Source organism: Podarcis erhardii (assembly GCF_964252035.2).
Source record: "Podarcis erhardii genome assembly, chromosome: 13".
NCBI lineage: Eukaryota > Metazoa > Chordata > Lepidosauria > Squamata > Lacertidae > Podarcis > Podarcis erhardii.
The window spans coordinates 49,717,674-49,861,852 of record NC_138502.1 but is presented as its reverse complement, the minus strand read 5'-3'; the positions used below and the strand labels follow the sequence as shown (position 1 = coordinate 49,861,852).

At 44.7% G+C, this 144,179-nt stretch overlaps 2 protein-coding genes and 1 long non-coding RNA gene across 4 annotated transcripts; all 3 read right to left on the bottom strand.

Moving 5' to 3' along the window:
• Positions 1-45,574: 45,574 nt before the first annotated feature.
• Positions 45,575-58,886, bottom strand: LOC309327206 (uncharacterized protein). The gene is made up of 6 exons (XM_081836373.1): positions 57,730-58,886; positions 47,625-47,692; positions 47,229-47,535; positions 47,052-47,127; positions 46,499-46,555; positions 45,575-45,763 (listed from the first exon to the last, which is right to left on the bottom strand). Exons 1-6 carry the CDS (start codon positions 57,911-57,913, stop codon positions 45,715-45,717), a joined length of 741 nt encoding a protein of 246 aa, XP_081692499.1. The 5' UTR covers positions 57,914-58,886; the 3' UTR covers positions 45,575-45,714.
• Positions 56,397-57,301, bottom strand: LOC309327218 (uncharacterized protein). Its single transcript, XM_081836393.1, has 3 exons — positions 57,084-57,301; positions 56,883-56,950; positions 56,397-56,761 (listed from the first exon to the last, which is right to left on the bottom strand). Exons 1-3 carry the CDS (start codon positions 57,175-57,177, stop codon positions 56,603-56,605), a joined length of 321 nt encoding a protein of 106 aa, XP_081692519.1. The 5' UTR covers positions 57,178-57,301; the 3' UTR covers positions 56,397-56,602.
• A 48,639-nt stretch (positions 58,887-107,525) lies between the features above and the next one.
• LOC309327247 lies at positions 107,526-142,580 on the bottom strand. Of its 2 annotated transcripts, XR_014150474.1 has the most exons (3): positions 142,392-142,580; positions 114,732-114,825; positions 107,526-108,284 (listed from the first exon to the last, which is right to left on the bottom strand). It is a non-coding gene; the product is annotated as an uncharacterized lncRNA (long non-coding RNA). The 2 variants fall into 2 exon arrangements; XR_014150475.1 differs by lacking the exon at positions 142,392-142,580 and having other exon boundaries at positions 114,732-114,934.
• Between the last annotated feature and the right edge of the window lie 1,599 nt (positions 142,581-144,179).

Genomic DNA, 144,179 nt, shown 5'->3' with positions numbered 1-144,179 from the left:
CCCCTTACCTGCTTGTGATGGGCCAAGCAGATAGGCAGCCGATCAGGTTTTCTTTTAAAAGTTTTTCCCCCTTCACTTCTCACTTCCCTCTGTGGCCCTTTGCCTTGTGTTGTGCCCCCCCATTTATGAGATTTTCACCTGTGACCCCCTTGGAATATCCTGAGTCCTCCCCCCCCCCCGGGGCCATATGGCCCTTGGTTGGGAAACACTGGGCCTCTGAAGAAGTGTGCATGCACACGAAAGCTCATACCAAGAACAAACTGGTTTTCCCAGTCGCGATGTATGGAAGTGAGAGCTGGACCATAAAGAAGGCTGATCGCCGAAGAATTGATGCTTTTGAATTCTGGTGCTGGAGGAGACTCTTGAGAGTCCCATGGACTGCAAGAAGATCAAACCCATCCATTCTGAAGGAAATCAGCCCTGAGTGCTCACTGGAAGGTCAGATCCTGAAGCTGAGGCTCCAAGACTTTGGCCACCTCATGAGAAGAGAAGACTCCCTGGAAAAGACCCTGATGCTGGGAAAGATGGAGGGCACAGTGAGAAGGGGACGACAGAGGAAGAGATGGTTGGACAGTGTTCTCGAAGCTACCAGCATGAGTCTGACCAAACTGTGGGAGGCAGTGGAAGACAGAAGTGCCTGGTGTGCTCTGGTCCATGGGGTCACGAAGAGTCGGACACGACTAAACAACTAAACATCAACAACAAGGTGCTACTGGACAATTTTATATATACAGTGGTACCTCTGGATGTGAATGGGATCTGTTCCGGAGCCCTGTTCACATCCTGAAGCGAATGCAACCTGCGTCTGAGCGGGTTGCGATTCGCCTCTTCGCATGACGTCATTTTCAGCGTCTGTGCATGCGTAAGTGGCGAAACCCGGAAGTAACGCGTTCCTTTACTTCCGGGTCGCTGCGGAGCGTAAACTGAAAACGCTCAACCTGAAGCATATTTAACCCGACTGTATATTTTATATATTTCTACTGCGTCAGACCAACATGGCTACCACCTGAATCACATCTCAACTCTGCTCTTTGCCTTTCTAACTGCTAGACTCGGTGGGGGGTGGGCACTGATGGAGGAAGGGGTGTGTGGTGTGTGCGGTCTGCCCTGAGTGTCATTGCCGCATTGCCCTCTTGGCACGTTTGCTGTGGGCGGCACCTCACTGGACACTTGCCCCACCCCCATGGGCGGCTAGCTCCGCCCCGGGTCCTGGAGTAGCTCGTTCCGCCTCGGGGGGGGGCATCCATTTGCTATCTGGCACAGAGCCACTTCCTTTGTTACCTTAATGACTCATACTTAGACCATTACCAAGAAACTTGTCTGGCTATTCTAGCAATTGAATCCTTTTGGATTCAGGAATACACGTACACACACACACACACACACACACACACACAGCGCCACTGTATAGTGCTGTCAGTGCATGTCAACAACCAAATACTAAATAAATACCATTATCTGTCAGATAGCAAATATAATTACATGTCAGCTATTAAATACTGCCAATATCAAATCTTCAAATCAAATGTCGTATGTTGACAGGCTGGGAGAGAATGGTGCCCCCTCCTACCTTGCCAAACAGCTGACTGATACGGTGAGTTATTCCCCCAGAAAATAACGCCAATTTGATAGGCAGGTTATTGGATATGGAGGTTTTCTCTGTTCGGCAGCCTGCTGTCTCTCTGCTCCAGTTAAACTATCTGTGGATCACTGCTTCCGAATCAGGGCTAATAAATCTGCATTGCACGTTTTATGCATGACTACCCTAAAGGTAAAAATACAAACTTTGCCAAAATTAGCAACTTATTGAAATTATAGCTTGAGCGAGTAGCTCAGAAAATAATATATGGCATTAATTTTCCTCCTCTTCCTCCTCTCACACGTCCAGCCTCACTAACAGATAGCAAGTAAATTATTGCCTTGTGACGAATAGCTGAATCATTTTAATGAATTACTGCAGCTGTGAAGGATCTGGGGTGAATGTAAAAGTGTAAAGCGATAATCTTTTGGCACTTTGAAATACTGCATTATTTGATTAATTTTTTTGCAGGACAATTCATGAGTACCTACAAAAAAGGAAATAACCTGTTAATGAAGACTTCAGAGTAATCTCCGCAGAAGCCTTTAAAAGTGTTATAAAACCTTATTGGTTTCACTTCTGTATGCTATCTAGGAAATATATAAATTCTATCCCCCCCTTTTATTCACATTAAAATGGTTTGTGATCCAGGGCTCTTAAGTTTTTGAGAGGCCCATTACTATAAAATCATTCCTTTTCTTTGCTGCCATATTTATCTTCTCTCTTCCTGCTCTCGTCAAAAAATTGCTCAGGTAATAATTGTAATAGCAGCAACAATTCTGGTAGCAACTGCTACAACAGGTGACTCTCCTTAGCAGCAGCGATAACAGTAAAAGGCCAGTAAAAGCAGAAGAGGTTACTAATAAAAACAAAACGAAAACCCAAGTGCATCTAGAATATAATATTTCAGAAAACAGAAAACTAAGAAAAACAGAGAGAGGGATGAAATGAGAGAAGATTTTTGCTGTACTGTATTATTTTAGCATATGACTCTGGTTTCAAATTGCCCACCTTCGGGGAATCCTTTCCACCTTGGCATGTCCCATGGAGCCTCAGCATGCTGCAAAGGAATTTGTGCCACAGAACCTCTCACCCCAAGTGCCTCCATCTTGTGAGGATTCAGATTCAGTTTCTTGCTGAACATTATTATCTCCATCTTGCAGAGGAAAAGCTGAGCCTGGGGCCACCTAGTTTCATGGCAAGGGCAAAATGTGAACTAAGACCTCCTTGTTCACACAGTTCAGCCACTGCACAACGGCACACCAGCTCTCATTTAAGTTGTTCAGATAAGATACCCCTCCCTGAGCAGTACTGGATAGCAATATATCTGGCATTCATCTTCTTTTCTTACCCACCTGGAAATGAGATCTCACAGTATTTGGATATCTCTTTCCTGATTTTGATGCCAAGCTTTTGGGTCCAGAATCCTTCAGCAGGGAAGACATTAGGTAGGAAGTGGTCGGATGAGGAAAAATAATTTTTGCTTGTTATTCCTCTCTTGAAAATACAATTAAGATTGTTTTTTAAAGCAACGTTTGTTTTTTTTAAAATAGGAGAGATGGGGAGTCAAATTCTTCTCAGATTTCACAATTAGGAAACTACTCTTCTTTATTACTTGCATCTTTTAAAAAGGTAAAAAGGTGTAAAAGAGCACACTTAAAAAAATAATCCAAGACTGTATTATGAAGTTGAAATGATCCAGTAGAAAATATGAAATAAAATAAAGCAAAAAAACTGAAACAAGTGAACAGTGGTACCAGAAAGCCCAAAGCAAAAACAAACAAACAAACAAACAAACAAACAAACAAACAAACAAACAAACAAACCATAAGGTATATGCTCATGAAATTACACATTGAATTAGATGTTACAGCAAAATACAACCTGATACAGAAAGAGTACAAAACAAGTACTATGAATACCAAATAATGCCATATCTCACTAGGACTTGCCATCCCTGTGCTTGGCCTATCAGGTAAGTAACAAATGGCTGCCAAATGGAGACAAAATCCATAGGCTTAACTGCAGTCTGAGATACCCTCAGGGCTATCCTACCCACAGGTGCTAGGGTTGCAGGGCACCCGGGCACCGGGCTCTCAGGGGCATCAGGCTGAGAGTCCGGGGCCGAGATTTGGAGTCCGGGGATTGAAGAGCCAGGCCAGCCGACAGCTGCTGCCGAGCCGAGCCCGTCAGAGCGCTACAGACTTTTCTGCTGCGGGTGCTGAGGCAAACGGCCTCCTGCGCGCCTGGGATTGGCACTCAGCTTCCCTCCCAAGTCTCTGCAAGGATTGCTCTCCTCCCTCCATCCACAATGGCGTGGGAGAGAGTTGTGTACCCCCCCAAAAGCTCAACAGCTCTGAGCTGCCCCCCTAAAAAGCTCAACAACTATGACCTGCCCCCCAATTGGGGGCGCTGGGCAATTTTTTGCACTCTGGCTTTGCATATGCTAAAGATGGCCCAGGATACCCTTAATTTATTAGTCAGTTTCTCAGAAATGAGAATACAGTGGTACCTTGGGTTACAGACGCTTCAGGTTACAGACTCCACTAACCCATAAATAGTACCTCGGGTTAAGAACTTTGCTTCAGGATGAGAACAGAAATCACGCAGCGGTGGCGCAGCGGCAGCGGGAGGCCCCATTAGCTAAAGTGGTACCTCAGGTTAAGAACAGTTTCAGGTTATCACAATTCTGATAATAATCAATGCTAGAAATGTAAAGAAAGAGAAGGTACCTTCTATCATATGCGGTGGACCTGCCCCAAGGTGAAAGACTTCTGGGAAAAGATTTATAATGAATTGAAAAAAATGTTGAAATATACATTTATAAAGAAACCAGAGGCCTTTCATCTTGGAATAACAGGTTTGGAATTGCCCAAGAAAGATGTTGAATTATTTTTGTATGCCACAACTGCTGCTCGAATTTTACTAGCTAAGAACTGGAAGACCCAGGAAATACCAACAGTAGAAGAATGGCAGATGAAAATGATGGAATTTTTGGAGCTAGCTGACCTGACCGGAGAGTCCGCGACCAGAAGGAGGAGTTGTTCCAGGAAGAATGGAAGAAATTTAATGACCATTTAGCTAAATATGTTAAGTTAAATTAGTTGGAAAAACCTTGCAAATACCGGACAGGCTTAGGATTACAATATGTATTATGTGATGGGTTAATATGTTTAATACTGAATTGGGAAGAAAGAAAGATGTCAAGAGATAAAGTTAATTTTATAAGAACACTGATTTGGAAAACCGTGAAAATGATATATATTGAAATCCAATCAGGGGGACACAAGGAAGTCACTAAACAATGTTAATTAGATCAAGGTTTATAAAAGCTATGATCTATGTTTGTTTGTTTATATGTGTGTATTTGTTTAATTTTTTTGTGAAAAATCAATAATATTTTTTTTTTAAAAAAGAACAGTTTCAGGTTAAGAATGGACCTCCGGAACGAATTAAGTTCTTAACCCGAGGTACCACTGTAAACATTATTGTATGGAACCAAATATTTAAAGAAAAACTTCTTCCAACCCTGTGATGTGGTCACATGAACATCTGCTCAGGTCTGGCCCACCCAGAGGTGAGGTGAAAAAGCGGCTTCGGGTGTCGGGAGTCCCTGAGGCATCACTTCCCATTTCGCCTCAGGACAGCCATGTGGCTACTAACAGAACAAGAGAACACTTTTAATTCACAGCCTAGCAAAGCAAAAAGCCAGTCTGTCTGAAAAACCAGCCAGGCTGCTGGAACCGATGCCAGCAGAATAAGAATGAACAAGAACTTAGCCAAAGTTTATTAATTAAAAAACAGCAACCTTTTTCTTCAGCGCTGCCTTGTTTACTTTCAACCTGCCCGCATATGTGACTGAAGTGGATTTTGGGCGAGAATTTATGCTATGCGCTCCACTTTGTGCATTCATGTGTTAGCCCTTTGTTACCTTGCAGGTGCAATTGCTTTTTGGGGGTGACATACATTTTATTAACTTTTGCCACACTGCGATTGCATTGAAGTAATAGTATTTGCGCCCTCGGTGTCACATTCGGTGACAGGCCATCAAGTTGCAATTTACAGCAATGGGCTTCTGCAGAACTTTCTGGGAAGATGGGCCTCTTTTTACTGGGAAAAGCAAGCATGGCTGTCACTGATGGAAGGGTCCCTACAATGATTCATGAGCTGAATTCAGTCCGGTGGGCCCTTCAAAGCTATTTCCATTTTTATAGACCCCTCACTCGCCACCCAGCTGGGTTTTACATCTCGGTAACTTGGCTCTTTTTTTCATGGGTTCCCCCCTCTAGCAGCCATTCAGTTTCATTGCTCTACCGTAAAACACGCAAATGTTGCACGAAGAGTCTGTAAAACCTACATAGTGGTCGTCAAGAGCAGCTGCGGAAGGAATCGACTGGCGCTGCCAATCTTTGAGATGCTATGTGAGGGACACAGTTTGCGATACAATATTTAAAAGGTTGCTAGGAATGCATTTGAGGTTTCAAACCACTGCGTGCCGAAGCTCAGGCCAGGGCCACAACGGAAAAGAAAACCATTATAAATTGAATTTCAGTTTGTGTGGGCACAGGCTCACTTTTCAGATGCCTGCTGAAATCATAAATGTATGCCATAAGGTATCTGATCTCTCTTCCTCCAGCCTCCAAGCGCATTCCTTTGTTATGGAGGGATATATTGTGCTCATGCCCTTGGTTGGTGAGCTTCCTATAGGCATCTGGTTGGCCACAGACTGCTGGAGAAGACAGGCCTTTGCTGTAGGCCAGCAGGGCTCTACCAGATGAATAGATGTCTGTCCTCTAGTAGGAATGGATACCGTGTCAGGTTAATTCCCCAATCATTTGTGGTTCCTAAAGGAAGAACTCTCGGGCAGTGCCGGATTTACGTATAAGCTAAACAAGCTATAGTTTAGGGCCCCGCTCTCTTGGGGGCCCCCCAAAATTATGAGTCTTTGTAAAATGTGTTTCTAAAGGAACTTTTGTTATTGCCAAATGCCAGTGTGTTTGCATTATTAAGTTTGTTATTAATAAAAAATCATTTTAAGTTAGAGTTCACTATTAATATACTTCCTAATTGTATTTCACTATTAATATACTTCTTAATTGTATTTCACTTCAACAATTACTTTGATAAAATACGTATTTTGTTATGTGCAAATGGCTTTAGATACCTATTAGGTCCATAAATTACCATATAGCATATATTCAACACAAAAAATTGTTGTTGACAAAGGACAGCTGGACATATAAAGGGCCCCATTACCTTCAGGAGCTTAGGGCCTCGTCAAACCTAAATCTGCCCTGCTCTTGGGACATGGAATCATATGCATGTCGGATACATGTGTCCCCAAGTAAGCATGGTAACCATGTGTGCTCTGAGTTTTCTCTAAGGAAAGTGAGGGCCAGGATCCAAGAACTCTAGGGCCAGCTAGCTCACCACAAAATTTGAACATGTAGCAATTAATTCCTTCGTCATCTGAAGAGATCTGATCCATCTTCATTCTCTGCCACTATTGGCGTGAAAGGAATGATCACCTCTCTAACCCTCAGAGACAGCACATATTCTGCCTAGGAGAGCTATTATTTGTTTCATGTGTGCTTTTATTAGTTGCTTTCTGTCAAATGTATCATGTATCTTGCTAATTCACTTACACGATCCCATCAATTTGTGAACTCATCTTGACTAGCAATGCATGGATTTGTCTCTGTTCCACTGAAAACTAAAGAAATCAGTGGCTACTTCAAATGGCCTAAGGAAAAAAATACAGTGGATTTTACCCTCTCTGCCTATCTGTGTATTGTAGACCTACTTATGTATGCTTTCTACTGCAAGGCAAACAACTTGTTTCCAAGATGCAATTTTAAATGGGAATTTTTCAGTGGGATTCTATCACAATCCTTTTTATAGTATCTAGTTTGGCCCTGGTGCTGGAGGAGACTCTTGAGAGTCCCATGGACTGCAAGAAGATCAAACCCATCCATTCTGAAGGAAATCAACCCTGAGTGCTCACTGGAAGGACAGATCCTGAAGCTGAGGCTCCAATACTTTGGCCACCTCATGAGAAGAGAAGACTCCCTGGAAAAGACCCTGATGTTGGGAAAGATGGAGGGCACAAGGAGAAGGGGACGACAGAGGACGAGATGGTTGGACAGTGTTCTCGAAGCTACCAACATGAGTCTGACCAAACTGCGGGAGGCAGTGGAAGACAGGAGTGCCTGGCGTGCTCTGGTCCAGGGGGTCACGAAGAGTCGGACTCGACTAAACGACTAAACAACAACAACAACAACAACAAGTCTGGCCCTGAGATTGAAAGGGGTTTGTGAGACCCAAAGCAGGAAAGCTCTTTGCATTCTCACTGATGCCCAGGTTTCTCTGTGGGTCTGGAGGCCACATTTCTGCACAGTTGACCTTTCCAGTGTACGGTGACCCACTATTCCATGCCAAGCATTGCCTTAACCCCTTGTGTTCTGTCACCGCTGTGTCCCATCACAAGCTGTTGGCTACCTGGAGAAAGTATAACCCGAGTCATAGTCTCACTCTGTGGAACTTTTCTGCTACTTTGAGTCATAGGCAGGATTTGCCTGGGTGGGCCGAGACGACTTGCCTTCTGTTGGCTATGAGAGTCAGCTGTGGATACTGGCCTGCCCAGCACACCTGCCAAATCCAAAACCTTGAAAGATGGTAGTGGCGAGGGGAACATAGCAATGCCAGCTCAAAGGTTGGTGTGTGTTCCCTCCCTTGTGGGGGAACCAGAGGTCTTTGGGCCCTCCAAAGTCTCCCGCAATCCTTTCCAAAATGGCCTCAATACATCCAAACTGGCCGCTGAGACCACATAACACCGGTCTTGAAAGACCTACATTGGCTCCCAGTATGTTTCTGAGCACAATTAAAAATGTTGGTGCTGACCTTTAAAGCCCTAAACGGCCTCGGTCCAGTATACCTGAAGGAGCGTCTCCACCCCCATCGTTCTGCCCAGACACTGCGGTCCAGTGCCGAGGGCCTTCTGGCGGTTCCCTCATTGCAAGAAGCCAAGTTACAGGGAACCAGGCAGAGGGCCTTCTCGGTAGTGGCACCTGCCCTGTGGAACGCCCTCCCACCAGATGTCAAAGAGAAAAACAACTACCAGACTTTTAGACAACATCTGAAGGCAGCCCTGTTTAGGGAAGCTTTTAATGTTTGATGTATTACTATATTTTAATATTGTGTTAGAAGCTGCCCCGAGTGGCTGGGGAAACCCAGCCGGATGGGCGGGGTATAAATAATAAATTATTATTATTATTATTATTATTATTATTATTATTATTATTATTCCTTTCCCCGTCATCACCACCACCAACAGAGGAGGGAAGGCCTCTAAAGAGCCTTCAGCTACATTGAGGAGGTATTTGTGGGTGAATATCCTTTTCTATGTGTGGAGGAGAGGAGGCTCATAATAGCCTATGGCTCCTGTGATGCCCTGAACCTGGTTGTAGAATGTTCTCAGCTTGTGGCTTTTGTGGTTTCATTGAAAGCATTCTTATGATCCATAGCCAATTAGGCATGTCAATTGTTATGGTGTTTTGTTATGCTGTAAGTTGTTCTAGGTGTTTAATAAATAATAATAATAATAATTTTTTATTTGTATCCCACCCTCCCCGGACGAGGCCAGGCTCAGAGCAGCTAACATCTTTAAAACAACACAATATGCATAAAAACAGACATTAATTAATTAAGTATACCTGAAGGAGTGTCTCCACCCCCATCATTCTGCCCGGACGCTGAGGTCCAGCTCTGAGGGCCTTCTGGCGGTTCCCTCATTGCGAGAAGCAAAGCTACAGGGAACCAGGCAGACGGCCTTCTCGGTAGTGGCGCCCGCCCTGGGGAACGCCCTCCCTTCAGATGTCAAAGAAATAAACAACTCCCTGACATTTAGAAGACATCTGAAGGCAGCCCTGTTAAGGGAAGTTTTTAATGTGTGATTTTTTAATCTTTGTTGGCAGCCGGCCAGAGTGGGTGGGGTACAAACAAACAAACAAACAAACAAATAAATAAATAAATAAATAAATAAATAAATAAATAAATAAATAAAACATCTTAAAATAAATTCAGACAAGTTAAAATCTGGGCAGGTGGTAATTATCAGGTTGGAATTGAGAGTGGTTAATACTTGCCACGGCCAACTGTTTCCACTGATCATATAAGGACCTGTGAGTGGGTTGGGGACCTCCTTTGGGCTTGTTTTATACAAAGGAAAGTAAGTCAAACTGCATCTTGCCCAAAGGCCTGGCGGAACAGCTCCGTCTTGCAGGCCCTGCGGAAAGATGTCAAATAGAGAATTATATATATAAGATTTTGCAGGTAACATTTCTATGCATACACACCAGTTTATACATATCGATCCTATAAGATCTGCCATGGAACTGGGTTGCAGCAGGACCATTCTAGCCCTGAACTTCACCTAAAATGTCATTCTTTCATCATGGAAATAAAATACTTTTTTTTTGCTAACAGTTTTGTGAAACGCAGGCTGCAAAATAGTAACAATTCATTTTAACATTAACGTGTGACACCCCTGCAATTTTGGACAATTTAATGACAGCCATTGTCATATTTACTAAATACCCCTAGGCATGGAAGGGCAGCACTTGAATATTATGGAGCCATTTCTTCATCCATCATCCTGTAATTTTTGATGTTATTACCATCATTTCCTCTCTTTTTTCATTCAAATTCCCTACCATTTTCTTGCCACTTATTTATCAGACAGCTGGGTTCTTCCAGAGGTAATGCAGTGAGACAGCAACCATCAGTTCACGAGCGAAGTGATAATAGCGGAACAACTTCAAAAGAATCAGAAGGTTGGGCATCCCCTTATCTGACTGTCTTTAGTTTGGAAATTGAGTTCGAAGACTTCTTAAAAGACTATGTTATAACACTTGTGGTAAGCCTCATATTTTCAGCTGTGTTTGGACAATTTCCTTCAGAAGAAAAAGTAGGCATACTTTGTTGTTATTCCACCTGAATATTGGTGAAGAAAGCTATGAAGAAACCTATTCTTGCTCCTCTGAGGGGAACTGGTGGGGGTGAGAACTGGGAACAGGTAGGATTTAACAGGTATGGCGGTGGGTGGAGGAGGGGGCACTGAGGGATGTTTTTCTAATGAAAATCGGCCCTCCAGCTGCTTTCTTACCAATCAGTATGAAAATATACAAAACCCCCTTAACTCTTCCCTGCAGGAGTGATTTTGATTAACCCCACACAGCTGAAACATTGCAGTAGCTTTTCGGTTAACAAAAGAGTCACAGAGTTGGAAGACCTCTTGTTGGTCAACTAAATCATCCCAACTCTGTGAGATGGAGGTAGTTCAAAGCCAGAGAACCCTGAAGTACCTCTTCTTGAAGATCTCTAGTGAGGTAATTTGTCCCATTATTGAACTGCTTGTACTGTTAGAAAGTTAAACTGAAATCAGTGCTCCTGTAACCCAGGTCCATTATTGGATCTGGTCCTGCTATTTGGGGAAGCAGAGAATAAATCTTTGCTGCTTTCTATGTGGCAATCCTTTATGTATTTGAAGAGTGCTACCATGTCGTCATCTGGTCCCATCACCTCCTGGCAAATAGAAGGGGAAGAAATGGAGGCAGTGAGAGATTTTACTTTCTTGGGCTCCATGATCACTGCAGATGGTGACAGCATTCACGAAATTAAAAGACGCCTGCTTCTTGGGAGAAAAGCAATGACAAACCTGGGCAGCATCTTAAGTAGCAGAGACATCACCTTGCCAACAAAGGTCTGTATAGTTAAAGCTATGGTTTTCCCATTAGTGATGGATGGAAGTGAGAGCTGGACCATAAATAAAGCTGATCGCCAAAGAATTGGTGCTTTTGAATTCTGGTGCTGGAGGAGACTCTTGAGAGTCCCATGGACTGCAAGAAGATCAAACCAACCGCCTAAAAATCTTCCTACACAAGTTAATAGCCCCAGACCAGACTGGCTTTGTCCCTGGCCGCAATATAACAGACCCCATCAGGAAACTACTGAACCTGATCGAACACAGCAAGGCAACTAAACTCCCATTGACAATTATGTCCCTAGACATCCTCAAAGCCTTTGATTGCTTAGAGTGGAAATACATATTAGCAGTACTAACTAACATGAAATTTGGCCCCAACTTCCTACAAATCCTCAAACAAATATACTCCCAAGCCTCAGCAAAATACAGAACTAACAATATGGATTCTAATACTATAGCTATCCAAAGAGGCACGAAACAAGGATGCCCATTGTCTCCCTTCTTATTTATCCTGGCTCTGGAACCCTTAGCAATCCGCATCCGAGCAGCCACAGACATCAAGGGAGTGGAAATAAAAGGCAGAACCTATAAATTAGGGCTCTTTGCAGATGACCTAATGGTCACAACACCAGACCCCATAAGCACAGCAACCTCCCTAATCAGAGAACTCAACACATTTGCAATGGTGTCGGGCCTACAGGTAAATTTTACAAAGTCAGAAGCTATGTGCTTCAACACCCCTCCTCACACCCAAAAAGAACTCACGAAGGTCACCAAAATAAAACTCTGCCACACCAAGTTCAGATACCTAGGGGTACAAATAACCAGAAACCTCAATAAATTGTACCTCCACAACTACAAGCCCCTGTGGCGACAAATTAACAAAGACCTAAAGAGATGGAATAACACGAATTTCACTCTCTCAGACAAAATAGCCATGATCAAAATGATCACACTCCCAAAACTAACCTACCTATTCCAAACACGGCTAAACAACAACCATGTACTCTCCCCACCCCACAACCAATTTTCTCTTCTCCAGGCAAAGCATGGCCAGTTTTTTTTTCAACCTTTCCTCATTGGGCTTGACCATCTTCATTGCCACCCCCCAATACATGCTCTAGTTTGTTTGCATCCTTCGACACCGACTGGACATAGTCCAGCTGAGGTTTGAATAATAAAGAATAAAATGGAATTATGATTTCTTATGACTTGGAAACTATGGCTTTATTAATGCAGCCTAAAATCACATGAACTTTTTTGCACCTGCATCACATTGCTGATTTTTGTGCAGCTTGGTGACTGCAACAATTCCAAGATCCTTTTCACGTGTACTACTACCAGGCTAGACGTCTCCTATCCTATAGGTAAAGGTAAAGGTACCCCTGCCCGTACGGGCCAGTCGTGACCGACTCTGGGGTTGTGTGCTCATCTCGCTCTAGAGGCCGGGAGCCGGCGCTGTCCGAAGACACTTCCGGGTCACGTGGCCAGCGTGACGAAGCTGCACTGGCGAGCCAGCACCAGCGCCGCACACGGAAATGCCGTTTACCTTCCCACTAGGTAAGCGGTCCCTATTTATCTACTTGCACTTAGGGGTGCTTTCGAACTGCTAGGTGGGCAGGAGATGGGACCGAACGGCAGGAGCTCACCCCGCCGCGGGGATTTGAACCGCTGACCTTACGATCAGCAAGTCCTAGGCACTGAGGTTTTACCCACTGTGCCACCCGCGACCCTCTCCTATCCTATACCTATGCATAAAAAAAATTATTGGTATTTTTGGTTTGCCTAAATGCATTTTCTAAATTTCAGCTCAGTTCTCCATTTCATCAAGGTCATTCTGATTGTTTTTCCTGCCTTCTGAAGTATTGGCTACCCATCCTGGTTTGATACGGCGAGTTTTCCACCCAGCTGCGAATATACTTGTAGATGTTTTCATCTAACCCACATTGAACCAGTCTGCTCTCCAAATTGCTATGGGAGAGTTTGGCAAATGCTTTGCTGAATTAATGACAAACCATTTCCACAACCTGCTAAAGATGATTGATTTGCATGAAAAGCTGTGTAGGCCAGAATTCTCTCCTTTCTACAACCATTTTACACTTTGAAAGCAAAGAGTAAGGTTACTATAACTTCGGTCATAGAGCTTCAGTATGCAGATGACAATATAGTGTGCGCACACTCAGAGGATGACCTCCAAACCATCCTAAATATCTTCACTGAAGCTTACAAAAGCTTGGCCTATTGCTCAGCATTCAAAAAACCAAAGTGCTGCACCAAAAAGCACAAAACCATCCCTCTGCAGCACTACAAATCCAACTTAATGGTGCAATGTTGGAAAGTGTGGATCACTTCTCCTACCTGGGCAGTTATCTTTCCCACAAGGGCTGACATTGATGCTGAAATCCAGCATCGCCTGAGCTCTGTGAGTGCAGCCTTCTCCTGACTAAAGTGCAGAGTGTGTGAGGACCAGGACATCTGCAAGGAAACCAAAATGCTTGTTTACAAAACTATTGTACTACCAACTTTACTGTATGCTTGTGAAACATGGACCACTTATAAACACCGTCTCCAGCTCCTTGAAAGATTCCATCAACGGTGTCTTCGAAATTTTTTACACATCACTTGGGAAGACAGGTTAACTAATGCCAGTGTACTGGAAGAAGCAAATATCACAACTGTTGAAGCAATAATTCTTCAACATCAGCTTCGTTGGACTGGTCATGTTGTTTGGATGCCTGATTATCATATTCCAAAGCAACTACTCTATTCTGAACTTACAAATGGAAAGCATAATGCTGGTGGTCAACAAAAGGGGTTTAAAGACTCTCTCAAGGCAAATCTAAAAGAAATGTAGCATAAACAATCAGGAAACGCTGGTCTGCGAATGCTCCAGTTGGTGAACAGCCTTTACCAACAGTGTCATGGACTTTGAAGACACTCGAACTCAGGACAAAAGGGAGAAACATTTTAAGAGGAAGGCACGTTTGGCAAACCCTCACCACGATCAACTCCCACCTGGGAATCTATGTCCCCACTGTGGAAGGATGTGTGGATCCAGGACTGGCCTCCACAGTCACAGACTCATGGTTAAGACCAGGTTCATGGAAGACAATCTTACTCAGCTATGAGTGATCGCCAAAGAAGAAGGAATATATGGCAAAAGGAGTATATATGGCAAAGAAGAAGGAATATATGGCATCTATTTCGGGGGGCGGGGAGTGGCCTCGATTGCAGTCTTAGTTAAAATGAGGGTGAGACTTGAAGGATATGAATCCCCAGCCAGTGTAGTCAGGGAGGGTGGGAGTTGGAGCCCAGCGCTATCTGGAGGGCACCATGTTGCCTATCCCTGATATACTGGCCCTCAAACAATGTTTTCTTTGCTACCTTCCAGCTTTGTAAGGTTATTGTGCTTATAATAGCAGTTAGTCATGGGGAATAGCAGTCATTATTGTCAGCCTAACAGTCGGCAATAACCTACACCTGTTAAAAATGTGCCTTATCACAGCAAACAGGGCGAGATCCCTTTGGATTTGACTGTCTTGAATGTACAATACTGCAGGCAACAGCTGAGCAGAATCACTGCCTCTTTTGGTGAAATCAAGCTGCTCTGAATCTTCCTGGGAGCATTTTTGGAAACAGGACGGGTGCTGCTGCCTCAGCCATTTCTGTTTTTTATGAAGCTTAGTGCAGCTGAGCATCATGCAAAAATCCAAACCCCCATCCCTTTGCTGTCGTGAACTGAATGCTTGCTTTTCTAAGCATAATTCCAGAATTATAAATAGACACAAAATACCATTTTTATGTAATGAGAGGTAATGAGGAAAGTGTCACGGACAATAGTAAAGTCAAGAATACAGTAGTTCTTTTAAAAGAAAAAGAAAAAGAAAGGAATACTTTTATTTTCTACTAGATAATTCCCCAGGCCTCCCCTTATTTGTCATCCCTTCTTTTTCACAATCAAGCCCTTTTTGTAAATAATGGCATTGGTCACAATTGCTACGGGAAATTATGACAGCAAAGGCAAACGGGTCAGCAGTAGGTTCACTTATTTCATGCACAGGAGGAACAGCTGTTAAATGGTTCTTTACTAGCAACCCAAGCACCACTTTAATGAACAGCAGAAAACATTCCAGCCCTCACAAATGAGCCAGTCAAAAGCCATTTCCCTCTGCCGGCTCTGAGATGGCGTTGCTTGCCTACAAAAGGTGGGCTGCTGCCCCAGCAATCTCTCACCATCTGCTCTGGAGAGGTGTCAGTTTAGCTGTTATTTAATGCCAGCAATGACTGAGGAGCTATACAGAGGAGAAGTTCACAGATAAAACCCCCCTTTCGTTTTGGGAAGGGTATTTTAGGATGCTGTTTGTTTTATCCTTTTTTAAAAAATCAGGACATGCAGCAACTATTTCTTTTCTTTTCTCTCTCCTTCCTGAAACCTCACATAAATACATTCTCTTTTTACGAAGCTCTATAATTCTATGGATATGAGACGTGGGTGGATATGGGACGCGGGTGGCACTGTGGTCTAAACCACTAAACCGGCTTGCTGATCGGTTGGTCGGCGGTTCGAATCCCCGCGACGGGTTGAGCTCCCATTGCTCAGTCCCAGCTCCTGCCCACCTAGCAGTTCAAAAGCACATTAAGTGCAAGTAGATAAATAGGTACAGCTCCAGCGGGAAGGTAAACGGCGTTTCCATGTGCTGCTCTGGTTCGCCAGATGAGGCTCAGTCATGCTGGCCACATGACCCAGAAAAACTGTCGGTGGACAAACGCCGGCTCCTTCGGTCAGTAAAGCGAGATGAGCGGCACAACCCCAGAGTTGTTCACGACTGGACCTAACGGTCAGGGGTCCTTTACCTTTACCTTTTTATAATTCAATGATGACATGCCACCCAACTGTCCTGTTGGGAGGAACATCTCAGATAGACAGAAGCTGCCCCAGCTTCTTATCCTGGTCCTGAATGTCCCATTTTGGTTGCTGTGCTCTGGTGTCAGAGCTGGGTGAGATGCAGGTCAGAGTTTGGGTGTGTAGTTACCAGGTATGAGGGGGCAAGGGGGGAGGGAAGGGGCGAAGGGGGCGGTGGGTGAGCAAGCAAGGGAGGGAGGGTGTGTGGTGGTAAGCAAAGGAGGGGGCAAGCAACATGGGTGGTGGGATGGAGGGGTGCCCCAATGTCTGTGGGGGGGGGGGAGGTATCTGACGGGAAATTTTAATTCAAATTTTTAATTCAAATCCAACCTATATTGTAATTCTCTCCCCTCCAACTAATTCTACACATTGATGGAATTTTGTGGCTTAAAAAAAAATTTAGATAGCCATGGTAATATATTAAAAGCACATAACATGTGTGAAATGCCTTAAAATACATATGAGAGTTTAAAAGGTTATGAAATTATCAATCACAGCTCCTACCAACATGATATTTAATCTTACAATATCCCTTCCACTAGTTTGTTGTACATACTGGTTGATTCAAAATCATAAATTAATTAACCCCCCCCCCCATTGCCCTGTCCTGGTCCTGGCAAATATTTTTATTTTACTTTTTAAAAATTATTAAATATATAGCCACAGTTTACAGTATAAAAACACAAATATACATAACAATAACAACCAAACCACAACAAGGCTGGTGATTGCAGCACTGCTCGCTTGGGAGGAGAGATGGGCTATTAAATATAAAATAAACTTAATCTGACAAAGTTTGGAGATGGACTGAGACCTTAGGAGCCTCTGTCTGGATCCCCCTTGGTCAAGGAATAAAATCTGGTAAAAGGCCAAACAACTGCCCAGGAGATGTGTCTTCTTCTGTAGCTTCTCACTTTTTCATTTTACCTTTCCTGTGAACTTAAATGTTGCTCTTTCTGAACTGTGAAAGGTAAGTTTTAATCATTGACTAACATTTAATTTCTTAACTCATAATTGATGGTGTCTCAGTTTCCCCCAATATTGGGGGAATTCTAGTGCCCATTAAATCCTGGTAAAATAATTCGAGCTGCTGCTCTTAACTAAACTCCTTTAAAAACTTAGCAATGCTATGGTTTTCCCATTAGTGATGGATGGAAGTGAGAGCCGGACCATAAATAAGGCTGATCGCCAAAGAATTGATACTTTTGAATTATGGTGCTGGAGGAGACTCTTGAGAGTCCCATGGACTGCAAGAAGATCAAACCTCTCCATTCTGAAGGAAATCAGCCCTGAGTGCTCACTGGAAGGACAGATCCTGAAGCTGAGGCTCCAATATTTTGGCCACCTCATGAGAAGAGAAGACTCACTGGAAAAGACCCTGAAGTAAGAAGTTTTGGGCATACAGTATTTTAAAGGTCTAGCAACCTGTATTTCCACACTTTCCTTTGCTGTATGTTTGGAGGGGGGGGGGCACTGCTTTGTCACAGCTTCTTACTTCATTATTTCCACTAAGAATTTCCAGGCTGATGCTCCCTTGAAGCCTTATATTCTTCCCCATTGAGATTACATGAATCCGTTTTCATTTCTCGCACTGCTTGCATTTCCCTTTTCTTTGTTCTTCCCTATCTATTTCACACTGTTTGCTTATGTTTGTTTTTTATTTCTGCCTGAAACAGCCTCACATATTCGGCAGTGACCCGTAGCTACAAATAACTAGACTGCAGCTGCCCTGCAAGGATTCAATCAATCATCAGGCTTCTTCCCTTAACCCAAGAGCTGAATTCTTACCTTTTATTAAACTGGCATTCTCACTGAGAAGAGCCTTATGGGACAGGGAGGAGATGTGTCAGAGATTCCAGCAAAGTACCTTGACAACTAATCAGAGCTGGTTTTCTTTACCCCTGGGTGCAAGACAAGAGTCCCTCGCCAGGGAAAGGCCGGGCCACATTCTGTCATCTGCAGTTGCTGACTTGGATTGCTCTGTGAAGCAAAGCAAAGGTTGATGCACCATGAGAGCTAATGATGTGACCTAGCATGTCTTTCCAGGCGGTGATGTCTATATGCTCAATTTCTATGTTTATTTGCCCCTTCTAGCTTAGTTGCAACCCACTGGGCAGTTTTTCTTTTTTTTTAAAAAAAAATAATATTTATTAAGTTTAAAGATTACAAAAGAAAGAAAAAGAATTAAACAAATCAATATAATACAATACAAAAACAGAAACAAAAACAAAAACACTACATAAAACATTGAATTAACAAACCAAAACAAGAACAATTAAAAACACTTCCAATATTTTCAATCTTATCTTTCATTCACTTGTTTCATTGACTTCCTCACGCCTCCCTTTTTGTATTCCACTTCAATTAACCGTTTCAGCAACTCCTTTCCATCTTCCTCTGTTTTCTGTCCTGTAATTAATCTTAACATATTCTAACCTTGTTTTTTCCCTTTAATACATTAACAGTCTATCTGTACCTAGTTCCTTATAACATTTCTGCCAAAGCCATATAACTTCATTCCACCATTTTTCTAAAGCTCATTAATTTTACAATATTTCTGTAAATAATCTTTAATTTTTTTCCAATCTTCTTCCACCGACTCTTCTCCCTGGTCTCGGATTCTGCCAGTCATTTCCGCCAATTCCATATAGTCCATCAACTTCATCTGCCATTCTTCCCAGGTGGGTAAATCTTGTGTCTTCCAATACTTTGCGATGAGTATTCTTGCGGCTGTTGTTGCATACATAAGGAAAGTTCTGTCCTTCTTTGGCACCAATTGGCCGACCATGCCCAGGAGAAAGGCCTCTGGTTTCTTCAGAAAGGTATATTTAAATACCTTTTTCATTTCATTATAAATCATCTCCCAGAATGTCTTAATCCTTGGGCATGTCCACCAAACCCACTGGGCAGTTTTTCAGACCTCCCTGCTTCCTCTGCAGGAATATTTTAAAAAATAATTTGCTTTATCTTTCTTCACATTTGAGCAGGACATCATCACATCGCCTGATTAGCTACGTAGCAATATGATTGCTTCCTGACAACTATTTGGGCTGCCTATAAATGGATGTTTTAATGTGCATTCAACATGATTTGTGATCTTGATGCTATCAGCGGTGTCATACACACTCCCACATTCAAGATGATTTGCAACCTTAAAACTTTGGGGTGTCCCATGACATCATTAATCATCTGTGCCTGGCCTGTAACTTTCTATGGAAATCCTGTACATTTTCAAACTTCAGGATGTGAGGGCGATCTGGCTGCGACATCTGTCACCCCATTGATCGCCAGGGTTGATTCGGCTGATCTGGCTGGCTAGGCGGGTGTCCCCTTCCTCCCTCACCGCTCCATGTGCGTCCCTCCCGAAGCTGCGCGCTCGGTGGAAGAGGACGACCATCCCAGATAGAAGGAGTGTACCGTTCTTCGGTCAAGGGTATACGATAGCTGCGCTCCCCTGCTAGAACCTCCAAACAAGCTCAAGGTCCATTTGTAGGAGAACGTAGGGTAGTCAAGCTTCCAAGACTCCACACACATCCAAGTAAGGCGCTGCATGTGGCAGTTTGCCATTCTTTTTTTTTAAAAAAATACATTTTCAAACTTCAAATGTTCCGGTTTTTACTGGGGGGGGGGAGGGCTGCCAAATGAAAGCAGTCACTTCCACTTACTTCCTGTTGATGTCGATTCAAGCATTCCTGTTGGTTTTGTGGGGAAACATGGGGAGGTTTAGCACAGCAATCTCAGCATGAACATTGAAAGTGAAAGTCTGCTGGTGTCATAGCACAAACAACTTTTGTGAGTAGTTCGATCCCTGCCCCCAGTCTTGCCTTGGGGTGTCCCTGCCCCCATAATTGCAGTTGCAAGATTAGTCTGTCCAGCACAGAGAAACAAAGCACAATTCTCTCTCTCTCTCTCTCTCTCTCTCTCTCTCTCTCTCTCTCTTAGGGTTGCCATATTTCAAAAAGTAAAAACCAGAACATCTCAAAATCGCTGAGCTTCTTTTAAGGAAACCACCGAAATTGTTGAGATTTTGGTTTTGTTTTCCAAAAATGCCAAAAAACAACAACCAGAAAGGGTGCAAGACAAAAGGGATCTGTTCATAGCATCCCACACTTAGGTGAAAACGGCACAAAAATTGCACCCCTCTGCAAACAGATGGAGGGTGGTGTTAAGTTGTGGGCGAACCTAGCAGACGACACAGCGATTTCTCCAGAGCAGCTCTTTACTTGCAAGCTAGACAGAACTGAATAGCAAACAGCTCAGCCGGCCTGCTTTTATAGGCAGCCAGCTGTCAACATTGTAGCAACAACAACCCAGAGTTTCCCGCCTAAAATAAATGACGTGGACCTGAGTGAAAACTATCTACAGACCTGAGTGAAAACTATCTACAGTTTCCCCTGCTGGCCCAGGGTGAAACTTCACTACATAACAGGTGGGCATCCCAGCCCCTGGGGTTGGCAGTTGACTTGGCCTGGCCTGGCCTTGCCTGACTATAATACAGGAACAGTAAGGGCTTCTGCTTTCTGTAGAAACCAGAGAAGGACGCTTCTTTAAGCACCAGTAGCATTTCTAGAAATTAAAGACATGCTATATTAGGCCTTTATATTAGGGACGCGGGTGGCGCTGTGGGTAAAACCTCAGTGCCTAGGACTTGCCAATCGCACAGTCGGCGGTTCGAATCCCCGCGGCGGGGTGCGCTCCTGTCGTTGGGTCCCAGCGCCTGCCAACCTAGCAGTTCGAAAGCACCCCCGGGTGCAAGTAGATAAATAGGGACCGCTTACCAGCGGGAAGGTAAACGGCGTTCTGTGTGCTGCGCTGGCTCGCCAGATGCAGCTTGTCACGCTGGCCACGTGACCCGGAAGTGTCTGCGGACAGCGCTGGCTCCCGGCCTATAGAGTGAGATGAGCGCACAACCCTAGAGTCTGGCAAGACTGGCCCGTACGGGCAGGGGTACCTTTACCTTTACCTTTATATTAGGCCTTCACATACTGTGCCGGAAAGATTGGGGAGCAAATAGAAGCAGCAAATGTGCTGTGCTAGCTACCTTCTGCTACACCTTGGAGCAATTTTTGGACCAGCCAATTTTTGGACAAGTTAGATCAAAATTTCCCACATGCTTAAGGTTCTTTCTTTCTTTCTTTCTTTCTTTCTTTCTTTCTTTCTTTCTTCTCTCTCCTGGATTAAAGGTAAAGGAACCCCTGACCGTTAGGTCCAGTCGCGGATGACTCTGGGGTTGCGGCGCTCATCTCGCTCTATAGGCCAAGGGAGCCGGCGTTTGTCCGCAGACAGTTTTTCCGGGTCATGTGGCCAGCATGACTAAGCCGCTTCTGGCAAACCAGAGCAGCACATGGAAACGCCGTTTACCTTCCCGCCGGAGTGGTACCTATTTATCTACTTGTACTTTGACATGCTTTTGAACTGCTAGGTGGGCAGGAGGAGGGACCGAGCAATGGGAGCTCACCCCGTTGCAGGGATTCGAACTGCTAACCTTCTGACTGGCAAGCCCAATAGGTTCAGTGGTTTACACCACAGCACCACCCGCATCGCACTTCTCCTGGATTAGTGCTGCCCAATTCCCAGATCTTTACATTTTGCCTTAAGCTGTAGCATGGGTGTAGCCAGCATTTATTTTAGGGGGGGCAGGATTTTTTGGGGGGGCAGAACCGAGTTATCTGCAATGCAAATGGTCATTTAGTTAAGTGTTTCTATTTATTTACTTGATGGGGGGGGCAGCTGCCCTGCCCTGCACCCCCTGGCTACGCCCATGAGCTGTAGATATATAAGCTGAATTTATCAATTTTGCGCTTTCCACAAGTATGAGAAACAAAACAAAGCAATTCTGCAATTCTTCAAAATTTACACTTAACTGAATTTTGCGGTGCAATTCTCCAATCAGCCATCGTTTACAAAAATGCACATATTAGGTAAAAATGTGCACAAAAAAGAATGTTAGTGGAAAAAAATATAGAAATACATTGTATTGTGTGCACATTAGTCAAAAAATGCATGCAAAAATATGTCCATACAGAGAAATTCACACTAAATTGCTGCAAAATTTTTGTGATTTTTTTTTTTAAACCCTCACAGATTTCTGCATAAATGTGGAGAATTGCATTTAAGACTGGAAAACTGAGAAGCCAAGAGAAACGAAATTGACAGATCCTTCCATTCCTAATTTCATCCTACACTGCATAGCATTCTAAGGCTCTGTACAAATTATGTTGTTGTCGTTTAGTGGTGTCCGACTCTTCGTGATCCCATGGATCAGAAGTACACCTTATGTACTAACTTAAAATGTAGCAAGATCTTTCCTATTCTCAATTTGGATCGAAGCAGGTTTGGGGGAAAAACACACTGAAACACAGTATTTCTCAAGAAACAGCAGGGTAGAGATGAGTTGCGGCTAACCTTGTGTGTACACTGCATCCCAGACCAGCATACTAGATGCCAAGGACACAGGAGTGATCACAGAGACCCCATTTCAGGAATGTGACTGTAAGCAACAAAGAGTGGACTCTCTTTCTCAGTTGCACTCAAGGAAAATGCATAGATGTGTTGCTCTTTATTTTATTTTTTTAAAGTAATATTTATTAAAATTTTACAAAATCAAAAATACAAAAATGCATAGTAAAACAAGAAACAGAAGAAAACTCTCAAACAAAAATACAAGATACAAAAAACAAGAAAAATAGAAAAATAGAAAATAGAAAGTTAAAACAAATCCATTTTTTATAACTTTGAACTCATTAACTTATTTCTTTGACTTCCTCACACCTCCCCTTTTTGTATTCCCATTAAAATATTCAAATCAGCAAATCCTTATCCTCTTTCATTTATCTTAACTCTAAATCTTAACATATTGTAACCATATAATTTCACCAAATTTTTAATTCATTTTTGCATAGTCTTTTTAACTTTTGTTGCTAGTGCCACTTATTTTCAGTCCAACATCATTTTAACATTCATTAATTTTACAGTGTTTCTGCAAATAATCTTTAAATTTCTTCCAATCTTCTTCCACCAACTCTTCTTCCAGGTCTCAGATTCTGCCAGTCATTTCCACTAATTCCATATAGTCCATCACCTTCATCTGCCACTCTTCCAGGGTGGGTAGATCTTGTGTCTTCCAATACTTTGCAATAAGTATTCTTGCTGCCATTGTTGCTCTTTAAACCAGGGCTGGGGAACCTGGGGTTCTCAAGCTGCTGTTTCTATCACACTTCCCCACTAGACTTGATAATGGACTGGATGAGAGCCAACAAACTGAAACTCAATCTAGATAAGGCTGAGGCACTGTTAGTGGGTGGTTCCCTAGATTGGATGGCTGTTGATGTTGAATGCTCAAGATGGGGTTGCACTTACTCTGAAGGAGCAGGTTTGTAGCTTGCGGGTACTCCTGCTGTTACTTGAGGCTTAAGTGGCTCAGCTTTGGCTGGTGGCCTAGCTGCACCCTTATCTAGACAGGGATAACCTAACTACTGTCGTCTATGCTCTGGTAACCTCAAGGTTAGATTATTGTGATGTGTTATACATAGGGCTGCCTCTGAAGATGGTTCAGAAACTTCAGCTACAGCAGAATTCAGCAGCCAGGTTGCTCACCAGGGCAAGACGGTTTGAGCATACAGTGGTGCCTCGCAAGACGAAATTAATCCGTTCCGCGAGTCTCTTCGTCTTGCGGTTTTTTCGTCTTGCGAAGCACGGCTATTAGCGGCTTAGCGGATTAGCGCTATTAGCGGCTTAGCGGCTATTAGCGGCTTAGCGGCTTAGAAAAAGGGGGAAAAACTCGCAAGAACTCGCAAGACGTTTCGTCTTGCGAAGCAAGCCCATAGGGAAATTCGTCTTGCGAAGCACCTCAAAAGATGCAAAACTCTTTCGTCTAGCGAGTTTCTCGTCTTGTGAGGCATTCGTCTTGCGGGGCACCACTGTACAGTGGTACCTCGGGTTACATACGCTTCAGGTTACAGACTCCGCTAACCCAGAAATAGTACCTTGGGCTAAGAACTTTGCTTCAGGATGAGAACAGAAATCATGCTTCAGCGGTGCGGCAGCAGCAGGAGGCCCCATTAGCTAAAGTGGTCTTCAGGTTAAGAACAGTTTCAGGTTAAGAACGGACGTCCAGAACGAATTAAGTACTTAACCTGAGGTACCATTGTATTTCACTGATCCTGGTCCGACTGCACTGGCTATCAGTTACTTTCCAGGCCCAATTCAAAGTGCTGGCTTTGACCCATAAAGCCTTAAATGGCTCAGGACTGCAATTCCTCAAGGACCGCCTCTCCCCATTTAAACTGTCCTGGACTCTGCATTCATCATCTGAGGTCCTTCTTTGTGTGTCTCTTCCACTTGAGGTCTGGAAGGTAGCAACATGAGAATGCACTCCCCTTCATTATACACATTTAGGCACCAGGCAAAAACGTTCTTCTTTAACCAGGCCTTTGGCTGATGGAAATCCAGTGCCCTTTTAAAATATGTTGAGGTGGGGTTCTTGGATTGTTTTTGTTTTCATTTTGATTATGTGTTTTGTGTTTTTATATTGTGATTTTATCTTGTGAACTGCCCAAAGACCTGCACGCAGTGTTCTAAACTCCCATTGTTCTAGGCATATTTGTGACAGGGAATTTCATTAGTGCAAGCAGTTTCTGAGCTCAAGGCGCAGTACTACGCCTCAGATTTCAGATGAAAACTGCAGAGTTCCAGCTACTCTTTAAAGTCTTAAGACTATTAGTGGGGAGGGGAAGGACTAGATCATGTGAAAAATGAACATAATATTTTAGCTGCAGTTCATACATTTTCAATTTTGTATTGCTGTTCATTCTGTTGTTGCGCCCATAACCTAGGTTTAAGGTGCCATTTAGCTCATATCTCAGTTTCTAACACTGCCTGCAGATATAAGGTTCGCTAGCTCTGCTTTAAAACAATCCAAGTTTAATTTAAAATTTAGATGCAAAGCTTCTTGTTTTCCTTTCATTTTGCTTATTCCACAAGATGTAATAAGTAAATAAGAAAAAAACACACACATGTAGGGTAGCCTAGCTGATTCAGTTTCTTTGATTCCCACAGCCCTAAAGCCTTTGACAGAAAACACTAGCAATATGAACAATAAAAGGCAACGGTCCTTGTAGACATAGGCACTAATACTGAATTGAAGAAAGCCGAAACAACTGTTATTGAATTTGGTTGCTTTCCGGTGTATTTTTAATTCCCTTTAACTTAATTTATCATTGCTCACATATTTATCATCATTCACCATGAGCTATTTAAAAATGATTCTAACAATGTTAACGAAATACTATTGCGTTTGAGCTTGATAGGAGCAAGACCATATCTTATGCTTCCATTTCCTTCAGGAACATTACAGAGCAATGGCATAGTTGGTTTATGTTGCAATGATAAAGCTCTTCTATTTCACCAAGGAAACAGTTTTGGCTCCAGCTGTTAATTTCATCAGCTGTTAATTTCATTTGTGTTGTCAAACCTCTTCCACCTCAACCAGTTTTTTTGCTTCTGCACAGAGGTGTAGCTGGGGGGGGGGCAGGGGGGCAGAGTGCACTGGGTGCCACACCACGGGGGGCAGCACTTACCATGGGGCCTGGCCTGCAGTGCGCCTGAGCCATGCACTATTCTTGGGAGTGTCGTGGTGGCTCGCATCCCTGTAGGCTCTGTGCTGCCTGAAATGGCAGTGTGGGGCTTGTGTCTGGCCCCCGCCTCTCCCTCACCTGCCCTACACCTGAGGGGGAGGCGGGGGAGGGAAAGGTGGGGGCTCCACACAGCTTGCATTGCCCCCAGGTGCCTGAGCAGCTAGCTATGCCGCTGCTTCTGCAATTCTCTCAACTCTGGTCCATTGGAGCCATTTCCCCCCTTTTATTCCTCACTTTCGCCCAGGTATCAGAAGCTTCAGGAGTCCCAGTCTTTGGCCCGAAGCAAGGGTGCTACAAGTTACGTCAGGGCTTGGTAAGAAACAGTCTGTTTACTCTTACACTGAAGTTAGGAGATAACAGGGCAAATCTTCTCCATGGAGGGAATACCTTCCCACAGCCACTTCGCCTTGGTCTTTGCCTTGGTTCATAGAGGCAGCTTTCCGTCTCCACCGGCAACTATGCATATGATGGGAATCTTCGCCGGTTTTTAATGATGCTCCTCAAAAGAGAGACACGTGTGGTTTTCACGTCTTCTTTCACACACTGAACTTGGAGGAGAAGGAGAAGCTTTCATGAAGTCAATATATATTCAGTTCATGACATTAAACTTAGTACTCCAAGTGAAATCAGTGTATAAAAGGATCTCTCTCTCTCTCTCTCTCTCTCTCAAAAACAAAAAGGCCCCTGGATCCTGGGGGCTTCCCAATTCATATTTATGAGTATATTCTCTTTTTATTTAAAGGGATCTATTCTAAGAAGACATGTTGAAGGGCTACTTTTTTTCCCCAAAGCACAAAATGAAGACTGAAAAGTTTGTGTACAAAGATGAAAATCAAGTTTTTAAAAATGTTCTGAAAACCAAATTTTTGGGATTTTTTTAGGTGTACTTTTTCATTTCCCATATCTCAGCTGTGAAGTCAACAAACACAGTACTCCTCTTTCTATCCTCCAAGGGGCTGGCTATTGGTGTCTGCTTCCACTATATTTTAAATTAAGCTTTTTATTTGTTGTGTTCCTAAAACGTAAGCCAATAGACTTTGATTATTATGAATCCATTCATTATGTTGTAATTGTTAAATGTCTAAAATTCCAGGCCTGAGGCTTTCCACAAATTGTTCAATTCTTGCTATTAATTATTTGTTACTTGTGGTCAGTGTTAAGTCTCATTTATAGTGTTTCTGTTCCTTGACTGGATGCCTGAAGCATTTAATCAGGAAAATAATTAATTGTATATAATGAATACTGATGTACTTGCCTGAAAACATTGGCTACCACAGACACGCACTGACACAACAGAACAAGACGCAGTAGCAAACCAGTGATCTAAATGGTTCCAGGCAGGCCAGTCTGCCTAAATAGGAAACCATTTTGAATGCAATCATGACTCTTCATTTGAATAATTTTCTACTCGGAGAGAGAAGATTGTCTCTTTGACCTCTGTCTTTTAGGCCTGTGACAGTTTATTTCAGTTCTTCAGTTTATAGGGTTTCTCTCAGTTATCTTCACATGCTATTTTCTACTTTTGCTTGTCAGCCAAGCGATCCCTGCGCACAGCACATAACTCTGGGGGCATCATTCTACCATGAGCCATAGCCCAATGTCATGCTAAGCCATGATTTAGAAAGTATGGTTTAGTCAAACATAGTTAAAACTGATAATCAAAGTCCAGTCTCACTACTTAACTGTCAAAGTCCACTACTTAGTCTCACTACTTAATCAAAGTCCAGTCTCACTACTTAACTGTACTTAACTGTACTTAACTGTGGTTTATTAACTATGTTGAGTAGGTCCTAGTTAAACAAGGTTTGTAGTTGGTTTATAAGCTTTGGTCAAAACAAAATAAAAAAAATCCTTCCAGTAGCACCTTAAAGACCAACTAAGTTAGTTCTTGGTATGAGCTTTCGTGTGCATGCACACTTCTTCAGATACACTGAAACAGAAGTCACCAGACCCTTCTATATAGTGAGAAGGTGGGGAGGGGTATTAGTCAGAAGGGTGGTGGGAATGGGTGATTGGCAGAAATAGACTGGAAAGAGAAGCTGCTGAATTGCAACTTATTACCAAACTTAAAACCATGGAGAGACCTGGTCTGAACAAAGACATTGGATTCTTATCTCATTATAATAATTTTTAAAGAAGAACAATCTGAGTGAGAGACTGCTGGTGTCCTTCTACCGAGGCTCCGTAGAGAGCATTCTCACATACTGTATTTGTGCCTGGTTCTCCAGCTGTACAGCTAGGAAGAGGAAGGTGCTCCAGAAGGTCATAACCACAGCCCAAAGGATTATTGGTCATCCCCTCCCATCTTTGGAAGAACTGTACGGTTCCCGTTGTCTTAGGAAAGCAAACAATATCCTGCAGGATGCATCTCACCCGGGACACAGTCTGTTTGTACTACTGCCTTCTGGCAGGAGATACAGAAACATCAAGTCAAGGACAAATAGACTGAAAAATAGTTTCTATCCAAGAGCTGTGGCCTTCTTAAATGCAGTAACTCGATAGTGTGACCTGGGAGTTTGATGGGTGTGGGTGTGGGTGTGGCTGGAATGTGGTTTGTTTGGTTGTTGTTGTTGTTTTGCTTTTGTTGTTTTTAAGGGATGGCATCCAATTTCGTTGCACTTGTGCAATGTTGCACTTGTGTAATGACAATAAAGAATCTATCTATCTATCTATCTATCTATCTATCTATCTATCTATCTATCTATTATACATGACAAAGCCATTTTTCACCTTTTCACCCCTTGCTTTTTCCTGTAAGACCTATTGCAGTCGTTAAGAGTCGTCAACAGGCTCATCACAGCTATCTGCCAATCACCCATTCCCACCACCCTTCTGAGTAATACCCCTCCCCACCTTCTCACTATATAGAAGGGTCTGGTGACTTCTGTTTCAGTGTATCTGAAGAAGTGTGCATGCACACGAAAGCTCATACCAAGAACTAACTTAGTTGGTCTTTAAGGTGCTACTGGAAGGATTTTTTTTATTTTGTTTTGACTATGGCAGACCAACACGGCTACCTATCTGTAACTATAAGCCTTGGTTTACATTAACCATAGCTTAGCACAGGGGTCAGCAAACTTTTTCAGCAGGGGGCCGCTCTACTGTCCCTCAGACCTTGTGGGGGGCCAGACTATATTTTTTGGGGGGGAAATGAACGAATTCCTATGCCCCACAAATAACCCAGAGATGCATTTTAAATAAAAGGTCACATTCTACTCATGTAAAAACACGCTGATTCCTGGACCATCCATGAGCCGGATTTAGAAGGCAATTGGGCTGGATCCGGCCCCCGGGCCTTAGTTTGCCTACCCATGGCTTAGCGTGAGGCCTAAACCTGGACCTCTTCTGAACTTTGGTTTAGGGACAGGAGCCACCAAAAAGTCACTGAGTCACCAGGAAACAGCATTCCCAAAATGAAGCCACAGGCAGCTCTCTCTGATGCCTCTTACTCTGCCTGTCTATGGTTAATTTGCTAATCTTCCAACCTTAGGGAAGATGAAAATGATGTGAGGCACAACATGAAATAACATTGAAGCACCTTTACTGCAGGATAAAGCACAAGGTTTTCAAATGAATCCTCCCAAAGCTTAAATAAAAGAGCAAAACACTCTGATCAACATGTTAGAATTCCTGCTCCGTGATTGCAGTCATGGGATTGTTGTCTATCACATGAAGGTGTATGTTTTGACTCCACAGAGTGGGAAATGACAGAGACAGGATGTTTGTGTTATTGTGTTCCATGAAGTGGGACTATTGTCCTTTGTTCTCTCTCTTTGCTGTCTGATGCTAGAGAGAGAGGGAGCCATGTTGCAGTGCTCCATGTGTGTTTATATGTAAATAAAGTAGATTAGCCAAAATGCTGAGTTGCTGAGGTCTGTTATGCAAGCTGCGAAGACTCTGCGGATCCCTAAGTGTGCCCATGTCAGTTGGCATTGGTTGCTGTGATGTTCGGGCTGAAAAAAGCTTTTGAAGCTCCCGAACGATCAACCAGGAGGGAGGGAACATGCCAGTTGGGAATGTGTCTCTGCCAGGGTCCCACAACCCTGCAATTCCACCTGGTTGAATCTTGAGAAAACCCTTTGTTTGGGCACCATGCAAAACCATGCAGATCGTGACCACAGTCTCCAAGGCCATCAGTATACTCTCACATGGCCCCTGAGACCACCTGATGTGTCTACAGAGGGTATTTGGGGAGGGAGGGATGCAGGCAGAGACCCTCAACTGGGGCATTTCCCTTTTGTTTGTGATCCTGTGGCTGTGGCAATTTTGTGGTAACTGACAGAAAGTGAAGGACGCACATAATTTGCATGCAGAAAGTTCCAGGTTCCATCCTGGGTGTTCCCAGTAAAAATAATTGGGTAGCAGGTGTTTTGAAAGAGGTTTATCTGAGGACAAGTGCTGCATCAAACAGTTCTCCCCATTCATCAATTAACAATAAAAGAATTAGCATTCACAAACAATAATCTAAGCTCAAAACCCTACCATAGAGCTTAAAGAAGTCTAACGTGCCCAAAGAGTAAGGCACAAAAATAGAAGCTTCTTTCTTAGGAGAAGAAAACTTTTGAGAAATTGGAGGAGATTTTGTCTTAGCCCCTCTGAGAATCACTGCCAGTCGGAGTAGATAATTCTGACCTAGATCCTATGTCTTTCAGGGAAGATTGTCTCCCATTACTGATCTTCTCGGTCCTGAGCTCTCGATGAGTTTCCAAGAGCTCTGAGGCTCCCTGGAACTCATCTTGAAAAACCACTGGCTTATAGTTTTGCAACACAGCGGAACATTTTGTAAGATAATATCATGTGTCGCTGTTGAAAAGCTTAGGGCTGGGGATTTCAGATCTCTTCCTTTCAGGGAACCTCAATTGATTTGTTTGCAAAGCAATCCCTACAAGTCTGCCACAGAACTCTGAGGTGTCTTTCGGAATGAATTTATTTGGAGAACCTCTGGGTAGCCCTATTAGAATTTGCACTTGAATCTCATGAACTAGGAAAGCACCCAGCATTCTCTTTCCCTTCATGACAGGGCGTGTTGAATTTTTCAACTTTCAAATTCCAAAAGGGAAGGGTGCTAAAAAGTTGTAACGTGACTTGATAATTCAAAAGATATTTTGGTTAAATTAATATAATTTTAGTTTTGCTTGGCAAGTAAAATGTGCATAAAATTGCATAGGTAAAGGGTAAAGGGACCCCTGACCATTAGGTCCAGTCATGGCTGACTCTGGGGTTGCAGCACTCATCTCGCTTTATTGGACGAGGGAGCTGGCGTGACTAAGCCGCTTCTGGCGAAGAAGAGCAGCGCACGGAAACACCGTTTACCTTCCCGCCGGAGCAGTACCTATTTATCTACTTGCACTTTTTGGGGTGCTTTCAAACTGCTAGGTTGGCAGGAGCTGGGACTGAGCAACGGGAGCTCACCCCGTCGTGGGGATTCGAACCACGACCTTCTGATCAGCAAGTCCTAGACTCTGTGGTTTAACCCACAGCGCCACCCGCGTCCTGTAAAATTGCATAGATATCATTAAAAACAATTGCCAAGTACTTGAAGTTACATTATATATAAATATTATTTTTATTTATGTATTTTTGGTTATTATTTAGCATTACCTGACATTTTCAGAAGGTAAAATTAAAATTCTTTGATTTTCAGAAAACATTTTATGTGCTTCTTCATCAAATGTAGACAGCAAGCTAAATGTTGTCCAATCACAAAAATGATAGCAAATTGGAATTTCTCACAACCGAAAACATATTTTTAAGACCCCACACTGAAGAAATTTGCAAAGATTAAGTTTCACCCCCCATGGGCTGCAAATTACTTCTGAATTAATGTGATGAGGGTCATGTTATGCATTGCTCTTCATTGCATCAACCTCAACCTCCATTCACACCCCTCCCCAATTTTTTCTTGGCTCCCCACATAATGTGCAAATGATAAGTAATGCGTCAAGCTTATCCACACTAACCTTTTGCCACACTCTGTCCCAAATTATGGAATAAAAAAAAGGGGGGACAGGGTGCTTTAAAATGAGAACCATTCCTGGAAAGAACAGAGGAAAGGAATGTGAGGATAAGCCCTAAGTTATATCTTCAATTTGGCTACATCCAAACACATTTTTCCTCTTTCAAGCTACACAGATGGTATTATGTGTGATTTAAGTTCTGTAAAGGCCACACATAATGCACGAGAAGTTAGTGAGTCACGGTAATGACGTGGTGTTTCTTAATATTATGCCACCACAACAAAACGTGTTTTAAATAGCTTTACCATCTTTCTACACATCATAGTCAAAAACCTCATTCCCTCAAGGTGCAAAGATGCCCTAATCCCCAAAGTCCCTCAATAATTAAATCATATTTTGCCATTTGTTTTGACATCTCTCTGCCCAACTCCCAATCCACAATTGTTCCAACCAACGTAAGTTGTTAACGGTTTAGGGTTAGGATGACAAACTGTCCTAGAAGCTGATGTGTTAATAGCTGGTAGTTGTTGTTTCCAAGACAACCTTTCCTAAAATCTGTGTCCCAAATATCTAAACGATTGAACTTACTCAAATTACCTGACCACCATGCAGCTATTTTCATTTCTGGGGTTGGTTATTAAAAAACATAATCTCTGTCATAGAATAATTCACAGCCAGCTTCGCCTTTCTGCATAGGAAACCAGATTTAAGCCACAGCCTTTTAAAACCCAATTTGTTTAAGGATAACAATACGAGGGTGTCATTAAATAAGACTTATATCTTTCATTCCCTCAATACCAAGGAGGGTGTGAGTGTAGGAAATAGGACATATAACTGTGTTTTACAATATACAATTCTGTTTAAACCCTATTGTTACTTGTGTTAAAACATCGGTAGGGCCAATCCTTACTTTAATGGCAGTATTATGATGTGATACCTGTGTGAGCCAAAACAATCATTTGTCAATATTAGTTGCAGCCAATGTACACCATAACTGATCTCTCTGTTTATCAGATAAAAGACTGAAGTAAAATAATTGAGCTTTGCAATTGCCTGTATTACAAGGATTGCCTTTTAAAGAAACTGATAGTTCAATGACTATCCTTCGAGGAAAATATCAGTTGAGTTTATAGATGGGAATAATTTCACCAGTTAGGTCTAATTGGAAAAACTAAGGGGAATTATATCTTCTCCTGGGGTCTTCCCTACCAATAGGAATTAATTTCAATCTCAGAAACTGATGGCCAACTCAGAAGAACAATAACCACAGAGAACATTAGACACTTTCTAACCTATCACCAAATGTGCTGCTGTAAGTTGGAGACCTCAATCTCCAGCCATTACTGGGGTTCGGTTAAAAAAAATATGCTTCCTCAGTAGAATCCAGAATGGAGGTTTGATGTTTTTGATTTCTAGAAGAGGTGAAGAGTTGCTTGATTTGTTTGAGAGGTTTTAACTCTCCTCAATTGCAGTGGTACCTCGGTTTTCGAACAGCTTAGTTCACAAACAACTTGGAACCCGAACGCTGCAAAACCAGAAGTAGGTGTTCAGGTTTTCGAACTTTTTTTTGGAAGCCGAACATGCCCCATTTTGAGTCCCCCTGTGTTTCCTGTTGCGCTGCTAATTTGCGTTTCCCCCATTGTAATTCAAGCCTTCATTTTCTGATTGCAGTGTTCTGAGGTGATATTTGGAGCTTATATCTGGTGCTTTTGTTTTTGCTATTTATTTTGCATTTTTTGTTTTGAGGCTTTTTCAGTTAATTTGTTTTTGTGACTGTGTGGATCCCAGTTCAGCTACTGATTGATTGATTGATTGATTGTGTGACTGCGGAAATGGATAAAAGCCCCCCATTTCCAAACAATCAGTATCATCAGTGCAGGTAAGAATTTTTTTTTTAAATTTTAATTTTCATCATCTACAATACTGTTTTATTTATTTTCTAGTGCAGTACATTGATTATTGCTTTCATTTTAAGGATCAGTGGTCTCGTTAGATAGTAAAATTCATGTTAAATTGCTGTTTCAGGGGTTGTTTTTAAAAGTCTGGAACGGATTAATCCATTTTGCATTACTTTCTATGGGAAAGCATACCTTGGTTTTGGAACGCTTTGGTTTTGGAACAGACTTCCGGAACGGGTTAAGTTTGAGAACCAAGGTACCACTGTATTTGGATGCCTTGTCCGCAGTTATCATTTCTACCTGCTCCCTGCCATCTCCCCACTAAAAATGATTGATCTAATATTCCTTGATGTTTATGGGATGCTGCAGAGGCATCTGGTCCCAACTCAAAATTCTACTTTCAACTTTAATAGGTAAAAAATGAAAATGACAGCACAGGTGTCACAATTGCTTACAAAATGCAAGCAGCATCACTGTACACAGAGGTGTTGTTTCATCTTTTCTGCTTGCATCTGAAGTGGCACAGCTTGGCTCAGCATTTCAAAACTCCTGAGTTCACAGACAGGTTGGGTAGGTGGTCTGGTGCAGTAAGTAGATGATAACCTTCTGCCTTCTTCTAAACTGGATTGCTGAGCCATCTAGCCCAATTGTACTGGTCCTGGGGGGGGGGTTACGATGCGGCATGGTCTGAGTCCGGTCCTGGGTCGAGGGTCTGGAGGCTGCCCGACAAAGGCGAAGCGGGGTCCAAGGCAAGGAGCTGGGCGTGGTCAGGAACTCTGGAAGAGCAGGTCAGGGTGCTGGCACAAAGAGGTTTCCAGCGATGTTGCTCCCACAACCTGGGACTAGGTTGACTGGCCTTTATCTCCTCTGGGACCTAGGGCGGTCCCGGCCCACAGGTGAGCCACCTCTCCTGGCCTTAAGGCGAGCACTCCTCCTGAGAGAACTTAGTTCCCTCCGCCTCTCTGACCTGAGCCTCTGCAGCTCAGGAGAGGCTGGAGGGTTACCGGACCCACAGGCAGCTTCACCTTCCCCTGACAGGGCTGGGAGAGGAGCACCTGCAGGCAATGGGTCCTCAATCACCTCCGGAGCCAGAGTGGATACATCTGGTGTCTGCTCCTGAGGATCCGGCACAGGTGCAGGCCCTTCAGATACAAGCCCCTGCCCCAGTTCAGCTGGCCCTGGAGGCGGGGACTCCTGTGCAGGCTGGGATTCTTCAGGTTCAGCCTCTGAATCAGATTCCCAGGCCATCACACCAATATTGCTTACTTGGATCGGCACTGGCTCTTTGTGGTCTTATGCAGAGAGGTCCTCCATTCTTGCTATCCAACATTATTTTAATTGGTGATTGAACCTGGAGTCCTGTACTTGTGTTCTGACCATAGCTCCCCCCCCCCAGTGGAGTACAACACACAAAGTATGCCCGACTGCCATGCCCAGAAGCAAATTGTTGGGTTTTCTGTATATGTATCCAGTGGATTGTTGGAATCACAAATTGCTGAGTGTGTGGATCCTTCCAGACTGCTGCTTTATTGGGAGTGTATTCTGCTGCATGTTCTTTTTTATTTTTTTTATTTTGCAGAAATAAAACCAAAATACCAAATATCGACATATCAGGTAGAATAATCAATACAAATCAAGATGACATATAAAAAATGAAAACGATTTCCCTCTACCCATATGTGACTTTTCCTTTTAAATTTTACTTGTCTCGTTGTGTTCTTATACTATCTTATACAGTGGTACCTCGGGTTAAGTACTTAATTCGTTCTGGAGGTCCATTCTTAACCTGAAACTGTTCTTAACCTGAGGTTAAGAACTTTAGCTAATGGGGCCTCCCCCTGCCACTGCACCGCTGGAGCACGATTTCTGTTCTCATCCTGAAACAAAGTTCTTAACCTGAAGCACTATTTCTGGGTTAGCAGAGTCTGTAACCTGAAGCGTATGTAACCTGAAGCGTATGTAACCCGAGGTACCACTGTACCACTGTTTCTGTTATGCCTGTTATTACTCTGTCTCTTCTCCTTGCGATATTTTAGACTTCATATCAATATTTCAACACCTAAACAATGTTTTTCCATATATTCCTTTATGCAACTCCATTTAATTTTTTGGTTTGATTTTCCTTTTATAGTTGCGGTCAATTTTGCTTTATTTATAAATTCACAAAATTTGCTCTGCCAGCCCCTTATATTCTGCTGTATGTTCTTGATTCCATAATGGTACATAAGAGGCGGATTTATTCAGTGATGCTTCCCTCATGCAACCACATTATTGCTGTCTGGAGGGACAAAAATAAATCAGAACATTGCTGCTATACTGTAAAAAATGAAAAAATGACAGCATTTCAGCAGGATGGGTTTTCTTTGTAACAGATTTTATTGATTTTCAATATATAACAAATAAACACGGTATAACACATAAACGCGGAGCAAAATGCTATAGGCCACCAGATATATAACTTTTCCTGGATCAAAATAAGTAGTGGGTAAGGGGAAAAAAAAAAACATTTTCTGCATTTATATATATATAGGGCTGTTCTCCAGGGCACAGGACTATTCCAGGTGTTAATATTGTGCAGTTTGAAGTGCCTGGATGCATAGAAGCTGACTCCTCTTGGAAATAAAACATTGTCAAGGCGCTTAAGTAAATCTTTACTTGTAGAAGTTTCTTCAAAACAAAACAAAAACATCAAAGATACATCCAAATAACTTCATAAAACACACTGTGCTGTCTTCTGTTTCTAAGATGCTCAGCACCTTTGAAAATATGAAATACTCCAAACAGACCTAGAAGCAGAGGCTCTAGGTCAGGCATAGGCAAACTCGACCCTCCAGATGTTTTGGGACTACAACTCCCATCATCCCTGACCACTGGTCCTGTTAGCTATGGATGATGGGAGTTGTAGTCCCAAAACATCTGGAGGGTCGAGTTTGCCTATGCCTGCTCTAGGTTGTGTGTGGTCATGTGCTCCTGGAGAGCTTCATTTTCATCCTTCATGCCACCATCCTTCCAAGATGGCGAATTTGCAATTCAATACCTCTAATGTGACCTGCTTTTAAAACACCATATCAGAGATACCTGAGAATGAAAACAGTTAATTATCTACCCATCAAGGCATGTCAGACAGCCCCTTTTGCTCTTAACTTAGCTTCAATGGAATCTTCCAGTTAAACCCTCTCACCAACACACACAGGCATTCTCATTTCAGTGTAAATTAAACCAAATATACTTAACAGGGCTTTTCTTCAGCTGGAACTCAGTTCTGGCACGTCTCATGTGGGTGCCATTGCCATTATAGGAGAACATGGTGAGTTCTGGTATCTTTTTCTAAAAAAATAGCACTGCTTAACAAGGACCAGTACCAAAGAACCAAAGAAAAGGAGACAGCATAGTAAGAACATCAACAGATGTTGCAAGTTCTGAAAGCTATGGGAAATACAGTGGCACCTCTGGTTACGAACGTAATTCATTCCGGAGGTCTGTTCTTATCCTGAAACCGTTCTTATCCTGAGGCGCCTTTAGCGAAAGCGTGCCTCTAGAGTGCGATTTCTGCTTTCATCCCAGGGCAAAGTTCGCAGCCGGGAGCAGCTACTTCTGGGTTACTGGTGCTCCTAACCCAAAGCGTGCACAACCAGAAGCGTTCACAACCAGAGGTAAAAAGGTAAAGGTAAAGGACTCCTGACAGTTAAGTCCAGTCACAAATGACTCTGGGGTTGCAGCGCTCATCTCGCTTTACTGGCCGAGGGAGCCGGCGTTTGTCCGCAGACAGCTTCCAGGTCATGTGGCCAGCATGACTAAGCTGCTTCTAGCAAACCAGAGCAGCTCACAGAAACACAGTTTACCTTCCTGCCAGAGTGGTACCTATTTATCTACTTGCACTTTGATGTGCTTTTGAACTACTAGGTTGGCAGGAGCAGGGACCGAGCAACGGGAGCTCACCCCGTCGCGGGGATTTGAACCGCCAGCCTTCCGATCAGCAAGTTCTAGGCTCTGTGGTTTAGACCACAGCGCCACCTGCGTCCCACACAACCAGAGGTACCACTGTACAATACAAGCCAACTTTGAGGTATAACAGATCAGCACTACAAACCTGTATCAGTTTTGTGCCAGTACAGTGGTCATGGTTTTTACTTTAAAATATTGGCAGCTTGATGAAGGTAGTAAGAATTTGCTGTTTCCCAATCAATGTCCAGTGGTGGCTTCAGCACGCTTCTTGGAGGCCAGAGCTGTCCTCTTCTTGGCCTCTGTGCGAATAGGAGGTGCTGTCAGTCTTCCACCTCTAAGGGAGGAAATGGTGGAAGACCCTCTGGGGTCTCTTGGGCTCTGCATCCACCCGGAATGATTCAGAATGGGCCCTTTCCCCCTTCCTAGACCGTGATGGCCTTTGGTCCCCACTTCAACCATTGGGTAAGGTTGTTTTGATTCCTGCCCCCATTCCCAACGTAGATCTTCGCTCCCCTCTTCTTTGCCGGTGGTAAGGGGTATCATTTTGCAATTCGCCTCAGGTGCCAAAATGTTTTGGTCTGGTTCTGGTAACTACTGTTACTAATTTACTCACACTTCCCTTTCTAGGTATTTATGCACTACTAGCTGTGGCAGAACGTAGTGATTTTCCCAGTAGTGATGTATGGAAGTGAGAGCTGGACCATAAAGAAGCCAAAGAATTGATGCTTTTGAATTATGGTGCTAAAGGAGACTCTGGAGAGTCCCATGGACTGCAAGAAGATCAAACCTATCCATTCTGAAGGAAATCAGCCCTGAATGCTCACTGGAAGGACAGATCCTGAAGCTGAGGCTCCAATACTTTGGCCACCTCATGAGAAGAGAAGACTCCCTGGAAAAGACCCTGATGTTGGGAAAGATGGAGGGCACAAGGAAAAGGGGCCGACAGAGGACGAGATGGTTGGACAGTGTTCTCGAAGCTACCAGCATGAGTTTGACCAAACTGCGGGAGGCAGTGGAAGACAGGAGTGCCTGGCGTGCTCTGGTCCATGGGGTCACGAAGAGTCGGACACGACTAAACGACTAAACAACAACAAGCTGTGGCAGAATGTAGAAGGAGATGCATATTTGAATCTATGTTCAAAAGTGAATTCTAAAGCAATGCAGCATCCACACTCAAATACACATTCCCATCTGTATGTGTATCTGATTTCCATCTGTGGTTATCCCTAATGCTGGAAGTAATATGCGTGCAGAAATTGGAAGTGTTCTTACTTATCCTTGCAGGCATATGAAGAAACTAAACTGAAATTCATTAATTTCATACCAGCCTCCCTTGTCTCTGAGCAGATGCCAAACTGTAGTGCAAAAATATGAGGTCTGCCTGATCAGAGCGTTTGTAATTCATCCCTAGGAAGTATACAGACTCTGTTTAGTTGCAAACCAATATGTTTTTGTAATAAAAACAAAATGCTATGCATATTTTTCAGAAGCATATGCCTTACAAAATGGCAAACTTAATTTAAATCAATTATTAAAATTGGTCTTTTTTTTCCTTGGCAGTTTAAATTCCATCAGTTAAAATCGATCCATGGGACCCAAGGCACTATGGGTATTCCACATTGTGCCACTTTTCTGCTATATGAATTCAGCATTTCTGTCAAATGATAACTTGACATCATACCGGCCTTAGATATGGCAAAGTAAGTGTGTGGAGCCAGCAGGGGGATACTGTAAATAGTTTTCACTCAGGTCCACATTTGCAAATAAGGAATTGAAAGTTCAGTGATTGGATAGTTACAGAAAGTTGTTGCTGTTGCTTTGTAGTTGAGCTCTATATAAGCAGGTTAGCTGAACCCTTCAGTTCAGTTCTGTTCTGTGAATAAACAAGAGCTGTCTGAAGAATTGCTGTGTCGTCTGATATGTTCACCCACAACTTAAAAGAGAGACTCAAACCAGCGCCTTCAGTAGCAATTCATTCCCTAATACCTTATCACCTGTGCCACCAGCATTTTAGTCTCTCAGCAAAATAGTCGGCTGGTTTCACAAGCCCTTTTCAATGCACCTTGCTGTTTTAAAGACTTTATATGAAAGTCAGAGGTCCAAACTTTGCAGCTTCTTTCCCAACCTATCCACACAGACTCAGTCTCCTCCCTTTGCTTTCCTAGGCTCTCTGCTCTGGAACCGGACCATCACAAACTCCAGCGTGTCTTTGATGTCATTATCTGCCTCTGGCCCTTTTGATCCTCATTTGCTTGCGCCAGAACAGATTCCCTAGGTGAGGGCTTGTCATTTTAGGGGGTGAATTTTTCTGCAAATTCCTTCAGTGAGGGGTCTTGGGTGGCAGGAATTCAAATCTGCCTTTATTTTTGTGATTGGACAACATTTAGCTTGCTAAGCCTAAGTTTGATGAAGAAGCACATAAACTGCTTTTGGAAAACAAAACAAAAAATAATTTTACCTTCTGAAAATCTCAAGCGATGCTAAATAATAACAAAAAATACATAAATACAAATAATATGTTTATATAATATAACTTAAAGTACTAAGCAATCATTTTTAATGACATCCAGTGTTTTTTGCTGGAGGGATGCAGGGGTATGCCGCTAAACATTTTGTGAATCTTTGTACTTTGGTATTTATTTTTCCCCAATTTGAACTATAAAATGGTGATTTTCTTGAATCAAAATGAGAATACCCCTAAACATTTTTTTAGGGGAAAAAAAGCACTGATGATATCTATGCAATTTTATGCACATTTTACTCGTCAGGCAAAAGTAATATTATATTAATTTAACCAAAATATCTTTTGGATTCCCAAGTCATGTTACAACTTTTTAGCACCCCTCATTTTGGGAATTCGAAAGTTGAAAAAATTCAACATGCGCTACTGTCTTGGAGATTAGTCACGGACTGACAGACGTTTTCATGCTTGAAGGAACCTGATTAGGAATTGTTTCTGGTTTTGGTAATAGGTATATCTTCTGCTTCTGTTATTGCAGTTTATGGCATGAATATGTAGCGCACATGGTTGTGTATTGGAAATATCCCACTGCTGTGGTCACGACCAGCAGAGGGAAATTTAGGGGCCTTCTGAGCAGTTCAGTTGCACTCAGCGCAGAGCCCCAGATGTTCCTCTGGAGGCGCTGTGTCTATGATGTGGAATGGAAGGTGAGGGGGACACACCAAATGTCGACATGGCACAGGGCACTGCTGAAATTTGAGACCCCAAGGTCTGCCACTGCTGCCAGCATGTTACTGGCTAGATGAGCAGAAGTTAATCATATTAGCAATACGGCCAGAAGAATGTCTTATTACTGGAGACAGCCTACCATTCAAGGTAATGTATAAAACAGGTATTTGGGCAACCATTTGTGCATCACCCCCCAAAAGGAAAATGTATCACAAAACAAAGGAGAACACAGATTTGCATTAAATTTGCATATGTTAATCTACATGTATAAATGCAAAAATAGAGAGCACTACTGTCGTTCAAATGAAAACACCATACATCTCACCAGTCTCAATTCTGTGTCTGGGGCAGCTGTTTGCGTGTTCAGACCAAGAAACCTCCCCCCTAAATAAATTCACACTTGACTCAAATTTTAGTTTTGGTTTTTGGCAGAATTTAGGCCACAACTTTATTGATTACAGAAAGTGATTGATTGCATAGGCTCTGGTTCGACTAGATCCCTGCCATGCAGGTAGTGCTGACCCAGGGTTCTAGCATAGGTCAGCCAGGGGTGAATACCTGGATAAGCGGAAAGCCGGGAACAGGCTAACTCCGCCACCCAAATGTCCTCCTGGACTCAGGCACAGGCACAGCCCCCTCTCAGGGGTTGACCAAACTATCAAGTCCCTGGATTCCTTTAACGGAATACCTTTCACATAGGGATGGCAAGAGCGTTCTCCCATCCCTATCACTTGAACCAGAGCCTATCCACAACCTTACAAGTTGTGACAATTTGCTATGCAGCAGGTGAAACCCAAATGGCACCAGCCAATTAGGCAAGTGGGGAAAATTCCTGCCGTGCCCTTGTCCCAATGACCCACGACGGCATAGCAAGGTCAAGTGCAAAGCCCTAAAATTAGGGGGAGGTGGGCGGGTGTTCCGAATGCGCATGCCAAAAGAGGAAGCTCTGGGACACGTGCATGGGCATAAATAGGTCCCTCGAACTGTTTAGACTGCGTCCCATTAGCCAGATTGCACTCACCTTCGAGAGACCTACCAGTAGGGTGTTGTGGCTGACCAATCATACCCACCCACAACACAGGTTGTCGGTTGTCCAGGTCTCACCACAATATGTGCCCTCTTTAAGGGAGGACCCAATTTACCAGCTCCATCTGGTACACAGGCTGAGACCTTATCTGCCCACAGACTGTCTTGCCAGAGTGGTGCATGCTCTAGTTATCTCCCACTTGGACTACTGCAATGTGCTCTATGTGGGGCTAACCTTTGAAGGTGACCCAGAAACTACAACTAATCCAGAATGTGGCAGCTAGATTGGTGACTGGGTGCGGCTGCCGAGACCACATAACACTGGTCTTGAAAGACCTACATTGGCCCCCAGTATGTTTCTAGGCACAATTCAAAGTGTTGGTGCTAACCTTTAAAGGCCTAAACAGCCTCGGTCTAGTATACCTGAAGGAGCGTTTCCACCCCCATTGTTCTGCCCAGACACTGAGGTCTAGCACCGAGGGCCTTCTGGCGGTTCCCTCACTGAGAGAAGTGAAGTTACAGGGAACCAGGCAGAGGGCCTTCTCGGTAGTGGCACCCGTTCTGTGGAACACCCTCCCATCAGATGTCAAAGAGAAAAACAACTACCAGACTTTTAGAAGACATCTGAAGGCAGCCCTGTTTAGGGAAGCTTTTAATGTTTGACAGAATATTGTATTTTAATATTTTGTTGGAAGCCGCCCAGAGTGGCTGGGGCATAAATAAATTATTATTATTATTATTATTATTAAGCAGACAGGCCAGTTGTTTCTGTTGCTTTCCCTCCTTAGGGTCCTTCACTTTTAAACTGGACTTGAACAGAACAGCTGTTCAGAGGAGTGACAGCTGATCAAACAGAAGACAGTCTTTTGTAAAATAGGACCCATAGTCACCCAGGCGAGGGGGCATTCTGATGAGGAATGCTGTAATTTATTATGAAGGTAAAAAAGGAATGAGACTCCAGATCAGCTATTTAAAGCTAAATTAACTACAACTTTTATAATCCCTGTGGTTACATACAGCATGAATGAGGCATGCAGTCTGATGCTATTAAATAAATTATTGGTTAGATTAATAATAGCCACATTAATGATATCTCTGCCTTTGCACAGAATAATAAAATCCAAACTAATGGCCAAGTTTCAAGCGGGGGTTTCTCACCAGCGAATGGTGTCCTGGGAATGTCAGTGTCACTTCTAGAACCATGGGATTGAGAAAGTAGATTTAATTTAAGGGGGCAAGCCTCTGCCACCTTCCTCCCAGTGAGATTATGCATTAGGAATTCAAGGTTACGGTATTCACCTCCAGTGGGTGGGACCCAGTACGTTTAGGTTCACGGGCTCACATTGACAATCACCTTTGAAATACCAGGATCATCTTGCTGTTGGGCTCATGAATATTAAACGAAACTCTGCGTAACCTTTGAACATGCAGAATTTATCATCAGTAAGCGAATTTCAAAATTAAAATTGCCCGTCTGCAGCCTGTCATTGCTGTCTGACACTTTGGAGATAATGAAATCGCCAATACTGGTCAGGTGGTCTGGTGCATCCAAAAATGGCATGCTTGGGATTGGGGGTCATTGCAATTAACTCCAAATATTCAAATGGGATCTCTCTCTCTCTCTCTCTCTCTCTCTCTCTCTCTCTCTCTCTCTCTCTCTCTCACACACACACACACACACACAGGTGTCAAACATCTTGCACAACTTACTTTTTATATAATTTTGCATTATTTTAGGACATATACAGTGGAACTATCATTTTCAAGACAATTCTCCTCACAAACCCGGCAAATCTAGAACTATATAATCTGATAACGTTGACAGTCTTTACTTGGACTTTGCTATTTTAACCCATGTGCGAGTGTACTCGTTCTACATGCCTATTTTATTGTTTTGCTTTTCATCCTTTGATTTCCAGATGTTGTTATAATTGCTCTATCTGGTTTATATACATTATAAAATGATTTTTTTTTTTAAAAAAAAAGCTTTACAAAAAGCACAACTTGTGACCCACCAAGCTGAGTGTGGCCCACCAACCATGTATTGTGGTCTGCAAACTGCTTGATAACACCCTTGGGTGGGCAGTTTTGTTGAGCAGCCAGTGAGCAGTATTCAGCTTGGTGGGTTGCAATCTCCAGAGGTTCACTTGCTATGCCTGCCCTCTATTTATTTATTGTTCTTCTGTGTTGCTGTCTTCCTTGAAGGTCATTCATCTTCCATCCAGTGCTAGTCGTGTCCCAAGCTATTATCTGCCCCTCCGCCCCCCCCCCCCGCACAATTCTCTTGTCTACAAACTGCATAACTTAGAAGCACCACAGGCCAGGACTGCCATGCTTGCTTAATTCCTCTCCAGCAATCCAAGAGAGGGCTGCAGACAAGGCACATGGTCCAGGAATTACTTCAAACAGAAATGTCCAAATGATTTTCTGGTGCTGTTTATGAAATGTGAATCGTGGCTGGAGTGACATAAGTCTATTTGCCTCACCTACTTACTGTGTGCTTATCCAAAAGCTTGAGAATTTGTTTAGACTCTTAATGCATTTAACAGATATGGTTCAAGAGTCTCTGGGAGAGGCCTGCTAGCACAGGCTATATAATGACAGCTTTGATATATGACCAAAGAACCCCGTTTCCGCAAGGGTGAGGCAAGATGTCACTGATACCAGAATGTGCAATAGAGCCTGGTAGGTGTCAACACATACACACAAGATGCCTCTGACCCTCTGAGCTGACATTTAAAAACACCGCCGGTTTATGAACTAGGACCACATAGCCTTTGAAGACATAAAAGCAGCAGTGTTACATATATGTGTAACTCTTCCATAAGTATGTGCTTTAAACTTGTTTTATTTATTTAAATGAGGTTATATTGTCACTTATCCAACCTTTGTTAGGCAGCTTGCTGTTTAATAGCCCAGAATGGTTGACTGATTCACTGGCCAGGTGTGATGGACAGCTGAGCCAGACTGGAGTCTGGGGGTGCAGTGCTTCCGAGGGCTGGAACCACTCTCTGATTGGCTACCAAGGCAGCTGACCAGAGGAGGGTGGAGCCAGCATTTTGGGAAGGAGAATAAAAGGAGCCGTTTCTGAGGGAGTGAGCAGATAAATGGGGAGATGGTTGAAGAGAGAGAGGTGTAGAGAGTTGGTTCTGATCTGTGTTTAGCATCCACTGAGGAAAACAGCTACAGCTACAGAGTCTCTGAGCTTAAACAGAAAGCTCTCTAGCAGTGGTTCCCAACCTTTTTTGGCCATGCCCCACCTAAGCATTTCTAAAATTCTGATGCCAGAATTTCACGAGAGGTTCTGGGGCAAGAAAACAACAAGAAATCTATCGACAGCATATGAACCAATATGGCTATCTTGACCCAACAATTCTCTCCCCCCCCCACCCCCCTCCGGCAAAGAAATCTCACTGCAGTCAACTAAAAGACAACCAACCATGCCCTACCCCCCCACTACCAAGGAAATATAATAAACGAATAAAAAGAGAAGCTACCCAGTTGATGCTGACACAAAAACCCACACATACACTAAGTAAAACAATATATGTTTTCCCACCTCACCCCCTCTCTCCCCACTTGCCTTCCCTGTCTTATACTATACACAACACGAATGTTTCACAACAAATGCAACTGAACTGTAGAAAACACAACTTGAAAAAAGAGAAATACACATACTTTGGAAATCAAGAATATCTTTAATAAAAATGATGTAAAACAAACAAACTGACGAAAGAGGTTCTGAGACGAAAGAGCTGCACCATGGTCCTCATCCAGGCAAGGCCCTTCACATCTCCCCTGCAGGCTAAAGATGGACCTCAGAAGGCGCAGAACTTCCACCTGCAGTGTGGCCACCTGGGTGTTTGGCTGAAAAGCAGGGGGGAAAGGACATTGGTCAAGGACAATGGGAGTTGTAGTCAAGCAACCCATGTAGGAAGGCCCCCAGTTCCCAAACCCATCTTACTAGTGTAAGCCTTTTTAAAAGAAATGCCTCTAATAATAATAATAATAATAATAATAATAATAATAATAATAATAATAATAATAATTTAATATTTATACCCCGCCCATCTGGCTGAGTTTCCCCAGCCACTCTGGGCGGCTCCAAATCAAGTGTTAAAAACAGTACAGCATTAAATATTAAAAACTTCCCTAAACAGGGCTGCCTTCAGATGTCTTTTAAAGATAGGATAGCTGCTTATTTCCTTCACATCTGAAGGGAGGGAGTTCCACAGGGTGGGCGCCAATACCAAGAAGGCCCTCTGCCTGGTTCCCTGTAACCTCACTTCTCGCAGGGAGGGAACTGCCAGAAGGCCCTCGGAGCTGGACCTCAGCGTCTGGGCTGAACAATGGAAGTGAAGACACTCCTTCAGGTATACTGGACTGAGGCCGTTTAGGGCTTTAAAGGTCAGCACCAACACTTTGAATTGTGCTCGGAAACGTACTGGGAGCCAGTGTAGGTCTTTCAAGACCGGTGTTATATGGTCCTGGCGGCTGCTCCCAGTCCCCAGTCTGGCTGCCGCATTCTGGATTAATTGCAGCTTGACATGTACACTTGTAGTGTGTTCTCCCCACCCCATGCAAATCTTTCTTTCCTCTTACCTGTTGATTTCAAAAGGGAGGCTTTGGCAGCAGCCACAGCAGTGCAGACAGGAGTTCCTGCAAGAAATAAGGAATCTTTGAAGCAGGAGAGAACTCGATGCTAAGGGCTGCTTCGAGGGAAGAATCCCTAAAGATGTGAATGGGCTATCACAGGCCGAACGCCAGAGACAGAGCGTCCCCTCAGATGCCCATTCAGCTCCCCAGGGACTAAAAGCAGATCCCACTGCAGAGCTCACAGTCAGGTGACCAGAAGATGAAGCAGATGAGCATCTCTGACTGCAGGGTTTTAAATGAGGGTTAGACGACTTAACGGAGGAGAGGGCAGTCAAAGGCTGCTAGTCCTGATGGAGACAACAATGCTTCAGAAAAGCCGTTGCAGGAAGTCCCAGGTGGGCAGAGGGCTCTTCCGCTCAAATCCTGCTTGCGGCTTTCCCACACACATCTGGGTGGCCCCTGGGAGAAGAAGAGGCTGGACCAGAGGGGCCCTTGGCCTGATCCTGCTGGCCCTTCTTGTGTATTTCCTAAGCCCCCCTCCTTCCCCCTGTCCCATTACCTCTGAGACAAGAAGACTTTGTCTGGGCTCCAGTCCCCCGGGGATGCAGCGGCTCCCAGGCTGAGTCTTTCCCTCCCTGCAAAGGAAACAGAGACATGAGCAGGCGCCTGGCTCCCAGCCACGCTAGACCAGTCTGGGGCAGGAGGGGGGGACCTGGGAAGGGGAATTTCCTCCTACCTGATCTTATCAGCTGCCCCAACCTGTCCTCCGCCATACGGGCGTCTGGGCTCCGTCCCAGCCGACTTGGCACAGAAGCAGCAGCCAAAGTCTCCCCTGGCTCCAGGATAACTCTTGAGGTGTTCTTGATGGGGGGAAACCTTGACTCCTCTTTCTGCGCCAAGTAGGGCCGGGAAGGAGCCATGCCCGCACGGAGAACAGACGGAGGGGGAGGCAGGCGAGGGTCAGGGGCCGGGAACCGCCACGATGGTCTCTCATTCTTCATCCCGGAAGCAGGCGCTGGAGCCTCATCCCTGGAGGTGTGGTCCTGTGGAGGAAGCAGGGCATCACATGAGAATGGGCCTCTGATGGGCCAAAAACTATGGAAGGACCCCTTTGTTCCCTCTGCCCCAGTACCTGAGGGTCGTCACCTCTCTCCAGGGATTTGACCAGAACAAAGTATATGTTGGGGAAAGGCTTCCTCCCTGCAAAGAAAACAGAGACATCAGCAGGTGCCCAGCTCCCAGCCACGCTAGCCCCAGTCTGGGGTAGGAGGGGGGGAACTGGGAAGGGGCATTTCCTCCTACCTGATCTTATCAGGGCTCCCCACTTCTCCTCCGTATGGGCGTCCGACCGGCCTAGCACAGAAGCAGCTTCCTCCCTGCTTCCTCCCTGCAAAGAAAACAGAGACATCAGCAGGTGCCCAGCTCCCAGCCACGCTAGCCCCAGTCTGGGGCAGGAGGGGGGGGGGACTGGGAAGGGGCATTTCCTCCTACCTGATCTTATCAGGGCTCCCCACTTCTCCTCCGTATGGGCGTCCGACCGGCCTAGCACAGAAGCAGCAGCCAAAGTCCCCTCCCTCTCAGAAATAACCCGAGAAGCTGTTTTAATGGGAGGAAACTTTGGCTGCTACTTCGGCGTCAAAGATGGCCGAGACTGAGCCATGCCCACACAGAAAAGGGTCAGTGGGGCAGAGGCACGAGGGATGGCAGCCAGGAATCACAGGGATGTCCTCTGGTCCTTCATCCTGGGAGCTGGAGCTGGAGCCTCATCCCTGGAGGCCGGCCCCTGTGGAGTAAGCAGGATACAGTATGGGAAAGGGCAGTGACTGGCCCAAAACTACAGACAGAACGACAGCTCAGACGCACATTCAGCTGTCTCAGCAGCACCAAATATTCAAAGGCTTCTCTTTCCACTTTCACCATCATGGAGAATCCTGGAAATCCTGTAGTGTGTTCCGGGTGCTGGGAATGGGAGCTGTCGGGAATGGTAGGTCCTTGACAAAGGACAGTTCCCAGGATTCCTTGGTGGAAGCCAAGTCCATGAAAGTGGTAGAAGAGGCCTTTGAATGTCCGGTGTGGTGGATGTTCTCAACAGGAAGCCTGCCACTGACATGGGCGTTATATTCTGAAGCTCAGACCTCAAACGAGAATCTCACAGGGTCAAAACACATGGGGTTCAGGGCTGGGTGGCAATGCCAAAGTCCCTTTTCCCGGACACCCGCCTGCTTTCTGCTCCCTTTTCCATTCTTTAGATGAGTGAACAAGATCACACCGCCGATCTTGCAGGAAAAAGGAAGCCCAGGAGAATCAGATGCCCCACAAGACCATCTTGGATGAGGTGGCTTTCAAAGAGGATGAGACAATTACATGTTCCAGAGGGTTGTGCAAGGCAACCCGGTTGGAGGGAGCAATGCTTCTGAAAAGCACTTGCTGGAAGCCACAGATGGGGAGAGTGTTCCCACAACTCCCCAAACATGTTTCAGAAGGTTGCCCTTCCTTCCCTCTGCCCTAGTACCTGAACGTCGTCACGTCTGTCCAGGGATTTCACCAGAATGTTTGCTCAGGTTGGCACCACAACCTCCTGGCACATGTGGAGAATGGATTCCCCATGGAATAAACATACCACGACTTCCAAAATGCCATTTTTAAGTGTGACCGCCTCCCCTTCCTCCATCTGTTCCCGGCGCCACAGAAGCCTCTTAGGACCTAGGAGACAGAAAGGAAAATAAAAACAGAGGAAGAGGTTACAGATGGGAAATGTTGGGGACATAAACTAAGAGACCCTGGCTTATGTTTCGCAGCAGGACTTAGGCTCCACCCAGGACCTCAAACTTAAACTGTTCCCTCCCTGTGTCAAATTAAAGATTGTAAACCCCTCAGCGCAGGAACCTCTTTTTCAAGAGTCACATGCAACAATGGTGCAAAGAAAGAAAACATAATTAATCTCTCTAGGTCCCTGCCCCATCCAAGTTGAAGTCCACTAGACGCCTTTTCCTTAAATTTCGAAATCATCACAGTCCTACCATTTATTTATTTCTAGGGTTTAGAGGTGTCCTCTACAAATCCATAACAGTATTTGCCAATGCTTGATAAAGTACAGTGGTGCCCCGCAAGATGAATGCCTCGCAAGACGGAAAACTCGCTAGATGAAAGAGTTTTCCGTTTTGGAGGTGCTTCACAAAACGAATTTCCTATGGGCTTGCTTCGCAAGACGAAAATGTCTTGCGAGTTCCTGCGGGTTTTTTTTCCCTCCCCCCCCCTTTTTCTAAGCCGCTAAGCCGCTTATCCGCTTATCCGATAAGCCGGTAAAAGCCGGTAAAAGCCGTTAAAAGCGCTAATAGCACTAATCCGCTAAGCCGTCAATGGGCTTGCTTCGCAAGACGAAAAAACCGCTAGACGAAGAGACTCGCGGAACGGATTCTTTTCGTCCTGCGAGGCACCACTGTATATAAGTTTGGAACAGAGTAGTTGCTTTGGAAGACGATAATCAGGCATAGCCTGGGTCTTTCAAGCTGTTTTCCAGGTGTTTGGAGGGGGTGGTGTGAGGAATCTGGGCATTCGCAGTACAAGCCAAGCCCTGGCTCTGCGGCTCACCTGAATTAAGGGAATTCTGTTCCCGGGAAGCTGGCAGAGCCCCTCTTTGCCACATGCCCCTGGGGGTATCGACTGTCCTACTGGTCCTAAGCCCAGCCCAGCTTCACGTCCCCCACCAAGAACCCCCCTTCTAGAACCCACCGCTCTCAACCGACTCTCAACTGCCTCCCTCCAACATTCAAACTCCCTTTCAAATCCTCCTCCAACCTTCCGTCTCCACCAGAATTCCCCCCTCTCTCTTCCCCCCTCCCTCCCTGCTTGACATTCCCTTTGGAATTCTAGTAGCATCACCTCAATTACCATATTACAAAAAAAGAGGAAGAGGGTTCAGATGGAATCCAGAGGTTACAGACCCTGGCTTATGTCTCGCAGGAGGACTCAGGATCCCCCCTGGACCTCAACCCTTCCCTGTTCCCTCCCTATGTCAAATTAAAAATTATAAGCCCCTTGGGGCAGGAACATCTTTCTCAAGGGTCACGTGCAGTGATGATGCAAAGATATAATATAAAATAAATCTCACTACGCTCCTGCCCTGAGCTGAAGCCTGCTAGACACCTTTCCCTTAAAACCGAAGGCTGTGCACAAACCATCCATTTGGGGCTCCAGCAGCGTGAAAAGGAGCTGAGTCTGCAGAGCTGCATTGCTGAGAGACAGGGACTCGGACCTTAGAAAGACAACTGGCAGAGAGGGCTCTGTGTGAGGTCCTTTTCCCTGCTCTCCTGGAGAAAAAAGAGCAAATTGTTCCCCTCTCTCTTCCTTTGACCTGTGTTGGACATGCCTCTTCAGCATGTGCCTGGTGTTGGTTATCAAGTAAATATCAGAACTGTTACAAAAGGCGGGTGTCACCCCCATATTCTGCAAGATGCCAGGGGGGGGGGTTTCAAGCACTCACCCAGAGTCTGTGTTCCTTTGGAGAATGGAGCACAGCTGAAGAAGACCTGCGAAGCTTTCAACAGCTGTGGACAAGTCAAGCCAGGGAACCAAGTCGCCATGCACCAATAACACTAATATTTATATGCCACTCATCTCCTCTGGGCCTCGGAGCACCTCCTACCTTCAGAGTTCCTTCTCATTATCACTTGTCTCAGCAAGTCTCTCACCATCATCTGACAGGCATCCCTCTTGCAGGTCACTGTAAGGCTTGCATGCAAAGCAGCACTTTGTGACATCAGCTGGCAAACAGGGGCCAGGCTGCTGAGTTGCCAGGCAGCTGAATTAAGAAAAATAAAATCAGGGGGGTCAAAGTGTGCTGGGATGAGGCCCCCATGGGTTAGGCCAGAGGGTGCTGGTGGGGTGTGTGGTTGTGCCTCCCCTTGTTCTGCATCTTGCTTCTCTACCCGTTCCTTTAGCTGCTTGCTGGAATCATAGCATAGCAAAGTTGGAAGGGACCCCAGGGGTCATCTAGTCCAACCCCCGACAGTGCCAGGATCCTGCCCACAGCCAGCCCTGGCTGGGCTCCAAACTCCGACCCTCTTCTTACCAGCCAGATGCACTGACCCCTTGCAATTCTGCCTGGGGTGGAAAAAGGGGAGGGAGAAACGTTTTGCTCTCTCTCTCTCAGGACATGGATATAAGAGCCACACCATGCAGCCCTCTCAATATCTCAAGGGCCATCACAGGGAGGAGGGAGGAAGCTTGTTTTCTCCTGCTCCAGAGGCCCTCAGGACCTGAAGCCATGGATTCAAGTTACAAGAAAAGAGATTCCGACTCAACTTCAGGAGGAATTTTCTGACAGCAAGAGCTGTTTGACAGTGGGAAGAAATCCCTCAGAAGGCGGCAGACTCTCCTTCCTTGGAGGTTTTTGAGCAGAGGTGGGAGGGCCACCTGCCATGGATGCTTTAGCTGAGATTCTTGCATTGCAGGAGGTTGGTCTAGATGACCCTCAGGGTCCCTCCCAACTCTACAGTTCTATGATCCTATGATTAAAAGTGCACCCAATGAGCATTTAAAGCACATGACGTCCCCCAAATGATCCTCGGCACTGCAGCTTTCCTCTCACAGAACTACAATTCCCAGAACCCCTGCAAACTACAATTCCCAGAATCGTTTGGGGGAAGAAACCTGCTTTTTAGAACAGGGAGAACCTGCTGCACACTTCCCCCAATTCTCTAGGAACCAGGAATCAGGAACTCAAGTGCTTCTAACAGGATGACTTGTCAGAGCAGGCTTATAAAATTTTGTTCCCAATGGTGCCTCTCCTCTCTCTACTCAGCGATGGCAAGAGTCATGGGGTTCCAGGCTCTCACCTTTGGAGAACTGTGACATGGCGGAGACTATCTTACCTTTAAGAAATACAGTTTATTCACCTGTTTACATCTTCAGTTTGCATGGAGGGAGACCAGATCTTACAGCAGAGTCCTTTCAAGAGGGACTTGTCCCCCAAACAGGGCAGCCAGTCTTCCCAAGTTGGATTCCAGAAAAGCCTCAGTTTTCCTGTCACCTCACACCCAGGTACAGTGGTACCTCGGGTTACAGACGCTTCAGGTTACAGACTCCGCTAACCCAGAAATAGTACCTCTGGTTAAGAACTTTGCTTCAGGATGAGAACAGAAATCACATGGCAGTGGCGCAGCAGCAGTGGGAAGCCCCATTAGCTAAAGTGGTACCTCAGGTTAAGAACAGTTTCATGTTAAGAACAGACCTCCAGAACGAATGAAGTTCTTAACCTGAGGTACCACTGTATACTGGCCCCCTTCCAAATCCACTGTCTTTGTCCACACCCCTGGGTCAGGTCCTTTTGCACAGGCTAGCCCAGGAATTCCTCTGCAGCTTGTATTTCTCCCTTCACATCCCAAATAATCCCAAACCCCACCATTTATTAATTTCTAGGGTTTAGTGGGATCCTCCCAAAATCTATAAGAATACTGTGCATAATACTGTAATTAAGGTGATTGAATTCAGATTCCCAAGGGAATGTCAAGCAGGGAGGGAGGGGGGAAGAGAGAGAGTGGAATTCTGGGGGAGAGTGATGATTGGAGGAGGCTTTGAAAGGGAGTTTGAATGTTGGGGGGGAGGCAGTTGAGAGTCGGTTGAGAGCGATGGGTTCTGGAGGGGGGAGATCAGCTGGGCTGGGCAGCTCTTCAGCTTAGGATCAGTATGAGAGTCGTTTGATCGTGGCCAAAAGGGAACAGAGACGCAGAGAGGGACTGTGAGTCTCCCATGGAGGCCGGGGAATGTGGCAGTCCCATGCTCAGCGAAGAGGGGCTCTGCCAACTGCCCAGAAACAGATTAACCTCAATTGAGGAGGGCCACGGAGCCAGGCTTGGCTTGTTTTCCTAATGCCCAGATGCCTCACACCACCCCCTCCAGTTACATGGGAAGCTGCTTTACAGACCTGGGCTATGCCTGATTATCATCTTCCCAAGCAACTTAGAAATGTAACGCTGGTGGTCAACGAAAGAAGTTTAAAGACTCTCTCAAGGCAGATCTAAAAGAAATGTTGTGTAAGCAATCGGGAAATGCTGCCCTGCGAACGCTCCAATTGGAGAACAGCCTTTACAAAACGGTGTCATGGACTTTGAAGACACTCGAACTCAGGACGAAAGGGAGAAACAAGTTAAGAGGAATGCATGCCTGGCAAGCCCTCACCGTGATCAACACCCACCCGGAAACCTATGTCCCCACTGTGGAAGGACGTGTGGATCCAGAATTGACCTCCAAAGTCCATTATGAACTCACTGTTAAGATCGTGTTCATGGAAGACAATCTTACTCAGCTACGAGTGATCGCCAAAGAAGATGATAGATTTGGGGTCTACGGCCAATTTCATGGACTTCATGGAAAATCCTCAGGGGAAGATGCTTTGCATGTCCATGCTTCCCCTCCCCCCGGTTGGTCCCTCACTTCCACCATTGTGCTCCCCAAAAGCCAGCACCCACGCAGCAGGTGGAGGAGCACCTTCGGGAGGGGGATAGTGTCTTGGGGCAGAAATCAGCTTCACCTGCTGAAGAGCAGCCTGAAGGGGGAGAAGGGGGAGTGACTTCACCTGCAGCTTCAAGGACTCCAAGAAGAAAGTGCTGATGAGAACCAGCTGGCTCCAGCCTTCTTAAGCAGAGCTCCCAGTAGCAGCCAGAGAAGGCAGAGAAGGAAAAGAAACTGCTTGTTAGTTTTACTCTTTAACAATCTTTATCACATTATATTATTTAATCATTGGCATATCTAAGGCGATCAGTTCCTCCAATTTCTTTATCGAGCTTTAACCTATGCCCGTGATGCCCTTCTCCTCTCGTCAGGGACTGGCACATTCAGACAGCATGTGTGACATCCCAAAAGACATGCAAGGCACTGAGAAGCATGGATTTCTCCAGCAACTTGGAAGGACAATACAATCCAGAAAGTCAAAACTGGAACGCCACGGGAGACGGAGTTTCGCTCTGTGTCCATCAGCTTGGGTGCTGGCAACGGAGACCATTCTCTTGAAGCGTGGCCCTGTGGAGGAAGAAGGACTTGGTATCCTCCTGGCAGACGTGGGGAATGGATGCCCAATGCCCCTGCCCTGACATTGCCCCCCCAAGAAAGCTTGGCCCACCCACTTCTGGATGAGAGCATCTCCTTTCTGCTCTCATGCAAGAAGGTTCTTCTCCCATTCTCTGTTGACACTCAACTTGTAAGGTGTTCTCCCAGCTCCATGCAAATTTTTCCTTCCTCTTATCTGATCTTTTTACACAGAGTGCTTCTGCAGGAGCCACAGCGGTGGAGAAAGGAGATCCTGGAAGAAAGGAGGTATCCTTGAAGCATGGCAGAACTCTAGGCTAAGGGCTGCTTCGAGGGAAGAATCCCTGAACTTGTGAATGGGCTATCACAGACCAAACTCAAATGGGCTATCACAGACCAAAATCTTTAATGAAAAATATTTCAAACCAACAAATGAAAATGGTTGTGGGAGTAAGCCTTGGTTTGGAAGGTGCAGAACTTGCAGCGTGGCCACCTGGGTGTTTGAAAAGCAGGAGAAAAAGGACAGCGGTTAAGGACAAAGGGAGCGGTAGTCAAGAAATACCTGTAAGAGGGCCTCCAGTTCCCAAACCCGTCTTATTAGCGTAAACCTTTTTCAGAAACACATCCACAGCATGAACACGCACGTTCAACTTGTAGGGTGTTCTCCCAGCCCCATGTAAATCTTTCCTTCCTCTTACCAGTTCTTTTTATAAGGGTGGCTTGGGCAACAGCCACAGGGGACAGTGTTCCTACAACTCCCCAAACCTGTTTCAGAAGGACCCCTTCCTTCCTTCTGCCCCAGTACCTGAGGGTCCTCACGTCTCTCCAGGGATTTGGCCAGGACAAGGTAAATGTTGGGAAAAGGCTCCCTCCCTGCAAAGAAAACTGAGACACCAGCAGGTGCCTAGCTCCCAGTCACACTAGCACCAGTCTGGGGCAGGAGGGTGGGGCACCTGGGAATGGGCACATCATCTTACCTGATCTTATAAGCTCTCCCCACTTGGCCTCCGTATAGGCGTCTCAGTTCCATCCCAGCAAGCCTAGCTCAGACGCAGCAGCCAAAGTCTCCTCGCTCTCTGAAATCAGTTGAGATGCTGTTTTAATGGGAGGAAACTTTGGCTGGTGCTTCTGCGTCAAAGATGGCTGAGATGTGGGAAGGAAGAAGGACATTGTATTCTTTAAGATATCTGGCATAGGCATCCACTCTAGAGGACAGGGGTCCCATGGGCCGTCCCCAATAATGTTCTTCTGGGCCACAGCCCACTCAATATTTTCTCTCCCTCCTCCTCCTGTCTGCCTTCCCAGCTCCCTCCCTTCCTCACTCTTCCACATCTCTCCTTCTCCTGTTTGGCACATAACAGACCAGCAGCAGCCCATGGGCAGGCAAGCCAGTAGAGGCAGGGCCCTCCTGCGGTGGAGGGCCGGGGGGAGCAGCCCCCAAACTTCCGTAGGGAGACCCTGAGCGTTGGCGAGGGTGTCTGGCCAGCTGACCCAGGGAAGGAGGGAAGCAGAACAAGCACCCCTGCCTTGCCGCCCATGCCCACGTCACCACTGGCTGCCAACGAAAGCTGCTCCCGCCTGGGCACAAAATGGCCAGACCCCTGGCTTCAAAGGAGGGGGACGAAGGGCTGGGGAGAGACAGGCCTGCTCCCCCCCCACTCTAGAACTCAATTGGCATTACCCCCTACCTGAACTCTGAGCCTTTCCACATTTTGCCTCCCTGCGGGGGTCTTTGTCCTTCCCTCTGTCCCAGTACTTGTGGGGTGAGAGGCCTTTGTCTGGGCTCCAGTCCCTCCCGTGATACAGCGGCTCCCAGGCTGAACCTTCTCGTCGCTGAAAAACAAACAGAGTCATCAGCAGGTGCCTGGCTCCCAGCCACGCTAGCCGAGTCTGGGGCGGGGGGGGGGGGGACCTGGGAAGGGGGCATTTCCTCCTACCTGATCTTATTAGCTGCCCCAACCTGAACTCCTCCGTACGGGCATCTGGGCTCCGTCCTGACCGGCCTGGCACAGAGGCAGCAGCCCAAGTCTCCCCCGGCTCCAGAATGACTCTGGAGGTGTTCTTGATGGGGCGAAACCTTGGCTGCTACTTCTGCGCCAAGTAGGGCCGGGAAGGAGCCATGCCCGCATGGGGAACGGATGGAGGGTGAGGCAGGCGAGGATCAGGGGCCGGGAACCGGAGTGATGGTCTGTTGTTCTTCGTCCCGGGAGCAGGCGCTGGAGCCTCATCCCTGGAGGCGTGGTCCTGTGGAGGAAGCAGGAAGCATCTGATGAGAAGGGGCAGGGGCGGATGAAAAACTACTGCCCCATTTTTGATGACCCCCCAAAAGAAGTTCCACAAGGACCCCTTCCTGCTGTCCCAGTACCTGATGTTCACCACGTCCCTCCAGGGATTTTGCCAGCACGAAGTAGACGTTGGGGAAAGACTCCCTCCCTGCAGAGAAAATGGAGGAATCAGCAAGCGCCTGGATCCCAGATGATAGCACCAGTCTGGCGCATGAGGGAGGGGGGACACAGGAAGGAAGCATTCCTAAAATATGGGGCACTCAGTTGGCATCTCCACTTACCTGAAGTGGGAGCCTTTCCCCCCTCGTTCTGGCGGGCCTCTCGCCTAAGGAAGAAACAAACTCTGTTATTCTGATTGCTTGGAGGAGGAGCCATGCCCGCACGGGGAACGGATGGAGGGTGAGGCAGGCGAGGATCAGGGGCCGGGAACCGCAGTGATGGTCTGTTGTTCTTCGTCCCGGGAGCAGGTGCTGTAGCCTCATCCCTGGAGGCGTGGTCCTGTGGAGGAAGCAGGAAGCATCTGATGAGAAGGGGCAGGGGCGGATGAAAAACTACTGCCCCTTTTTGATGACCCCTCAAAAGAAGTTCCACAAGGACCGCCACGATGGTCTCTCATTCTTCGTCCAAAGAGCAGGCGCTGGAGCCTCATCCCTGGGGGTGTGGCCCTGTGGAGGAAGCAGGACATCATATGAGAATGGGCCTCTGGTGGGCCAAAAACTATGGAAGGACCCCTTTGTTCCCTCTGCCCCAGTACCTGAGGGTCGTCACATCTCTCCGGGGATTTGACCAGAACAAAGTATATGTTGGGGAAAGGCTCCCTCGGTGCAAAGAAAACAGAGTCATCAGCAGGTGCCTGGCTCCCAGCCATGCTAGCCCCAGTCTGGGGCAGGAGGGGGGGGGGACCTGGGAAGGGGCATTTCCTCCTACCTGATGTTATCAGCTGCCCCACCCTGAACTCCTCCGTTCGGGTGTCTGGGTTCCGTCCCGACCGGCCTGGCACAGAAGCAGCAGCCAAATTCTCCCCCGGCTCCGGAATAAGTGTTTTTGATGGGTGGAAACCTTGGCTGCTGCTTCTGTGCCAAACAGGGCCGGGAAGGAGCCATGCCCACATAGAGAAGGGGCAGTGGGGAAGAGGCACGAGGGACGTCAGCCGGGAACCGCCGGGATGTTGTTCGGTTCTTCATCCCGGGTGCCGGATCTGGAGCCTCATCCCTGGAGGCCTGGCCCTGTGGAGGAAGCAGGATACAGTATGGGCTCTCATGTGAATGGGCTCTCACTGTCTGCAGATTCCCCAATTATTGCATCGCCACACCATGCTGCTGGGCAAACTCGCAGAGCATGAAATTGCTGGTGGCTCCTGAGTTTTTAATGTTCGCAGTTGTACTCTGTGTCCATCTGGGAACTGTAGTGTCACACGCGAGCTGAGACCAGGAATAGCCAGTGGTGGTGGTGGTGGCCCCGTGTTGTCACAGAGGATACATATGGGAAATGCCAGGGAACCCAGAAGTCTAAATTGACAGATCCTGACATCTGTCTTTCAGCAGGACTCAGGGGACCACCCTGGACCCCCAGCCTTTCGCTCTTGCCTCCTTGCCTCAAATTAAAGAGTTTAAGGAAACACTTTTCAAAGGGTCACACGCAGTGATGGTGCAGAGAAATAATGCAAAATAAATCTCACTACGCTTCTGCCCCGTGTAAGCTAAAGCCTGCTAGAGACCTTTCCCTTGAAACGATAGACTGTGTACCCACCATACCTTTAGGGCTCATTCTCACTTCCCCTTGGGTCATGTGCCCAGCAAGCTCAGGTGTGTTAACAGATTTGCCCTTTGCTAGACCCCCCAGCCTGGTTTGCAAAAGTCAGCCCAGGGACACCTTGTCTGGCACAGTTGTGCAGCCTGTACTTTCATTGAAATCCCAATTAATCAAAAATCTACCTTTTGTGTATTTCTGGGGTTTTTTGGGGGGGGTCTCCTGCAAATGTATAACACTATTTTGCCTGCACAGTTTTTAATGCCACTATTGATGTGAACTGATGCATGATTTATAAAGTAAATAAAGCTTATTTTTAAAGTTCCCATGTTGTTGATGCCTGATTCTTTCTTAAGTGGGGAAAAGGGAGGGGAGGCAGCTAGCTTCATGGCTGGACTTGCTCAAAACAAGGTTTTGCAGCCTGATTCCTATCCTTTTAAGTTTGCTGTCAAGGATGGAATTTTAAAATTCCGTTTTTTAAGGAGCAGCTGGCAACCCTTCTTCAGGTATACAGGACCCACACTTTGAATTGTTCTAGCAAACGTACTGGGAGCCACCGTAGATCCTTTAAGACCGGTGTTCTGTGGTCCCACCAGCTGCTCCCAGTCCCCAATCTCACTGTCGCTACATCTGCTGGCTCCTCTCAGATATGCCTGAGCCAATCTGATCTGAGGGGAATCCCTTCCTGTCCTCTAATATATGGTCATCTGATAGAGCTTCATCAGGACCAAACCCCACCTCCCAGGCGTCCCCCTTGAAGGCAAGGCCCAGTCCTGGAACACTCAACACCCAACGGTTTTCCATTTCCAAGGCGCGGGGTCCCTCCCCAAATCAAGAACCTGGCATCTGAGCTCCTCCGACCTTCCTGGTTCCTTCTCATGACTGAGTTCCTAGGACTCCACGGATCTCTGCTAATGGGAGCTGTTCCCAGAGCGCCTAACACGCTGCAGTTCCCAGGATCATGGGGGGGGGGGAGACATCTGTTTTTTAGAACAGGGATGAGGAACCTGCAGCTTCCTCACACCCATTTCCTTGGAGCCAGGAATGGGAAGCTGAAGTGCTTCTTCTAACAGGATGATTGCAAGGAGCAGCAGTGCTTTTCTTCAGCCAGAATTCTCCGCAACTCCATTCCAGCACCTAAAAAATATTATTATTATTATTATTATTATTATTATTATTATTATTATTATTATCACTGCCCAACTTTCCCCCTGCTTTTCCCCTTCTGGCTGGGAAAAGAGTCTCTCCCCCCCCATCAATGCAGCTAAGATGTCTTGCTGCTGCGTGCCCAGGGAAGGGCCGCCCTTGCCCGCTGCAGTGGACACCTCGTGTGTAAAGAGAGGGATGCTGATTGGGAAGCAGTGCAAGAAGAAGCGGTCAGCTTCTGGGATGCTGATTCCTGGATGTCCTTGCAGCTGTGTGGATGCAGGAATGGGTGGGCAGGAGCCCTGGTCCGTTTGTGGGAAAGAAATAAAGCTGCCATTCGGGGACATCTTTATCAGCACCACCTACAATGTCACAGCGTGGTGAATAAGACTTGGGAAGACCCAGAAATGTTTCTCTGAGTGAACTGGAGGGGAAGCAGAGTAACAGGCTGGGTGCAGTGGGGAGGGAAAGTGGGCATGATGGAAAAGCTCAAAATTGATGCAGGAGGTATAATGCAGACTTAAGATGAGCATCGTTTTAGGGAATTCAATGTATAATATAATATAATATAATATAATATAATATAATATAATATAATATAATGGAAACAAAAGAACCAATTTGGGCAACATCTGGGGGGAAAGGGTGGTCTCCAATCCTAATCTGGAGGCTGTCTTCTACTTGGAAATAAACAGTTCCATGGGATTTCCTTCCAAGGAAAACGTGCCTGGATTGGGGACCTCAATGGCTAAAGCCGTTTGTGTGTGTGTGGAAATACTGCTACCCTGAGACCTTCCAGAGCAATTGCTGGTCAGTGTATACTTGTACACCACCCATCTGCCTGGGTTTTTTAACTGTCAAATAATTCTGTGTACATTGCGGCAGCCTTTGGCTATGTGCAATAAAACTGACTGAGACTGAGGCCTGGGTTGCCCCCGTCACTCTGAGGTAGATGGAGCAATCTAAGGTCTAAATCCCCTTCCTGTGTTTCTGTTTGGGAGGGGCTATAGCTCAGTGGCAGAGCATCTTCTGGGCACCCAGAAGGGCCTTGATTCAACTCCCTGCTTGGCTTCAGGTGTGGGGATGAGAAGGCCCAGCTTGCAGGTTCGATCCCCATCTGGGACAGCTGCATCTTCCTGCAGGGGGTTGGACTAGATGATCCTCAAGGTCCCGTCCTGCTCTGTGATTCTATGAGTCTAAGGATGCAAGAAGTATTGTCACTCCCGCTGTGCTAATCCAACAAAGGCCCACAGAGAGACAGATTGAAGCTCGGCCATGGAGGGTTCAGTCGCCAGAGGTGAATATGCAGGAAAGCGCCTGGCCCTTTGCCTGGCAGAAGACCTCACCCACTGGGCTGCATAGACAGCTGCCTCAGGAGCCAGGTCCCGGGAGCTCCAGACTGCCTTCCTCTGGCCTGGCTGGCAGCAGCTCACCTGGGGATCAGATCAGAGCTCCCCAAGCCTCACCAGGAGATGCTGACCCTGTGGGCTTCCACAGGCACTGAGCTATGGCCTACAAAGTCCCCTGGATGGCTCCATCCTTGGTCTATCTAGGCCAGGCTGGGAGCAACTGCTACCTGCCACCCTTTGGAGAAGCATGGCCAGGCAGTTGACAGCTGGGATGAGGAACCCAAGGCCCACCATCTGATTCCATGAATCCTAGAGATGACACAGAGAGAGGCAGAGACTGTCTCTTGTGGGGAGGGGACTCTGCAATCTTGCAGTGCAGGAAACACGGCCCACTTTGCCTTGTCCCACGATCAGCTGCAGCTCTAAATATACCATATTTTCTCGTGGGGATTAGAAATTTGTCTTTTTTATTTAAGAAATGTAACAGCAAGGCGGGCTGTTTCAAAATCCTAATGTGCCTGCCAGGTGGTGGTGCTCCAAAAACATCCCAAAATGCGACATGCTGCATTTGCATCAAACCCCGGTCTCTTATTTTGTCCTTCCGTCTTTGAAGAACTCTTCATCGTCTTGGGATTTCACTTTGGTGGATTTCGACAACAATATACTCTCAACTCTGGCAAGTACATGCAGAACTGCTGGCATTATTCAACTTTGTGATCTTCATGCACATCTTTGAGATTGTGCTCTCCAATCTCCGGGCGCAACAGATGCATCACACAGATTACAGATTCAGGTTGGCCAAGTCAACTGTGACCCTCATCCCGCTGTTGGGGGTTCATGGGGGTGCTTGTGCTAGTTCCTGAGGAACACATCCAGGGCTACCTCAACTTCTTCTTTGAGTTGTTGAGCAGGGCGGCCTGTGGCTGAGCGTCCTAGACTGCTTTGTCAATAAGGAGGTCCAATCCCAGATACAAAGGAAGTGGCAAAGGTGGGGGAGCAACAGAGAGCAAAGGGAGGTACAACCACACACCCCAACAGCACCCTCTGGCCTGACCCACGGTGGCCTCATCTCAGCACACTTTGACCACCCCATTTCATTATTCTTAATTCAATTGCCTGACAACCTAGCAGCCTGGGTTGCCAGCTGATGTCACAAAGTGCTGCTTTGCAAGCAAGCCTTATAGTGGCCTGCAAGAGGGATGCCTGTCAGATGATGTTGAGGGACTTACAGAGACAAGTGTGCCCATCAGCGATCATGAGAAGGAACGGTGAAGGTAGGAGGAGCTCCGGGGCCCAGAGGAGATGAGTGGCATATACATAAAGGAGGAATAATAATAATAATAATAATAATAATAATAATAATAATAATAATAATAATAATAGATTCATAGCAACAGTAGCAGTAAAATCTATGCAGGCAAAAGACTGTTATGCATTTGCAGGGGACACCCCTAAACCTTAGAGATTAAGAAATGGTAAAATTTTGAAGATTTGGAGTATTGAAGGGCAGATTGGAAGTCAGGGGGAAAGTGCTGGCTCAGATTTCTTTCCAAGCCAGGGCCTCACCTGGATAGAGACAGGATCATGCCCAAAGGGGTTGATGGCCCATCCGAGAACCTGGGAGAGATGCCTGGGACCCCAGGGCCGCCCTGCTGTGGGGGAGAAGCCCCCCTGGACAGGACCAGGCTGTCAGATGTAGACTCCCTCCACGCAGACGGAAAGGGCCAATAGGGGAAGAAAGCGTATTTCTTGGAGCTACGGCAGTCTCTGTCGTGTCTCCATCCTCCCAAAAAACGCAGACCCTGGGTGAGTGCCTGGACCCCCCCTGGCATCTTGCAGAGTGTGACACCCAACCTTTCTAACAGTTCTGATATTTACATGATAACCAACACCAGGCCCATGTGGAAGAGGCATGTCTGCATCCAACCCGGGTCCAAGGAAGAGAGAGGGGAGCAATATGCTCCTTTCTCTCCAGGAGAGCAGGGAAAAGGACCTCACACAGAGCCCTCTCTGCCAATTGTCTTTCTAAGGTCTGAGTCCCTGTCTCTTAGCAATGCAGCTCTGCAAAGTTGGCTCCTTTTCATGCTGCTGGAGCCCCAAATGGATGGTTTGTGCACAGCCTTCGGTTTTAAGGGAAAGGTGTCTAGCGGGCTTCAGTTTGCATGGGGCAGGAGCCTAGTGAGATTTATTTTATATCTTTGCACCATTGCTGCGTGTGACCCTTGATAAGAAGGTTCCTGCCCCAAGGGGCTTACAGTCTTCAATATGACACAGGGAGGGAACAGAGAAAGGTTGAGGTCCAGGCTGGATCCTGACTCCTCCTGCAAGACATAAGCCAGGGTCTCTGAGTTTAGACTTTGGGATTCTTGGACATTTCCCATCTGTACCCTCTTCCTCTGTTTTTGCAATATGGTAATTGAGGTGATGCTATTACAGTTCCCAAGGGAATGTCAAGCAGGGAGGGAGGGAAGAAGAGAGAGAGTGGAATTCTGGTGGAGAGAGAAGCTTGGAGGAAGCTTGGAAAGGGAGTTCAAATGTTGGGGGGAGGCAGTTGAGAGTGTTGAGAGTGGTGGGTTCTAGAAGGGGGGCTCTTGGTGAGGGACCTGAAGCTGGGCTGGGCTTAGGATCAGTAGGACAGTCGACATTGCCAGGGGCATGTGGCAAAGAGGGGCTCTGTGGCTCACCTGCCTGGGAACAGAATTCCCTGAATTTAGGTGAGCCACGGAGCCAGGGCTTGGTTTGTACTGCAAATGCCCAGATTCCTCACACCACTATTCAGCTTAAGATCAGAAGTCCAGTCGCCACCACTCTCGTTTGATGGTGGCCAAAAAGGAACAGAGACTCAGAGAGGGACTGTGAGTCTCCCGTGGAGGCCGGGGAATGTGGCAGTCCCATGCCCAGGGAAGAGGGGCTCTGCCAGCTGCCCAGGAACAGAATAACCTCAATTTAGGAGGGCCACAGAGCCAGGCTTGGCTTGGCTTGTATTCCTAATGCCCAGATGCCTCACACCACCCCCTCCAGTTACGTGGGAAGCAGCTTTACAGACCTGGGCTATGCCTGATTATCATCTTCCCAAGCAAATTAAAAATGTAATGCTGGTGGTCAACGAAAGAAGTTTAAAGACTCTCCTAGGGCAGATCTAAAAGAAATGTAGTACTGTATAAACAATCAGGAAACACTGGCCTGTGAGTGCTCCAATTGGAGAACAGCCTTTACAAAACGGTGTTGTGGACTTTGAAGACACTCGAACTCAGGACAAAAGGGAGAAACAAGCGAATAGGAAGGCATGCTTTGCAAACCCTCCCCGTGATCAACTTCCCAGTTGACTGACTCAGCTGTCAGGAGGTCAGGAGACTGCAACTTCCCCACCATGCCATCCCCTACCTGAGCTGCCTTCCCTCTGAAGTAGGACTCGACTCAGGGAAAATGATCCTAATTCTACTGACTTTTCATTAGTATAAGGAAACAGTTATTCAGTGAAAGTGACTGATCATTTATTTCCAATCAAGGGAGCAAGCACTATTCTTTAATAAGGCCTATGACTGAAATCGCTCTGCAATTTGGTTGGATTCCCTACTAATGGCTTTGTTAATATAGCAATTAGCTTACAACATACACTAGAGAAGCATTTCATTTTGGGATGATTTAATGGGCAACTTCAAGACATGCATAAGATACAGCAGTGAATCACTGGGCTCTTGATAGAGAGGTTCCTAAACAGCAAATTGATTCAAAATACATCACTGGTTAATTATATCTTCATTTAAGGCAGCAGAGGGATGTTGGGAAACATCTTAGAGTTATGACTTTTCCCATTATATAGTTTGACAGTTACAAGAGATGGTTTTTGCAGTGATTTACAGTTCCATAATGTATCCCCACCCGGCCCCCACAAGCTGATGAAGGACTAAATATGTAGGATGAGGAGTTGAAAAATGCAAAGCTAAATACAACCCCCCCCCCACTTTTTTTAAAGCAACATGTGTTGTATAAATAAGTAACAAGGTGAAAAATCTGCCTGCAAAACTCAGAGGTCTGAACTGTCTCACACTTATTTAAAAATGCAATAAATGGTGCTTGTTGTTGTTTTTTAACATACAGCTCTGGTCAGCAATTACTTCTGTTGGGCGATTTGATTAGAGGAGTTAGAAATGGAATAAGGCCCCAGCCCAACGCAACACATTCTATAATCCAAATGCATTGCCTAAGATGCTGCTCATTGATATTTGCGTAGACAGGCAGAGTCCCCCCAACCCCAGGCGACCTCCGAGCAGAATAATGACTCAAGACAACGTGCTATGGGATTAAAATTGGCCACAACTTTATTAAGTTTCAGGTGTAGGGAGACCATGGCTCAGGCATTGGGTGTTTATCCTTCCCAGTCCCCAGCCGGGGATCTGGGAGACATCAGGGTTATCCAGAATGTGTGGGGATTGGGCTGGCTCTGGAGAACAGATGTTCAAGCAGAGAGCCCACCCTCCCCCTTTCACCGCTGTTGGAAGGGAGAGCAATGACAACTTCTTCGCGTATGGCCAATGCCTCCCCTCAAGATCCCTTTAATGGGGAACCCTGGGATCACTGCCGCAAGGGGGACGTGGGTCACCACTTCACGCCCCCCCCCCATTTAGGGAAGATAGACTAAAGGATTCCACCCAAGGCCTGATACCGCCAAAGTTGTGACGTTTTGCTACGGGAAAGGCAAACCTGCCAATGCAGGAGAATACCTTTCTGGCCCTTCAACAGCGACCCTGACGTAGCAGCGCCTGCATACCTGTACAGAAAAGGTTAACCTGCAAAAGAAGGCTTAACTGAGGGAGGGCAGGGTGGGAGAAGCTCTGGCTTCGCAGGTAAGATTCACCCTCCGTTGTGTGGGCAGGGCGGTCCCGCCCCCTACCTGGCCAATCCCCTGGCAATGCCTCCCCAGGCGGGATTGGGCGATTGGCGGAGGTGGGTGGAGACCTCCAGGTATCCAGCCTGGGGGGGGGGTTTGAAGCCAGTTCGAACTACTGGGAGCCACACTGGGATCCGGGGGGGGGGGGCTGTGTGCGACCACACAAAAGGCACCCCCATTTTATGTGGGGAGCGGTCAATCATTCTCGTCTGGGGTTGGTGAGGGTGGAGGGAGTCTGCAGATAGCATCTCGCACCAAGAGCCAGAATGTGCTCAGGAGCCATCACTGCCCTACATGGGCGTAGCCAGGATTTTTGTTAGGGGTGGCAGGCCTTTGGGGGGGACATAACCTCAGTTAGCTATATATTTTTATGTATTTTTATTGATTTAGTGGGGCAGCTGCCCTTCCCTGCTCCCCCTTGGCTACATCTATGCTTCCCTAATGGATGGATTTCTATAGACCATGAGTAGGCAAACTAAGGCCCGGGGGCTGGATCTGGCCCACTCGCCTTCTAAATCTGGCCCGTGGACAGTCCAGGAATCAGCATGTTTTTAAATGAGTGGAATTTGTCCTTTTATTTAAATTGCATCTCTGGGTTATTTGTGGGGCCTGCCTGGCGTTTTCACGTGAGTAGAATGTGTCCTTTTATTTAATGTAGAATGTGTGAGTAGAGTGTGTCCTTTTATTTAAAATGCATCTCTGGGTTATTTGTGGGGCATAGGAATTCGTTCATTCCACCCACCCCCCAAAAAATATAACCTGCCCCCCGCAAGGTCTGAGGGAAAGTGGACCAGCCCCCTGCTGAAAAAGTTTGCTGACCCCTGCTATAGACACAGAACTTATAATATTACTACGCAGCACAAACATGTTGTCCCCTGGGATATGGAACTGAATCTCAAACCTCGTGACTATTTCAAAGTTACAAAGGAAACAGAATTTTAAGTGCTCCCATGGTTTTCAAGCACTTTTACAGAGAGGTGACATTCTGTATGTTTGCCACCCATTTAGAGGATGGGTTTCCTCAGCCACTCTGGGTGGCTTCCAACAAATGAAAACACAGTAAGACCTCATACATTAAAAACTTCCCTATACAGGGCTGCCTTCAGATGTCTTCTACAAGTCTGATAGTTGTTTGTTTCCTTCCACAGGGCAGAAGCCACTACTGAGAATACCCTCTGTCTGGAACATAGGAAATGGCCATCTGCTGAGTCTTGAACATTGGTCCATGTAGCCCAGTATTGTGGGCATGTATTTGTTTAGGTTTACCTGTGTGCGCACACCATTTTATTCTGAGATACAAGGTTTTTGATCTATCAGGCAGTCTCAAAATGTGGATTTTAAAAATGTGTCACCGGCAGGTCATCAATAAAGCAGAAGGTGAATAAACAATCAGAAGCTAAGCGATGGTACCGAAGGGCAGAAAGGAAATGGGATTCTCCACTGTGGTACACCCACTGAGATCTCACCATAATTTATTCAGCTTTAAAATCTCTTTCTGCATCAAAACTGGTTTGTGAAAAAATACATTAACTCAATGGAAGAAATGGGTATGTCTGAATTGGGGCTGGTGTTGTGTGTACAACACTAGAAAAAGAAAAACAGCACATGGAGCACACCAAATGTACACTAAACTGTAGCCTGTACACAGCCTGTCACTGAAAAAGAATAGCAAGAAGAAGTGGGCTTGAGTTGCCGTTTTCTACAATATACAGCACAGATGTCTGCTGATGCATCTTGAATAGGATTTACCCCCATGTAGGAATTGCAAACTTAGACCAGTCTGGCAAAGCCAGTCATGGCTATTTTCCATTGCTTTATTTTAATGAGACTTGCAACCTGGCACAGCTTCCACTAATTTCCCTGGGACTTGCGCAGATAACATCCCATTTGACTTTACCATTTGTCCACAAATGCATTTCAGTGCCATATATTTCCTTCCTGGTGAACTCAGCAGCTAAGCACTAGGAGGTGAATGGGAAGGGCAGGGTGGAAAAATGGAGACATGTGCAATGGAGTATTTTGGAAAGGGGCATGGCTGGCTGGCTGGCACCCCAAACAGAACCGTGTCACGCTGCAACATTTTCTTCCTTCTGATTATTCACGACCTTTGTTGCACAGGAATCAATTTTCTGCTCTAGGGCCTCTTAATAGCCTAAAATGTTGGGAGGTTTAAACTGGAGGACACTTTGAGTGTGGATGCCAGCATTTAGATGTCTGATTATGGAATGCACTGGCATATGGAGTTGATACGAAATTCCCAGTGCCAGCACTTGGGCATTTTCATCTTCTACATCTGTAGCGCTAGAAACCCTTATTTGAAAGGATTCACCTGTTCCGGAAAGAAATGTATCTGTTTCCGTCAGTGTCTGCTGAGGACTCTGTAATACAGCATATCTACCACCTTCCTTGGGAAGCGGGTGGCGCTATGGGTTAAACCACAGAGCCTAGGACTTGCCGATCAGAAGGTCGGCGGTTTGAATCCCCACGATGGGGTGAGCTCCCGTTGCTCGGTCCCTGCTCCTGCCAACCTAGCAGTTCAAAAGCACATCAAAGTGCAAGTAGATAAATAGGTACCGCTCCGGCGGGAAGGTAAACGGTGTTTCTGTGCGTTGCTCAGGTTCACCAGAAGCGGCTTAGTCATGCTGGCCACATGACCCGGAAGCTGTACGCCGGCTTCCTTGGCCAGTAAAGTGAGATGAGCACCGCAACCCCAGAGTTGTCTGCAACTAGACTTAATGGTCAGGGGTCCCTTTACCTTTTATGCAGCCTTAAGAAGGAAAGAGTTGGCAAAATTAACTGAGAAGCTCAAGAATCAAGAAGACAAGATTTTTTAAAAAGAATGGGAAAAGTTTATAATGTATATACAAGACAGTTTTAAGCAGGTTAAAACATTGGCAGGATTTTAAAGATACTTGTAATGTAACACTGTGCATGGATAACTTAGAAAGATTTAAACAAATTGGAGAAATAGTCATATGCGGTTGAAAATAGGATTAATAAGGCCCATGGAGGGATGGGAGGGAAGCCAGGATATTCAGGGCAATCTCAACATTTGGATTCGGAATTGGTTTTGTTGTTTGTTTATATTTTTTGAAAATTAAATAAAAAATTATAAAATAAGAAGGAAAGAGTCGGCAGATGGCAGAATGAATGGAGCAACAGAGAGAGGGGGGAGAGAGAGAGAGAGGGAGAGAGAGAGGCCATGGGGACTTATTAAAATTTTGGTTGGCGTGGAGGGCTCAATCTTCATGGCACCCCAGCCTGTTTGTTGGCTGGCACCTTTTACATGTGGAGAACATAGTTTGCATGTACAGTAGTACCTCAGGTTACATACGCTTCAGGTTACAGACTCCGCTAACCCAGAACTAGTGCTTCAGGTTAAGAACTTTGCTTCAGGATGAGAACAGAAATCGTGCAGCAGCAGCGGGAGGCCCCATTAGCTAAAGTGGTACCTCAGGTTAAGAACAGTTTCAGGTTAAGAACGGACCTCTGGAACGAATTAACCCGAGGTACCACTGTATAACAAAAGTGTTTCTCCACTGCTTTAGACAACGGCATAGTACCCATAATGTCTGCTTCAAATGATCCCTTGGAAAACAAAGGCTTGTGGTTTCATTCTCCTCCTGCCCTTTCAAAACTGCAGAGGTCAAACCTGGCAAACCTTCTGGAGGATTCCAGAAAAGCAAAGACATGCGTTCATTCCCTGGACTACATCCACAAAGTCTTGCTAATCCCCATTCAGAGAATGGCCATCTTGAATGCACTTCTCTTGGAGATGAAACGGCTGATATAAACCAAATAAATGAAGACTTGGCGGTGGGACAAGCGTAATCCAGTATACCAAGAATTGTATATGACAGTCCATTTCAAAAACTTCAACTTTGGAAAAGAACATATATGTTTGAAATCTATAAATAGCTCGTGCCCAATCTATTTTTTTCCTTGTGAACAGAGTAATGTAATCTATGGGTGACTGTACTGGCTGTGCTATGAAAAATTCATGGTTTCAGCTGCTGCCTCATGAGAGCTGATAATGTAGACATTTATCAAAACCGCAGCTCTAATGTACTAATAGTTTTTATCTCAATCTCTAGAATCTCAAGGAATTCTCACAGAGAGAACAGAACTAAATCTACCATTTGGGGGGTGGGGTGGGGGGAGCCATTAGACAGAAAAGGCTTTTTTTTTTTTTTTTTTTGCTGATATATATCAATCACGCCATATGAAGTTAAATCTAGAAGAAGAAGAAATCTGGTCCGGGGCTTTAATCTTTTAATATACAACTGAGTCCCTGAAGTGCATCTGGAAGGCCAGATATATGCCTCCTCTTTGCAGATTAGTAGTGCTTCAAAACAGCATTTGAGAGCGTGAGTAAGAATTGCTGAACACATTAGGGTGCATTTTTAGTTAGGCTTGCACAGGTTGTGGGGTGGTGTGGTCTTGCTGGGGGCTTGTTTTGTTATCTGGGACAATTGCCAGAATGTTTCGTATGAAGTCAAGATTGCAGAATGAAGTCGGATTCTACTTGAAGCCGATAAAAAGAATCACAGAACTTTGAAGCAGCCTGATTTTTAGCGTCACATTTTGCTTGGGCCTTAGCGCTCGTGCTTCCACTGTGTTGCCAACTGATGACAGACCCTCCAAGTGTCCCTATTTTCCAGGGACAGTCCCAGACTTACAGATGCTGTCCTGATTTCTGATTTGATCCTGAAATGTCCCACTTTTCCTTAGGATGTCCCTATTTTCAACAGAGGAATGTTGGAGGGTATGGGGCTCTGGCTTCCATCATGGTGTCCCATTGCACCAGAAGCAGTTTAGTTATGCTGGCCACATGACCCAGAAAGCTGTCTGTGGACAAACGTCGGCTCCCTCGGCCTGAAGAGCAAGATGATGGTTGCTGTGGACGCTACCAAAGCAAAAGTGGTTAGGGTTTATTTTGTCCCAAGGCATATCTCCTTTGCAATTAAACACTTTGGGTATTTATGGTTCTTCGCCTTCAGTCTCTCTCTCTTTTCAAAAAATTATTTATGCTTTTCATTTTACAGCAAACACAAAACATAAATTTGAATTATTCCATATCATAAATCTACTCCCCTTCCCCCTTTTTGCAGTTTCTTACATTTATACGGTCTTCGCCATCAGTCTCCACCTTAAAATCAAACTGTTTTATCTGTAAACTTAATGGTCTCAATGTCCTTTAATCCCAGTAAGAAGATTTCAGCTAAAACATTAGGAGAAACATCATAACAGTAAGAGCTGTTTGACAGTGGAGCAGACTGCCTTGGGAGGTGTTGGGCTCTGTTGTCACTGGGTGTCTTTAAGCAGAGATTGGTTGGCCTCTGTCAGGGATGCTGTAGTCAGGGGTGTACCTAGGGGTTGTTCAGGTTGGCCCCCGCCTCTCCACGCTGGCTCGGAACCAGCCCACCGGTCCACACACTCCCCATTGCTCTGGGTGGCTGAACAAGGAGCACAGGCTCCTCTGGCGAGAACACAAGGGATGGAGGGCAACAATACGTCTCGTTGCCAAGGGTGTAAGGTGTGGGATGTGAAACACGAGCAGTCAAGTACAACATCTCTAGAGTGGACATAAAAGGGAATGTCTGGACCAGCCAGTCGGAACTTCCTGTTTCTCCTTGGCTGGGACAGACTTCCTTTGCATGTGACTAGAGATGGGCATGACCTCACTTGCCCTGGTAACAAAAGAGCAGAACTGGTCAGCCATCTCTCTTCTCTCTGGCCACATTTGTCAAACGAGTAACATTTGCTTAGCCTAAGATGCTCTCTTGGGGAGCTGTCTCCTTATGGGATAGTTTCCAGGTGTGTATTACTTTTGTAACTTAAGTCTGCCTTCTGGGATCCAATTGTGAACAGAATGTGTGAGTAAACTTTTTTATACTTTTATAGCAAACTGTGTCGTGTCTATCTTTTTATGAAGGACTAAATGGGGAATTAGGGACGCGTGTGGCACTGTGGGTTAAACCACAGAGCCTAGGACTTGCCGATCAGAAGGTTGGCGGTTTGAATCCCTGTGACGGGGTGAGCTCCCGTTGCTTGGTCCCTGCTCCTGCCAACCTAGCAGTTCGAAAGCATGTCAAAGTGCAAGTAGATAAATAGGTATCGCTCCAGCGGGAAGGTAAACGGCGTTTCCATGCACTGCTCTGGTTCACCAGAAGCGGCTTAGTCATGCTGGCCACATGACCCGGAAGCTGTATGCTGGCTCCCTTGGCCAATAAAGCAGGATGAGCGCCGCAACCCCACAGTCGGTCACAACTGGACCTAATGGTCAGGGGTCCCCTTTACCTTAAATGGGGAATTACCAACAAAACATATTTTAGAGGCTTTAGCAAGCCTGAGCAAATGCATCCGCTGTGCAAGTTTAAAAAGGGGAATGTTACTCTGCTAAATTGTAGAACTTTTTAACACAAGTTGGAAAGGATATAATCAAACAATATATCCTCTCCTGCATCCCTGAACATTCCCACACAAGAGATTGGGGGCACTGATACAGCTTCTTGCCATGGATGCAAGGGAGCCTAGGTACACCTGTGGCTGTTGTTGCACAAGAAAGGCCCCGGGGGCAGTGTTATCCAGGCCCACATTTCCTTTGGTAGAGAGAACACTGAGACGTATAGCACTTTTGGTGACATTCCCTTGATTCACACATCTACAAGTAGAATGCAGTTGAAGGGAAATAGGAGTGCAGTCTTGCAAGGCACAGATCTTCATCCCTGCACTAAAATGTGCCTTCAGCCAGCTTTCCAGCTCTCTCTAATTACACGCAGACACCCGCTCTCTTCCTTCAGCCACAGGGGCTGGGACGCCTCACTTTTCCCATGTCCTGCTGGCCTTCCTAGTCTGAGCACCCCACCGTAAGCAATCCCCTCTCACCAATTAGCCTCTGTAGAAAGACACCGGCTGAGCACCAATAATGATTATTGAGCAACCTAACCAAAAGAGTGGCTTGGTTGGCTGTAACATCAGGTATCGCACATGAGAAAATGAGCAGGGAAAGCTTACAGATTGTGTTTAAAAGAAGAAAGGAAGGATACAGTTCAAAGAATCATAATAGCTGGAGTGGAAGAAATAAAGAACATGAGATGGAACCCTTCTGTTGACACAGGCAATGCAAGATTGCCAGACAAAGGTGATCATCCCCTCCTCGCCCAACAGGCGAGTTCCCCCACCCCCACTCCCATTTGAACCAAATTGGGGGAGCAGAAGGCACATGGGGGGAGGAGGGGGCAGGAGAAGGGAGGAAGTCACCCATTTTGCTTGCAGAAGTCCTTGCCATGGCCAGAGCAATACCTGGCTGACACGTTGTCATTAGAAAGCATCCCGCACTCTCCATCTCCCAGAACCCGGCGGGACTTAAAAGTAGGAGAGCAAAGAGCTCAAAGACAGAGGGCAGTTAGCGGCATGAGGTGATGAGAATGACAAATGAGGAAGTCGGAGAGACGGGGGTGGAGATTCACTTGGGACAACACCATTATCCAAGAGGCTGGGTTCTATAGTCTCCCTCTGTAAAGACTGAAATGAAAAAGGACTGTAAGAAACTTTCCCTTGTCTTTATAATTTCCTGGCCAACCAGCCGGGAGCCGCTGACAGCATCCTGACACCAGGATCTAGATTTGCTCAGGGGAGCATTTGTTGAAGAGCGATGAGATCATTTTGCTCTCCTCTTGGTGTAAATCTGCCCAAGCCAGTGACACTGTCATTTACTTCTGATGGCAAGGACCTGCAAGAAGCGAGGGCTACCCAGGAGTGCAATGGCATGGGATCATAGGGGGATTTATGCAATTCCTACTCTTCTCTTCCCCTCATTGGCTGTGACTTTGATCTGCAGGAATTGAGGAACAGGACTTGTTGCCAAAGGGCCTTAAAAATACTATGGCCTACTTTGCCTTCCTTGGTCATACTGGGGCTTATCTATAGAATGATTTGCTACTGCTCCTTTTAATGAGGGAAAAAACAACAACTACCAAGCCCTACTTAATATTAAAATCTCCTTGTTGAATTAAAAATGAAAACAGAAAGGTCAACTCCAGACTCATAACAGGGTTTAAGTCTTTAACCATTCTATTGCATCAGCCAACATCCCCCCTCCCCCCCAAAAAAGAGGTATTGGAATATTCAGACAAATGAGCAATTCAATTGGCTTAACATTCCTGACTGCTTTCTAATTTAGTTTTAATGAAGATATAATTAAGAGGTAATGTCAGTTGAGCAGAAGATTTTCACAGGATAATGTCTTACTATCACCCAGAAATAGAAGTCAGCAAACACAGCAGGAGAACTGAGATGTCTATTTTCAAAGCAGGGCCCAGTGACACTCTCCTAATACCTAAAATCCCACTTGAAAAAAATTGGACCCAAAATTGATCCTGAATGGCATGATGAAGTGACTGAAGAGAAGTGGATCTTGGAGCGAAAGGCGCAATCATCAGGCCTTTTTCATAAGTATTTCTAAACCACTGAATATACCTTGTGTTACCAAAACACAGGGTGAATGGGGTGTAAGGGGAGGTTTAGTACCTCTGGAGGGCGAAACGTTCTTCTGAGGTGGCTTGTTCACCTTTGGTCCCCACCCTGCACTCAGCTCTCACCTGTGGCTTCTAGAAGCTGTCTGCATGGGACAGCAGCCACACCCCAAGAAACGATTTTGTTTGGCCAGCTGAACCTGGTAAGGGTTGCTCCCAAACCCTGGATGAGTTAGGATCTTCCCCTACCTGTGACGTTAACATATGAGAGTGCTGGAAATGAAATAGTTAAACAGGTTACCCAATCAGGACCCGGGGGTGGAGTCAGAGGGACTATAAAACCAGCTCTGGGAGGGGCGAAGGGAGGAGTTCGTTGGGAGTTGGCTGGTTGGTTGGAGTGGGAGTGAATTGAGATAGTGTGTGGGTAGGTTGAGTTAGTGTAGCGAAATAAGCTGAGTCAGGAACAGTTAGGAGCTAGGAAGACAAGGAAATATCTGAGAGGTGGTTTAGTGAGTGAGAGCAGGTAGTGGAAGTTATAGGTCTGGATAGGTACCCCATGAATGTAATTGACTGATACTGTTTATGAACCACACACTTGTTAAACTGCAATAAATAAACAGAGGTTTATGTTCTAATTTAACCCTGACTGGATTCAGTATTGTACCAGGTAGGGCCTGGGTGGTGGCAGCGAGAAATCAAGTGGTGGCACAGGGATTAATAGACGGTGAAACGTCCGGGGACCCTGTGTGATGGCCACAACAAGCTCTGGTGGATTGAATGGGCAAGACCAATAGTGCGTCCAACGGTCAAGAAGGCAGTTTCTACATGTGTTGTAGAGGGAAGTAAGAGACAGATGCTGCTCATCCACCTAGGAAGACTGTCCATCTAGGAGAAAACTCTGATCCTAAATCTCTGCTGTCTTGAGGGATATCTTTGGGAGAAAAAAAGCTTAAGGAGTAAAGCCGACACAAATCCAGAGTGGAGCCCCCAAGACAGTTGGGTGCAGCCTTTTACACCTCTTTCCAGCAACTCCTGCAGCCAAGCTGGTACCAACCATATTGCTCTGCTTTCCTTTGGACCACATCAGCAAGGCCAAAATGGGGGTCTTGTCTTCTGGGCAGCTCAGGGCCTCCATACACACTGCCTGGCTTTGGACCATGGGGTCCTTTGCTCCTAACACAGCCATTTGACTTCATCCCCAGAGGCGCACTCCAATGTCTCTCGAGACAGACGGATGCCAACAATGAAAGCTCACCTACAGTTTACAGTGTTCTTTGAATGTCATTGGTATAAGCAAAATGAATCTCTTGTAGGCACTGCCCTTCTTGGTTTCATAGCCCCAAATTTTATCCTTCCAAAATGCCCATTTAGTCCCATCTCACTCATCTTTGGCTGTGCTGCTTTTTCTGGACCTTTTCATGTAGCTCTTGGAAGGTTGCCCATATGAGAATATAATCCTTGAGTTGAAGAAAGTCGTCCCCTCCCTTTTCATTTCAGTGAAGGGGGTCCTTATCAAGTGTGCAGATGGCACAGAACCACGAGGGATAGCTCACACTTTTAGTACTAAAAAAGAAAATCCAAAATTACTGTAACAGAATGAGAAACCCGGATGTAGCTCTAGCAAAATGCAGTGCAATGGAGACAAGTACAAAGTTCTGCACTTAGGCAACAACAAAACCAAACGCATGGGTATACCTCCCTTGACAGCAGTACATGTAAAAGGGGTTACTTTTAATGCAAACTGAATTCTGAATAAACATGCATTGTAATTTATTTGTAAATACTGAAACCAAATTCAGAATTGTTCTACATCTTATTTGGATTTGTCTGTCTGCCTGTTTTATTATTTATAGCCAATGGCCACCACAATACAAGAAAACAAATCGCACAACTACAGAATGAACGGCATTACATGCACCAGATCAAGACAGATCTACAATGTCCAGAATTTAGAAAACATTCCTTCCGTTCAGCATCCCTGGGGTTTGATACTTGCACTATCCATAAAGGTTGCCCTAACCTTTCTTGCCACTACTGCAAATAGGGTCACCCTATAACTGATGCATTTATCAACACCTGCCAGCAGCCATTGATTTTTTAAAAACATCTGGTTGTCCTTCCAAGGCGGTCTGAAAAGGGGAGATAAATTTGGCTCTGGGTGAATCATGAAGTGGGTGAGTCATACAATTGCCCGTACAATGGGCAATATAATGTACAAGATCCTCAATAGACCCTGAACCACATATACAGAGGCACTCTCTTGTGGGTCTGCTAGCATATCTCCCAGCCAGATATTCATAGTCTGGAATCTGAGCTGGGTGAAAGCATGTCTAACGGGGGGGTGGGGGGGTGGGGGGTTAGTTCTCGCAAGTATCGTATTTTTCGCTCTATAAGACGCACCAGACCACAAGAGGCACCTAGTTTTTGGAGGACGAAAAGAAGGAAAAAAATATTCTGAATCTCAGAAGCCAGAACAGCAAGAGGGATCGCTGCACAGTGAAAACAGCAATCCCTCTTCCTGTTCTGGCTTCTGGGATAGCTGCGCAGCCTGCATTCGCTCCATAAGACGCACACACATTTCCCCTTACTTTTTAGGAGGGAAAAAGTGAGTCTTATAGAGCAAAAAATAGGGTACATAGCCCTTTTGTGGTCTGTTTTAATTTTAATATACCAAATAGAGGATTTACATTTTTTATGTATTCAATATGTCTTTTTCCACCTTCACTAAACACAATATCTTGTATCGTGTGACCAGATAGTTGGGGAGATCGAATAACTGCACCAGACCTCTACAAGATTTTACCTAGCCTTCCCTGTTCTGCAAATCCCCCCAAAAGCATCTTTTGGCTAAGTGTTGTTGTTCTGGTTGCAATATTTCCCCCCAGTGCAACAATTTGCGTGTGTAGGTCCCCAGGCCACCCCTCAAATAACTTCACACATAACACGTAATTTTAGTTTTGGTTTTTGGGCACTATTTTGGCCACAACTTTATTAAAATACAAAATCAGTGAGTGGTTGTTTAGACATTGGTTATGACTATCTGTCCCCCCGCCTGGGACAGAACTGACATCCCGAGGTCCGATCGGTAGCCAGTAGAAGGGAAAGTCAAACTTGGGGGTCATTTGAGCTAAGCGTCGGACCCATGCCGCTCACCCCAGCAGCTCCCCGAAAGCTTGCCTGCCCGGTCCTATAACAAGGATTCCCATAACAGGGATTGGGCGGCCCTGGTCCCATAACAGGGATTGGACGAAATCGTGGCAAGCCCCAGGATTCCTTTAACGGAATTCCCTTCAGCGCAATAGGAGGGGCCGGCCCAGCCTGACCCCTCCACCACCAGCATATTATAACCAATGCCTAACCGCAACCTTACAAGTTGTGACGAATTGCTGAGTAGTAGGCAAAAACCAAATGGCACAGCCAATCACCAAATGGCAAAATTCCTACTAGGCCCCTGCTCCAAGGCAGACGACCCCATGACAGGCAAAGCAAGGTCAACCGGAAAGAGGGCGGGCGGGCGGGTGATCCGATGCACTCTCCAAAGAGAAAGAGAAACCAGAGTGCACCAATATTTAAAGACTATGGTCCCACCCACCCAATTTGCAACATACAATTTGCCCCAGCAACCCGGTTACCCAATCATGATGCCAGGCAACAATTATTAACCTGCCTGGAAACAAGAGGCCTGGCCTGGCGGCCCACACCGCAACACGTGCTCTCATTTATTAGAGAACACGCTATACAGGCTTTTATAGAGGGGAGACATAGTTCAGTCCTTAGTAGTATTTCAGGTGTACTATGTGACACTGCCAATATCATACTCAGGAACTTACTTTGATTTACATCAAGTTCCTCCCTGCAATAGTTACTCTAGATTGGCGCACCATATAAAAGGTGGGACACAATCTTGGCTACAAAAATCTTTAACGTTGGTTTGACTCAATGGTGGCCCTCTGTGTGATACAATTTCTTTATGGGCCCCCAAAAGTGTGTAGCTGAAAGTGTTATTGCTTCTAAGTGGGTGTGCCATGGGGCATTTTCAGAAAAATTAAGCCCTAAAGATTTGTATGATCGGCATTGTTCTATATTATGTCCATCCATAGTCTAGTTGCGCTGATTACGCTTTCTGGCAAACAACACCTTTGTTCTGCTGTAACTGATGGATAGTCCCCTTTAACAATAGGTTCCAAATTTGATGTGTAACCTTTTCATACCAATTTGAGTTAATGAGATAACTTAAATAACTAATAGTCCTAGAAATTGTGAAAACAATGGTATCCCAGTACGTTTCCGAGCACAATTCAAAGTGTTGGTGCTGACCTTTAAAGCCCTAAACGGCCTCGGTCCAGTATATCTGAAGGAGCGTCTCCACCCCCATCATTCTGCCCGGACGCTGAGGTCCAGCGCCGAGGGCCTTCTGGTGGTTCCCTCATTGTGAGAAATGAGGTTACAGGGAACCAGACAGAGGGCCTTCTCAGTAGTGGCGCCTGCCCTGTGGAACGCCCTCCCATCAGATGTCAAAGAGATAAACAACTACCTGACATTCAGAAGACATCTTAAGGCAGCCCTGTTCAGGGAAGTTTTTAATATGTAACGCTGTATTGTTTTTAACACTTGATTGGGAGCCGCCCAGAGTGGCTGGGGAAACTCATCAAGATGGGCGGGGTATAAATAATAAATTATTGTTGTTGTTGTTGTTGTTGTTGTTGTTGTTAGTATTATCATCAAACCAAAGCTATGGGGCAGTGAGATGGTGCTGGATCATGATGTACATAGATGTCATGATGTCATAGATTATATACCTTAGGTGCTTCCAGATGGTTAATTAATATTGCTTAATATTGCAAATGGATCATTTAGATATTGCAAACAGGTCACTGGCAACAGAGTCCTTTAACATCACATTCCCGCCCCGACCTCCAAGTGAATCGTTATTAAATGGGACAGAGAATACTATCTTCCCTTTTGATGTCAATGATGTTCTGTGAATACTGTGAAAAATGTGTGTGCAAGAACATCACTGATCCTACAATGTGTGCCCATCTGGAAGTACTCTTTGTCCTTGGCTTCATCCGGTTTATCTGCTGAAATCCATTATTTCAAAAGGAATGAGAATGCCATTTTGTTGATCACTATCTTTTTCCTCCCGCTGTTGACATGATCAATACTCCTGCCTGGATTTTGTGTGTGTGGTGCTAAGTCCCCTTCCTTAACTTTTCTGTAGCTATACACTTCTTTGAAATATAGGAGCTAGGCCAAATTTGCATTTCCTTGACTGCAAAAGTGCAAAAAATGATGTATTCAACAGTTTAAGCATTTCATTGTTAAGTACACTATAAATTTCAAGACTGGCTTTTTCAAGGATACAGGCAGAACTGCATAACAGCTGGTTGTTGTTTTTGCAGAGATGGAAGCTCAACCAATAAGAGCAGGGGTCAGCAAACTTTTTCAGCAGGGGGTCGGTCCACTGTCCCTCAGACCTTGTGGGGGGCTGGACTATATTTTTGGGGGGGAAATGAACAAATTCATATGCCCCACAAATAACCCAGAGATGTATTTAAAATGAAAGGACACATTCTACTCATGTAAAAACACGCTGATTCCTGGACCATCCGCAGGCTGGATTTAGAAGGCGATTGGGCCGGATCCGGCCTCCGGGCCTTAGTTTGCCTACCCATGAATAAGCGGGTTTTTTTCCTACCCAAGAGGCTACAGTGCAATGTAAAACCTGCAAGTTACGGAATGCCTGCTAGCTCTTCCCACATCCCATCTTTAAACTTATCAGACTCAGACATGGATAGTCTGACTAACACCAACAGTCTTTTCTCTCCCCATCAACCTTGGGGTTTTTAAACATCTAACCTGTTGAAGAGTAATAAGGAAACTGCATCCTTTTGTGAGAGTGGCACACCTTCAGAAACTCTTAGAGTAGTTAAGTCACCATTCAAAGCTACTGCCATTCCCTCTGTTATATATTCAGTGGTCTGTGTTTGCCTGAGCTTGAGTCTGGACTAAGGAATCTGAGTTCCTGTGTTCTGATGTCCAATCACAGAACATTGGCCCTTGAACTCTGTGTCGTGATTCGCAGCTTGGAAGTTTAGACAGCCAATTACATTGGGAGTGGGCGTGGCCCAGGTTTTCAGAAATATATATAAGCAGTTGCTTTGCCTCTGTTACCCAGTTACATGTGAGGCATCTAATCATAAGCCTGCATTTTTATCAAAGCTTCTATATGTTTAATCAGGGCTTGCATTTTAAAATAAGCTTAAAGATTTTCAAATGTTTCATGCCAGGCAGAAGACCAGCTGCTTAGAAAGAACCTTGGCAATGTTTTCCTCCTGAACAAGGGGCCCCCTGATTTATAGCAGAAAACAATTCTCAAAGTCGTAAAAAAAGAAAGGAAATTACAGGCTGAGAGCGAGGACACTGATCCTACATGTTACAGAAGATAAAAAAAGCAGAGATAAACACAATTAGGAATGGGTAAAATAACACCATGGGCCTCCCATTAAAACTTGAGCCGTATTTTCCTAAGGCCAGGAGCAATGGAGAAGCATCTAGCTGGCTGTGAAAGGAGGGGTGTAAACTGAAGAGGCTTCTTTTGAAGCTGTTTTTTTTACTGAGTTCCTTTTTTACTTTACAAAGGCCTTATTCCTTTTAAAAGGCTACCTATGATAATGTATGAAATATATTAGCTTAAATATATTGGCTTAAATGTAATTATGCAAAGGATTTAAGAAATGCTAGATTCTTATTTCATATAGTTGTAAGAGTTGTAACTATCCTGAAATTAAGTCAGCCACCAGCCTAGCCCCCCTGCCAGACAGGAGACGCCATCGAGCACTCCTGATATATAGTTGTCAGGCCTTTTTGTTTAGAAACCATCAAATGAAGGAGATCTTTCAATGTTGATGTGAACTCAAGATCCTTGACATCTGTTGAAGATAAAAATTTAAGATTAACCATCTGTTTTAGAAGGCAATAGGGCAAGGAGGGCAAGAGGTGAGCTGGTAATTAAGATTCCTTGTTGAGACATATGTAAGATATATTACTACTTATTTGTCATTTATAGATGTAACAATATATAGCTCTTTGTGTTCCATAAAAGGGCGAGGAAATGGGTGTATCTCTTGTGATTGGTTCTAGCAAACAGCCAATAGGAATTTCAACCAGGCTGATTGGACAGAGGCAGCCACAGGAGGAGCAAGGGGGCTGGGTTGAGGAAATATAAGTGCTGGCCGTCAGGGCTGGAGGGCAGGCAGAGCTTTGGTAATCATATACCACTGAGCCTCTCATTTATTTGTCTGACAAATAAATTACTATTTTAATTTCTCTATTGCTGCGTTGAATATTTCATTCCAGCTAAGCGTTAACCACAAGCAGGGCGCTACACATGTTCAGTAAAGGTTCCTGCTGTTATCACTGAGTTGTGCCTTGTAGGAACCCAGCTACACTTAACCCTCTGTTTACAATTCATCTTCTTAAAGGTAAAGGTAAAGGTACCCCTGCCCGTACGGGCCAGTCTTGACAGACTCTAGGGTTGTGCGCCCATCTCACTTAAGAGGCCGGGGGCCAGCGCTGTCCGGAGACACTTCCGGGTCACGTGGCCAGCGTGACAAAGCTGCATGTGGTGAGCCAGCGCAGGACACGGAAACGCCGTTTACCTTCCCGCCAGTAAGCGGTCCCTATTTATCTACTTGCACCCGGGGGTGCTTTCGAACTGCTAGGTTGGCAAGCGCTGGGACAGAGCAGCGGAAGCGCATCCCGCTGCGGGGATTCGAACCGCCGACCTTTCGATCGGCAAGTCCTAGGCACTGAGACTTTTACTCACAGTGCCACCCGCGTCCCCATTCATCTTCTTATATTCATGCAAATGTAGCCCAAACTGTGCCACCCATGGACAGGAAGGAAGTACAGCAGACTTGAGGTAACCTTGAAGTTTTTTCCAGGTGCACTTACCTCTCAATAGTCCTTTTCACTTCAGGGCATATTTACCATACCATCAATCTGTATTAGCATAATCCATAGCACGTTTCCACGGCAATTTTGCCTGCCACAATTCCTGTAAGGGTTTCAATGCGTGTCATGATGAGAAACCTTGACTTCTTGTGTTTGGTTTACACAGACACCTGTGTTTGTCATCAGCTGATTTTTCAATTTTTCAGGTGTTCAAAAACTGAGCATAATGAGAGGAGGACAGCTGGCTTCCTCCCAGTTGCCATCTCATTTCCCCATTCTGAGACGCCTAGAAAGGGTTTGATTGCTCACAGCTGAAAGTGTCAACGGACTCCCTTGCAAAGGGGTTTCTGAGCTCCACCCTCCACCCATGTGACACACCTCTTTTGAAATCAAGAGTATTGTCAAAAGCGGTTTGGGGTGTGGTGTGGGGATGAGCTGCTGCTGTTTTATTCTTCTTTTCTTTGGCGATCCCTCGTAGCCGAGTAAGATTGTCTTCCACAAACACGGTTTTAACAATGAGTTCGTAAGTGACTGTGGAGGCCAATTCTGGATCCACACGTCCTTCCACAGTGGGGACATTGGTTTCCGGGCAGGAGTTGATCACTGTGTGGATTTGCCAAGCGTGCCTTCCTCTTAGCACATTTCTCCCTTGTGTCCTGAGTTCGAGTCTCTTCAAAGCCCATGACACCTTTGGTAAAGGCTGTTCTTCAACTGGAGCACTCAACAGGCCAGTGTTTCCCAGTTGTCAGTATTTATGCTACATTTTTAAAGATTTGCCTTGAGACAGTCTTTAAACCTCTTTTGTTGACCACCAGCATTACACTTTCCATTTTTAAGTTTGGAATAGAGTAGTTGCTTTGGAAGACGATCATCAGGCATCCACACAACATGGCCAGTCCAACGAAGTTGATGTTGAAGAATCATTGCTTTGACACTGGTGATCTTTGCTTCTTCCAGTACGGAAACACCGTTGATGGAATCTTTCGAGGAGTTGGAGATGGCGTTTATAAGTGGTCCATGTTTCACAAGCATATAGTAAGGTTGGTAGTACAACAGCTTTGTAAGAAGAAGAAGAAGAGGAGGAGGAGGAGGAGGAGGAGGAGTTTGGATTTGATATCCCGCCTTTCACTCCCTTGAAGGAGTCTCAAAGCGGCTAACATTCTCCTTTCCCTTCCTCCCCCACAACAAACACTCTGTGAGGTGAGTGGGGCTGAGAGACTTCAAAGAAGTGTGACTGGCCCAAGGTCACCCAGCAGCTGCATGTAGAGGAGCGGAGACGCGAACCCGGTTCCCCAGATTACGAGATTACCGCTCTTGACCACTACACCACAACAAGCATTTTGGTTTCTCTGCTGAAGAGATAGTTCTGCAGTGCAAGGCTTTCTGCTTGCCTGACAGAATGCACTGCTTTCTTTTGTCCCCTGTACTGTTATGGGGGTTCTCCCAACCCCCTAGAGCAGCTGGGGCTGCATGCCTAAAGGAGAGGGAGTCCTGTTGCTCTAAGAGGCATCATTGTGCTGATTTCTGCCAGCGCAGTAATTTGAAAATAGTCCGAAACCTAAAAATTCCAATTAGGGCAGGCCAAAGCCTTTGGGTATATCTAAAGCTTCTCTAGGGAAGGAGTTCCAAAGTCTGGGAGCAGACAGCTACCTAAAAGAAGCATTTAGCAAACATGCATAAACGTGAATAGCAGCTGCTCATTTGCAGTGGTGTTTGAGATGATGCAAAAGTTTCATAGAATCATAGAGCTGGATGGGGTCATTTAGTCCAACCCTCTGCAATGCAGAAATCTTTTGCCCAATATGGGCCTCAAACTCACAGCCCTGAGATTAAGCATCTCATGCTCCATGGACTGAGCTATCAATTTAACAACAACAACAACAACAACAACAACAACAACAACAACAACAACAACAACAATTTTTTTTGTACCCCGCCCTCCCCGGCCGGAGCCAGCCTCAGGGCGGCTAACATCATAAAACTAACACAGTATACAAAGAACATAAGAACACAAAAAACAGGCAATCAATTAATTAAAATACATCTTAAAATTAGTTCTGAGCAAATTAAAATCTGGACAGATAGCAGTCCATGGGTAAAATCGAGAGTGGTTAATATTCTCCAGGGCCAACTGTTACCACTGGTCTTATAAAGGACCTGTGAGCGGGCTAGGAGGCCTCTTTGATGCTTGTTCTTATACAGAAAGAAAAATGGTCTCACTTTTGTTATCACCCATTAATTCCCGGAACAAGTCATCAGTTCATGAGTCATCACGTGACAAACATACATGTATTAGATACCCCTTGGTCATGGGCTTGTCTTTTTGCTTTGAATTGGGTACTTATAAATGCATGTGGTGTTCTAAATGCAGACTCTTACAAAATCTCATTCTCTCTCTGGTATGTGTAGTGTCTATAATATAATTTTGGTATCATTCTCTATTTTGCCAAGTGACCTTATATGCACATTTTATTTTCTGTTATAACCACAGGCCCTTTTCTGCATCAACATTTTTAAAATTGCAATTTTCCCATTTGTTGATCTATGTTGATTGTTATTACTTCTCCCTTGATGCTTCTGTCAATACTAAATTTTGGTAAATGTCGCTGAGCTTGCCAGACAATTCTGCGTTTGAGATTCATTATCCTGCTTATTTATTATGTTAGTGGGAAAACAGCAGTATTGAATTTATATCTTCAAGGTCTGAGTGTAAAGTATACAATTGCTTCATCTATTCAACAAATGGTGATCAAACTGTGAAAATATAATTTGAAGAAGCAACAGAGAAGGAAAACTTACTCCAAATTAGGAAAGTATACTACAAAAATTAATTACTTGGAGCATACCTTTAAATTGCTACCTTTCTTGAGTCCATAATCGGTAGAATTCATGTGCTACAGTTCTTGCTAGGTTGTACCACTTCTAACAAAGGGGGGGAAATTGCATTATTGAATGTGCTCTATTTTTTAAAGAAGAAATCCTTTACACTAAAATGAGCATGTCAAAGAGATGGATTCTAGCCCAGCCTTCCCTTTGACACCCTAATAATCTGTAGCGCTAATCTATAGTGTATACAGCTCTTTTTTATGGGGAAACATTTAAACGTGCAGTTCCTTTGAAGAGATAGAGGTCAATAAGAGCTGTAGCAGATGACTGAACTGCACACACTACAATATACTATATGTAATTGTTACAGTGCATTAACTGAGTCTGAATCCTGGCAAGTCAGAGGTGTTGTGGGTGAGCAGTTACAAGTCTGGATAATTGGTCGATTAACTTAGGTTCATAGTCTGGGGGTGCTCCTATGTCCATACTCAGCTACATTAGTAAAAAACAACGCCGCTTTGAGTGCATTATAAACATGCAACACCAGATGGCGCCAGAGAGCAAACAAATTTTCTATGTGAGTTTTACATAGGGTTTTTTCTTCCTTTGCTATAACAATTTAATTTCTGACTTATTTATAGCGTCGTCCCCCCAGCATATAGATCCACCCCATCAGTCACTAGAGGCTCAGTAGCTAGAAGTGGCTTTTACCAGCTACACCTGGTAGGACAGCTGTGAATGTTTCTGGACTGGAATAGCCTGACTGATGTTCACAAGGAACTGATAACGTCCTTGTGCTCTATTGAACGGGAGACCACTCCTGAAGTAGCGTAGTACATATCCCAGACTTATGAGGCATTTCACTTTGAATAATGAGGGTATTAATGGGGCAATGAAGTGCAATATATAGCCTCTCTTACTCAAATGGCAACCTCATCAACTGTCCACATTTAACTCGGTATACCCTTGCGGCGTTTGCCCTCCTAGGTGTGTGACATCATACTGGGTTCATAAGGAAAGGGTTAACTAATTGTAAAATGACTAACCAATGGGAACCCAAGGGGAGGAGTTAGAGTTAGAGTTGTTAAGAAGTCAGTCTGGAATTAGAAGAGACAGAGAGGATAAGTCTGTGGGTTGGGCTAGTTTGAGGTGAGAGAGTGAGAGAATCTGTTAAGAGGAGTCAGTCAAACAGTTGAGATAATCAGTCAAAAGGTATTAGGAAGGTATAGGCCGGTAAAGTAACTAAAGTTAAGATATTGACAGTAATATTATCTGAGAAACCACAAACTTGTTAATGCTTACAAAATAAACTTGTTTATTTGGTTCACTTTTAACAACTGTCTGGACTCAGTGTTTTATCCGAGAGTAACGGGTTGGTGGCAGCGGGGAAGTGAGCACAGTGGTGGCACAGGGATCAATAGACCGTTAAACGTCCCGGGACCCTGTGTGATCGCCACAACCATGTTTACACAAACAAGGCTCTGACAACTGAAGTACAGCAGGATAACTGCTCTGACTGTGCCTAAGGGAAATGTAGTCCCATAGTAAGATCTATTGCAGAAGGAGGAGGAGGAGGGGGGGAGGGGGGGGAGAAGAAGAAGAAGAAGAAGAAGAAGAAGAAGAAGAAGAAGAAGGAGAAGAAGGGCGCATTCCAACCCACAGAGCTAGCTGCTCTGGCACCTGGAGCGGCACACGTGTTGTGCACCCAGAGGTGGGGCTACCTGCCCACAGCGAGCGTCCCAGGGGGGCGGGGCGGCAATGTCACCCCTCCGGATGACACCCGGGCTGCACTCACCGTACCCCTCTTCCTCCGCCAGTGCCAATGCGTAATCAGGTCAGTGTGGAATAGTGCAAGGTCAATATATTATTCCGGTTTTGAGACACGGAACAAAAATATTAACTGGATTACAATCAAGAAATCACTTGTGACTGTGCTTGAGTTGAACTGAGTTGTGTGTTGAGGTCCCCCAAGCCACCCCCCCCCAAAATAAATCACAATTCACACAGAGTTTTTGATTAAGATTTTTGGCATAATTTTGGCCACAACTTTATTAAAATACATAAATGCGAGTGGTTGCTTAGGCATTGGTTACAACTATCTGTCCTTGCCCAGGGACAAAACTGACTTCTGCAAGCCTGCAAAGTCAGTAAGGGAAAACATTTTGGGGAGAAAATGGAGCTGGGCACCAGACCCTCACCTATCCCTGCATGCTCCCAGGGGCTTGCACGGCCCTAGCCCCTTGCCGGGGATACGAACAAATGTATGGCAAACCTCTGGATTCCTTTAACAGAATTCCCTTTCCGCAGCAGCATTGAAGGGGCAGGAACAGCCAACCACATCCCTCCACCAACCAGTTTTTTAACCAATGCCTAACCACAACCTTACAAGTTGTGACGATTTGCTACGCAGTAGGCAAAAACCAAATGGCACCAGCCAATCAGCCAAATGGACAAAATTCCTACCAGGCCCCTGCCCCAAAAGCAGACGACCCCATGACAGGCATAGCAAGGTCAAACGCAAGAGCCCTAAATTAGGGAGGGTGGGCGGGCGATCCGATGCACGCAGTGAAAGAGAACGCTCAATGCTGCGTGCTCAGTATAAAAAACCTTGGTCCATCCCACAAATTGGCAATATCAAAATTTCCCCAGCAACCCAAAACAGCCCAATCACTGCCGTGCCCACCTATATGATCCTGCCCAGCAAGAGAGGGGTGGCCTGTCAAACCCCACCGCAACACGTGCTCTCCATGAATGAGAACACGCTTTATATATATATAAAACAGAATTGTAAAAGTTGAAACAAAGCCTTCCAAATACCTTGCTAAAAAAGTATAGCTGCCCGGTTTTATAACCCATTACAGTGGTACCTCCAGTTGCAGACAGGATCTGTTCCGGAGCTCTGGTCGGATCCCGAGGTTTCTGCAGCAGGAGGGTCCGCTTCTGCGCATGTGCCCGTGGCGGCAGACCGTAGAGTGCTTCTGCGCATGCTCGTGCGGTGAAACACTTTTGGGGGTGGTGTTTTCGCAACCCGAAGTTTATGTTACTCCAGAGTAACGTAAGCCTGGTGCTACTGTATTTGTTTCTGTCGCAGACTGCACAGCTGCAAGAGAAGAGACAGCTGTGGCTTTGCGCACCCCTGTTTCACCCAAGCTCCTTTCAGCCTCTTTTGGCCAAAGTGAGAGTTCTGTTTGCTCCAGCAGGTAGGAGATTCGGGTTGCCAACAGGACAAGGAGAGGACGAACCACAGCTGCATTCCTGAAAAAACAAACATGATCTCTGGGCTGCAACTGCACAACCATATATTTAAGCAATGTATTTTAGGGCTTTGCTGAAGCTGGCAATAAAAGTCTTCTGCAGAGCTGGTATCATGCCCTGAAGCTCATAGGATTGTCTGTGCCTTCCATGAGTACTCTGAATCGATGCTACGCAGCTCCACGGGAAATACTGGTTGTGTGAGCACTTATTTGTAACCAGCAGGGCTGTCAGCTAAGTGCTACAAACCACTTTAAAGGAGCATGTTTTTAATCCAGGATCTTAACGCAGTTGGTGTTAACTACTGCATGAAGGAGTCAGGTTGAAGAGCAGGATTTTAGCTTATTAACTTCTATGGAAACACAGTCTCAAATTACATCCTAATATCTCATGAGTCAGCGAGAAACATTCACTTGAAAGAATCCCAAACAGCAGTTCCCAACAATGGATTGTGGTTTCAAAGCAAACCTTTTGACCTTAGACCGTGTTTAAATTTGCTTCCTTTTGATCCTTGGTGGTCTCTACCAAAATTAATAATTAATTTCTCTGAACTGCAAAATATTACTTTCTCGTTACTGAAAATCATCACTAACTGGCTCTTCCATAGACTCTGTCCTTATGAAAACATCATTTTCTCAAATCTACTAGGGAGATGGAAATATGGGTGGACATCTTTAATTTTGTTTAGTTAACTTCAGGTACTTAAGTCAAAATAACTAGAAGATGAATCACTAGGTGAATAAAATTAGTAACACAACAAGGAAGATGTGAAGTAACAAGGAGTATGAATCAGTCTTCAAGGAAAGCTATAACCTTCTAAGCAACAAGTTGCTACCTAGATACAACCTAGATCCTCGAATACAAAGGGCTGGTTTTCGAGTTGCAGATATTCTAACGCTATCAGATCTGCTGTGAAATTACACTTTTTTTAAAAAAAGGAATAGGCCTAATAGACTTGCTTCAAATGCCAGTACAAGATAGAATACAGCATGCAGACCTCCAAGTGTACCTATTTTCCAGGGACATCCCTGATTTAGAGAAGCTGTCCCGGTTTCTGATTTGATCCCAGAATATTCCACTTTTCCCAGAGATGTCCCTATTTAGAGGGTATGGAGAAATGTTGGAGGGTATGGAGCTATCCAACCCCTGAGCCGTCGGAAGGCAATCCTGTATAGGGAAGTTTATTTAATGTTTATTTAATGTTTTATATGTGTTGGAAGCTGCCCAGAGTGGCTGGGGCAACCCAGTGAGATGTGTGGGGTATCAATAGTAAAATTATCATTATGGAATGGGACGTCTCTATTTCCATCAGAGAAATGTTGGAGGGTATCAGTGTTTTGCAAGCATAGATGAGCTTTCCAAAATGTGCAATGTGTGGGTGTGTTTGTCTGTGACTCGTATATAACCTAAGATTACATTGCTATATTTGTTTGTCACATCCTAGGCTGTCTAGCTCAACAAAGTATGAGAATTAAACAACGTGGTAGAAGCATGTGGCAAAATCTGTGGCAATAACTGTGAAACAACATCAAGCAGAATGGCTCTTTTGTGATCCAGCCACGTGGCCATGAAATACTAATATTTGCTGCAGCCAGGAGAGATTCTTTTGTCACATCCACGTTAGTTGTCTTCTCTGTAAAGGACACAATTTGTTTTCTCAGTTTCCTTGGAGAATCTGTATGGTGTCATTTCCACACTGTTGCTTTCTAGCCTTTCCTGTGTTGTCCTCCTTATTCAAACTGGATCTGAAGGTTTGTGTGTGCTCCGTGTGCATGCAACTCACTGTTGCTCCACTCCTCGCCACTCATTTATTCTGTTGCTATGGAGTGAGGACCTATTCTCTGCTCCCCACCCCCAATATGGCACTTCCTGGCTATTATTCTGGGAGGGAGGAGGTTCATCCGTTGCAGAGGTAGCCAACATGGCACCCTCCAGATACTCCAACTCCCATCAGCCCCAGCAAGCATGATCCAGGCTCATGGCAGGGGTCATGGGGTCTGATTATGTGGAGTCCTTTGGGTTTAAAACTGTACACCTGAAGACTTTGCCGTTCTTTGTAATCGAACAGAATGCGTGGATGCAGGTAAAGGTAAAGGGACCCCTGACTGTTCAGTCACGTACGACTCTGGAGTTGCGGCGCTCATCTTGCTTTATTGGCTGAGGGAGCCGGCGTACAGCTTCTGGGTCATGTGGCCAGCATGACTAAGCCGCTTCTGGTGAACCAGAGCAGCGCATGGAAATGCCGTTACCTTTCCGCCGGAGCAGTATCTATTTATCTACAGTGGTACCTCGGGTTAAGTACTTAATTCGTTCCGGAGGTCCGTACTTAACCTGAAACCATTCTTAACCTGAAGCACCACTTTAGCTAATGGGGCCTCCTGCTGCCACCACGCTGCCGGAGATCGATTTTAGTTCTCATCCTGAAGCAAAGTTCTTAACCTGAAGCACTATTTCTGGGTTAGCGGAGTCTGTAACCTGAAGCGTATGCAACCTGAGGTACCACTGTACTTGCACTTTGACGGCTTTCGAACTGCTAGGTTGGCAGGAGCAGGGACCGAGCAACGGGAGCTCACTCCATCGCGGGGATTCAAACCGGCGACCTTCTGATCAGCAAGCCTTAAGCTCTGGGCAAACTGGCATGCCAAGTGTTATCAGAGTGAAGCTGCTCGAGGTGTTGTGATGACGGCTGGAGTGAGTTGGTCATCTGTTTGGGGCCTTTGTCTCTGGTAGCGCCAGAGACTTCTCCCACTTTCAGACACACACACTACTTCATGAACCACATCACGGACTATTAACAAACAATTGTGTGTTGTTGATCAAATTCTTATTTTTATTCGTCTCTTCTCTGCTTACTCAAATGCAACACCTGTCAAATACTGTGTCACAATATTGGCTTGCTGTTCAGCGCCATTTCCATTGTCAATACACAGCAAAACAGTGCCACTATAATTGTCGGTAGTGCAATTTACTTTGTCGTATTCCGTTACCAATTTGCAGGGTCAACACAGTGCTGTACAATAAAATGGTCCTATAAATAAACAGAAGCTTTTAAAAAAATCTTCTCCACATTTTTAAGTTAAGTAGTTTGCTGCATCTTAAAAAGCAGAGACATCACCTTGCCAACAAAGGTCCGTATAGTTAAAGCCATGGTTTTCCCAGTAGTGATGTATGGAAGTGAGAGCTGGACCATAAAGAAGGCTGATCGCTGAAGAATTGATGCCTTTGAATTATGGTGCTGGAGGAGACTCTTGAGAGTCCCATGGACTGCAAGAAGATCAAACCTATCCATTCTGAAGGAAATCAACCCTGAGTGCTCACTGGAAGGACAGATCATGAAGCTGAGGCTCCAAGACGTTGGCCACCTCATGAGAAGACTCCCTGGAAAAGACCCTGATGTTGGGAAAGATGGAGGACACAAGGAGAAGGGGAGACAGAGGATGAGATGGTTGGACAGTGTTCTTGAAGCTACAAACATGAGTCTGACCAAACTGCGGGAGGCAGTGGAAGACAGAAGTGCCTGGCGTGCTCTGGTCCATGGGGTCACAAAGAGTCAGACACAACTAAACGACTAAACGACAACAAAGTTTGCTGCAAGTGGCTAATCACCTGCAAGGAGAAGAATCCCAAGCTTATCAATACTTCCCCTGTTGGTAGGACTTCTCACCACTTGCCAGAGCAAGTTGCCATCCAAGAGAGTTCCTCTCTCCATTCCCCCCACCCCCAGTGGGGTCAAAATAAAACAACCATGAGCTAGATAGATTGCAGCCTACACTGTACTTCTGTCGCTTTATTTTATAAATATTTTTTTATTGGTTTTTACACATATTTTCCAGCATATCATCCTTTTAAACATCCTTTCAAAATCTTTGGCTATCACAGCCTAAGACTTCTTTCAACCTCAACTGATGGTTTTCTAAAATCCTTTCTAATTATGCATTTTGTTACTACACTTATTGCTATAAATTCAAATCTTAATACCTACTCTTAATTCTCTTCACAATAATTTGTACAGTGGTACCTCGCAAGACGAATGCCTCGTAAGACGAAAAACTCGCAAGACGAAAGAGTTTTTCGTTTTTTGAGTTGCTTCGCATGACGAATTTGCCTGTGGGCTTGCTTCGCAAGACGAAAACGTCTTGCAAGTTTGTTTCCTTTTTCTTAAAACCGTTAATACCCAGGGTGCATTCAGGGGGTGCAGTTGCGACTTGACTTCGAGAAGCAACTCATAGCACATGGTGTGGTAGCCTTTTTTGAGGTTTTTGAAGACTTTGGTGATTTTTGAAGCTTTTCCAAAATCCGTGCTTCGCAAGACGAAAAATTCGCAAGACGAAAAAACTCGCAGAATGAATTAATTTTGTCTTGCGAGGTACCACTGTATTTTGTTCCTTACAAAACTTCTTTTAACCCTACAAGCGATGTCAATTGGTTACAGTTGCTTCTTCTATTCCTTTAGGAAAGTTTCTCCTGCTAGTTCCGAATTTTCCCAGTTAATCTCGCCATCTCAGCATAGTTCATCAATTTCTCTTGCCACTCTTCTTTCGTTGGCATTTCTTCTTGATTCCATCTTTGGGCTAACAATATCCTTGCTGCAGTTATCGCATATAAAAACAATTTTTTATCATTCATATGAATTTCTGTACCCATAATACCCAGTAGAAGGGCTTCAGGTTTTTTAACAAATGTATATTTCAACATTTTTTTCCAATTCATTATAAACCAATTTGCAGAAGTCCTTCACTTTCTTACATTTCCACCACATATGGTAAAAAGTACCCTCCTTTTCTTTACATTTCCATTTGTTACCTGTTTTGTACATTTTAACTAACTTCACTGGTGTTATACCACCTGTACATAATTTTCATAATGTTTTCTTTCAATGCACAGCAAACAGTAAATTTTATTCCCTCTTTCCATAATTTTCCCCAATCCTCTATTTCTAAATTATGACCAATATCTTTGGCCCAATGAATCATAACCCATTTAACTTCCTCATCTTTCAAATGCCATTCCAATAGTACACTGTACTTCTGTTTCAGACCAGCTACTGTATTTCCTGAAGGGCACTGTTTGTAGCCGTGTGTGTGTGTTTGTGTATCAGTGATGTGCAGTGAAATTTTTCGGAGGGGAACAGTTAGGGCCAGAGACAAAAGCTTGAGAGGGTGATTCGGTGAAAAATTGGAAAAAAGAAATAATTCCAACCAAACAAGAATGGCAAGATAATTTTTTTAGTTATGTTGAATTGGCAAGATTTAGTTATGTTGAATTGGTAAGATTGACAGATGCGATCAGAGGTTATAGCAAACCAAAATTTCAAAAAGATTGGAAGAAATATAGCAATTACCAGAAAAAGCAATGCCCACAAATTACTACTTGGACTTGCTTTTATTAACTTTTGTAAATGGAATTATGGTTAGAATAAAATATTTAAATAGAAATATAAAGAGAGTTAATAAGATAAAAGGAAGCAGATTATTATGGTTGATAACAGACTCACATAGAGGATGAAGGAAGTCATAAAAGAAAATGGATCTGAAATTTGGTTAAAATATACTGTCCATTAGAGTATTTTTTAGGTACACTTTTATTTTTGTTATGGTTCTTTCTGTTAATATTGTTATTTCTTTTCTGATTTTCCTTTTTTTCTATCTCTTTTTTCCCTTTTTAGTTGTTCTATAATGTACGTCTGTGTGTTATGTTTGTTTGTCTGCACATAATAAATAAATAAATACAGAACAACAAACCTGTGTTGCAAACTTAATACAACAAGCAACACAAGCAACACAAAGACAGTATACTAGATAGCACTGCAATTCTTATTGCATAATATACATAATTTAGTACAACAAAAACAAAATGTGTACACTTGTGAATTCTCTAATATATTTGAAATCCAATGAAGACACGTCTGTCAGTCTTTGAAAGTCCGTAGAAGTATATACTTTAATACTCTAATTTACCAGGCACATGTAGGGTTTAGCCTGGTTCCCCTAGTCCACTGACTGCATGCCACTGGTGTTTGTGTGTGGTGGAGGTAGACAGCTAAAGTTGTTAAATAATAGTATCTCTAAACACAAAAGCCTTTGGCTACCCAGAGAAAACTTGCAGTGTAGTCCAGTTATTTACAGAAAGCTGAACACCTTTGATCAGAAATATGCTGCATGTATGGAGCAGGAGGGAAAGAGTTGAGAAAATGGGAGTGGGGGTAAACTGAAAGCTTCTTTGAAGAAGGCTGGGATTAAAAGGCAAAAGAAAAGAAAATGCTGAAATTCTGGAAGAAATAGCCTCTGAGAAGAATCAGAGTACATGGAATGACTCAAAGGCTCAAGAGGACGATGAGATTCTTGAGCGTACAACTCCTTCCTATTTTCCCACATTGTAAAAAGACGCAATGGGACTCTTGTCCAGGGATATTTGGGATCTAATAAAGCAATGTCAGTGTAGAATACTGACCTCATATTCAAGGAAGTGGAGGTAATTAGGCAGTTTTTGTCAGAATGTTATGAGTTGTTAACCAGCATGGCAGAAATATGTAAGATTTTTTTTTGGGGGGGGGTAGTGTGCGCCAGTGCAATTGAAGACACGAGAGGTGAAAAATATGCAAACACTGATCACAGAAAGGAATTGACTTGTAAAAAGTCTCATATGGAAAAGGAAAGTAATTTTTTAAAAAAGCTTTGCAGAAAAAGAGTAAGAACATTAAAAACACCAGGAAAACTAAAGAAGAAGAAGAAGATCCAATTCTATAAGAAAATGAATTTTCACAAACCTATTAACGTGTTGGGTGACTCACGAAAGAAACCATCAAATCAACTCTGCAGAAATGTAAGAAATGTGAGGAGCTGGAGTTTAGTGAAGTGAAGCCTGTTGTTCAAAATGACTCAGAACCAGTGGCGGAATGTGCTTTAACCACACCTGGGACACGAAAGCAGCCTTGCCGTCTCTGCCAGAGTGACACTAGCCCTTGCAGGAGGTCCTACACACGAGTAGGTGTCCGGCAGAGACACATGCCCGACTGGCATGTTCTCTCCCTCCTGGTCGTTCGTTCGGGAGATTCAAAATCTTTCTCCAGTCCGAACATCACAGCGACTGATACCTCAGAGGCATCAGCACACTTCAGGATTAGCAGAGTACAGGCAGTCAGCGTACAGACTCAGTAGCGCAGCAATTTGACTAAACGGCGTTTATTTACATATGCACACTTGGAGCAACGTAAGTCAGCTCCTTCCTCTTCAGCATCAGACAGCAAAGAGGACAAATGTCCTATATCACGGAAACACCGTAATATAAACACCCTGTCTCCGTCACTTCCCACAATGTGGAATGAAAACACACAGTCATGGGATATAAACAATCCCATGACTGCAACATGGGGAAGGAATCCTAACAGCCCTGACCCACTCGGCAACGCTGGAATGATCCCAGCCTTCCCAAAGTGACTTAGTGCAAGGCTGTTGCATCAATCTCATGCCACCCTCCCCTATCTGCTTTGCAAGGCTGGGATCTGATCAGATCCTAACCTCGCAAAGTGGCACGGGTTGGCTCAGGGAGAATGGTGTGAAAAGTGTGCCCGCCACAGCCTGGAAAATGCGCCCAGAACAATCGCCCCGGCAGCTCCCCCCCCCCCCCCCGCTATGCCCCTGCTCAGAACAATTTGCGCCTTTAAAAGAGCAGAATGTATTGATGGTTATTGCAATACAATATCCATGGCATCATGTTCTTAATGGGAGGGATTTGGCCTATTGGTTAGGAAGCAAAATTTAGAACAAGGAGGAATAAATTAAATTAGCACCTCAAAATTGGGGAATAGTTTTTGTCAATTTCCCCAAACCAAAAGGCATTCTCTCCTGGTTGCAACATAAAATTCCCTTTCTGCATTTAGTAGATTCCAGGGATTCTTAATATTGATGGCATAATAAGCAGATGACTTTTCAGAATTGGCAGATCACAAAATAGGCACAGTGGTGCCCCGCAAGACGAATGCCTCACAAGACAAAAAACCCGCTAGACGAAAGGGTTTTCCGGTTTTTGAGGTGCTTCGCAAGACGAATCTCCCTATGGGCTTGCTTCGCTAGACAAAAAGGTATTGCGAGTCCCAGGGAATCCGCGCTCCGCAAGACGAAAAAATCGCAAGACGAAGCAACTTGCGGAACGAATTAATTTCGTCTTGCGAGGCACCACTGTATATGGTAAAAAGGCTGAATTCCTGAATGTGGGTCTGGGAGTGATAAGATTATTTTGAAAGCATATTTTGTATATCCCTATTCTACAATGATTTGAGAGCTAAGCAAAAAAAATAAAAAATAAAAAATTGTGATCTTATTAGTATGGGGTAATCATAAATTTATGATTATCACAAAAATTCAAATCAGCATTGCAGAAAGCAACACCCACCCTATATAGAAAATGATTCTAGAGACTCTCTTGCTGTGGAGGATGCGAGATTTTTAAATTCTTTCTTGGCTTTACCCGATCAGCCACAAGATACAATAACTGACAGAATATCTTCCCTGAGAGACTCTCTTATTCATCTATGAGGCCTTGATAAAGCCGTAATTATTCAAGAATAGAGATAACAAACAAGAATAGAGATAATAAAAGCTGCTCTTCCAGATGTAATTAAAACTATAAATTCTTTTGTGGCAATATCGGGTTTCCACTTAAACTGTGACAAATCAGAGTCCTTATTTTGGAATGTGAACCCCCAGACTCAACGAGCTATTAGGTAGTCTGCGGGCATTAAGACCTCTTCCAGCTCCTTGTGATATTTAAGGGTTCACATTCCTAGGAATCTGAACAAACTGTTTCATTTAAATTTTAAACCCTCTATTCTAAGGGACACAGGTGGCGCTGTGGGTTAAACCACTGAGCCTAGGGCTTGCCGATTGGAAGGTCGGAGGTTCAAATCCCCACAAAGGGGTGAGCTCCCGTTGCTCGGTCCCTGCTCCTACGAACCTAGCAGTTCGAAAGCACGCCAAAGTGCAAGTAGATAAATAGGTACCGCTCCAGCGGGAAGGTAAACGGCGTTTCTGTGCACTGCTCTGGTTCGCCAGAAGTGGCTTAGTCCTGCTGGCCACATGACCCGGAAGCTGTATGCCGGCTCCCTTGGCCAATAAAGCGAGATGAGCGCCGCAACCCCAGAGTAGGTCACGACTGGACCTAATAGTCAGGGGTCCCTTTACCTTTACCTATTCTTCAAACGTATTGTAGAGGACTTGAAAGCTTGGTGGGCTTTGGATTTTTCCATTCTGTGGAGGGGGGTCAGAGGATAGGCCTGCCCAGAATCTTGCTTCTCTTTCGGTTCTTCCCATTGCGTGGCTAGGTGGAGACCCCCTCATCCCAGGAGACCCCCAGGAGGAATAATGACTCATGACAGCGTGTTATGGGATTAAAATTGGCCACAACTTTATTAAACTTTCAGATGTAGAGAGATCTTGGCTTAGGCATTGGGCGTTTATCCCTCCCAGTCCCCGGCCAGGGCTCTGGGAGACATCAGGGTTATCCAAACTGTGTGGGGATTGGGCTGGCTCTGGAGAACATCTGTTCACGCAGAGAGCCTGCCCCACATGTTGCCGCAAAACAGGGGGGAGCACTGACAACCTCTTGGCATATGGCCAGTGACTCCTTTCCACGCAACCCCTTTAACAGGGAACCCTGGGATCGCCGCTGCAGGGGCGGCGTGGGTCACCACTTCAGGCCCCCCCACCCATTGAGGGAAGATAGACTAAAGGATTCTGCCCAAGGCCTGAAACCACCAAAGTTGTGATGTTTTTGCTACAGGGAAGGCAAAACCTGCCAATGCAGAGAAATTCCTTCCCGGTCCTTCAACAGCAACCATCAATGACAGTAGCAGCGCCCGCATACCTGTAAAGAGTTTGGATTTGGATTTGATATCCCACTTTATCACTACCCGAAGGAGTCTCAAAGCGGCTAACATTCACCTTTCCCTTCCTCCCCCACAACAAACACTCTGTGAGGTGAGTGGGGCTAAGAGACTTCACAGAAGTGTAACTAGCCCAAGGTCACCCAGCAGCTGCATGTGGAGGAGCAGAGACGTGAACCTGGTTCACCAGATTACGAGTCTACCGCTCTTAACCACTACACCATACTGTAGAAGAGGTTAACATGCAAAAGAAAGGCATGAACTGAGGGAGGGCAGGGTGGGAGAAGCTCTGGAGCTAACTGAGGACCCCCAGGTAAGTTCCATCCTCTATTGTGTGTGTAGGGCGGTCCTAACTCTACCTGGTGTCACTGGCTTTTGCCGCAATAAAACTTGACTTGACTCTACCTGGTCGACTCCCCTGGCAACACCTCCTCGGCTGGGATTGGCTAACTGTCTGAGGTTAGGCAGGAACCTCCAGGTATCCAGCTTGCGGAGGCAAAGCCAGGCTGAACTGCTGGGGATCGTGTAGGGCCAGGGGGCTGCGCGCGACCCTGCAAAAAGCGCTCCCCCTTTTGAGGTGGGGAGCGGTCCTTTCAGTTTTGCATAACACAGTGGTGCCTCGCAAGACGAAAAGAATCCGTTCCGCGAGTCTCTTCGTCTTGCGTTTTTTTCCTCTTGCGAAGCAAGCCCATTAGCGGCTTAGCGGCTTAGCGGATCAGCTGATAAGCGGCTTAGCGGCTTAGCAGATCAGCTGACAAGCGGCTTAGCGGATCAGCTGTTAAGCAGCTTAGCGGCTTAGCGGATGAGCTGATAAGTGGCTTAGCGGATCAGCTGTTAAGCGGTTTAGCGGATCAGCTGATAAGCGGCTTAGCGGCTTAGCGGCTTAGCGGATTAGCGGATTAGCTGATAAGCGGCTTAGCGGCTTAGAAAAAGGGGGGGGACCGCAGGAACTCGCAAGACATTTTCGTCTTGCGAAGCAAGCCCATAGGAAATTTGTTTTGCAAAGCACCTCCAAAACGGAAAACCCTTTCGTCTAGCGGGTTTTCCGTCTTGCGAGGCGTTCGTCTTGCGGGGCACCACTGTACCATTACTTCTTGCAACCGCTGTCAGGGCCAGAGCTATGGCTGCTTCTTCAATGTCAATTGCCACTGCTGCAGCCACTGCCACAGCTGCTGCTACAGTCATGGTAGACACCGATAGCTGTTGCTACTGTTGCTGCTGTTGCTGCTGCCATCTCCATCACTTCAGCTGTGATAGGTCTGTTTAGATTAATGGAGCTGAAATGCACAATGACCTATTAAGAAATTAGCTGGCATCAGTTAAAAAATGTTGGGAAATGATATACAACAAATTGAAGAAAATGTTCCATTTAACATTTGTTAAAAAACCTGAAGCATTTTTGTTAGGGATTGTAGGGAAAGATCTGCCAAAAAAGCTGAAAAACATCTTCATGTATGTGACAACGGCTGCGAGAGTTCTAATAGCACAAGGATGGAAGACTGAAGAAACCCCAACTAAATAATTATGGCAAGAAAAATTGATGAGTATGCAGAACTGGCAAAACTGACATATAAGCTACACGACAAGGATAACTGTGACTTTAAAGACGAATGGGAACCCTTTACAAAGTATTTGAAGACACAACAAAGCGAACTGGACTCCTTGGCTGGCTTTGAATAAACATTCACATACTTTTTATTGATAGTAATCAGCTAAATAGTTTGAGGATCTATACAACTTTGTAACATGCAGAAAACAGCATTCTCGGAGAAATCAAAGACTGGAACTGAGGGAAGCCAGGGGGTGGGTATGGGTGGGTTTCGTGTGGGAGGGTGGGGGGAGGGGGGGAAATGGGAGAAAAAATAAAGATGATATGTTTCCGGATAATATGTTTTGTTTTAATTTTGAATATAATAATAATAATAATAATAATAATAATAATAATAATAATAATAATAATGAAATTAGTCGGCTTCCAGTCGCTCCTCAGCTTCCATCATGGCTCAGATTGCTGCCTGGTCGTAGTCTACTGCAGAAGCCATCATGGGCACAACCTTTTATCAGTTGGTTATAAAATGGTAAACGAATTGCCACGATCCCTGCGGAAAGCAGTTATTTGAAAGAGAAACTAACAGGCTGAAAGTGTCACTTAAAAAAAAAAAGTTATAATTATAAAGATTATGTACCCCCCCACTTCCTCTTGCACTCTCACCCCAGCCCACCCCCCTACCCTGATTGCTACATTTATGAGCCTTTGTAATTTAAAAAGTCGTCCTGAAGCTTTGCATGGGTGCTGTATTTTACAATTATAGCTCTTAAGCACCAGCTGGTTTCTCCTCAGTTAAGTGTTTTCTCTGGGAGTTTAGATTATGCACCCCAGGGAACAATGGCTTAAACACATTGTTCAGCAGGTAAAGAGCTCTAGGCTGTCTGTTGTGTCATTAAGACCAATATGAGAAATCAGTGAGACCCAAGCCTTCACCCTGCTGGTTGCCTCAATTAATAGGTTTCCTGCAGCGCCCCACTTGATAGCTAGATCCTGTGGTTCCTTGTTCTATTTGTTTCAATCTGCTGATGTTAACTACTAAATGTAAGGAGATCTCTTATCAACTAAGCAGTAATGCAGAGGTGCATGCCTAATTGACATAGAAATAAAATGACAATGAAGGCTCCAAAGTGATATAAGAATTTTAAGGTCACATATATATATATATATATATATATATATATATATAATGTTCATAACTGTATATATAAACCACATGTTTGAAACCCCACAAAAAATGTCCTGAACAAATTGAGCTCAAATATTTCTCTGCAAGGTCAAAGTGGGAAACCTCCCCATTGTCTCTTTCCTCACAAATCCTGTCCTCACATTCAATATATGAACAGGGTGTGAGCCTGTGACCCGTGACTTAGATTCAGGAATTAAGTAGTTATAATAACAAAAGAATGGCCAAAACCCAGATAATGCAATCAGGTAACTTGCCAGACAGGAGATAAACAACGCACTCAGATTTCTGTTGTAGACTGCCTTTTCTGTGATGTAGGTATGATGTATCTGGGGGATGGTCTTGGGCTACACCCCTTGTGTGATGTATGTATGATGTTTCTGGGGTGGTCTCGGACTCCAGGGTGGGCAATTTAAAATGTCTATATAAGGGCAGGCACACCTTTGTTCTGGGTCCTCCTCCACTCTCCTGCATGTGGGGAGAACCCTGTTGCAACAGTTAATAAAGATCAGGCTTACTGGCTGCTTTGCTACTCAATATTCTCTGGTTGGTCTCTGTTATTTTCTCCTACCAATAGAAAACCTACAAAAGGACTCTATATGGGCTCTTGGGTACCCCATAAGGGAAAATGAGCAGGGTTTTTTTTTACTTATATCAGATATCATTTGTAAAACTTGGCCTATGTCCACACAACATTTTATCCTAGAATCAATGGGTTGTTTCCCCGCCCCCCATGTACTTGTTCTTTTCTATGTAGTCCACACACAATCGAGATATACAGTATCTTATTTTGCCCTTGAAAAGCTCCTCTTGGGAAACTGGTTTCATTCAGAAAAAGAAACGTACATTGCACATTGATTCTCCATTAGCTCACCGTGTGTCCATTTAGAAAACTGGTGTAGACTTTCCTAATGACATTGTGGGTGGGCATTTTTGGACTTCCAAAGGCAGCCCCATTAGTAGCACATTACAGCAATCTAATGTAGGGATTACCAGAACATAGTACAGTGGTGCCCCACAAGACGAACGCCTCGCAAGACGGAAAACCCGCTAGACGAAAGGGTTTTCCGTTTTGGAGGCGCTTCGCAAAACGAATTTCCCTATGGGCTTGCTTCGCAAGACGAAAATGTCTTGCGAGTTCCTGCGGGTGTTTCCCCCCCTTTCCCCCCTTTTCCTAAGCCCTAAGCCGCTTATCAGCTGATCCGCTAAAAGCCGCTAATAGCGCTAATCCGCTAAACTGTCAATGGGCTTGCTTCGCAAGACGAAAAAACCGCTATACGAAGAGCCTCACGGAGCGGATTAATTTCGTCTTGCAAGGCACCACTGTAAACAGAAGCTAAGCTGTCAAGATATGGTGGCAGCGGAACTACAAACTTAAGCTGATGAAGGCCATCCATGTGGATCATAAGTGTCGCCTAAGCTATGCATCTACTCCTTCGGGGGAGTGCAATCATTTCCAGGGAGAGGACCCACCCAGTCTCAGGAACTACCCACTACACCTTTGTGCAAATTAATTGAAACAAAACATGTTTTCTATCTTTCTCGTAATCCTGTACTCAAAGCAAACATGAAAAGTCAGTTTGATCATTTTTTACGTTTTAATGATGCCAGCAGCTACTGTATTGCACCAGATTGTAGAATCCTGTCTGACCGCTGTAGTGTATGATGCAATCATTACATCAGCAGCTACAGTATTTTATCAGCTTTTGATTCGACCACCATTTGAGATGGATGTGACACCTAGGAAACATCCGAAGATCATAACTCTGCATGAACACACAGCTAAGATGTATCAAGAGATTGCTTCAGTGGTTGGTGTGAGTTTAGCAGTTTAGACTGTCAGCCGGATCAGTTTCTCCTAAACTTAAAGGAAAGTGTGGTCGTAAGAAGAAAACAACTCCTAGAGATGACGTTTTCTTGCTTCGGCAAAGCAAAAAGGATCTCTGCAAGACAAGTGATGCATTGAATACGGCACGTTATTGTGGTCAGACGAAAAGCCAGAAGACCTCTCAATAAACAGCTTTTAACCCCCAAAAATGAAAGAAAAGCGGTATAAATGGGCAAAAAAGGTACAAAGAATGAACGAAAGACCTGTGATGTGGTGAAAAGAATTTGTGGGCTATATGCAAAAGTCGCCTCCATGCTGTAGACTGTACGACTATGGAGAAGCTCATTCAGGCGCTGATTCATATGTGGTACAGGAATCCAAAAATCAACAGTGACTGTTCAAAACTAGTAGACTCCATGCCAAACCATGCTCAAATGCTGCTTAAAAATAGTGGAGGTCATATCTGTTACTAATGTACGTGTATGTGAGTTTTGTACATGTACATGTCAATTTTGTACAATAAACTACTAAATTGTTTGTTTCAATTAATTTGCACAAGGCTGTAACAGTGCCACAGTCTGCTCTGGATTAAGCTCCAGTTTATTGGCCCTCTACCAGACATCACTTCAGCACATCAATCACTACACCTATTTGAGATGCAAAAGTGAAAGAGAGCTGTGTTATCACCAGCATATTGAAGGCAGCAGACCCCAAATTCATCAGAAGAGCCCACTCAGTGGTCTCATGTAAATGTTAAACAGCATGGGAGATAAAACTGACCCCTGCAGAACCCCATATTGGAGACTCCAGGGGGCCAACCAGGTTCCCTGCTCTGACCGCCCTTGACACAGTCATCCAAGTAGGAATGGAACCAATGTGTGCTCATGGAGCCGCACTATGAGTCTGGAAGGATCAGATCCCTACCTCGCAAAGTGGCGCAGGGCTGGCTCAGGGAGGGTAGTGTGAGCAGTGTGCCCCCCACTTCTTCGGTGGAAGAAGATTGGAAAAAATTTAAAGTTTACCTTCAAAAATATTGTAAAATTAAGGATTGTTAGAAAGATGTTGGAAAAAGAAAATTATGTGGTTTTGGCAGAAATGACATAAAGGATTAAGTAAAAATGAATTGGTCAAAGAGAGAACGTAAAATTATAGTATATTAAGACAAATTACTAAGATAAAAACAAGGTTGGAAGGATTTGCTGAAATAACAGTTTGAATTAGAATACAAAAATGGGAGGTGTGAGGAGGTCAAGGAAATAAGTAAAGGAAAGAAAGCTATGTAAAGGTTCGATTTGTTCTTTTTTAATTGATTGTATTTTTTCTGTCTTTTTTATTTTTCCTTTTTATTTTTCCCCCTCTTTGTAACCTTTAAAATTTGAATAAATATTGTTTTTTTAAAAAAGAAAGAAAAATGTGCCCGGAGCAGTCGCCCTGCAGGCCCCCCCCCCACTACACCCCTGACACTGGAACCACTACAAAGTGGTGTCACACCCACCCAACTCAGATGGCTTATCCAGAAAGATACCACAATTGACAGTATCAAAAGGTGCTGGGAAATCAAAGAGAATCAATCACATTCCTATTGTCTCTCTTCCTAAACAGGGCTTCTAAGGCAGTTTCCTCTTTGACCTTTAAAGCCATATCCAGCTTGGGACTTCTCCTGCATGAACTTGCATGCATCTGAATTGTATTGGACTTTACTGTAGCTGTGCTGAGACTCTGAAACTTCCTGCCCAGACAAGCCCAGCTTGACCAATCTCTGAGGGCCTCTGACTGCCATTAAACAATACCTCTTTTTTCTTTCTTTATTTTTTTTTTAATTTTTATTGAAGATTTTCTTAATACAATAAAATAAAAACCAGAATAAACAGAAAACAAAACAAAAAGGGAAAAAAAACAGAAATACAGTTAGCATCTTATAATAACCATATTTTCTTCGCTTTTTGGGCTTCCTCACATCTCTCGCTCCTACGTTCCAAAATTATACAATTTTAACCAGCAAATTATCACCTTGTTTCCATTCTTATTCTATAGATTGCCAATATTATGTCCCTAACTTTGAATACTTTTATCTAAATCTTGAATACCCAATTTAAACATGATAGTTATTCAAAGTTTATTTTTCTCTTACATTCACTTATTCTCATATTCTTTTCAACTAGCTTAATGGAGCCGTGTTATTTTCAATCTCGCATCCTTCTTAGCACTCATATAATTTACAATGTTTTTGTAGGTAGTCCTTAAATTTCTTCCAGTCCTCTTCCACTGCTTCCTCTCCCAGGTCTCGGAATCTGCCAGTCATTTCTGCTAGTTCCATGTAGTCCATCAGTTGCATCTGCCATTCTTCCAGCGTGGGCAAATCTTGAGTTTTCCAATATTTGGCGACAAGTATCCTTGCTGCTGTTGTAGCATTCTGTTTTCTTTCTTTAGTAGACCATTGACTTGCTGAGCTGTTTATTTTAATCTCCCTGGCTTATTATTTGTGTATTTATCTGGTAGGCTCTCTGTTTAATTGTGACGAGATGAAGGGCAGTATACAAATTTTAATAATAATAATAATAATAATAATAATAATAATAATATATGCAAGAGGTTCTCACAGCAGCTTGCAATATATATATATATATAGAGAGAGAGAGAGAGTTGTTTCAACTGGTTTGGATTTGATATCCTGCTTTATCACTGCTCGAAGGAGTCTCAAAGCGGCTAACCATCTCCTTTCCCTTCCTCCCCCACAACAAACACTCTGTGAGGTGAGTGGGGCTGAGACTTCAGAGAAGTGTGACTGGCCCAAGGTCACCCAGCAGCTGCATGTGGAGGAGCAGAGACGCAAACCCGGTTCCCCAGATTACGAGAATACCGCTCTTAACCACTATACAGTGGTGCCCTGCAAGACGAATGCCTCGCAAGACGAAAAACTCGCTAGACGAAAGAGTTTTCCGTTTTTTGAGGTGCTTCGCAAGATGAATTTCCCTATGGGCTTGCTTCGCAAGACGAAATGTCTTGCGAGTTCTTGCGAGTTTGTTTCCTTTTTCTTAAAGCCGCTAAGCCGTTAATAGCCGCTAAGCCGTTAATAGCCGCTAAGCTGCTAAGCCGTTAATAGCCGCTAAGCCACTAAGCCACTAAGCCGTTAATAGACGCTAATCCGCTAAGCCGCTAATAGCCGTGCTTCGCAAGACGAAAAAACCGCAAGACGAAGAGACTCGCGGAACGGATTAATTTCGTCTTGCGAGGCACCACTATACCATACTGGCTCTCAGTTTCTTACTGTGCAAGCTGCCTCCAGCAGTTTTTAGTGTCAGTGGTGTTCAACTTATGCTGGCCTCCCATGGCAGGTGACTGAGGTGAACCGGCTTAGAATCCAAGCTAAGTCCCTGACTCTCTGCTGTCTCATCCTGCCCCAGCCACACTGCCAGAACTTACTCTAGGGCTGCTCTTCTGTCAGTATAGTTTTAATCCCGCCCCCGCCCCCTGCAATTCTCCCCTGCATTTTACAGAAAGAACCTATCACAGCAACTGTCTTTATTTTGCTGTGTTGTGGTTTTTTGGGAAGTTGGGCGATAGTAGTGCAAGCGGCTCTGTTCCTTTTCTGCATTCAATATTTTATCCGGTGACGACTGAAACGTCTCAGCTAGGTCCATTTAAAATTGGCTCAGCACTCAAGGCTCACTGGGTGACTGCCATGGAATGAACAGAAAAGCTTCAGATAGCAAATGGCTGAAGCAGCTAGATTTTAGTTTCCTGACACAATTATTTTTTAAAGTGATATACACCTCTTTTGAGATAGGTCACCGTGCTCCATCTTTTGTATCACCAGCTCCCATTTATATCTAAGCTATATGTTACAGCATGGCAGAGCTGCATTGAGAGGAGATATTTTCTTGCGGAGGATATTCCTCTACCATTGATCTGCCGTGTACGCAGATGAATTCCCATGCACGTTGCTTATATAACAAAGGACCTAATTCAGTCACATAAATGTACAGTATGTATAGACAGTCTAAATTAAATCACCACCAGCTGCCTATATTGAGACTTACTCCCGGGCCCTTGACTTTCTTCTCCCTTCCTCCCTCCCTTCCACATGCTCACACTGTTGCACTCGCTGAGATTTCTAAGAATCTGAGTATTAGCTGTTGCACACAGTTAATATAGAATATATTGCAAGGAGCCAAGTGAGATAGCTCTGGGGTTATGAGACCATGTAGAAAAAGATCAACCAGTATCATGGATTTGAGTCTGTTCATAACTTTAATAACATAGGACATTGTGTTCCATAATCCATGGTGTGGCTCTTCTGCTATAAAAGGCAGCGCAAACAGTGTGTTGCAAGCACAACATGAACTTTCTAAATATTGTGCTGTGAAATGGACACTGCAAGCCTATGTGTGTTTGTTCAGAACTAAGTCCCACTGAGTGTGCATAAGTTCACAACCCCAATTAGTTACGTGCGCGTGCTCTCTCTCTCTCTCTCTCTCTCTCTCTCTCTCTCTCTCTCACACACACACACACACACACAGAATTTCTGGGGTAGATTCTCCAAGAGACAATGCGAGCGCAGATTTTGAGGGGGATGTTTTTAACTGTCACTTGGTAGCAGACATTGGGAAGATAGGAGCAATGCGACAGACTCAAGCTGTGTTCACATTCCCATTTAATGTGCACTCACACTGTTTCACATGATGTTATCCAAAATGCATATGTACCCTGTGCTTTGTTACCACTGTTTGATGTGTTGCTCCTCAAACCAGCTTCGCGTCCACTGGAGTCCAAAAACCATTCCTAATTTGTCTCTAGCCAAGGTGTGAACACCTTTGCATTGGGAAAACACACCCCTGCCTATCAGTGCCTCCTGGTGTGTGATGACTGGCACTCATCTCTCTTGGGAGACAGTGGAAGAGTGTGGCTTTGGAGGTGAAGTCAAACCATTGGAGACTTGCAGCACCTGCTGTGGCTGTTAAGACTGATATGGGAGAGACATGTTGTGTTGATACAGGAGAGACGTGTTGTGTTGCCCCTGGGTCGGATGAAGGCATTCTGTTGTGCTGTTGTCATTCCTCCTCTGGTCCCTGTGATAGATACATGACCTGACTTTCTCCAGCCACTGCGGTCATCTTGCAAGGGATTTCCAATCAGAGGGGTTGATGTTGCCAGCCATCATGTTTACAGACATCTCTGTAATGCAGAGCCTGAAAATACCCTTGGGGATGCTGACATCTTCCACCCTGTGGACATGACCAAGCCAGCGTAGAAGTCACTGAGACAGGAGTGGGAATGTTGGGTTGGGAGAGAGCACATCTTTGTTTGAGATTCTGTCTAGCCATGTGATGCCCAATATCTTCCTGACTGGTGTATGTGGGATGAATTGAATTGAAGCCATGGGACGTGGGGAAGAGCTGCAAAACACACCAGAAAAACAACTTTGCTGTGTTACAGTAAAATCTGGGTTCGAGGCTGCTCTGCCACCCAGCTCGTCGGACTAAGTCCGCGGGTCCCTGCGGAGGAAAATGAGCTCAGCCAGAGACAGGAGCAAGCTGCAGAAGATCCAAGTTTATTGCGCAACAGGTTCAAGGCGAGATTGAACAGCGAGAAAGGGGTGACATGAACTTTTGAAACTTCCCTCCATGTCCCAAAATACAGTGCAAAATACATCCCAGTTACATCATGAATACATTAAGAAGAGGTTGGGTTACACAGATTACATCATGAATACATTAAGAAGAGGTTGGGTTACACAGGATTAACATATGGAGGAGGGAGGGGGGAATATGCAGAGCTGGAGATATGCGCAGATAAGCACATCCTGAGTACCGGTGATGAGAAGACAATGGTCCATGTACTGGCATTGCCCGGAGGAAAGGCTTGGCAGAGTGATTTGACAGGATTAAGGTCTTGACACCTTGCTTGAGGGATTATGGAGGACAGGGGAGGTGTCATGGAGTCCTAGAGAAATTGAGCAAATTGGCACGTTGAGTTTCTATGAATTTTATAGATTTTAGTCCCTTTTGACATTGACAGTTGGAAATAAATGGATATATTGTAGCGAAGAAGAAGGTGAAGAAGACATGCCCCCCCTTATCACATTACCGTATCAGCTGGTAATGTGAACTTACAGAGAACTGACAATTCGTCTGGCAAACTGTGAGGCATCTTCCTTTGGCATTTATGGAGTATGTGAAACAGGGTCGTTTACCTTTTTTGACCAAGGCTGCCGGGACTGTCAGACACAGCATGGGAGGACTGTCTCCTTTCTCACCCTCGACCACAAAGTACAAGTGACAGCATTTACATGATGGGACCCTTGGCCAGTATCAATGGCCAGGCAAAATGCCCAGCCTTTGCCAGGGTGTGCTGCCAGCCATTTTGGCTCATTTTCCCTCACAGCTTAGGTATATGCAAATCAAACCTTCAGCAGGGATTCAATAAAGCCTGGTGTGCTTCACAACATATTACAGGAGCAGGGAATGGCACAGCAAGTGATGGACACACATAAAAGGAAAAGGGGATGGCATTTACTGGCCTGGCATGTATTGAAAAAAGGCAGAATGCTTAAGAGAGAGGGGGGGGGGAGAGAGAGCTAGCTCATGTTTTGGAAACATCTAGCTGCTGAGCAGCAATTTAGATTCAAAGAAGCATGGCAGTAAGGCTATTTAGGGCTGTCATATTTCAAGAAGTAAAAATCCAGACAGTTGTTGACCCACAAACTTGTTGAGCTTTTTTTCCCCCCCAGGTCACCGGAACAAAAAAACAGAGCCACCTGCACCTGAGCACGATACAGAGGTTTAATTTATTATTTATTTATTTATTTATTTATTTATTTAGAAAAGGTAGGTTGGCCTCCTAGAAAAAAAGTTATGAAGCAAAATGTGCAGGAACTCTTCCTAAGCAATTTCTGTGAGATGAGCCAGTCTGGCTGCTCCCATTTGTGGTTTTTTTTTTACCTCATGAGTGAAGTCAAAGTTGACAAGTGTGCCGTTTAGACAGCAGGTGACATGAATCCTAAAGAGCTGCTGTTTTTCCCTGCATCTGTCTCATTTTCTAGTCCTTGGAATCTCCAAAATTTGCCCTTCCTTTTTTTCCTGGCAATCATGATACATCTTTCCTGTGGTGGATTCCCCTGAGATCAGGTACTCTGGTAAGTTATTTTCTGCAGTTATTTTCTACACAACCTGTTTTCTACACAACAGGTGCAGGTGCACATTAAAGAGCCCCGCCCCACCTGAACTCTGCTATGGCAAATGCAGGATTGTATAGAAATGCACTGAGGGGGAAAACTTCACTAGTTCTCATTCTGTTAGACATTTTATTACATGTGTGGCCACTGATTTATTTTGAGCCCCCTCCTCCCGTAACACTTAAATAATAATAATAAATTTTGCATATGATACAAATAATATGCAAATTTATGCAAATTGGTGTCCCCATTTGCAAATGGGTTGGAGGGTGCAAACCACATGCACAATACTGGAGACTTCTCTTGGTACCCCTACTTGTTGGATCTGACTAAAAGCCCAGCTTCCCATGCCCACAGTGGCTAACCAGATTCCCATGAAAAATACTATCAACAACCTCCATTTAAAATGTTGGCAGTTTTTTTAAAAAAATCCATGCCAAATTTTTAATATTTGCCATGTTTAAATGTAGCAGACTGTTGTTTTAAGGTGATGGAAGCGGCTGCTCCCGATTTACTGGTTCAATACATCTTGATTGTGCTTTTCATTCGTTCAGTGGTTTGTTCAGATTGTTGTAAATGCAATTTGTTTGACAGCTCTGAAAAATTATTTATTACACTTGAAGGCAATAGTCAGATGCCACACTTAAATTCAATCCTGTCTTGTTTCTGCACTTCTTACATCTATAATTTAAATGCAAAACTGATGTTGGCTTGAATGTACATTTGATTTCTCAATGGCTCTCTCCCATTTTCTGTTCCGGATGACACGTTTCACGTTGGGAACTCCTTGTCATTCCCCCCCCCTTCACTTATGACTTGGAATATGTTTAAAAAGAATGTAATTTAGTTTGGAAAGTGGAAGAGCGCCATTGAGGAATCAAAAGCACATTCTAGCCACCCTCCGTTTTACATTTAAATTATAGATGTGAGAAATGCAAAGAAACAAAAAACAAACAAAAAACCCCAACCCAAATTTAAATGTGGCATCTGACTACTAAACACAGCCGCCAGCGTTAATGGAGTGACTGCAATTTATCAGTATGTTGATGGCACACAGCTTCACTGGAATCAGGAGAGGCCATGAAGATGTCACTGTCTACATGGTGTATCTACATGGAGCCTGGGGAACAACTTGCACCTTAAAAGCAGCAAGACAAAGGAGATGGTGTTGGACTTTTGGAGGAAGAGAGGAGAACTAGCCCTGCTGTACATCGGGGAGGGCTGTGTAAAGAGAGTCTCTTCCTTTAAATTCCTAGGAGTTTACCTCAGTGAAGACCTTACTTGGAAAATCAATACAACCCAGGTGGTTAAGAAAGCCCAACAGAGACTCCATCTCCTCAGAGTATTGTGGAAGAACGATGACAATCAACATTTGATGATCTCCTTCTACCGGTCATCAATAGAAAGTGTCCTTTCATACTGCATCAAGGTGTGGTACGCTGGTTTGACATCAACTGATAGGAAGTGCCTACAGAGGGTGGTGAATACAGCACAAGATATTATGGGCTGTCCCATTAAGCTGCTGGATGAAACAGCAGAAGAACTTTGCCTCATGAAAGTGAGGAAAATTCTCAGGGATGATTCACACCCTGGCCAGCACTTTCTTGATCTCCTGCTCTCAGGCAGAAGATATAGAAGCATGATTAGTCACACCAACAGGGTAAAGAACAGCTTCTATCCGTGGGCTGTTAGGCTGCTGAATGAAAAGATAACAACAGGGCAACTGACTTTCGGGTTTGGTGTGTGTGTGTTAGTAAACGAGGGGAATTAAGACTAAGAGAGCTGAGTGGGGGGTACTTGTGTAATCTCACTGTATACAAGTTGTACAAGTGACAATAAAGTATTTCAATTTCAATTGCACAAGTGTCTGGAGGCAGTGGTGGACTGGATGGGGGCCAATAAACTGAGACTGAATCCTGATATGATGGAAGTTCTGAGAGTGTGTGACACCCTTGTCTGGGAATTAGGTGTATGTTATATGTGCTGTTACCTTAAGGATCAGGTTCATAGTTTGGGAGTACTCCTGGATTCCACCTTGTCACTGATGTCTCATGTGTCTTCTGTTTATGCCCAGATTAGCCTGTCCTACCTGAAGGAGCATCTCCACCCCCATCGTTCAGCCTGGACACTGAGGTCCAGCTCCGAGGGGGCCTTCTGGTGGTTCCCTCACTGTGAGAGATGAGGTTACAGGGAACCAGGTAGGGGGCCTTCTTGGTGGTGGCGCCCACCCTGTGGAACGCTCTCCCATCAGATGTCAAGGAAATAAACAACTATCTGACTTTTAGAAGACACCTGAAGGCGGCCCTGTATAGGGAAGTTTTTAATGTTCGATGTTTTATCGTGTTTTTAATATTCTGTTGGGAGCGCCCAGATGGGCAGGGTATAAATTATTATTATTATTATTATTATTATTATTATTATTATTAGTCCTGCATCAACAGAAGTCTAGTGTACTAATCAAGGGAGGGAATAGTCCCACTCTATTTAGCCTTGGCCAGACCACACCTGGAGTTCCAAGTCCAGTTCTGGGCACCACAGTTTAAGATGGGTATTGTCAAGTTGTGCAGAGGAAGATGACCAAAGTGATAAAAGGTCTGGAAACCAAGCCTTATGAGGAATGGTTGAAGGAGCTGGGCATGCTTAGCTTGGAACAAAGGAGACTGAGAAAAGTATGGTCGCCATCTTCAAACATGTAAAGGGTTTTCACATGGAAGGTGGAGGAAGTTTTTTTCCTCCTGCTAGGACCTGAACCAAGTGATTCAAGTTACAAGAAAGGAGATTCTGACTAAACACCCGGAAGAACTTTCTGACACTAAGAGCTGTTTGACCTAAAATCTCCTTCCCCATCACCAAACTTTTTGGACCCTACGATGGGCAGTGGCAACACCACTGTGGGCTGCCTTTTCAGTACTGGTTCCCCAGTTGTGGAATGCTCTCCTTAGTGAGCCATGTCTGTCTCCATCATTATGAACTTTCAGGGTGAACCTGAAAACATTCCTGTTGACCCAGGTATTTGGCAGCTGAAGAATAACGTTCCTCGCAACTTAAAAGATCACTGGATGGAATTATGCTCTTAACCAGGGGTCAGCAACCTTTTTCAGTCATGGGCCGGTCCACTGTCCCTCAGACCTTGTGGGGGGCCGGACTATATATTTTTTTTGGGGGGGGGGAATGAACAAATTCCTATGCCCCACAAATAACCCAGAGATGCATTTTAAATAAAAGGACACATTCTACTCATGTAAAAACACGCTGATTCCTGGAGCATCCACAGGCCCAATTTAGAAGGTGATTGGGCTGGATCCGGCCCATGGGCCTTAGGTTGCCTATGCCTGTTCTTAACTGTAAATGCTTTTAAAAGATTTTAACTGTTTCTGTTTTTAGAAAGTTTTCACTGTGTTAGAACATTTTTTTTTGTTTTTAAATTATGGATCTGCTTGCCACCCTGGGTTCCTTAGGGAGGAAAGGCAAGGATATAAATTCAAAATCAAAAAATATATCTACAGTCATAAAAGTTTGATTATGAACTGAGTGTCCTCCATTCAATATAATGCATTTCAGCACTAAAATCTCCTTTTTGCCAGGAACAATTTCCTGCTCATTAGAACTATTAGAACTGTTGTTGCTGCCTGTTTGGTACAATTCAAACAGGATGATAAGCAGATTGCACTTGTCCTCCTTATATTTCATTGATCTTTTTTTTCAAAAGCTTTGTGGTATGTGTAAAAATACGGATTGGGGACACTTACAGTTTTGCTGCCTTGAGCACAATGAGGAGAAAATAGCTTACGTCAAAATTCTGGGGGGAATTTCTGAGGCTCTCAAATGGGTGCAAGCCTCATAAAGGAATTATCTTTGCTCCTGTGAAAGCATATCAACCTTGAAGTCTATCAGTCCTGCAATTACATATATTATGTTCATTGTTGATAGTGGAAGGAATAAAATTCAGAGGATTCAGGGTGTCTCAGAAATGGCAACCTGGACCAACAGCCAAACCCCATTGAGTTCAATCTACTTTTGTTAGAAGTTTAGAAGAGATGAAAGAAAGTGCTTCTTCATGAAGCACATAGTCAAACTTTGAAACTCACACCCCCAGGAGGCTTTTAAAAAGTGGTTTTTAAAAAGGATTGTACACTTTCATGGCAGAGAAAGCTTCCAATGACTTCTAGTTGTGATGGCTGTCCTCAACCACCACAGTTGGAGCCAGCCCTGCTTCCAATACCAGTTGCTGGAGACCACGAGATGTGAGAGATATGATCTTGTGCTCCTACAGGCATCTGGTTGGCTGCTTTGAGGACAGGATACTGGACAAGATGGGCCATTGGTCTGATCCAGCACCCTGCTCTTATGTCCCTATGTTTAAATGTGAAGAAGCTGGCAGCACAACCAACATCAAGCCAAGCCACAAACTGTTCGCAGTATTCTGTTCTGGAGTAAAGTGAAAACCTAGCACATAAAACTCTTAAGACAAATTTCCCCTCACAGTTTCTCATGTTTCTACGTGCCAGAGACTCCTGCTTTGTGACACAGTTGTGATGTATCGATGATGCTGTTGAACAATGTATTGTGGGAAATGAGGTCTTAAAAGTTCACGCAACCCCATGCTCAGGGTTGCCACTCTTTCTGTGCTTGACCCTAGTTGCAACAAATAAAGATCAGGTCTACTGACCGCTGTTTTGCTTCAGTAACTTGGCTGGAGACTCCTTCTTTTGCTGACCGGAGAAACCCAGGATTCTTTCCTTATCAGTTGGGGCCTACCCACCCTAAAAAGACAGACAGACAGATTATTAAAATTCAGTTTGGCCATGAGTTTGAACTCACTACAGACCTCAAATCATCAAACAACTTTGGAGACCAGTAAGTGCTTTTTTCTGGGGGTACTCAAGGGTATGGAGTCCCGGCACCTTTTTCTAGAAGAAAAGTACTGATGGTACTTAATTATATTATAGAAGAGTATAAACCTGGGGTCAGCAAACATTTTCAGCAGGTGGCCGGACCACTGTCCCTCAGACCTTGTGGGGGGGGCTGGACTATATTTTTTGGGGGGAAATGAACGAATTCCTATGCCCCACAAATAATGTAGAGATGCATTTTAAATAAAAGGACACATTCTACTCATGTTAAAACACGCTGATTCCCAGACCGTCCATGGGCCGGATTTAGAAGGCGATTGGGCCGGATCTGGCCTCCATGCCTTAGTTTGCCTACCCATGGTATAAACCATCCCAAAAGTTTCTGTCACACTCCAATCCATCACTCAAAGCATCTATGTTAGCATAATGGGGCACATCAACTTCGCTCCAGTTGACTCCACTCCCAAGTCAAGGTCCAAGATTCCAGGAGCTAATACTTCACTAGCTCAGGGAAATAGCTTTTGGATTTGTAAACATAAAAAGAGGCCTGTGGATGCGTAGTCATGCCAACTTTTGTCTGGGCAACACCCACGGCTGGCATGTGACCCTTCTCCCCTGAGGGTTGGTCAAGAGGGAATGGAAAAGTTTCTTGGGACAAAGAATGTCTGAAGGCTAAAACAGGCTGCGTTCCAGCCTAGTGCGGCTGGGCAGCTGTAGTGCCAGAAATTACGAATGATCTGGCTAGCTATAGGCCAATAAGTCTCATCAGCATAATCAGTAAATTATATGCTAAACTTCTACATGATAAATCAATAGCCTGAGTAGAAAAGAATGAGCCTCGGTTTAGGCAAAGACCAACCAATCTTAGATCATTCTTTTTTATCATCTCAGTTGAGAAATGTACTGGAAGGCTTAGGAGCCAAGTGCTTAAAGCATTCATCGGCTCAAAATCTGACCGAATGTGGGAGAAATTGGGAGCTATTGCCATGGGCAAAAGTTTCCTCCTTTTAATGAAACAACAATATTACACTTTGGCTCCAAAGTGGCACCAGTGCCAGATTTAGTGTGATGTGGGCACTCCCCCCCCCCAGGGCACTATATTACAAAAGATTACCAAAGTCCACCGCTGACGGCACAGTCCTCCAGTTAGACTTTCTCAGGGAATAAAACAGGCCTGCAGGCTGGCACCAGTCCTGCAAATTTGTATATTAATGAGAGGGGCAGAGTGTCCCATTTCACTGCCTGAGACAAAGTAAGAAGCTGCCACCTTGCTGAAGTCTTCCTTACTTGGGTCCTGATGGTGGGTTCTGGTGAGATCTGACAGAGCTCTCACGATAACCTGTGGAGTGCCAGAGATCCCGCCAGTGGCAGAGGCAGCGGGGCCGGAGGGGAACCTGCGAAGGTGCTGCCTTCTGGTGTCCCACTGCCCAAGACAGCTGCATTAGCCTGCCTCATAGGTGGGCTGGCCCTGATTAATGATCTGATGCCTCTTCCTGCATCTGTTCCCACCCTCCTGAAATTGCCTCCAGAAGCTTGCCAGTGACGTTTTCTCATGCTGCTGGCATGAGCCCTATTTCAGTGATAAGGACTAGAATTATGGACTGTCTCGCCAGAGTGGTGCATGCTCTGGTTATCTCCCGCTTGGACTACTGCAATGCGCTCTATGTGGGGCTACCTTTGAAGGTGACCCGGAAACTACAACTAATCCAGAATGTGGCAGCTAGACTGGTGACTGGGTGTGGCCGCCGAGACCACATAACACTGGTCTTGAAAGACCTACATTGGGTCTCAGTACGTTTCCAAGCACAATTCAAAGTGTTGGTGCTGACTTTAAAGCCCTAAATGGCCTCGGTCCAGTAAATCTGAGGGAGTGTCTCCACCCCCATCGTTCCGCCCGGAGACTGAGGTCCAGCGCTGAGGACCTTCTGGCGGTTCCCTCACTGAGAGAAGTGAAGTTACAGGAAACCAGGCAGAGGGCCTTTTCGGTAGTGGCACCTGCCCTGTGGAACACCCTCCCACCAGATGTCAAAGAGAAGAACAACTACCAGACTTTTAGACGACATCTGAAGGCAGCCCTGTTTAGGGAAGCTTTCAGTTTTTGATGCATTACTATATTTTAATATTGTGTTGGAAGCCACCCAGAGTGGCTGGGGAAACCCAGCCAGATGGGCGGGGTATAAATAATAAATTATTATTTATTATTATGAGGCAGAAGACTGGGGCTGGACATTTCTGCCCTGAATCATATCCACCATGGGGCAGCCCCTTGAACGTGTGTCAGCTATTACAGTGCAGCTCACAGCAACAGCCAAGCTGCCCCACTGCAGACATTCTCCAAATGCTTGGATGCTATTGGAGAGATGGGCTGGAGAGTGAGCTGGGCTAGAGCGTGCTTCGCTTTCTCATGCAGAGATGGCCTTGCAAGGCTGGGCAAACATTTGAATGGGTGGTGATGAGACCACCTTCATCTGAAAAGGCAAGCCTTCTGGGTCTCCTGCATTAGTGTACCTGGCAGGTATCTCCCAAACAACCTTAGGCATAGTGCCTGAGGACGTCCAGGGAGATTCATGGCTGAAGGAAGATTTAACTTATGCATTCAGATCTCCCCAATCCAAGTCTCGGGGTGGGGGCTCTTCCTGCAAGTCCTACTGTGCTGCTGGCCATTGGGACAAGCACAGCAGGAAGAAAATCTCTTATTTTATGTGGGTGGGTTGGACAAAACATTTACTACACTCTTGGTCATTCATATTTTGTGCTCAGGTTTTATTTGATAAGGTTTGTGGTACAAACTTGACCAAAACTCCCCCCCTCCTCTTTTAATTGCCCTCGTTGCTGAAAAATGACAAAGGTGTGTGTGTGTTAAAATGTAATTGCTTTCAATTTTATGGAGTTCTTTTGAGATAAAGCACTGCGTGATTTCTTTTCTCCATATAATACTTCAGTTTGATTAAAGCTTTATTGAGGAGAAATTTCACATGAAAAACAAATTATCCTGCACTCTTTGCAGCATTAGCTGCATTTGTTTAGTGCCAGATAATGGGCTCTCTCCCTGCAGTTTCACTGCACTCAAGTCCTTTATCACACAAGCAGAATTTCGATTAAATCAAATTTAATTTGGGCCGCGAAAGTTAAAGCAGTTGCTTCAGTTAGCCAGAAAAAAGCCCCAAACACTTAAGAGAACTATTATGCATGACTAAACAGTGCAGGGTTTTCATTGGTCAGTCAATCTTTTTCATCTTCGGGAATTAAATAACGTTCCCCTTTGCGACATGTTTACTTTTATCAGCTTTATATTTCTTAGGGTTTGACAGGATCTAAAATCCATGCTGCGCTTTTTAACCACCAACTATTCCCCTGTGGCCACACATGCTAGGTCACAAACATCTGGCTTGCTTTAATGTGACCAACAGAGAGAACTCAGATGGGGCTATGCAGATGAGTGGAAGGAACTATGGGATGTAAAGAGAAGGAGCCGGTTTTAGGCTCCTGGGTGAGGCTGACCATGGGCAGGAAGCAAACAGGGGTGTATGAAGTGGGAGGCAGAGGGGGCGGGCCGTCCTGGGTGCCACTCTGGGGTGGTGGCAAGATGGCCCCTGCCTCCCCCCACCTGTAGAGTGGCCAAGGGCATGCGCAGTCAGTATGGGCATCGCTCGTGCGCCGTCCGTATGGGCTGCCACTCTCGCACATCATCCATACGGGCTGCTGCTCTCACACAGCAACCGTACGGGCTGCCACGCATGCGCAGTCTATACAGGAAGCCACACATGCGCAGTCTGTATGGGATGCCACACATGCACAGTCTGTACAGGATTCTGCACATGAGCAGTGTGTACAGGATGCTGCTCTCCGTGCAAGCAGCAGCTCGTACAGAGGCCACACGCGTGCGGCATCCCACACAGTTGCCATGTGAGAGCGACAGCCCATACAGATGCTGCACGAGTGGCGCCCATACTGACTGTGTGCGCCCTTGGCTGCTCTACAGCTGTGGGGAGGCCGTACGGGATGCAGCACATGCACACTCTGTATGGATGTCACATGCACATCGTCAGGCAGTTCGCCCCGCCCGTCGGCGTCCCACCCCGGGTGCCGGAGAGGGTTCCTCCGACACTGGAAGCAAATGTAGCCCTCACCCCAGTGGGTACCTGTTTACACTCTCCCCACTAAGTGAGTGGTTGCAATTCATTCAGGACATAGGGAAGACAGAAACCTAAAAGTACAGTGCTGCCTCGCAAGACGAAAATAATTTGTTCCGCGAGTCTCTTCGTCTTGCGGTTTTTTCGTCTTGCGAAGCATCCCTATTAGCGCTTAGCAGATTAGCGCTATTAGCGGCTTGGCAGCTTAGCGGCTATTAGCGGCTTAGTGGCTTAGCGGCTATTAGCGGCTTAGCAGCTTAGAAAAGGGGGGGGGACTCGCAAGACTCGCAAGACGTTTTCATCTTGCAAAGCAAGCCCATAGGGAAATTCATCTTGCGAAGCGCCTCGAAAAACGGAAAACCCTTTCGTCTAGCGGGTTTTTCGTCTTGCGAGGCATTCGTCTTGCGGGGCACCACTGTATTTTAGTTTGCATTATTTCTGCTATAAATATGGGTTCCCTGAAATGCCTATTCCTAGGAAGTGGGGGAAGCTTTATTTTACCACTAACAGTTTTTAGACTAACCACTGGTAGGGATCTTTCTGAAAGGGGGGTAGAAGAAGAACTAGCAAAGGTCTTCTTCTGCAAAGGCTGGAACACATTGCTTCAGCCAGTTTTTGCCCAGCTATAGATCTCTGCCAGTCACTGATCCTGATAGAGCCAGCCTCTCTAGCATGACCCACCAAGGTTAACACAGTCCACCAACCATGCTTAGTGGTCCAGCAAGAGGCAAGAAGTTTTGCAAGCTGGAGAAAAGTGGTTCACAGCACAATGTGAATTGGCAGTTTTGAATCCAAGGAGCTAGCCATGGAAGACATGTGACCCTCTTGGAGTGTTAATGCTGGAAACCCCTCCATCCTAGATCCAGGCTGTATAAAAAGGCAAAGGACCCTTGGCAGTTAAGTCCAGTCGTGGACAACTTTGGGGTTGCACGCTCATCTTGCTCTATAGGCTGAGGGAGCCAGCGTTTCTCCACAAAGAGCTTCTAGGTCATGTGGCCAGCATGACTAAGCCGCTTCTGGCAAACCAGAGCAGCGCACAGAAATGCCCTTTACCTTCCCGCTGAAGCAGTACCTATTTATCTACTTGCACTTTGACGTGCTTTCGAACTTCTAGGTTGGCAGGAGCTGGAACTGAGCAACGGGAGCTCACCCCGTCACAGGGATTTGAACCGCCGACCTTCTGATGGGCAAGCCCAAGAGGCTCAGTGGTTTAGACCACAGCGCCACCCACGTCCCTTCCAGGTTGTATGTATGCAAATAAGCCGTATATCATAAAGACACCACCGTCTCCACTGTGCCTCGTTTCCAAAGGAAACACGAACCTTGGGAAAGTGCCGGGACCCCAGGAATCTCACACTGCTGTGGAGATTGGGGTGGCATGTAACAGAGAGTGACCCTTCACGTGGAAATAAGAAGCTAAGAAGCCCTTTGTTTGCCATCTAGCACCACAACCCCTGTCTCCCAGGGTTTCCCTATAATGAGCAAAGGCACACCCTGGACTCTTATGGAGATTCTGTCAGGCACAAGTTCAGCACATAGGTTTTGTCCTCCAGAGTGTGACTGATTTTTCAAGTGGCGTTTACCCATTGATCTGGCTGTAGGTGAGTCCCTAGTGCTGTTCAAGTAGACAATTATTTTAAAAATGTGCTTCCACAATGATGACTCGTAGGATTACACCTCCCATTTCACACAGAGACGGGGAATGCAACTACTGTGTGCCATTAAATGGCTATAGCACACACAGTTCCTAATTTAAAGAACTCGTTTAATAGTGTACCCCAGGATCCATAACTGTAGTCAGCATAAATAATTCTGCTAACTTGCCTCTTCATTCTTTTTTTCTTCAAAAAACCAAACTTTTGTGATGCTTAAAACTGTCATTTTAATTGCAAGCCTATAACTCAGAAAACTTTATATGATGATATTGATGTTTTTAACAACTTCTGTGTGTGCAGTATGCATGTGAATTGACCAAGGATACCGTAATCCATAATGTCTGCATAATCAGACACTCATAAATTGGGATTGTTGTTTATCTAGGCTAGACATGAGGCCTGCAGGGACATGCACAAGAAATTCAGAATATCAGGATGTTTAGATAATCATGGAGGGCTATCTCCAATTTTATTTGTCTTTGCTACAATTCTGCAATTTTGTGAGATACTCAGTATTCACATTTTGTCTTGAACTTGGCCATAGCCGCAGACAGGAAAGAAATCTGGGGGCATCTGACTTCCACTGACTTCCAGGAACACTGGGGGTGTAAAAGGAGCCCTAGTTTGGAGGGACAACTTTTAATTTTACATGCTGGCGGTTCTGGGTTTGAATCAAAGGCAAAACACCATGCTAGGAAAGAGCAGAACCTGCCCTCAACCACAACTGAGCCAGCCAGCAGGAACACTGCATGAACCAGTCCCTGGCCCACTCAAAGGGCAAGCAGACCATCTGGCATACTCTCTCCCCATGGCAACCAATGGAACCAAGACGCCATTCTCTCTGTTACCTGATAGGTCAGTCTTGACAAGTACCATCCTGTCAGGATTCATGGCTCCTCCTTCATTCCTTACCACCCCTCCCCTCTCATCCACCCCCCTCCTTCATAAACCCAGCAGGATTGCCCACCTCACCTGAGGAACCTGAGAGGCCCCATGCCCTCACTGCCCAGGGAAAGTGACTGAGCGACAAAAAAAGAGGCCGCTGCCCCTGAGCCCACCCCTCTCAGGAAGCAAGACTGACAAGGGCGAGGGGAAAGAACATTTATCTATCAATAATAATAATAATAATAATAATAATAATAATAATAATAATAATTTATTTATACCCTGCCCATCTGGCTGGGTTTCCCCAGCCACTCTGGGTGACTTCCAGCAAAAGATTAAAAATACATTAAAACATCAGTCATAAAAAACTTCCCTAAACAGGGCTGCCTTCAGATGTCGTCTAAAGGTCAGATAGTTGCTTATTTCCTTGACATCTGATGGGAGGGCATTCCACAGGGAGGACGCCACTACTGAGAAGGCCCTCTGCCTGGTTCCCTGTAACCTCACTTCTTGCAGTGAGGTTAACCGCCAGAAGATCCTCAGACGTGGACCTCAGTCCAGCTGGATGATGGATGATGGGGGTGGAGATGCTCCTTCAGGTATACAGGGCCAAGGCCATTTAGGGCTTTAAAGGTCAGCACCAGCACTTTGAATTGTGCTTGGAAATGTACTGGGAGCCAATGTAGGTCTTTCAAGACTGGTGTTATGTGGTCTCGGCGGCCGCTCTCAGTCACCAGTCTAGCTGCCACATTCTGGATTAGTTGTATTTCCTGAGTCACCTTCAAAGGTAGCCCCACATAGAGCGCATTGCAGTAGTCCAAGCGGGAGATAACCAGAGCATGCACCACTCTGGCGAGACATTCTGCAGGCAAGTAGGGTCGCAGCCTGTGTTCCAGATGGAGCTGGTAAACAGCTGCCCTGGACACAGAATTGACCTGCGCCTCCATGGACAGCTGTGAGTCCAAAATGTCTCCCAGGCTGCGCACCTGGTCCTTCAGGGGCAGAGTTGCCCCTGAAGGACCAGGGAGTCCCTCACACCTTGTCTCCCAAAAACAGTACTTCTGTCTTGTCAGGATTCAACCTCAATCCGTTAGCTGCCATCCATCCTCCAACCGCCTCCAGACACTCACAAAGAAATGCCACATATAGCAATATGTTTATTGAGCAGCATCTGTGATGGAAGAGATCTTGGAAAGAAAAAGTAGAGTTGCCAACCAGTCATTCCCCTGTTATAGCCAATGCTAGCTCAGGCCAGCGCCCAGAATGTTCTGAAATGAACTTTCTACTGATTTCTTCTCGGCGTTGATCTTGGATTGATTCTCACATCCCCACTGTTTGTTGTGTAGAGAGGAGGAATCATGAAGCTGGGGGTGAAAGTGCCAATGTGCCCGTGGAGAAGTTGGCAGGCAAAAGGGGAGATCAAACACTCCATCTCTCCATTTTATGTACTCCTAAGAGGTAAATATAACTTCTTGCAGATGGTAGCTTCAAAAAGGCAATACCAAACATCACATAAAAACATTGTTCTCTCTGACATAAATATCTCCAACTGGGACAATCTGAGTTTGCCAGTGCGATGTTCATGATGAACAGACCCTTGCTAGCTTTTTTCTCTTTCCAGTTGGATGGGAGGAGGGGGAGGGAACCCTGAATGTGGCAGGACCCCAGGCCGAAGATTACCCTCCAGGTCTCTAGTTAATTAGTTATTTTTTTTAAAAAAAAAGAGGAGGAGAACTGTGATTTTTCAAGGGAGCAAAAGGAAGTCTGAAAAGGTGGACCTCTGTATATAAAATTTAAAATACTTCAAACGCCACAAGAATTACTACATGTTATGTAGAGGATTTAATGTAGTGGAAATCACGGCAGCAGCAAAGCTGCTGATTTCTCCTTGAAACTCAACCCTGTATACCTGAAGAAGCATCTCCTCCCCCATCGTTCAGCCCGGACACTGAGGTCCAGCTCTGAAGGCTTTCTGGCGGTTCCCTCACTGCGAGAGGTGAGGTTACAGGGAACCAGGCAGAGGGCCTTCTCGGGGGTGGCACCTGCCCTGTGGAACGCCCTCCCATCCTTCTACTTCTCAAGAAGAGAAGTAAATGTACAAGTACAGTCATACCTCTTGTTACGTTCAGGTCAGGTTACCTTCTTTCAGGATACGTCCTGTGGCGACCTGGAAGTAACGGAAAGGGTTACTTCCAGGTTTCGCCGCTCACACATGTGCAGACGCTCAAAATGACATCACGTGCAAGCGCAGAAGTGGCAAATCATGACCCACACACCTGCAGACGCGGGTTGCGTTCTGCTCATCTTGTGAACGGGGCTCCAGAACGGATCCCGTTCACAACCAGAGGTACCACTGTATTAGAAGACACCTCAAGTATGGAGAAGTTTGTAATGTTTGATGTTTTATTATGTTTTTTATATGCTGAGATTAGGGGTGTGAAATGTAAGAGAAACGTTGCTAGAGTTATTGAAACTTTATTTCCTCCGCTTTCAAAACATCTTTCGCTTTTGCAGGAACTTCCAAATTCCAGATTTGTCTAGAAATATGTGTCACCCCTCTTTGGATAATTTCACCAGCCTACACATTCCCCAGAGCATTCATATTTAACTTTTAGCCAAAACGTAGTGTGGCACATCACTGCCACAACTGCAACATCTGTTAGGATTCCTATAACGTTGTGCCCCTCCCAGAATTCAAACAAACAGTGCAATGCAGAAGGGAGGTCTGTGACGTGCCCCTTAGGCCCACCCAGCTCTCCCTCTGCCACCTGGGAATACAGTGGTACCTCAGGTTAAGTACTTAATTCGCTCTGGAGGTCCGTTCTAAACCTGAAACTGTTCTTAACCTGAAGCACCACTTTAGCTAATGGGGCTTCCTGCTGCCGCCACGCCCCCGGAGCACGATTTCTGTTCTCATCCTGAAGCAAAGTTCTTAACCCGAGGTACTATTTCTGTGTTGGCGGAGTCTGTAACCTGAAGCGTATGTAACCTGAAGCATATGTAACCTGAGGTACCACTGTACTTTTTAAATGTCTGAAGCACAAGTAGCTTGCACCAGTTTGAACGGGAAGACTTGGTAGGGAAAGCAGCAAACAAAAACGAAAAAGACTTTCCTCCTTGAAAGAGAGGGGAGTGGTTGTGGGCGGGAGCCCGAGCACCGCCCAGCAGGGGGCGTTGCCCCCTGCCTCCAGCTCACCTGGCTGGTGCTCACGCCCCCCCCCGGTGGCCACCCAACCAGGTGCCGCGGAGGGGGCGTGTTCAGCAGCCTTTTGCTGCAGCGCCAGCCTCTCCCTGGCCTCATTCCTCGGCGGTGTCCCGTCGCGAGTCACCCTCCCTCCACTCCCTTTTAGTTAGGGCCTAGGTCATTGGCCTTGCTATGGACCTTAGGTTGGTCGCCCTGGTTGCCCGGGGGGCCTGGTAGGAATTTTTCCATTTGGCATTAGGCTTTTTGGTTTTTCGCCTACCTCGTAGCAATCGCCACAACTTTTGTGGTATTGGTGGGTAGGTTAGGCATTGGAATAATGTGTTGTGGTGTGTCGAAGTGCTAGGTGTGGCCATCGCCTATGCCTTCAATTTTTAGGGGTATTCCGTTAAAGGAATCTGGCGGTCGTGTACTCTGTCCGATGCCTGCTTGGCGGGAGGCCATGGCACGACCCTCGGTGACATCAGGGGTGAGCCTATAGTTGGATTAGCATCAACAGGCTCCACTTACTGGTGAATAAACCCCCTTGTTTCGATCCAATGCCTAAGCCAATACCTTTTCATTGCTGTAATCAATAAAGTTGTGGCCTTTTCTAGCCCATTAACCTTATATCACGTGTCCTTGTGTCTTCATTTCACTTCGCGGGGGTCAGGTCCTCGAACCACAAACTATTATTCTGGGGAAAGTGCTGCAGTGATTAGATGCCATACCAGTGTCTGGGGTGGACGGTATGCTTTAGCATGAGGCAGCAAGAACGATTGAGAATGTGGCAGCACCTACCAGATCTCGCTAAGTAACTGGAGCAAAAACCATTATGGACCGGATATAAGAAGTTACTGGGCTCCAGCTTCCATTGTTCCTAATCATTGTCCATGCCAGCTGGCTTTCATGGAGTCCAACAACATCTATAAGGACGGAGATTCCCATCCGTCTTTCACATACTTGTTACAAGAAGCAGCAATGTAACAATTGTGTAAATCCAGAGAATACTTTGCCACATAGAATGTGAATTCAGGAAGAAACTATTCCTGGAGGATATTTTTAAAATGATATGCTTTCATTTAGTGCCCAAAGTGGAATCTATTTCTATTGTCACAAAGCAGTATCAATCTAGCTTTTGCTTTTTCAGAAAAAGAGAGCATTGTGCTAACATTAGTTTAAAACAAAAACGGATGGGATGTTGGTTTGTGCTATTCACTCAAACCAAATTTCTCATCAAAGAGACTTGGCTTGTTTACCATTTGCTACCATTAGAGATAAGGGACGCAGGTGGCACGGTGGTCTAAACCACTGAGCCTCTTGGGCTTGCCGATCAGAAGGTTGGTGGTTCGAATCCGTGCGATGGGGTGAGCTCCCGTTGCTTGGTCCCAGCTCCTGCCAACCTAGCAGTTTGAAAGCACTCCAGTGTGAGTAGATAAATAGGTACCACTCCGGCTGGAAGGTAAACGGTGTTTCCGTGCGCTGCTCTGGTTTCGGTATTCCGTTGCGCTGGAAGGGGCTTAGTCATGCTGGCCACATGACCCGGAAAAACTGTCTGTGGACAAACGCCGGCTCCCTCGGCCTGTAAAGTGAGATGAGCGCCGCAACCCCAGAGTCTTCTGCGTCTGGACTTAACTGTCAGGGGTCCTTTGCCTTTACCTTTTTTTTACCAGTTACAGATAGGTAGCCGTGTTGGTCTGCCATGGTCAAAACAAAATAAAAAAAATTCCTTCCAGTAGCACCTTAAAGACCAACTGAGTTAGTTCTAGGTATGAGCTTTCGTGTGCATGCACACTTCTTCAGATACACTGAAACAGAAGTCACCGGACCTTTCTATATAGTGAGAAGGTGGGGAGGGGTATACCATTAGAGATGGTTAAACAGGAACATCCCCCGAGAAAGCCTTACAGTGCTGCAGTGTTGGCACAAAAATTTTACAGTCTAGAATGAAATTTATTCAGGCTTTTAGGGTTTCTGCTGTTTTTTCCAGCACTTTGCCATACATCTGGGTTTTCCCTGACATTTTGCTGATTTGGCAAAATTGCCCCCTTTTACACCCGAAAACTAGGACATGTCAGGAATTTTCCTGATGTATGGCAAGCCTATCTTAGGCCAGCCTGCTTCTCAGGATTGCTGCAATGCTATGCATGTATATTAGAATAACCTATGAACATAAATTTGCTTTTGCTTTTTTCTGTATTTTCTTTTTCTCTTTTTTCTTAATTGTTTTTTCTTTAATTTTCTTTTTGTAGTATGAGATTGTAAATTCTTTGCCTAAGTGTGTAATTTAAATTAAGAAAGATTATTTAAATTTTCCAATAAAAAAAGAAAAAGAAAAAGAAAAAAAGAATAACCTCAGGCACATTGCCCTGAGCTTCCAAGTGGAGAATACAAACCATGCTAACAAATAAATATGATGTTTAGATAAGGTAGAATGTGCACATCACAGCAATGAAACAGCATGCTAAGAAAGATGATGCTAAAAATTAGTAACGTAGATGAGGAAATGTGAGCAAAATATTTGAGCTTAAAGAAGAAAAGCTCTTTCTGTCCCTTTGCTCCAGCATTGTGCCTGAGTACCAGCCTGAAAAAAAAAAAGAAAGCACACATTTTAAATAATAAAGGAAGACAAATGGATCCACTTTTCTCTCTTTTATCATGCGTCAACTGCATTTTCCACTACCAAAGCAGCAGCCTATTGTTTTCCTTCAGGTTCATCATTTTTAAGTCACAAAAACATTAACGTTTATCTACCCCGTAGATCCTCCAGGCCGCTGGAGAGGCAGAATCCCAGAACACTATCAATTTCACACTGCTCTCACTTGCTAGTTTTTGTTTTTTTGTTTCACTGCTGCCTGTTGTTGCCTGTTCTTTGGGACTCAAATAAGGAACATTAAGCATGTTATACATCTGATCTGATAGGAAGATGCAAGGAAATAAAGGCTACTGAGTAATCTCAGCAGTCATGGGAGAGTGCTGCTTGTGGATCAGTAGCCCGTTCAGAAACAGAAAGCAGCAGAAATAAATGGACATATCTCATAATGGACTGGGGGGGATGCAGGAAGTCAAGGACCCCTCAAGGATCTGTACTGGGTGAGCTAGAATCATAGAATCATAGAGTTGGAACAGTCATCTAGTTCAAAGATTCCTTGCAATGCAGGAATCTCAACAAAAAGCATCCATGACAGATAGTGTTTTGAACTTGTTCATAAATGATCTAGAGTGAGGCAACACCATTTGCTGATGACGTGAAATAGTTCAGGGTGGTTAAAACGAAAAGGCATCACGAAGAAGTCCAAAAAGTTCTTCCAAAAAGTGTGGTGTAGTGGTTAAGAGTGGTAGACTCGTAATCTGGTGAACCGGGTTCGATTCCCCGCTCCTCCACATGCAGCTGCTGGGTGACCTTGGGCCAGTCACACTTCTGTGAAGTCTCTCAGCCCCACTCACCTCACAGAGTGTTTGTTGTGGGGGAGGAAGGGAAAGGAGAATGTTAGCCGCTTTGAGACTCCTTAGGGTAGTGATAAAGCGGGATATCAAATCCAAACTCTTCTTCTTCTTCCCAAACCGGGTGAATGAGCAGTAAAATGGCAAAAGCAATTCAGCGCAAGCAAGTGTAATGCAATGCACATTGGAGCACCCCCCCAATTAACATTAAGGATGGGAGAGGAATTTGATTCAGTTTGCATTTAAAGCAATTTTTTTTTCAAATTCACAGTTTCTGAAACAACATGAGAACTGAAACACATTCATCCTTTGAAATTTGCAAACCCAACTTTTGCAATACAGTTCTCCAACCAACCAAGTTTAGAGAAATGCACATATTAGGGGGAAATGTGTAAAAATAGTGAAAATAGCATACAAAAATGCATTATATTAGAAGCTGCAAAAATAGGTACATTAGTCAAAACAATCGACAAAAATGTGCTTATTGGGAGAAACTCACACTAAAATGAAGAATAATTTTCACGAGGGTTTTATTTTTTATTGCAAATTGCTGCAGAAACTGGAGAAATGGATTTAAGATTACTGCAAGATGTACTTTATGAAAAAATAATAGCAACTGCTGATGGTATTATAAAAAAAATAAGAGAAGTTATGCCAATCAGTTCAGTTCATAATACGGTTCAGAGAATTCTCCCTTTCTGGACATGGAATTTTGACGTTCTGGGTGCAGTGTTGTTTTTTAAGGGAGTTCAGAGGAGGATTATAAATGCAGAACTCATATACCGTTTAGAGTTTCTAGGATTCTGGACTCCTGCTGGGAAACAAAAATGCATTTATTTTCTTTCCAGTTGCCCAGTTTAATCCACTTTTTTAAAATAAAAAATGGCTTGGAACCATTGGGATTGGGTTTTTGCAGTTACTAGGCTGGATCAGGTATTACAACACATCCAGTTTGGGGAAAAATGGTCAGAGCTGCCACCTGAGGGACCAGTATTTATTGAAATATTCCCAGTTTGTTGCATTTTGGCAGCACAAGTGAGGGACCCCAACTCACTGATTTAATACTATGCTTTCATTTGTGTACTAGACTCTGGGAATTTCTGTGGTGAAAATAAAGGTAAAGGGACCCCTGACCGTTAGGTCCAGTCGCGGACGACTTTGGGTTGCTGTGCTCATCTCGCTTTATTGGCCAAGGGAGCTGGCGTACAGTTTCCGGGTCATGTGGCCAGCATGACTAAGCCGCTTCTGGCAAACCAGAGCAGCGCACGGAAATGCTGTTTACCTTCCCATCGGAGCAGTACCTGTTTATCTACTTTCACTTCGTGCTTTCGAACTGCTAGGTGGGCAGGAGCTGGGACCGAGCAACGGGAGCTCACCCTGTCAAGGGGATTTGAACCGCTGACCTTCTGATCGGCAAGCCCTAGGCTCTGTGGTTTAGACCACAGTCATCCGCTCTCTGATTTAATACTATGCTTTGATTTGCATACTAGACTCTGGGAGCAAGTGCATACCCTCCAAAATTTCTGCGGTGAAAATAGGGATGTTCTATTCAAGAAGAAGAAGAAGAAGAAGAAGAAGAAGAAGAAGAAGAAGAAGAAGAAGAGGAGGAACAACAACAACAACAACAACAACAACAACAACAACAACAACAACAACAACAACAACAACAACAACTTTATTATTTATACCCCATCCATCTGACTGGCTTGCCCCAGCCACTCTGGGCAGCTTCCAACATATATAAAAACTTAATAAAACATTAAGCATTTTTTTACATTAAAACTTTACAGGGCTGCTTTCAGATGTCTTCTAAAGGTTGTATCTCCTTGGCTCAGGGGTCACATAACTCCGCACCCTCCAGCATTTCTCCGTTGAAAATAGGGACGTCCTAAGGGAAAGCAGGATATTCTGGGATCAATTCAGAAACCGGGACGGCTTCTGGAAATCCAGGACTGTCCTTGGAAAATAGGGACATTTGGGAGGATCTGGAAGTGGTAAGTGATTCAAATACTGAATAAATAATAAGCATGACTTGTCTAGTGTTACCTGAGGAGTGTGTGTGTGTGTGTGTGTGTGTTCAAGAGAAAGAATGCTACTTTCCAGACTTACAATTCTTGTTCTGATAATCTTACGTGTAACAATGCCTGATTCTCAGTCCCTACACAGATACCGGAATAAAAAGCTATCTTGCCAGTGGCTAAACTAGGCTGCTATTTGCTTGTTGTTTTCTGAGAAATATTCCGCGTTTTAAAGCAACGCTGCTCTTCTGCAGGGAATGAATAGTAGCAGAGGCCAGAGGGAAGAAAATGCATTTCTTTAATTCAGCAAACACTAGAAGAGACCCTGGGGTTTATATAGGAGGAACCGGAGAGGCGTTGCTTTCTGATTGCTCGGTTCTTTGCTAGCTTAAAGGGCCCTCATTTCTCTGGAGCATCACTTGGTAGAAACAGCTTTGACTCTGAGGTTTTCCAAAATCTGCAACCAATAGCTATCCTTGCAAATGGAAAAGTTATCATGCCACTCCACGTAGAATAAGAAAACATCTAAGGGGAGAGAATTATTTCACAGATGAAGGGGAAAGGCAAACAGACAAAGGGAAACAATCAAAACCAAAGGCAAGGCATTAAATGAGATCAAGCAAAACAATCTCCAAGCCATCACTGATTTTTCTTAAATATTGCCTTTTATTACCTTTTACTAACCACTTTGTCACAATGAAACACTCCATTATTTGAGAATACAAACAACAGATGAGCCGGCTGCTTTTATCACCAGGAGCAAGGATGGCCAAGAGGGAGAAGTATTTTAGCATCAAATACCCACAGGCTGAATAATAAGACGAGCGAGCTTTTACGTGACAGCGACATGAAACATTAGATTCCAACTTCCTAATAAATTGTATGACACAGCTTAAAGAAATCTAATTTTATCTCAGCCTCCCACACAGTAAATCCTCCCACCACATTTCTTTGGTTCTGCCCTACTTCTTTCCTCTATAATTAGCTGCTTAAAAGGTTTTGGATCATGCTAATAATGGGCAATTTAGATATGCAGAAAATGAAGTGTTTTCTGGTCCTTTAAAGCTGCACAGCACAATTGTCATTAAAACAGAAACTAAGAAATTGTGAAGAATTTCTTTGCAAGAGCAGTAAGGGCAGCTGTGGAATTTATAGGAAGATAACTGCATTTCCAGCTAGGCAACAAGAAAAGCATTATCATTACTGAGGGTATGGTACAATCTTAAACTATCCTGGATTTGAGTAGATTGGTCTAGAACAGCCTTCCCCAGCCTGGTACTCTTCACATGTTTTGGACTACAGTCTAAGCCAGTATGGCTTTTGTTGTTGGTGGTTATTTGTTTAGTCATGTCCGACTCTTCATAACCCCCTGGACCAGAGCACACCAGGCACTCCTGTCTTCCACTGCCTCCCGCAGTTTGGTCAAACTCATGCTGGTAGCTTCAAGAACACTGTCCAACCATCTCATCCTCTGTCATCCCCTTCTCCTCGTGCCCTCCGTCTTTCCCAACATCAGGGTCTTTTCCAGGGAGTCTTCTCTTCTCATGAGGTGGCCAAAGTCTTGGAGCCTCAGCTTCGGGATCTGTCCTTCCAGTGAGCACTCAGGGCTGATTTCCTTCAGAATGGATAGGTGTGATCTTCTTGCAGTCCATGGGACTCTCAAGAGTCTCCTTCAGCACCACAATTCAAAAGCATCAATTCTTTGGCGATCAGCTTTCTTTATGGTCCGGCTCTCACATCCCCAGTATGGCTTAGGGAAGGCCCAAGACATTTTGCTTCCTGAGGCAAAATACAAGATGGCACCACATTCCAGACTGGCAGTCTAAACCACACTGCCAATGGGATAGCAAACCCCACACGCAGCAGGTAGGCCTAGGGGTGCAGGGCAGCTCTGGCATCCCCACAACTTGCTGTTGCCCCCTGCCCATCCCTGAGCCGACCTCCTCCATTTGTCCATTGGTGGGGTGTTAGCCCTGAGCATGGCCAACGATCAGGGATGATGGGAGTTGTTGTCCAAAACATCTGGAGGGAACCAGCTTGTGGAAGCATTAAATACTTGTGTTCACCCACAGCTTTTGCCCACTTCCGTCACAACCTCAAAGCTAAGCATTAAGTGGAGGGGGTGTTGCTATCTTTTTGCTGGCCATTCTTAGGTGCAGCTGTTCTCCATCAATTTACTTCTGGGCCAGGGTGCTGTTAAAAGCATAGGTGCACAACAAGTAATAGGTGCACAACATAGATGTATTAATGCATAATACATCTGGGTTTGTTGCTAAAGCATTATATATTGATATTACAGATGCTACCATGGTCACCCTCAGTTCTCCTCTGGAGAAATAGTCTGCCATGCTCCTCATTTTTGCAATTTGTAGATTGCTTTCTTTGTGTGGACAGAATGTTTGAGGCTTATGGTGCCTTTTGTAATAAACAGCTTGAGGTCCTCAAATGCAGCAGAATCCTCTTGCAGGACTCTATGATTTATTCTTGTCATCCCCCTTTAAAATTTGTGCTGCTTTTGCTGGACAGATTTGAACTGCCAAACTGCTTTCTTTAGTCTACCTTTGGCCTACCAGCTGGGATGTGATGGAGAATGAAATCAGAGGGGCTTCCCAAGCAGAAAGTGTTATAGCACTGGGTGACTGCAGTTATATTCATGTAGCGTGAGTAAATGCATGTCTTGGTCACAAGGTAAAAATTTCCAGAAACCCTAAATGACTGTGCTGTAAAACAAATCTCTCCAGAATACTGGTTGGAAGGGGTTATTCAAAACCATCATAACAGATAGAATGTATGTCACAGAGTACCAAGTCCCAGAAGATGCCAGCATGGTTAATGAGTAGAGTCAAGAAAGCTATTAGAGTAGAGTCAAGAAAGCTATAACAAAAAGCCTTCCTTCAAGAAGTGAAAGTTTTGACCAAATGAGAACAAAAAGAAGTGAAACGCAACCACTGGCAAAAATAAAATAAAATGCAAGCGGACAATAAGGGATGCAAAGAAGAAGAATTTGAGGAGCAGACTGCTGAAAACATTTAAATCAGCAATAAAAAATGTTTTAAGTACAGGTGACAACCATTTTAGGCATATCCAATTGATGCACGATCACTGACAGGCAGATCCTTTTGGACCCAGAAAAGGTCAGAACGGGTGGAATGGGGGATGGAACAGGGGCAAGGCAGACCAGAATGGGACATAACGGGGCTCTGCCAACATGTGCGGGGGCCAGGTATTGAATCCCTGTGCAATATGGTTGTCACCTGTACATTAGTAGCCAAAGATCAGAGAGGGAGGCACTTGGACCTTTGGATAACAAGGGATTCAAAGATGTACTAAAGGAGGACCAGGAGATTGCAGGGAAGGTGAAAGAGTTATTTGCATCCGTCTTCACAGTAGAAGACCTAGGGCAGATTCCTGCGCCTGAACTACTTTCACAGGAAAGTAGCCTGAGGAACTGAGGCAAATAAGGGTGACAAAAAAAAAAAGTTCTTGGCCTTGTTGACAAATTAAAAATCAACAAATCATCGGAGCCAGATGGTATCCAGCCAAGAGTAAAATATTAGATGGCTTATCTTCTAACCGAAATATGTAACTTGTCATAATTGCCTTCTGTGCCTGAGAACTGGCCAATGCTGCATTTTTGAAAAAGGGATTTAGGAAATTGCAGGCCACTTAGCTTAATGCCTGATCAGGGGAAACTGATGAGAAACACCCCCCTCTCTCATAAGGAAGAGTGTCTTGTATCCTCAGACTGCTAGCAAATAATTACCTTGGATAAATTTAAAAAGAGAAAATTAAAATTAAAAGCAGTTCAGTGTTTATGTAAGCGTTTATGTTAATTAGCTGGAGAAGCTAGTGTTTGTTGTTTTCTTACCATCTGAGCTATTTTAATCTTTGTAATTATCTGGAGTTTTCCTTCCTTGTTGAGTTTTGTTTCAGTAAAGTCTGTGTATGATTTTATGAAATTTGGTCTGGACCCTTTAATTCTGACCACGCTTTTCGGACCAAGGGCCACCCACCGCATTTTCACACCCAGCACATGACATGGCAGCAAACTGGGATTTGTAACCGAGTCCACACAGGGGGTGGTACCTCACCCTGATCAGTGTGTCTGTATAATACACTTTTCAAATGCATGATCGTCTCATACATTATAAATTTCAATGTTCAGCTAAAAAAAAAAAAAAGATATATATTTTTTTAATAAATATTTATTAAGGTTTTTTTTATAAAAGAAATACACAGATAATAAACAGCATTGGTTATATCGTAACATAATTTCATAACTTCTTTGGACTTCCTCACGTTTTCTGCTCCCACTTACGTCGTTGAAAAGTTTTTCAAGCAAATTATCAACTTATTTGCAATCTTATATCCAATCATTTAAATATAATCTAACAATTCTCCAAAAGGTTTATGTTTTCCTTAATCTGACTTATCATCAAATTCCAGTCTAATTTAGTGGTGGCCTGTTATTTATGATCAAGCATCCTTCTTAACGTTCAACCAAATTACAATATTTTTGTAAATAAGTCTTAAATTTCTTCCAATCTTCTTCAATCCTTTCTTCTCCCAGGTCTCGGATTCTGCCAGTCATCTCTGCCAGTTGCATATAGTCTATCAGCTGCATCTGCCACTCTTCTTGAGTTTTCCAGTTCTTGGCGATGAGTATCCTTGCTGCCGTTGTTGCATACATAAAAAATGTTCGGTCCTTCTTTAACACCTTCTGGCCAACAATACCCAGGAGGAAGGCCTCTGGTTTCTTAGTAAAGGTATACTTAAATACCTTTTTCAACTCATTATATATCATTTCCCAGAAGGCCTTCACTTTAGGGCAAGTCCACCAGAGGTGAAAGAATGTTCCTTCATTTCCTTTACATTTCCAACATTTGTTATCAGACGAATGGTATATTTTGGCAAGTTTAACTGGGGTCATGTACCATCTGTATATCATTTTCATTACATTTTCCTTCAAAGCATTACATGCAGTGAAGTTCAGCCCAGTGGTCCACAACCTTTCCCAGTCCTCAAACATAATGTTATGCCCAATGTCCTGTGCCCACTTTATCATAACCGATTTAACCATTTCGTCTTGTGTGTTCCATTTTAACAGCAAGTTATACATTCTTGATAATACCTTAGTCTTTGGTTCTAACAATTCTGTTTCCAACTTCGATTTCTCCACCTGGAACCCTAATTTTTTGTCATTTTTAAAAACTTCTTTAATCTGGGCGTAATGTAACCAGTCTCACACTTTATCCTTCATTTTCTCCAAACTCTGCAATTTCCAGTTGTCTCCATCTTTTTCTAATATTTCCCAATATTTTGGCCATTTGGCCTCCATATTGGGTCTTTTTCGGGCCTTAGCTTCCAGAGGGGAAAGCCACCTCGGAGTTTTGTTTTCCAATAAGTCTTTGTATTTTGTCCAGACATTAAATACTGCTTTCCTGACAATATGGTTCTTAAAGGCCTTATTGATCTTAACTTTGTCATACCATAAGTATGCATGCCAACCAAAAGCATTGTTAAAACCTTCCAAGTCCAACACATCAGTGTCTTCGAGAAGTAGCCAGTCTTTTAGCCAGCAGAAAGCTGCGGCTTCATAGTACAACTTTAAGTCTGGCAGGGCAAAGCCCCCTCTTTCTTTCGCATCAGTTAATATCTTAAACTTAATTCTGGGCTTTTTGCCCTGCCAGACAAATTTAGAGATATCTTTCTGCCACTTCCGGAAGCACTCTGTCTTGTCCACAATCTGTAATGTTTGAAACAAAAACAACATTTTTGGCAATACATTCATCTTAATAGCCGCAATTCGGCCTAACAAAGAAAGCTTCAATTTTGTCCAACTGTCCAAGTCTCTCTTAATTTCAGACCAACATTTTTCATAGTTATCCTTAAATAGACTCAGATTTTTTGCTGTTATATTTACCCCTAGGTATTTTACTTTTTTAACCACAGTTAGTTCTGTTTCTCTCTGAAACCGTTCTGACTCTGTGTCTGTCGAGTTTTTTCCCAACACCTTAGTTTTCTGTTTATTTAGTTTAAATCCCGCCACCCGACCAAAAAAAAAAAAGATATTAAGCACAAACCTAAATAATGTAATGTGTGAATTGGCTTTAGATCTCTTAAGATAAACAGCTTCATTTGCTGTAGTTGATGGGCAGCAGCCTCATTGGTCCCTCCAGAGATCCTTTTTATTGTGAGTTCATGATGGCTTGTGCTCATTCTGCTATTGGGGCAGTAACACACGATCCTGTTTTCAGTACCATTTGGGCCTGCAAAAGTTTTGGGGCGATCATGCCGGTTCATTTCTAATCCGTGCATTTCCATAGCTCTGTGGTGAAATCTCATTAGCCTCTTATATAATAATAATAATAATAATAATAATAATAATAATAATAATTTATTATTTGTACCCCGCCCATCTGGACAGTTGAGCTCATGGTTGACAGATGGGGAAAGCATCCAATTCCACAGAGACCAAAAATACACTAAAATGTCACACATTAAAAACTTCCCTGAACAGGGCTGCCTTAAGATGTCTTCTGAATGTCAGGTAGTTGTTTATCGCTTTGGCATCTGATGGGAGGGTGTTCCACAAGGTGGGAAATGTTCTGGTTTGTTTTTCTCCTTCTTTCGTTGCACTATACAGTTATACAGTTGTACCTCAGGTTACAGACGCTTCAGGTTACAGACTCCGCTAACCCAGAAATAGTACCTCAGGTTAAGAACTTTGCTACAGGATGAGAACAGAAATCGTGTGGTGGCAGTGGGAGGCCCCATTAGCTAAAGTGGTACCTCAGGTTAAGAACAGTTTCAGGTTAAGAACGGACCTCCAAAACGAATTAAGTTCTTAACCCGAGGTAGCACTGTAACTCCTCCAGACATCAATAATGTGGTAGCATCAAGGAAGCATCACAGAGCAAGCCAAAGCAGAACGACTCTGCACTATTAACATGTCAAGATCATATTGCGTGTTAAGATCCCAGTACCTCCCCCAATAAAGAAAGACACAATTGACACGGAATTTAGTTTAAGGTTATTGGCATAATTTTGGCCACAACTTCATTGATTACAGATCATGAGTGGTTTGTTTAGGCATTGGTTCCCGACTAGCTGCACCTGACCTCAGCAGGGCAGCACTGACACCTGGACTCCAGCAGACATCAGTAAGGGAAAACATCCTGGGGGAGCATTGGACCAGGCTCAGACCCAAGCTCACCCCAAATTCTTCCAGGGGCTCTGGCGTGGCCCTAACCCCTGGAAGCGGATCAGACAAAAGCAAGGCGAGCCCCTGGATTCCTTTAACAGAATACCCTTTCGCGTATTGGAGGGGCAGGTGTGACAACCTCCCCTCCACATTCAACCAATACCTAACCGCCAAACCTTACAAAGTTGTGATGATTTGCTACGTGGAAGGCGAAACCCAAGTGGCACCAGCCAATCAGCCAAATGGGAAAATTCCTACCAGGCCCCTGTCCCCAAAGCCATGATGACCCATGATGGCATAGCAAGGTCATAAAGGTAAAGGTAAAGGGACCCCTGACCATTAGGTCCAGTCGTGGCCGACTCTGGGGTTGCGGCACTAATCTCGCTTTATTGACCAAGGGAGCTGGTCTACAGCTTCCGGGTCATGTGGCCAGCATGACTAAGCCGCTTCTGGCGAAACAGAGTAGCGCACGGAAACACCGTTTACCTTCCCACTGGAGCGGTACCTATTTATCTACTTGCACTTTGACGTGCTTTCGAACTGCCAGGTTGGCAGGAGCAGGGACCAAACAATGGGAGCTCACCCCGTCACGGGGATTCAACTGCCGACCTTCTGATCAGCAAGTCCTAGGCTCTGTGGTTTAACCCACAGCGCCACCCGTGTCCCAGCAAGGTCATAATGGACCCTAAATATAGGGAGGGTGGGTGGGTGATTCGATGCACGAAGCGAAAAGAGGAAGCTCAATGCAATGTGCAGCGGTAGAAATAGGTCCCTCGGTTAATGCATGAAACGATCCCATTGGCCAGATTTACCCCAGCAACTGAGGGACCACCAATCAAGTTGCTGTGGCTATCCAATCACTCACACCCACAACATCAGTGACGTCAGCCTTGATGATCTCACAGCAAAGTGTGCCCTCTGGAAGGAGGACACTATTTGCAGAACACACCCGCAACAAAACACCAGTCTGAAGAAACACCCAGTGGCATGGCCTGTGAATCAATGGAGCAAATTCCTTCCCATAGTGTTAAGATTCAGCTTATTAAAAGCAAGCAGAGTTTGATATGGGATCTGTAAATTTAGCTCCCCAAAAGACGGAGGCAAAAGTAAAACCTCCATAGGGACTTAAAGTGTCTGGCGTGTTGAGGATCCAGCTGTGTCTTCTTGTCAATCTTCTCAGGTAGTCAAAATGAACTGGTAAACAATTTGTACACATGATTATCAAGGAGCGTATTTGCAATTCAGTGGCTTGCGTTGGACCTTGAAAGATTGCACCATACTTAAAGTAAGGGGAAGATAGGGGATTTTTTTGAGAAAAGGTCAGTTCTTTATTAAATCTATTTTTCAAGGTGAATGCAGCTGTATGCAAAGTTGTGCCTGAAAGCCTGTGGCCTCTTGGTACGTGTTGCGAATCAAGTTTGTTCGGTCAAACTTAAACAATAAGCACCAAGCAGTTCTGTGATTTAGTCTTTGAAATCACCGTGTACACATCACAATCTTGGGGGATAAAGCTTAGCTGCATATTGAAAAGATAGCCTGATATATTGAGAATATTTACCATCACCAGCATCTTATGATCTGCCTCAAATACCTGCTTCTCCTTTGTTTAGTTTTCTTGAACTCACCTTCAAGACAGGTAGCATGATCCCTCAGAAATTTTGTAAAATAAAAGCTGGCAGTGCAATGAATTGACTGTCTGCCCAAATATTTTAAAGGATTTAGGAAGAAATCATTGCATCCATTTAATGTAGAATGAACTGAAGACACAGGTTTATCCAAAAATTGAATTTGCCTCTACAGCCCAATCATATTCATAATCACTCAAAAATAAGGTCTGTTGTGTTCAATGAAGCTTTGTCACACAGAACCAAAACTGACACTGCCTGTCACTGTAAAATTCCCTAGACTTAGATCTCCATTTGCATCTCAAGCACCAACCTCCAACTATAGAAAGAGCAGCTGGCAGAGGAATGTGGGGTGCCTTCTAATGTTTTCTATGGGTTAAGCAAGTGTTATCTGTGCATATGTGCTAGATCCGGCAAGCCTCATGATCCAATGGATTGGATGTTTTCCCCATCTGTCAACCATGACCTCAACTGTCCATAGAGCATTAAAAGAGGCATTGCTTTGGAACTGTTTGATATGCTTTCTTTAGCTACTTCCTATTTCTCGCTCCTTATATATATGTTTTTTTAAACTGGGCAATTTTGCCCTTTGCCAGACTTCCACCAGTTCCTCCTAGATTCTCCCCACTCCGGTGGTTGAATTGGGAATGGACTTGGGTGGAGCAGAGGGGCAGCTGAGGCTGGGGTCAGACTGCTAACTGGCTGCAAGTCTGGCAGGAAGGTGTGGGGAGAGAACCTTCCCACCTCTTGAAGGATCAAAGGCTCCCATAAGCAGAAGTTTCGATCCTGGGCAGCGCTGCTTGCTGGCTGTTGCTGCTCTGCTGCAGAAGATGCAATGTGCATGGAAACGCAAAGGAGCAGCAGCACCCAGCAAGATGGAAAGGCCCTGTGTGAGAGCAGCACCCTTCCTGCTCTCAGTTCCTGCTCCTCATGACCATATGTTGAAGACAGGGTTCTTAGGACCCATAGCCCCACACCCCAGTTGCTTTGAGGATGTATCCAGGACAGGTGGTCTCCAGGTCAACACAGTTTGTGGTCCAGGTCACAGAATAGATGGAGGAGCCTGTGCCCAGACCTGGTGCAAGTCTAGTAGGAAACACAGGTTGGTTGCCCCTTAAGGTGTGAAATAGGCAGGGAAAATGCCTTTGTGCATTTCATTGACTGAGAAGTACTGTCAGTCTTGGCTGTTCAACAGGAAAACTCTTCTTGGTGTCTTCCTATTTGCTCTTTGGCTTTTCTTTCTTTCTTTCTTTCTTTCTTTCTTTCTTTCTTTCTTTCTTTCTTTGCAGGTCTGGCTAAGTGTCAGGCTCCATTGCTTCCTATCCCTATCATCAGTTCTGTTCCGTTAAAGTGGAACATTTTAATTGCTCTTTTTTCTGAGACAGGGGGAGTCTAGTCTAAATATATCTCAAGCATGGGGGGGGGGACATTTGACATAGCTACTATAATTAAGCATTCAGCAAGAGCCAACAAATAAACTTTAAAAATAAACTGAATCCTTGACTGTGTTACTTTTTCTGTCAGGAAACATTTTGAGGCTTGTTGGCTCCCTTCTTAACTTGCAGAGTGAACCTGAAAAATTACGGCTCCTTCCCAGTTTTGAACAAAGATACTCCTTTTTTTAAAGGCTTTCCTGTTTTAAAAGTAATGAAGCATTGCTTGTCTAAAGCCACTCTTAACAGTTTAAGCACATATTAAATGCTGGAGAATGCCTTGTTTAAAAAAGTGGCTAAGTGCTGTTTTGTTTTGTTTCGTTTAGCTGCTGTCTTGTATTCAATACATTGACTTATGAAATGTCTGATTGAACTATTTTACATAGCAAGACTTCATCTCATCACATCTTGACCTAATTTCATGTGGGTGACATGGAGGGAAAACTAGAGAAAGGGGGAATGGGAAAGAGAGAGAAAGGGCTGACAGATCTCAGGTTTAAATACCATGTAGTAGCCCCATTGTCAAAATATATTTTGGGCTCCACATATCTTGCCCATAATCAATATTCTCACTTCTGGTGCCACTCAAATGGGTTTCCAGAAACAGATGCCTACGTTGCTGGAAAGCCTTGACTAGTGACACTAATTGGAATTTTAAAGGAACTCATCACAGGGAGGAGGGAGACTACACAAAGAGGCATTGTTAAATAATTACACTGTTCCGTTGCATATTATATAGCCAGCATAGTTCTTTTACACTTCCTAAAATATCTGAAATAGGGTGCTGCCAACCAACCATCTCTCTCTGAAAATTGCACACATTAAAATGCATTTCATTCTCACTGAAAATTCCATTAGAGCCAGACAAAGATATTTTACTGCCCTCAAAGGAGATGTAAGGCACAACCCAAGTTATGCATCTCAGGGGTTCCCTGCAATGCTATAGAGTTTGCTGGTATGGAACAAATAAGTCTGCCTGGTCCTCTTTTGTGATGCTGCAAGGAATCCTGGGATGCAGACACACAACTACATCCAGGCACATCTGCATATCTGGCATACCTTAGGCTTCCTAGGCAAAAGCAATGATCGATGCCACAGCGCACAAAATGAACTGTCCAATTTACCCTTTAATTTATCTTAAGATTGGGTTCCCTAACCCACCTGGGATCCTTTTTCGCAGCCTGGCGGGGAGAGTGTGTGTGGAGGGGCGCAGGCTTGCTCCATCCTGGCGTGACCACACTGCCAAGGGAGGAGGTGTGGCCACGTTGGCAATGGGAGGGGGAACCTTCTCCCCAAGAGCCGATGGTTCATGCTTGGCTTCTGTGGAGACCAGGCCCACGAGTGGACTGGAGTGAAAACTGGCCTTCTTTTGGTCATGGGCTATTTAAATGGGCCTGCCCTCTTTGTCCACGGTGTTTCTTGGGTTAATGAGTTGCCATTAAGTACCTTGTGGGGTATAGGATAGAAAAGATGTTTCAGGCATAATGCTGAAAATGCCTCATTGAGACATAAAACGTGGACCTTTCCAATGATAGGCTTGGTCTGAAATTGCTGTCTGTATCCATTTCGTATTGGCAAAACCCTTGATGTTTACCAATATTCATTTACTTTTAAATTGTATTCCCATAGTATGGGGATTAATGGCATGACAACACATATGGATAATTGTTATGCCAGCATATATATCCTAGCTTTTGCCCACTATAAGATTTCTCTTGTTCTGTTACCGTTCTCAACAGAAGCTATTGGCACCATATCCCATCAACCAGTTGATGAATTAATTTGACTAAAGTATTCAGAAACCCAAGCAAGCCAAGGACACTTGAAAATATCAGAAACATCTATATCTGAAAAAGAATCAATCACAGAACACTGTCAGAAACAAGGAGTGTTGTTACCTAATCTATTTAAGTTTTCAGTCTGAATTCTACTTTGTCTTCAGGTTCTGAGTCAAGGAGAAAGCTATAATCCCAAACGGAAGTGGCCACCAGACGTCTCTCCATCCAATTAAAGCTGCTCGGCATCTTTAAGTTTCCTTCTGTTTCCTCCCTGTTGGATCCCTCCACTTCTTTGGAGGTCCTGCTGCCAAGATGTGCCCCTCTGGCTGCAACACAAGACACGAGGGTTCAGAAAAGCTCCCATGTCCTGTGTTGTAGCCGGAGGTCTCACAAGAGTTCACAGAAATTGTCCGTGCGGATCTGCTCGTCTTTTCTCGGGCAGCCAAATTCATTGTTTGCCAACCTAAAAAAGGAGAGAAGTGCAGAAGTCAGCAGTTTGGGCCGACTGTGCTGATAATACTTTGCGCTGAGGCTTTTTGTTGACACCACTCTCTCGGAAACAATCCAATCAGCTTCTAACCTGTGCAGTCTATGATTACAGGGCTGGCGTAGCGCAGGGGTTAAGAGACAAGGTTGTGCTGCAATGCCATGGTTCAGATTTGCAGGAGACAAGCCTCACTCCCCACCCCAAGTTTGCAATGTGGGAATAACCATCCCAACGTTCCTTATAGTGATTACATGCAAAGCTTACTAAAATGTATGTGAAGAACTTTGAAATGTCCTCTGAGGAGTTGCAATAAGATTCATGTCTCACAATATTCAACTGCTTAAAAAGAACAAAAACCAGCAAAAAAAAAACCGGTGGTGTATCTGAAGAAGTGTGCATGCACACGAAAGCTCATACCAAGAACTGACTTAGTTGGTCTTTAAGGTGCTACTGGAAGGAATTTGTTTTGTTTTGACTATGGCAGACCAACACGGCTACCTATCTGTAACAAAAACCAGCAAGACTGCTATTAGCTAAAAATTGGAAATCTCAAGAAATACCAACGGTAGAAGAATGACAGGTGAAGATGTTGGAATTTTTGGAGCTGGCTGACCTGACTGGAAGAATCCGCGATCAGAAAGAAGAGGAACACCAAGAAGAGTGGAAGAAATTTAAAGATTATTTAACTAAATATTGTAATATAAGATAATTAGAAGGTACTTGAAAGTATCAATCAGGCCTAGGATTAGAATAAGAATGTTGTACAGTAATATGGATTTAAGTCAATAAGAAAAGAGATGAAGATAGTAGATTGAAGGAGTTAATTGTAGTAGAAAGATGATTTTGGAGAACTGTTACAAGGTGACACAATGAAATTCAGGGGGGATTTGAGGAAGTCAGTTAATAATGGAATTTAAAATGAACTTTAGAAGGAATATGTGTTTTTATTTTTGTTTTTTTTTCCTTTTAGTATTGTAATGTCTTTTCTTTTGTATGTTTTATATGTTATATCTGTTAAAATCATTAAAAAATTTTGGGGGAAAAAATAAAAATAAAAAGAACAAAACCCAGTTCATACAGGGTAACACTGGAAAAACAAATGCACACAGGAATTCTTCCATTCTGAGAATTAGAAAGCCCCACTTTGCAGTTTGCCAGTTTGTGTAAGAGAAGCTGCAATCTGGCATGTGCTGCCTTGTTCTGACATTGCACTGGCCATGCGAGTACAGTATTCATGCAAGTGAATTCTGTGTAATATTGTTCGAATAGACTCTTGAGAGGCATAACTTGAAGTTGCTTCCATTTGCTACAGGTGTTCCACCTTGGAGCTGAAAGAAACCTTGCTTTCTCGGTGGTGATATACGCCCCCCCCCCCCACATTTCTGACTGTCCATATTTTACGATGTTTGAACTCAAATAGG

Bases quoted from the DNA above. Each gene is read 5' to 3' on its own strand.
- LOC309327218 (XM_081836393.1), bottom strand. From the start codon at position 57,177: ATGGCTCCTCCTCCAAGCAATCAGAATAACAGAGTTTGTTTCTTCCTT. The intron at 56,951-57,083 runs GTAAGTGGAGAT...TTTTCTCTGCAG, and splicing joins GGGAAAGGCTCCCACTTCAG to GGAGGGAGTCTTTCCCCAAC. The intron at 56,762-56,882 runs GTACTGGGACAG...CTTCCTCCACAG, and splicing joins AGGGACGTGGTGAACATCAG to GACCACGCCTCCAGGGATGA.
- LOC309327206 (XM_081836373.1), bottom strand. From the start codon at position 57,913: ATGTGGGCATGGCTCCTTCCCGGCCCTGTTTGGCACAGAAGCAGCAGC. The intron at 47,128-47,228 runs GTAGGAGGAAAT...TTTCCTTTGCAG, and splicing joins GGGGCAGCTGATAAGATCAG to GGAGGGAAAGACTCAGCCTG. The intron at 45,764-46,498 runs GTAAGAGGAAAG...CCTGCTTTTCAG, and splicing joins CTCCCTTTTGAAATCAACAG to CCAAACACCCAGGTGGCCAC.